The following is a 144,179-nucleotide window of genomic DNA, read 5'->3' as shown; positions in this document are numbered from 1 at the left end:
TGGTCCCGGCTGTACCCAACGATCTTCTAGCTTAGGGAGACTTCGCTTCTCCCAGAAGGCACCTGGAATATGCAAATTAGCCTCCTGAGGCTTGAATCCCTGGTTTGGTGATGCTTTCGAAGCAGCTGGTCCCGGCTGTACCCAACGATCTTCTAGCTTAGGGAGACTTCGCTTCTCCCAGAAGGCACCTGGAATATGCAAATTAGCCTCCTGAAGCTTGAATCCCTGGTTTGGTGATGCTTTCGAAGCAGCTGGTCCCGGCTGTACCCAACGATCTTCTAGCTTAGGGAGACTTCGCTTCTCCCAGAAGGCACCTGGAATATGCAAATTAGCCTCCTGAAGCTTGAATCCCTGGTTTGGTGATGCTTTCGAAGCAGCTGGTCCCGGCTGTACCCAACGATCTTCTAGCTTAGGGAGACTTCGCTTCTCCCAGAAGGCACCTGGAATATGCAAATTAGCCTCCTGAAGCTTGAATCCCTGGTTTGGTGATGCTTTCGAAGCAGCTGGTCCCGGCTGTACCCAACGATCTTCTAGCTTAGGGAGACTTCGCTTCTCCCAGAAGGCACCTGGAATATGCAAATTAGCCTCCTGAAGCTTGAATCCCTGGTTTGGTGATGCTTTCGAAGCAGCTGGTCCTGGCTGTACCCAACGATCTTCTAGCTTAGGGAGACTTCGCTTCTCCCAGAAGGCACCTGGAATATGCAAATTAGCCTCCTGAAGCTTGAATCCCTGGTTTGGTGATGCTTTCGAAGCAGCTGGTCCCGGCTGTACCCAACGATCTTCTAGCTTAGGGAGACTTCGCTTCTCCCAGAAGGCACCTGGAATATGCAAATTAGCCTCCTGAAGCTTGAATCCCTGGTTTGGTGATGCTTTCGAAGCAGCTGGTCCCGGCTGTACCCAACGATCTTCTAGCTTAGGGAGACTTCGCTTCTCCCAGAAGGCACCTGGAATATGCAAATTAGCCTCCTGAAGCTTGAATCCCTAGTTTGGTGATGCTTTCGAAGCAGCTGGTCCCGGCTGTACCCAACGATCTTCTAGCTTAGGGAGACTTCGCTTCTCCCAGAAGGCACCTGGAATATGCAAATTAGCCTCCTGAAGCTTGAATCCCTGGTTTGGTGATGCTTTCGAAGCAGCTGGTCCCGGCTGTACCCAACGATCTTCTAGCTTAGGGAGACTTCGCTTCTCCCAGAAGGCACCTGGAATATGCAAATTAGCCTCCTGAAGCTTGAATCCCTGGTTTGGTGATGCTTTCGAAGCAGCTGGTCCCGGCTGTACCCAACGATCTTCTAGCTTAGGGAGACTTCGCTTCTCCCAGAAGGCACCTGGAATATGCAAATTAGCCTCCTGAAGCTTGAATCCCTGGTTTGGTGATGCTTTCGAAGCAGCTGGTCCCGGCTGTACCCAACGATCTTCTAGCTTAGGGAGACTTCGCTTCTCCCAGAAGGCACCTGGAATATGCAAATTAGCCTCCTGAAGCTTGAATCCCTGGTTTGGTGATGCTTTCGAAGCAGCTGGTCCCGGCTGTACCCAACGATCTTCTAGCTTAGGGAGACTTCGCTTCTCCCAGAAGGCACCTGGAATATGCAAATTAGCCTCCTGAAGCTTGAATCCCTGGTTTGGTGATGCTTTCGAAGCAGCTGGTCCCGGCTGTACCCAACGATCTTCTAGCTTAGGGAGACTTCGCTTCTCCCAGAAGGCACCTGGAATATGCAAATTAGCCTCCTGAAGCTTGAATCCCTGGTTTGGTGATGCTTTCGAAGCAGCTGGTCCCGGCTGTACCCAACGATCTTCTAGCTTAGGGAGACTTCGCTTCTCCCAGAAGGCACCTGGAATATGCAAATTAGCCTCCTGAAGCTTGAATCCCTGGTTTGGTGATGCTTTCGAAGCAGCTGGTCCCGGCTGTACCCAACGATCTTCTAGCTTAGGGAGACTTCGCTTCTCCCAGAAGGCACCTGGAATATGCAAATTAGCCTCCTGAGGCTTGAATCCCTGGTTTGGTGATGCTTTCGAAGCAGCTGGTCCCGGCTGTACCCAACGATCTTCTAGCTTAGGGAGACTTCGCTTCTCCCAGAAGGCACCTGGAATATGCAAATTAGCCTCCTGAAGCTTGAATCCCTGGTTTGGTGATGCTTTCGAAGCAGCTGGTCCCGGCTGTACCCAACGATCTTCTAGCTTAGGGAGACTTCGCTTCTCCCAGAAGGCACCTGGAATATGCAAATTAGCCTCCTGAAGCTTGAATCCCTGGTTTGGTGATGCTTTCGAAGCAGCTGGTCCCGGCTGTACCCAACGATCTTCTAGCTTAGGGAGACTTCGCTTCTCCCAGAAGGCACCTGGAATATGCAAATTATCCTCCTGAAGCTTGAATCCCTGGTTTGGTGATGCTTTCGAAGCAGCTGGTCCCGGCTGTACCCAACGATCTTCTAGCTTAGGGAGACTTCGCTTCTCCCAGAAGGCACCTGGAATATGCAAATTAGCCTCCTGAAGCTTGAATCCCTGGTTTGGTGATGCTTTCGAAGCAGCTGGTCCTGGCTGTACCCAACGATCTTCTAGCTTAGGGAGACTTCGCTTCTCCCAGAAGGCACCTGGAATATGCAAATTAGCCTCCTGAAGCTTGAATCCCTGGTTTGGTGATGCTTTCGAAGCAGCTGGTCCCGGCTGTACCCAACGATCTTCTAGCTTAGGGAGACTTCGCTTCTCCCAGAAGGCACCTGGAATATGCAAATTAGCCTCCTGAAGCTTGAATCCCTGGTTCATAAATAACTTAGTTGCCGGGCAGCCCCCAGAAAGCATGTGCTTGCTCCCCTCTGGCTGGCATACCCTGTTCCTTAAGATATCAGCATGATCTTCTTCTGTGGAGTGAGTCCTCCCAGTGACCTCAGCTTCTTCTTAAACCTGGCTGTGCCCCCCACCTGCAGCTGGGTGGGCTTAGCAATCTCCACCCCCTCTGCCTCCCTGCAAGATTTATTCCAATTTCTAATAAATGGGATAACTTCCCGCAGGATGATCGGATCAGCACACGGGCAGTACCAGCGCCTGTGGTTTGTTCTGCCGGTCGTACTGGGGTCAAACCTGGACCCATTCGGTCCCTGTGGGAGGCTGACCTCTATATCTCGGGTTTCAGGCCTCCCACCGCCACGGGAGTCGCACTATTGGATGCACAAATTCTTTAGGGCAAGGAGAATATTTTTTATGAGCCTGTACCTCGGACGATGCATCCATAATTCACAATTCCATGTTGGAGACGGTTCGGCTGGGCTGCCATAATAGATGTGTATCCAGTGGCCACTTGGCATGCATGTTTTAATTAAGCCCCCAAGCATTTCCAAGCCCCCTGCTGGCGTGGTTTCCTCATTGAGCTTTGAAATACCGTCTACAGTTTACACTGAGCTCAGCCCGTTCGCATACTAATAGGAACTTTATTCATTAGAAAAGGTGGGGGCCAGGAGCGCTCCTCTCTGCAGACCTGACCAGGAGACAAAATGGAGTCACGCCAATCTGTGTTAGTATGCCCGTCCAAAGATGGCGGCTGTTCCCTCATCACAGTGGGGCGTGCAATATTATTCGACCCCTTTATTTTCAGTGCAGCAAACTCACTCCAGAAGTTCATTGTGGATCTCTGAATGATGCAATGTTGTCCTAAATGCATAATGATGATACATATAATCTACCTGTGTGTAATCAAGTTTCCGTATAAATGCACCTGCTCTGTGATAGTCTCAGGGTTCAGTTTGAAGCACAGAAAGAATCATGAAGACCAAGGAACACAACAGGCAGGTCAGTGATACTGTTGTGGAGAAGTTTAAAGCTGTAATTGGATACAAAATAATTTCCAAAACTTTAAACATTCCAAGGAGCACTGTGCAAGTGATCATATTGAAATGTAAGGAGTATCATACCACTGTAAATCTACCAAGATCCGGCCTTCCCACTAAACTTTCATCTCAAACAAGGAGAAGACTGATTAGAGATGCAGCCAAGAGGCCCATGATCACTCTGGATGAACTGCAGAGTTCTACAGCTGAGGTGGGACAGTCTGTCCATAGGACAACAATCAGATCATACACTGCACAAATCTGGCCTTTATGGAAGAGTGGCAAGAAGAAAGCCATTACTCAAAGATATCCATAAAAAGTGTTGTTTAAAGTTTGCAACAAGCCACCTAGGAGACACACCAACATATGGAAGATTGTGCTCTGGTCAGACGAAACCAAAATCTAAATTTTGGCAACAATGCCAAACGATGTGTTTGGCGTAAAGGCAACACAGCCTATCAGCCTGAACACGACGTCCCCACTGTCAAACATGGTGGTGGCAGCATCATGGTTTGGGCCTGCTTTTCTTCAGCAGGGACAGGGAAGATGGTAAAATTGATGGGAAGATGGATGGAGCCAAATACAGGACCATTCTTGAAGAAAACCTGTTGGAGTCTGCAAAAGACCCGAGATGGGGATGGAGAATTGTTTTCCAGCCAGACAGTGTTCCCAAACATAAAGCAAAATCTACAATGGAATTGTTCACAAATAATCATATTCAGGTGTTAGAATGGCCAAGTCAAAGTTTAGACCTCAATCCAATCGAGATTCTTCTTCTTCTTCTTCTTCTTCTTCCTCTTCCTCTTCTTCTTCTTCTTCTTCTTCTTCTTATTCTTCCAGAATCACCCCCATACTCTGCTTAGTCTTCTTCTGCTTATAATTTAGATAATATCTTTTGCTCTGATTTTTAGTCGTATGCTTAATGTTGTTCTGCCTTTTGTCCTGCAGCTTCATGTTCTTTTGCTCCTCGGTCTTCAGGGTCGTCATGCTTAGGGTCTTGAACTTGGAACTCTAGCAGGAGGTGAAAGCAGGTTGAGGAACTGCTGAAAACCAGCTGACAGTACTGGAACCCGGATGGCTACCCGAAGGTGCAAGAGCCAATGGCACGACCGAGGACCAGCTGACGGTACTGGAACCCAGTTACTAAGCAGGAGGTACCTGTGCCACAAAGCACTACCAAGGACAACCTGATGTTGGTGGAACTCGGATACCCAGAAGGAGGCACCTAAGCCAAAGGCTCTGCCTCGAACCAGCTGACGGTGCTGGAACCAGGATGGGGAGCAGAAGTTAAAAGAGCAAAAGACACTACCGAGAACCAGCTGACGGTACTGGAACCCGGATGGCTACCCAAAGGTAGAAGAGCCAATGGCACGACCAAGGACCAGCTGACGGTACTGGAACCCGGTTACTAAGCAGGAGGTACTCGTGCCACAAAGCACTACCAAGGACCACCTGATGTTGGTGGAACTCGGATACCCAGAAGGAGGCACCTAAGCCAAAGGCTCTGCCTGGAACCAGCTGACAGTGCTGGAACCAGGGGGACCTAGTCAAGATTGTGTTGCCGAGAACCAGCTAATGGAGCTGTAACTCAGGCAGCAGAAGGTCCACAGTGAAAGAAAAAAATAGGTAGGCCGCAGTTACAGAAAAAAAACAGTCCTACAGGGAGAGCTTGTCCTATTGGCACTACAGAACCAGCCTTGATTGCCACTTCCCGCAGCCCACATAGGAAGCACCTAAACTGCAGGCATCATGGAGTCGGCTAACCCGACCGCAACACGACAGGACAACTTTTTTGTAGGCTAAGTGATGTTGACACTACCCGGAAACAGCTGCAGGGCTTGAACTAGGCTGGGCAGGAGGGAGTTCCCGTGCCAAAGACACTGCCGAGAACCAGCTGACGGTACTGGAACCCGGATGGCTACCCGAAGGTAGAAGAGCCAATGGCATGACCGAGGACCAGCTGACGGTACTGGAACCCAGTTACTAGGCAGGAGGTACCCATGCCACAAAGCACTACCAAGGACCACCTGACGTTGGTGGAACTCGGATACCCAGAAGGAGGCACCTAAGCCAAAGGCTCTGCCCAGAACCAGCTGACGGTGCTGGAACCAGGATGGGGAGCAGAAGGTAAAAGAGCAAAAGACACTGCCGAGAACCAGCTGACGGTACTGGAACCCAGATGGCTACTTGAAGGTAGAAGAGCCAATGGCACGACCGAGGACCAGCTGATGGTACTGGAACCCGGTTACTAAGCAGGAGGTACCCGTGCCTCAAAGCACTACCAAGGACCACCTGATGTTGGTGGAACTCGGATACCCAGAAGGAGGCACCTAAGCCAAAGGCTCTGCCCGGAACCAGCTGACAGTGCTGGAACCAGGGGGCCTAGTCAAGATTGTGTTGCCAAGAACCAGCTAACATGCTGGAACTCAGGCAGCAGAAGGTCCACAGTAAAAGAAAAAATAGGTAGGCCGCGAGCCGGCCGCAGTTACCGAAAACCAACAGTCCTACCGGGAGAGCTTGTCCTATTGGCACTACAGAACCAGCCTTGATTGCCACTTCCCGCAGCCCACATAGGAAGCACCTAAACTGCAGGCACCATGGAGTCGGCTAACCCGACCGCATCATGACAGGATGTTTTTGTAGGCTAAGTGACCTTGACACTACCCAGAAACAGCTGGCGTGCTGGAGCCAGGCTGGGCAGGAGGGAGTACCCGTGCCAAAGACACTTCTGAGCAGCAACTAGCGGTGTTGGAGCCCAGGCATTACATGACAGAGTGTAGGCTGAGGCCTAATTGGAGCAAGTTGAAAGGGAACCTTTAACCCCCCCAAGACATTAGCAACTTAAAAATCCACCTTGTACAGCCCTAACACTGCACAAGGAAAAGGTGACTCTTTTAGTTTTGCTCCTTTAACACGCAGAACTAAATACTTATAAAATGTGTCCCCTGATACCAAGAAACCATCCCGGAGGTGGGACTTTCCTTCGTAATGAGATGCAGCACAGTCGGCATTCAGGCCCCCTTGGCGCCGGGCACAGCCTCATCAGCGTTGTTTGAATCTGTCACGGAGCCCGCACTGTTATGTTAAACCTTGGCCATGCACTGTTAACGCTGCCCGTCTTCTGACATAATTTGGTGTCAGGCTGACTGCGCCTGTGCGGGCGCGCTGCCAGAGATCACGGCCGAAGTGTCTTCTGATTTTGTCACACTGTGGGCCATGCGCAGTGCATATCTTCACCTCTCACTCCTCTCCATCCGCACTCTTCTGAGTGTGCGGCGTCAGCTGATCCATAATCACATGCCACGGCCGTGATGCCGCACAGTCTGAGGAAGGTGGAAGCAGATGAGTAGGAGGTGAAGATATGCACTGCGCATGCCCATGAATCCCAGGCCCGCAGTGTGACAAATTCACAACACTCTGCGGGGCGGGATCTCGGGCAGCGCGTTCGCACAGGCGCAGTCAGCCTGACATCAAATGATGTCAGAAGAAGGGCAGTGCTAACAACGCATGCCCAAGGTTAAACATAACAGCACAGGTTCCAGGACAGATTCAAACAACGCTGAGGAGGCGGCGCTCGGCACCATGGGGGCATGAATGCTGGCCGTGCTGCATCTCATTGCGAAGGAAAGTCCCACCTCCGGGACGATTTCACGGTATGAGGGGACACATATTTTATAAGTGTTAAGTGCAGCATCTGCAAGGAGCATAACTAAAAGAGCCAACTCTTCTTGTGCAGCATAAGTGCTGCAAAAGATGGCTCTTTCAGTTACAAGCACTTGGGGGGGACTGGTTCCCTTTAATTGCTGTTGTAGTGCCAGCGTGGCTTTTGCTGGACACGTTGCCGGCTACACAGCAGGGGAACAGCTGACGTTACTGAACCCCACTGACACATGAGCGAGTGTTTTTCTCTGTGGAGCCAGCACTTCCGAGCACCAACTGGCGGTATTGGAGCCCAGGGAATCAAGGATAAGCAGTGTGTAGGCCGAAGCCTGCACTGGAGGCATTTGAATGTCTGCTATTGTGCCAGCGTGGCTTTTGCTTGACACGTTGCCGACTACACAGCAGGGGAACAGCTGGCTTTACCGAACCCCACTGACACATGAGCGAGTGTTTTTTCTCTGTGCAGCCAGCACTTCCAAGCACCAACTGACGGTGTTAGAGCCCAGGGACAGCAGGAGGAGCAGATTTGAGGTATTGCCACACACACAGCAGGGGAACAGCTGACGTTACTAAACCCCAATAACAGAGGAGCGACTGTTAACTGTGCGGACAGCACTTCTGGGCACCAACTGGCGGTGTTAGAGCCCAGGGACAGCAGGAGCAGCAGAGTGTAGGCCAAAGCCTGCACTCAAGACAGTTTAATATCTGTTGTGTCAGCGTGACGGTCGCTGGACACATTGCCGGATACACAGCTGGGAATCTGCTGACGTTTCTGAAACCCAATAACACGACAGCAAGTGTTGACTGTGCAGCCAGCACTTCCAGGCACCAACTGGTGGTGTTAGAGCACAGGGACAGCAGAAGGAGCAGATTTTAGGTATTGCCGCACACACAGCAGGGGAACAGCTGATGTTACTGAACCCCAATAACAGAGGAGTGACTGTTGACTGTGCGGACAGCACTTCCAGGCACCAACTGGCGGTGTTAGAGCCCTGGGACAGCAGGAGCAGGAGAGTGTAGGCCAAAGCCTGCACTCGAGACAGTTTAATATCTGTTGTGTCAGCGTGACGGTCGCTGGACACATTCCCGGATACACAACAGGGGATCAGCGGACGTTACTTAAACCCAAAAGCACTGGGTCATGTGTTGTCTGTGCAGCCGGCATTTCTGGGCAGCAACTGGCGGTGTTGGAGCCAGGGATTAAAGTTCAGGTAATTGAAACATGAACACAACAGGAGACCTGGATACTGTTGGCAACCAATTAATCGGTAAGAGGAGTGGCAAATTCCTGTAAGATCCAGGCCTTGTTCATTTTCAAGAAAGTAAGCCGGTCAACGTTATCGGAGGATAGTCGCATGCGACGGTCTGTTAGTACACCACCTGCGGCACTAAAGACACGTTCCGATAATACACTGGCAACAGGGCAAGCCAGCACCTCCAATGCATACTGGCTAAGCTCTGGCCATGTATCCAGCTTAGAGACCTAAAACTTGAAGGGGGAAGAGCCTTCTGGGAGTACACTGAGAGGGCAAGACATGTAGTCTGTCACCATCTGACGGAAACGTGGCCTCCTGCTAACTGGATCCATCTGTGATGGTGTAGACCTTGTGGTGGGCATACAAAACTTTGCCACTGTTGGGCCAGACTGGTCTTGACTTGTGCTGAGGCACTGCTTCTGCTCCCTCTTTGTGCAGAGATTCATCCACTGCCTCTACGCACAGAGCTGCTTTGTAAAGCACTAGTAGTAGCAGGCGCAGCACTTCTCTCGATTGAACTGGAGAAGATGATGGACTGCACCAGTGTGTCTTGGTACAGCCGCATTTTACGCTCCCGCTGGAACGGTGGTATGAGGGTTTGTAAATTGTCCCTGTAGCGCGGATCGAGGAGGCTGCACACCCAATAATCAGCTGTGGTAAGAATGTGGGCGATGTGGCAGTCGTTTCTCAGGCACTGCAGCATGAAATCAACCATGTGCGGCAGACTGCCAACTGGCCAAGAAACGCTGCCCCCTGCTTGAGGCGTGATGTCTGCCTGCTCTTCATCACCCCACCCTCGCTCTACATACTGACTACTGGAGATTTGTGTAACTCCCTCCTCTGGAAAGATGTCTTCTTCCTCCATTGACTCCTCCTCATCCTCCTCACTAGGGTTGAGCGACATTTACTTTTATAGGATCGGGTCGGGTTTCACGAAACCCGACTTTTTCAAAAGTCGGGTCGAGTGAAATCGGCCGATCCTATAAAAAAGTCGGGGTCGGGGTCGGCCGAAACCCGAAACTCGAAACCCAATGCAGTGCATTGGGTTTCCAATGGTTCCCAGGGTCTGAAGGAGCGGAAACTCTCCTTCAGGCCCTGGGATCCATATTTAAGTGTAAAATAAAGAATTAAAATAAAAAATATTGCTATACTCACCCTCTGACGTTCCCTGATACTAACCAGCAGACTTCCTTCCTTAGAATCAACGCGTGAATGACCTTAGATGATGTCGCGGCTTGTGATTGGTCACGCGACCGCCCATGTGACCGCTCACGCGACCAATCACAAGCCGCGACGTCACCGAAGGTCCTTCAAGCGCTGATTCTTAGGAAGGAAGGCTGCCGGAAAGAAGCAGGGCGCGTCCGAGGGTGAGTATATTCCTATTAGGTATCGGAAAGGTACCGATTTCCGATATTGCAAACATATCGGAACTCGGTATCGGAATTCCGATACCAGATTCAGAAGATCGCCGACCTCATGGCCGACCCCACACTTTGCCAAAAGTCGGCGACTTCTGAAAATAGCCGACCCGTTTCGCTCAACCCTACTCCTCACAAAAGGTCCCCTGCCTAGGCCTTTGTGAGGAACCATGTCGCGCAGACTGTCCAGAAGCCGATGGCATTTCTGACTCCTCATCCTCAACCTCTTCCACCACCTCATCCCTTAGCGCTTGCAGTGTTCTTTCAAGAAGGCAGATAAGGGGGACAGTCATGCTGACTAGTGCATCATCTGCACTTGCCACCCGCGTGGATTCATCGAAGGCACGCAAAACCTGGCAGATGTCCTTCATAGTGGCCCACTCAGTGGTTGTGAAGTCAGAACGGCGCGCACTGCGACTTTTTTGTGCCTGATGGAGCTGGTACTCCATTACTGCTGGCTGCTGCTCACACAACCACTCCAACATATTTAAAGTTGAATTCCACCTGGTGGGGAGGTCACATATGATGAGATGTTCCGGAAGACGGAATCGGCGCTGCAGAGTTGCAATGCGTGATCTGGCCATGCTGGAATGCCGCAAGTGAGCACACTCAAGGCGGACCTTGTGCAGCAGTGCATTAAGATCCGGATAGTCCCTCAGAAAGCTCTGCACAATCAAGTTGAGCACATGTGCCAGACATGGGATGTGAGTGAGGTTGCCAAGGCCCAGAGCTGCCACCAGATTTTGGCAATTGTCACACACTACTATGCCTGGCTGGAGATTCGCTGGCACAAACCACACGTCGCTCTCCAGATTTATGTCATTCCAGAGCTTCTGCGCTGAGTGGCTTCGATTCCCCAAAGAAATTAATTTAAGCACGGCCTGTTGACATTTGGCCACAGCTGTGCTCATATTGGTCGTAACAGGTAAGCGTTCACAGGTCAAGGTGGAGATAGACCGTGACGGCTCCTGTAGCAATGATTCTGAGGAACTGGAGTATGAGGAGGAGTCAATGTGCACAGTCTGGATTCCTGCAATCCTTGGTGTTGGCAGTACACGTACAGCGCCACTCGCCAGATCTGTACCCGGCTCCACAACATTGACCCAATGGGCAGTGTGGGAAAGGTATCGTCCCTGTCCATTGTGACTGGTCGACGCATCGGTGGTGAGGTGGACCTTGCTACTAACGGCGTTTAGTAGCGCATGTTTGATGTTTCTCTCCACATGCTTTTGCAGGGCAGGGACGGCTTGCCTGCTGAAATAAAAGCGGCTGGGCACATTGTATTGTGGGACTGCCAATGCCAACAAGTTATGGAAGCTGTCAGTCTCCACCAGAATGAATGAGAGCATTTCAAGGGACAGAAGTTTTGCAATGACTGCATTCAGAGCCTGTGCTTGTGAGTGGTTTGCTGATAAAGGCTGCCTTTTCTCCCTTACCTGTGCTACTGATGGCTGTAGACTGGGCTGGGAGTGTGAGGATGACTGGGAACGTGGTGCTGTGGGTGGAATTACACTGGGTCTCTGGACAACGGTGCCAGGGGTTCTTCCATGGCGATCCTGTAAGGAAGCCAAGCCAAAACAGCATTGTGTGAGCTGGAGGAAGAGGCTCCAACACGAGCTGAAGAGGTGGTAGGTGCCGGTGTAGGGTGGCCTAGGTCTTCAGTGTGTTTTTGTAACTCCACCACGTGCTTGGTCTGCACATGTTTCCACATATGTGAGGTATTGAGGTTGCTGACATTTCTACCTCGTTTGATTTTCTGACGACACAGCTTGCATTTGACAAAGCAAATGTCACCTGCAACTGTATCAAAAAAGGACCAGGCACTACAAGTCTTGGGAGTGCCCGCTTTGGCTTTTGGAAGAGGCATGCTCCTAATGGGTGCCGAGGTGGAGGCTACAGGCACCGCAGTCTTCCCCAACCCTCTCCCGGCCGTTCGGGGAATCTCTTCCTCAGAGCTGCTCCCACCACCTTCCTGTTCCTCACGCCATGATGGGTCGAGGACCTCATCATCTACGCTACCCTCTCCCACCAACTGCTTCTCCTGGGTAGTCTCGGCAGCACAGTACACAGAAACTGGCACCTGAGTCTCATCATCAGATGCGTGCTGAGAAGTGGTAACCAGAAGCACTGTCCCACCCGCCTCTTCTGATTCAGAGAGACAAAGCTTTTGGGCATCACTGTATAAAGCCTCTTCTTCTGATTTTCGAATGCTGCTTGTCTGGTCCGCTGTTTCCAAGCCAAGAGATTCAGAAAACAGAAGTAGAGATGGCTCCTGTCCTGGGCTCTCTGACTGCCTGGGCAATTTGGCAGGTGGTGAAAAGACAGATGGTTGTTCTTCAGTGCTCTGTGCCTGAGAGGATGTGGCACTAATTGAAGTCGATGCGTTAGCTGCCATCCATCTGACAATGGCTTCAATTTGTTCGTCCCGCAGCAGCGGGGTACGGCGAGCTCCTACAAGGCTGCACATGAAGGTCTGCTCCCTGCTAAAACTGGGGGATGATGAGTCACCGGTGCCCGCAGCAGGCGCAAAATCCCTATGTCCTCTCCCTGCTCCACGCCCACGTGCCTTTCTCCCTGCCTTCTTCATCGTGATAGACTGATAAAGATAGGCAGAAAAGTACTAAGGGCTTAGTGTGCTTATTCCTGAACAGCTGCTAACAGGTATAACTGTAAATATACTTTTATGAAGTGTGGACTACACTTTATTATGAGCTTATGTGGCCTACACCAGGGGTGTCAAACTGGATTCCTTGAGGGCTGCAAACAGGTCATGTTTTCAGGATTTCCTTGTACTGCACAGGTGATAATTTAATCACCAACTCATTATTTGTGTAGGTGATTAAATTATCACCTGTGCAGTACAAGGAAATCCTGAAAACATGACCTGTTTGCAGCCCTCAAGGAATGCAGTTTGAAACCCCTGGCCTACACAACAGTAAAGTGGAGTATTCGGTGAACTTTGGGTTTGTTTCGCAGAACAGAAACTACAGAGTGAGCGCACTACTCACACAAAGACTGTACAGATAGCTGTGAACGGCACTGGCCAAGAAAAGCTCCTCTATCTAATCCTATATAGTGTTTTTCCACAATCTAGTGGGATACGGATGGAAAGACACTAATAGGATATTTTTGAAAAAATGTGCAGCTGGCTGCTGCACTAAGTGCAATTTTGAACAATGGATTCAGTTGTATGAGGCAGTGACGCACCCTGAGCTGACCACAACCGGCTGTGGCTGCGGACAGACTACAAAGTGAGCTGCACTCACACAGACCGTGCAGACAGCCGAGAACGCTGCTTCAAGGCCAAAAAAAGCTCCTCTATCTAATCCTATATAGTGTTTTTCCACAACCTAGCAGGATACAGATGGAAAGCCACTAATATAGGATATATTTGAAAAAATGTGCAGCAGGCTGCACTAATTGCAAAAAAGAACAATGGATTGAGCAGTATGAGGCAGTGAAGCACCCTGAGCTGACCACGACCGGCTGTGGCTGTGGACAGACAACAGAGTGAGCTGCACTCACACACAACACACAGACCTTGCAGACAGCTGTGAACAGCGCTGCAAAGCAAAAGCAAGGTTCTCACACAGCGGTTGCTAAATTAGCCTGGGTAAAGCACAATGAAGCAAATCGCTATCTCTAAACTGGCCCTCAGTCAGAACACAGCATCCTGTCCCTAACTGAATTCACAGCAGAGTGAGCCCAAAATGGCGGCGGCGACTTTTATAGGGCATCGTGACATTATTTCAGCAGCCAATCACAGCCATGCCAGTAGTTACATGGTACCATGCAGAACAGGATGTGCCCACACTTCAAATCATTCCTCATTGGCTGATTTAAATAAAACCGGGAGTTTGCATGATGGGAATTTCCGATTCCGGTTTTCAGAACTCGGCATTGGAATTCCGATACCGCAAATATCGGCCGATACCCGATACTTGCGGTATCGGAATGCTCAACACTAGTTCTAATACTATATTGCTGCATTTTTGTGTTTTGTATTTTATTGTTGCTATTTTTTATTTGCATTGTTAGGGTTCATATCATCTTATTTTCCCATTTGTATTTGTTTCCTATATATTGGTATTATCACATTTATATTGGAACAGCACAGGAACCTTTCAACGACGTTTGAAAAAGACCCAGGTTCTTCAATTTAATAACTGTAAATCCTAATACAACACTTTGCCATTGCTATGTACCTATCTAGCAACATAGCATTTTTGAGTAATGTCAGATTTTTTCTCAAGAAAGGACAATATAAAACAAAATACAAAAAAGTTTTGTGTTTTGCATAATAAGTTTATTAGTAAAATGTTGCAACTGTACATGTCACATTACTGCTGGCTGTTGCGCCACATTTTATTTCCGTGCATGTATCTATCTGGCAATGAAGAATTTCAGAATCATTGTATTTCTAGTCAAAGGAAAGAGAATTTAAGCAAAGAATATATACATACAAAATGAAAAAAAAGGTTATAGGGAGCCTGTCAGGTACCACATGCCCTGCAACCCAGGAGCATTCATGTATTTATTAGGAATTCCCTGCCTAATCAGCCCTGTATAATGTTTTTCTGGTCAAATGAGGTTTAGAAAATGCATTTATAATGCCCTTGTCATGACTCTGGATAAGTTGATCCAGGTTCCGTCCTGGTCAGGTCAGGGTTAACGCTAGTTTCCTCTCTCTGGTTCTAGGGTGGCTATTTAATGCTGGTGGTTCCTGGGTCAGGTGTCAGTGATACTTCCATGTACTCGGTTAGTGGATGCTGACTCAGGTTAGTCATCTGGAATCATTGTGCCTCTGTGCTTGTGAGCTTTGTTGTGTATGACCCGGTTCCGTCCCATAACTTCTGCCTATGTTTTTTGCTCTGTACTTTTCTGACCTTCCTGGTTCTCTGACCCTTTGGCTCATCTCGCTTTACTCTTCTGCCTTACCCCTGGTACCTCACTCTCGTCCGGTTTTTGACCCTCGGCTCCCCACTGACTATGTTATTGTTCTCTGCCCTGTGCTCCGCGCTCTCAGCTTATTCCCCATCCTCTCGCATGGTGGCCCTGCGCCTCTGCAATCACGTGACTGTCTAGTCTCAGATCTTGTGGAAACTGCATGCCTTAGTCTCAGGTCTTGTGAGCACTGTGTGCCCTGCTCCTTACACTTCTGGCTCTCGGTCCCGTGCCCCCTGCTTGCACCATCTAGGCTTTTCACAGTGACACTATCAGTGTCAATACAGCCCTCTTTTAATATGCTAATGAAGACTTTGACTAGTCGATGGGGCATTAGACTCAGACTAGTCAGTCCTTTTTCCATGTTATCACGCCCCTGTGGGCGTGGTAAAAGAGTTTGCATGAGTAGCATCATCACCGCTTATGCATATCTAGTGCATGCGCGCCTATGAAGCCAGGAAGCATACACTCAGCTTTAGAGGCTCAGTGTGCAAGACTGGAAGTTCTGAAGATGGCTTCTGGTCATGCACAGTGCATGCCTCTGAAGCCAGGAAACATAAACCCAGCTTCAGAGAAGCAGTGACACTGCCACATTTGCATAAGCGGCAATGATGCCACTTGTTCAAATTATTTTGTCATGCCCACAGGGGCATGATAACATGGAAAGAGGGTTGATTAGCCTGGGGCAACTAACGCCCCAGGCTAACTGGTAAAAGCCCTAAGTAGCATTGAAAATGGGGACAACATAAATGCTTTTTTAAAACCTTATTTGACCAGAGAAAAGTTACAGGTTTGGTTAGGCAGGGAATTTATTAATAAATAAGTCAATGCTGCTGGGTTTGAGGATATGGGGGACCTGATAGGTTCCCTTTAACATTTTACATAATTGTTTTACTAATCCAAGCTATCAATCATATTTGTTACAACGGTTGTTGCCACATCTTCCTTTCTATGCTTGTACTTACCAATCGACATAGCATTCTTCATTACCATTGGTTAATGCTTTTTCATCAGGGGAATGGGTAACAGTTTACAATATAAAATATATTGATATATACACATTTTTATTTTTGCATACCTGTTTTATTAGTCTATTTAAGCATACCTATACCCAACAACTAGGCTGTGGGCAGTTATTGCATTAGGAAGTCGTATATCTTCTTTCTGGTATTTCTTGCTACTAAATCTTTTTGGGGCCTAAATAATCTGCATAACCAAAAATCTTTAAATATATCCTTACAATTATTAAAAATATTTACCTGGGCAGGTCTGCTTTGTTACCTGTTTAAGTTGTCAAATTGCAGACATGTACACGATGCACCAATATTACAGGCAAACTACAAGTTATACTTGTGTCTAAAATGTACAGTAGACTAAAATGTGGCAGTGACAAGGGACAACACAGAAAAAAATATACCATGGAAAGAAATGTGAGAGTGACACCAGTAATCCTGGCAGATTTTGTACTACTAAATGCAGGGGACACTTGCTCTCCTTTTCCTCTCGTAAGCATATTAACATGGAGGAAGTGGAGGAAGTAATACAATATGTGTCACATAAGCTCATTCAGTTGCACAATGACCAGTGCCACAATTGGTCACATTTTCAGTGATGAAAGAAAGACTAGGCATCTAAATTTTCAAAAATACTTTGTCTCTGCAGTCTGTCCAATTAGAGAGTTTTTCTAGCCAACAGATTTCTTTTTAATCCGCATATCGATTATGGGGTCCGATATTTTCTCCCAGTTAAAGAGGATTTCTCTACTATTTGACCCTCTTTTGAATGTCCTAACTCTTAGCTTTTCTAAAATACTTTTACTACTTACATTTCTACTCTGAGTGGATCTAAGTATGGGTCACATGAGCCTTTGTTGCCTTGATGGCACAACTTCCTGCTTTGCTACATCCAATCTGCCCCTCTTCTGAGTTTAGACATTATGATGTAACCAGAGTTGATTCATAATGATTGACATTGTGTCTGAACATGAATTGGTAGACTATCGACCACCATCGCACATACTCAGTGCACATCTGTAATTTCCTTTTCATTGACTTTACAAAAACTTTTGAAGGACAGGTGCCAGCCACTTCAATGGACAATATGTGCTTATCATTAGAAAGCAAATCACAATGTTTATAAATTAAAGATATTTTACCAGTCATGCAAAGAATTAACTGAGCACACTGAAGTCTGCCTGCAAAATGTTCCAATGCATTCGGTTGAAGATTTTTTTGGGGTCTGGCACGGACCCATTCTATTGAAAGAGCAGTGATGTAGTCCAAAGCAGTAGCATGGTCAATGGACAAAACAGTGAAGACTAAGATCTGAGCTTCCATGCTGCAAACTGGTTGTGTCTGCAGCACTCATGCTTATATAAAGTGTTAATCACTTCAAGGCTGCTCTGCACCAATTAAGAGTAGAGTTATATACTCTTCACACTCTTTCTGAGTCTGCTTTTGTGCTACATATACTGATACTGTAAAGAACTTGAAATATGGAGCCCAAATGGTAGTTCCTGTTACAGATCTCGAAGTAGCTGTATTCCTGACTTCAAGGTAATGTGGTAACTATAAAGAGTTCTTCTCATATACAGATGTCGAGTGACCTTGCCATAGTAAGATGGCAGAAAAGTCATTTTATTTATTCCTTATGCTTTTCTTATATAATGCCATTATATTCCATATTCAATTTCCTATTATGTAAGAAGGTGGGTGTGCAGTCCGGGGTGGAAATACCATTGGTTCAACCTGTGTAGCAGCATAGGCGCCCAGTAAATTAGGGCCACTGTAAACTTAAAATCTAAAAAAAAATTAAACTACTAAATGTTAGAGAAAAATAGGGGCTTGAAAATGAAATATGGGTTATGATGGGGCCGAGACATAATTCTTGCACATGTCCCTTAGCTATTTGTCCCCACCTGTGTCCAGTACCTCTTTAATCGTCATCGTCATCACCAGGTCAGGTGAGAATTTCATTGAAACTACATTGTCTAAGGGAAGTTTTGTTTTCCAGTTTTTCTCCATGGTATTATTTCAAAGTCAAGTACAAGCATCCATCTATTCGATTTTTAGCTTTTTTTAGACTTGTTTTGGTCCTGTATAATAAAAAGTACAACAAATTAACTGAAATCAAAGCAACAAGCAGCAATGAAATTGTAGTTTTTTTTCTCCCCCTTACACCATTTCCTCAGATTTTTTTAGGATTTAACAGCAGATTTTTTGGCAAATTAAATGAGAGCATTTAAAACTAAGATAATGGCTATGTTGATGGAAAAATAAAAAAGTTGTTGGAAAAAACGACCTTGTGTTAAGAATTTAAGCTTCTACTTTGCAAGTGTTCAAATCACAAGGTCAGATATGCATACACTATTGTACTCGGCCTACATATTCACTTTGCTTTCAGCATGGCCATTAGCAACTATTAGGAAGCCACTAACTGAGCAGTAATAGAAACTAGTACTGGCATTTAAAAAAATCATCTTGTATATAAGATTTGCAAAGCGGTTCAAAGTCAAATACTGATGGGTACTGTATTTTCTTTGACTATTGTGAAATTATTGAAGCACAAAATTGAAATATAAAGTTTCTCTTACAATGAGCTACATAAACTATTTGTGTGATGTCGAAATATTGACAGATTTTCAGTGAAAATTCTTTAACGCCATCCCCAGCAGGTGTCAGCTGTAACATACAAATGACACTCCGCTGTTATTTCCAGTTTTAGACCTCAATGAGAACTCAAATTTTTGAATGAAAGTTCTAGTTATGATTTTCATGGCTAGCACTCACATTCATTATAACTAATTGGTCTGTTCACATGTCTGTATATTTTTGTGGACACAGTGATTTCGTCTAAAACATAACAACGAGTGATGAGTGAGCACTAACATGCTCGGGTACTTGTTACTTGAGATGCGCAAGTTGCAATTTTTTTTGCCCCCCCCCCCCCCCCCCATCCAACCAGAGGTCTGGAATGGGTCTAAAAATTCCTGGAAATGATAGAAACAGCACTGAAATCGCATGGGAACAGCTTGAGGAAAACACCCGGCAGCATCTTTGAATCCCTGCTCACTGCTGGGAACAATGTTGTCAGAGTATTACACCACTTTTAAGGACTTACAATAAAAATGTTAAGAAACATTCTGCTAAGAATAATGACATGTATGTAAGGCAAAATAAATAAGAGAAACAAAATGCTCCTCCACACCTTGGGCTATGTTCATAAGCATTTTTTTTTAACTTTTTTGCACTGCTTTCAATGGTGAAAAAAATATTCAGCAGAAAATGTGATTTTATCATTTTAATACCTTATCTAGCCATGTGGTGTGTGAGACATGATCAGACACATTTTGTTTAATTTATGAAGGAGGAATTCTGAAAGTCACAATTTGCTTTTCAGGGATATCAGAAAGGCCATCACTATTTGTAGAGGGTCATCAGGTGGACCTTACTGTTGCTTGAGAGCCAGTAGGTGGCCCTCAACATTGTCAGAAGGCCATCAGGAGGCCCTCCCTGTAATTTTGGAGGGCCAGCAGTAGCCAGCCTTCACTAAGCATTTTTGGAGGGCCAGTAGACGGCTATGGCCGTCCAAAAATTGTTTATTCATTATTTATTGATACTGCACTATAACTTTTCCAGCTGAGGATTGCATGTTTTTTTTTTCATATTAATACTGCAAAGTTTAAACCTTGGAGGGCCAACAGGTGGCCTACACTGATAAAGTAGGCACGCCAATACCCCTTTGCAGAGACGTAGTTGAGGGTGCCACATGTCTAGCTTAGAGACCCAATAGTTGTAAGACACAGAGGAACTACGGAGGATGTTGGTACGATCAGCAAGCTACTCTTTCAGCATCTCCCAAAATGTTTCCCTCCTTATCAGAGTACCCCATGCATCAGGGCCTGGGCGATGGGAGGGTCTGAAAAAACTGTCCCAAAACTTTGATAGTGTTCCCCTGCCTCTGCTGCATCTGGTACGATTCTCCCTTGTTTCTATTTCTCAGTTGTCAAAGGAACTGTTGTTTCTGCCGCCAGCATTGTCAGATGAGGATTTTTTAAATAATTCCTCAAGTAGGGTCTTCTGGTACTCAACATTTTATTAGATCTTACCACCATGGGAAGAAGAGATGTGAAGTTCTACTTGTAGCGTGGGTCTAGAAGGATGTTGAACCAATAATTAGTGTTGGCCAAGATATGCACAATGCGATGGTCAAGGGAAAGGCAGCAAAATGTAAACTCAGCCATGTGTGCTAGACTGCTAACAGCCAAGACTTCCTTGTCCGCACCAAGAGGATGACTGCCCATGTTGTCCACCTCGATCTATTCCTTGTCCTCCATCTCATTCTCCTTCTTCTCCTCATCTTTTGGCCATTCAAGCTGAACAGATTACATGAAGGTGGTATGGGTTCGACCATCTGTAGCACAGGCAACATGCTCCTGTTACTCCTTCTCATTATCACCCAATTTGCGTTAAGAAGATGAGATGAGTTTCGGCTGTGTAGCAACACCCAGAATACTTTCCTTCTCCATCTCAACTTACTCTTCCAACAAAATCTCCTCTTTAATTGTGAGTGGCGAGAATTTCAGCAGAAAGAGAAGCAGGGTAGTGACAATGATTATGGCGTCAACACCACTCACCTCAAAGATTTGGAGAACCACGTGGATGTCAAACATTCATGCCCACTTATCAGCTCTTTTGTGCGGAGGCTGACTGGAATACTAACGGGCATGTTGTAGCTGGTATTTAACTATTGCTCTCTGCTTCTCACAAAACCTTGCCAAGATATGTAACGTTGAGATCTAAAGCATGGTGACATCACACACCAGTCGGTGAGCTGAAAGTTATAAATGCTGCTACAGCACTGCCAGGCTGGTGGCAGCTGTAGCTGACTTGTGGACATGGTAGCATGCTTTCACAAGAAGCTCAGGCAGATCTGGGTAGGTTTTGAGAAACCACAGAACCACTAAGTTGAGTATGTGGGCCAAGCGTGGTACATGTGCTAGGTTGCCAAATCTCAGGTCCACCACCAGGTTATAGCTATTGTCACACACGATCATGCCTGGGAGTAGGTTCAGGGGTGAGAGCCAAAGATCAGGCCTTTCAACAACTCCATAACAGTGTGTGGTTTGGCACTTTAGGAGATTAGCTGCAGCAGAGCTTGTTGCCTCTTGACCGAAGCAGTGCTGCAGTGCTTACAGCTTGCGACCGATGTTAACATTTTTGAGATAGAGGGTGAGGAGGAGGTGCAGGTAGCACATGCTACTTTCTAAGGTCTGACTATTCCCAGCTTCCACAATGTTCATCTATTGTGCATCAGGAAAATGTAGTGTCCCTGGCCACAAGTACTTGTCCAGGTGTACATGGTTAAGTGGACTTTCACAGTTACTTGCTTAGGGAATGGCTGATGTTATAGGATGCATGCTTCTGTAATGCAGGGATGGCACATCGGGAGAAATAGGGGCAGTTGGAACCAAGTACCGAGGGTTGTCAAAACTATGAATTTGCGGAAAGCTTCCTACTCGACAAGCCTAAACTGCAATATTTTCAGGGCAAGCAGTCTAGAAATGTGGCAGTTTAGTATCACACATGTGGTTGAGTGGCTGCATATGTATGCTTGCATTGCACAGACTGTGGTAGGGACAATTGAACGATGCCCTTGGATAAGGACGTGTACGTGTTTGCTGATGGTGGTTGCAAGTGTGCAACAACAGGTGCAGGGTGGGAGGCATCTTTGCCTTCTTCATGGACAGGGAATTGGTGTGCACGTAGAACAGGGGAAGAGACAGTGTTGTCACCTGGAGACACTCTTTCTGGATCATGGCATTTGGTCCAAATAGTCCTGTGCTTTGCCTGCATGTCACTGAGCATACTGGTAGTAGTTAGGCTGGTAGTTATGCTGGTAGTTCTGCTGCCCCTGCTGTTGCTGGCATGACATATGTTGAAAGTTGTCTTTTTTGGGCTAACTAGACTGTCTTTAAAAAAGAGCCAGACTCCGGAACACCTAACCTTGGCTTGGCAACTTCACCCATGTTAGTGCTCTGGGGAACAGCTGCCCGCATTGTGTCTTTGGCCACTCCACTGCCTCTTCCTGACATTTGTGGTGTTGCAGATCCCTCCCCCTGTGAGCTGCAGTTCTTGCTTTGCATGTTACCTTGCCAGGTTGGGTCAGTGACTTAATAGACTTCGACTTCTGCACCTTGGTCCTCCTCCTGACTTTCTGATGTATTAGCACCACTTGTTGACAATTGTGTCTCATCATCATCCATCTTTTGCGACAGTAATTGCATTTTCCCACCGTTATATTCTTGTGAGCATGACTGTGGAAATAGTAGGACATAGCTACGTGTAATCTCATCAGAATCTATATATGGAAAGGTGAACAGCTCTTCAGAGTTTCCAATTGTGGGATCAATTGTCTTTCTGCACTTTCGGCATGGTGGGAGGAATATGTGGTCCAGAATCACGGCGATGGAGAATTGACTGTAATGAAGACAGGGTGGTGCTGACAAAGGGACTGGAAGTATTATCTGTAGTGATAAGCAAAGACATTCAGCATTATTCGTTACTTGCACAAATAGTATGATATTCAGGCTACTCGTTACTCAGTGAGTAATTAGGTTTTTGTCTCGGTATATTTGAGTGACCAGACCAGCATGTTTGGCTCTTTATTAGCAGCCAATAAACATGTTAGCTTGCCAATCACAGTAATGCTGATGCCATCTTTGGAGTGGAATTACTGTGATTGGCTCGGTTTTACAGGCACGAGCCTGGGAACTTTTCTGAATATTTTCCCACGCTCGAAGTCATATGAGGACATCCAGCAGAGGGCGCATCACCGCGACTGAAGGTAACTATAGGTCATTGACCTACATTACCTTCATTCCCCGGGGTTTTACAGGCACAAGCACAGCTGCATTATAGCAGAGCTCCTGCCTGTAAAATATTTTAACCCCTTCAGATGGATTTACATCGTGGGACGTTACAGATTTACGGAAGGTATGTATATTATTGGTTTATTATTTTTAATTTGTTACAGGTCGGGGGTCTTCAGGTGGATTGAGAGAGCAAGAAAATATTACAACAACCTGTGTGTTTATTTCATTAAAAGACTTTGCAATAATGTGTGTGTGTGTTTTAACCATTTCAGACAATTGGATTAATAATGGAGAGGTGTCATAATTGACGCCTCTCCATTATTAACCTGGCTTAATGTCACCTTACAATAGCAAGGTGACATTAACCCTTCATTACCCCATATCCCACCGCTACACGGGAATGGGAAGAGCGTGGCCAAGTGCCAGAATAGGCACATCTTCCAGATGTGCCTTTTCTGGGGTGGCTGGGGGCAGATGTTTTTAGCCAGGGGAGGGCCAATAACCGTGGACCCTCTCCAGGCTATTAATATCTGCCCTCAGTCACTGGCTTTACCACTCTGGCGGAGAAAATTGCGCGGGAGCCCACGCCAATTTTTTCCACGATTTAACCCTTAAATTTAATAGCTACAGCACCAAAATTTTACACATACACACTATTAACATTAGTAGTGTAAAATATGCAAAAAAAAGGGGGATATGACATGGTTTACTGTATGTAAACTATGTCTCATATCATGTCGGATTTAGGCAGGAGAAATGAAAAGCCGGCAATTGAATTACCGGCTTTTCTGCTATATCGCGCTGAAGTAAATATAAAAATATATAGATTTCCCATTGACTTGCATTGGGTTTCATGTTTTGGCCGATCCCCCGACCCCGACATTTCAAGAAGATCGGATGATTTCACTCGACTCGACTTTTGAGAAAGTCAGGATTCGCGAAACCCGACTCAACCTCAAAAAAGGAAAAGTCGCTCAACCCTACTAAGAATTATTAAAAAGAGAAGGGAGACTATTTTCACCCTGGTAAGTCCTAAATGATTCCCTACCTGACTGCGGAGGTTGGAACCCTAGTTGTTGACGATATGGCGCCCCCGTCATTTGACTTATTGTATATATATATATATCTGAATCCCTTAATTGTCACTAAGGTTGACATTTTATATATATCAAATCTCAACTCAGAAGGAGGATCAGCTTGAGGAATTGGAAGACGACATGATCGATGATAAGGCTACTGATCTTACCTTGCATGGTGGAATGCCTTGCAAGCACAGCAGTGCAAAGAGGCGAGAACACTGCCAACTTGAGCACCACCAGCATGCAAAAGCACAATGCAGCCAGGCACCCTAATAGGTGGGTGGAGCGCCTAGATACCAAATCTGTGCCTGAGGGTGAAACCACTACCCCTTCACCTGCATTGCGGCCTTCCTAATCTGCTGACCATGAAGCAGATGCTGATACCATTTGCCCACAGCCAGCAGTTGTACACACACACTAGAGTCAGCAACCACATGAAGTTTGTTGTCCCTGCACCAGATGTTTACCAGAAAGCAGAAATATCCAGCCACAGGCCTGGCAATGTTGCCATTTTGACTTGTGGGAACTGAGTCTTTCTGTGACCTATTGGCAATGGCAGCCCCACGGCACTCAATTCCCAACCGACACTATTTTTACCAGTGTGCCGTCCCTGCGTTACATAAGCATGCATCATACAATATCAGCCGTGCTATGTACAACAGGGAAGGTCCACCTGACCATAGAAATGGGGACAAATTTTTGTGGACAGGAACGATACATTTCCCTGATGTCACAGTTGGTTGATTTGGGGGAGTCTGGGACAGATTCAGAGGCTGGGACATCACACATCTTACCCACACCAAGAATAGCGGGCCCAACTTCAATCAGGGTATCAGTCCCCTCACATTCCAGTTCCTGTCTCTCCTCCTCAACTTCAGTAGAACTAGCCTCCCCATCACTCCCCAGCTGGGAAAACTGCAGCAATGCCTTGACGAAGCTGCAGCACGCTCTGCTGAAGCTCATCTGTTTAGGTGATAAAGCTCATAAGGCAGCCGAGCTGTAGAAGGAGATAAAAGAACAGACCGATCAGTGGCTCTCCTGTTTGAACCTCAAACCAGGTCTGGTTGTGTGTCATAATGGGTGTAACTTGGTGGCAGCTTTAAAGCTCGCCAAGCTGGTACACGTTCCATGCATAGCTCACGTGCTGAACTTAGTGGTACAGCAGTTTTTAAAAACATACCCTGACTTGCCTGACCTTCTTGCAAAGGTAAGCTGTGTTATAGCACATTTCATGAAGTCATATCAGGCTTTCACCGGTCTAGCTTCCCTGCAGCAGCACTTTAATTTTCCTCATCACCAACTGACTTTGTGACTTGCCTACATGCTGGAATTCGACCATATGTTGGAAAGGCTATATAAGCAGCAGAGGGCAGTCTCTGAATTCCAGCTTCTTAATGCCCATCAGAGTAACACTCAAACCCCACACATAACAACTGCCGAGTGGGTGTGGATCGCTGACTTGTGAGAGGTTCTTCAAAACATTGTGCAGTGGCGAAACTTGTACTCTCTATCTCTTTCAATAACTGCAAAGTTTATTGTGATGTCCTCATCACAGCATCTTTCAGCTGGTCTGAGAGATACCCCTTAGCTAATTTTTTGAAACCTTTGCATATTGTGCATTGGTGAAACTTGTATTCTCCATCACTGATGGTATGTGCACACGTCTGGATTTTTAGCGTTTTTTTGCGGAATTTCGCCATAAAAACGCTATAAATCCACTGAAAAAATGCTAACATTATGCATCCTATCATTTAGAATGCATTCCGCATTTTTTGTGCATATGTTAGCTTTTTTTCCGCAAAAAAAACGCATACCGCAAAAAATCCAGACATGCTCTATCTTTTTGCGGATTTTATGCGGATTTCCTATCAAAATGGACATTCCGGAAAAATCCGCACAAATTCCACAAAAAATCCGCGCAAAAAACGCGTCAAAAACGCGCAAATTCCATGAGAAATCCACGCGAAAAAAGCATGCGGATTTCTGGCAGAATTCTCCGGATTTTGTCAGGAAAAATTCCTGACGTGTGCACATACCCTGAGACTAAGGACACTTGTGTTTTTGAAACACCTTCAGTTTAGACAGGCACTCTCCTTCTCGTATACCCGTTTTCTGTATGTCTTACAGCCTATTTCTATTTTAAGTGATGTTGATTTTTGGGTCTGCACTTGGACATTTTGGAATATAAATGCATTAATATGCGCCACAAAATTCTTCAGGTTTTAGCCTCACATGGAATAATAATATGAGTAATGAAACCTGCTCTATATATATGCTGCTAGCTCGAAAATCTTACTCACACATCCCTTTATAAAGGGAAATTCAACATAATACCTCTGTTAGTATATGCCATAAACTCCTCATCTACCCAGCACAACAGTAGGTAGGCATAACGCCTGGGTACAAAATCTGTGTCTGATCGTGAAACCATTGGCCCTTCCCCTGTTTTACTCCCTTCGTAATTTGCTGCCCAGGAAAGAGGCGCTGATGCTTCCTGTCCACAACCTGCAGTTGCACAGACACAACATTCAGTTTGTTGTTCCAACTCAGCATTCAGTTGTCCTTTGTCAGGATATGTCTTTTCACAAATTGTTCGTTAGATAGGGCATACATATTCTTTAGCAATTTACATTTTCTGATGCTGTACAAAGGCCATTGCTGAGTTTTACAGAACCCTAAATGAGACTTGTGTCTCTTTATTAAACTGTTGCTTCCCTTACATTTTCTAAATTTGGGTCCTTCTAAAAAAAATGGTGGTGGCACATTGGCCTGTTTCTGTATTTTTTAACTAAGAGACTGGGTTAATACGCTCTGCAGACCTATTCAGGCTGCATCCTTGCACATATTGGTCATTGCCACCCACACTAAGGCCGTTACCTGAGCTCTGTACCACTACCTGTTCCCTGAGTATTACACTCCAAAGACCTCGACACTCTCTGGGACATATCCTGTAATTACTCCATTGTTGCTCAAAACCATGCAAAAGATACATTCTGCCTGGTTAGGTAGTTTCCAGAAGAAGTGCATAGGCTTGTGCAGATTGGTCAATGGCACTCCTGTCTTTTTCCCTTGAGGAGGCTGCTTCCAAGTAAAATAAGATTTGTACATGTTCCTGACTTGTGTTTCAGGCCTGACAGACTGACAATAGAGGCCCTCACTTGCATACACTGTATTCCCAATTGAATTCTAATGCTTTTGATGCCTGGTAGAATCCAATTTCCTGATACTGATCATATAGCTCCCCCAACTCCGGTATTATATTCATTTTACAGTGGCTTCACACACTATGACAGTTGTTCCATTAGCAAAAATGAACTATTGAGCTTACAAAATGCAGGTTTCACTGCACCTGAAAATATGAAGTGATGGCCACACAATGAAATGGTGGTAGACGTTGTGGGGGTGGTGGCGGGCGAAGCCCAAGTTCAAATGGGCATGTTTAAAATGACATTGTTAAGGGATGGGGAATATTTATTCCACTATCTTGCTAATTATTTGGCATGAGGGAGTGAGAGCTCTCACAAATGTATAATACAGGGCCACCTGAGGGCACTTACCAAACTCAGGTTTTATGGCATCTGCTGGCACTCTGCAAATTGAAATCAAGGGACGCATAATGACATGGTGGTGGGCAAAGCCCAAAATTCACAAGGGCATGTTTGAAATGGCATTGTAAAAATCCTGCTGTAGCTAAGTGGTGGGATGGCTTTTATGCTATTTGTAGATGAAAAAAAGTATTACTAAAAGCTCTGTGTTATTTAAATGCACTTTTTTGCTTTTTATTTACTTAGTTACAGCAGGGTTTTTGCTCACTTTTTCTCTTGTAGGCTCCCAGGCTCGAGTTCATATGAGGACAACCAGCAGAGGGCGCCTCTTATGAACTCGAGCCTGGGAGCTTTCTAGGAAAGTTCCCATGATCTAGGGACAACCAGCAGAGGGCGCTTCACCGCAAATGAAGGTAAATATAGGTCATTGACCTACTTTACCTTCATTCCCCAGGGTTTTGCAGCCACGAACAACGTTGCATTAGCAAAGCTCGTGGCTGCAAAATATTTTAACCCCTTCAGATGGATTTACATCGTTGGACTTTACAGATCTGCGGAAGGTAAGGATATTGTTGGTTTATTATGTTATTTTTGTTACAGAATGAGGGTCTTCAGTGATTGGATTGGGCGTTGAATAAAATATTACAACAGCCTTTGTTTTTATTTCATTAAAATAATTTTTAATAATGTGTTTGTGTAATTTTTTAACCCTTTACTAGTATTGGATTAATAATGGATAGGTGTCATAATTGACGCCTCTCCATTATTAATTTGGCTTAATGTCACCTTACAATAGCAAGGTGGCATTAACCCTTCATTACCCCATATCCCACCGCTACACGGGAATGGGAAGAGAGTGGCCAAGTGCCAGAATAGGCGCATCTTCCAGATGTGCCTTTTCTGAGGTGGCTGGGGGCAGGTGTTTTTAGCCAGGGGGGGCCAATAACCGTGGACCCTCTCCAGGCTATTAATATCTGCCCTCAGTCACTGGCTTTACTACTCTGGCGGAGAAAATTGCGCGGGAGCCCACGCCAATTTTTTCCACCATTTAACCCTTTAATTTAGTAGATAGAACGGCCAAATTTTGCATATACACACTACTAACATTAGTAGTGTGGAATATGCAAAAAAGGGGGATATGACATGGCTTACTGTATGTAAACCATGTCTCAAATCATGTCGGGTTTAGGAAGGAGATAGCAAAAGCCGGTAATTGAATTACCGGCTTTAAAGCTTTCTCGCGCTGGAAGAAATATTAATATATATATATATATATATATATATATGTGTCTACTGACATATATATATATATATACAGTATATATATATATATTTTTTTTTTTTGTGACACATGGATCCCTTCTATAGCGGTATGTTGGTTTTGCAAGCCTGCGAGAAAAACACGCAGTACGGATGCCATACGGATTACATACGGAGGATGCCATGAGCAAAAAACGCTGACACACCCTGCCTACGGAGGAGCTACGGACCACTATTTTGGGGACTTTTCAGCGTATTACGGCCGTAATATACGGACCGTATTGTTTTACGCTGTGTGTGACGCCGGCCTCAGACTGAGCGAGATGCTGGGATTGACATCTCCGCTGAGAAGGCTCCACTGCGGCAGGAGAAGAATGGGAGACCGCAGCGGAGATGGCCCGAGATTCCCACTGTGCAGAGGCAGGAACTCGACCCCTAACACATTACATTTGAAGTTACTTTGAGGGGTCTATATGATATAACATACTCAAAAGTGACACAATTCTAAAAACCTAGAAACCAGAATAGCATGCCAGGTCCACAGCAATTTCCTCCAGTGACCTCAGTCGCATACTGTTCTCCGCTGGCACACACAGGACATTCCTGAGCATCCAGGCAATCTAAAAACCATTGGATCTGCAAATGGCAGGACATTGATAAATTACGACTATACCAGTAAAATTTTCTGATGAAGGTCCGGATGTGGACTGAAAACGTTCAAGCTTTTTGCTTTCTGGATGCACAATAAACAATTTGTCTTTTCAAGCTACAATACCATTTGAGTGCCAAGTTCTTTTTTATTTTTGGACAATTCTAAAAACTGCGCCCATCAAGGTGCGCAAAACCACATTCAAAAAGTTTATTAACCCTTCTGATGCTTCCCAGAAATTTTTGGAATGTTTAAAAACATGAACATTTAACTTTTTTTCACCCAAAAACTTTTTTCAGACCCAAATTTTTTTATTTTCCCAAGGGTAACTGGAGAAATTGGATGGCAACAGTTATTGTGCAATTTGTCCTGAGTATGCTGGTACCCCATATGTGGGGGTAGACTACTGTTTGGGCGCGTGGCAGAGTTCGGAAGGGAAGGAGTGCCATTTGACTTTTTCAAAGCAAAATTGGCTGGAATTGAGATCTGACGCCATGTCTCATTTGGAGAGCCACTGATGTGCCTAAAAAGTGGAAACCCCCACAAGTTACCCCATTGTGGAAACTAGACCCACAAGGAACTTATTTAGATGTGTGGTGAGGACTTTGAACCCCCAGGGTGTTTCACTAAAGTTTATAATGCCCCGGCGTGAAAATTAAAACAAAAATCATATTTTTTCCAGAAACTTGATCTTTTATTCCCCAATTTATTATTTTCCCAAGGGAAACAGGAGAAATTGGACCCAAAATGTTGTAGTCCAAATTTATCCTGAGTACGCTGATATCCCACATGTGGGAGAAAACTACTGTATGGGCACACGTCGGGCTCGGAAGGGAAGTAGTGACGTTTTGGAATGCAGACGTTGATAGAATGGTCTGCAAGAGTCATGTCGTGTTTGGAGAGCCCCTGATATGCCTAAACAGTGGAAACCCCCACAAGTGATGCCATTTTGGAAACTACACCCCCCAAATAACTTATTTTGATGTGTATTGAGAACTTTCAACCCCCAGGTGTTTCACTAAGGTTTGTAGTGCCCGGGCGTGAAATTAAAAAAAATCATATTTTTTCCATAAACTTTATCTTTTAGTCTCCAATTTTTTATTTTCCCAAGGGTAACAGGAGAAATTGGACCTCAAAAGTTGTCCAATTTGTCCTGAGTACACTAAAACCCCATATGTGGGAGAAAGCTACTGTATGGGCACACGTCGGGGCTCGGAAGGAAAGTAGTGATGGTTTGGAGTGCAGACTTTGTTGGAATGGTCTTCAGGCATCATGTCGCATTGGAAGAGCACCTGATATGCCTAAACAGTGGTAACTGCCCAGTGTGTAGTGAGCACTTTGAACCCACAAGTGCTTCACGGAAGTTTATAATGTAGAGCCGTAAAAAAAATTATATTTTTTTCACAAAAATGATCTTTTTGCCCCTATTTTTTATTTCCCCAAGGGTAACAGAAGAAATTGGACCCCAAAAGTTATTGTTCAATTTGTCCTGAGTACACTGATACCCCATATGTGGGGGTAAACCACTGTTTGGGCACATAGCTGAGCTCAGAAAGGAAGGAGCACTTGATTTTAGTGTTATGGTTTGCAGGTGGCATGACCCAATGGGAGAGCCCATGAGGTGCCAAAACAGCAGAATCCCCAATAAGTGACTCCATTTTATGAATTACACCTCTCAATGATTTCATCTAGGGGTGTATTGATCATATTGACACCACGAGTGTGCCACAGAATTTTATACCATTGGGCAGCCATGTGGAAAGATTCAGGAGGAACAGAGCACTATTTACCTATTCAAGTGAATGAGTCTGTGCACATGTCAGTGTGTTTCCATGGGTCATGTGTCTGTGGGCAAAACACGCTGACATGCCCATTTTTTTATGTCAGCATGGGCCACAAAACATCCAGCACATGTGCATACGCATAACACACGTGGATATCAACCATGTGAAATGCATCAGAGCCGGGAAGAAGCATTACAGTAAGCGCTGTTTCCCAGCACCGGGTGCTGAACACAGCTCTCATCATTCTCTTCTGCTCTGCCGGTGATTGGGAGAATGATTCTCCCCTGCTTGTGCCAATCGCCGCCAGAGCAAGGGAGAATGATGAGAGCCGTGTTCAGCACCCAGCGCTGGGGAACAGTGCTTACTGTAACACTTCTTCCCTGGCACCCGTCCTTGTGGTACTGATGCAGCACACGCATGCCACACGTGTGCCGCAAGTATTACACAAACAGACACTGACATCTCCGGTACCGGAAGTATCAAGACGTGTGAAAAAGGCATTATAGCGGGTTTTTATGTTTGGCTGCTGTCACACACTAAAAATGCTTTTTATTGCAAAAATCATCACCATATTTTGAGAGCTATAATTTTTCCATATTTTGACCCACAGAGTCATGTGAGGTCTTGTTTTTTGTGAGACAAGTTGACATTTTTACTGGTACCATTTTCGGGCACCTGAAATTTTATGATCGCTTTTTATTCCGATTTTTGTCAGGCAGAATGAAAAAAAAAAACAGCAATTCATTAATTTTTTTTTTTGGGGGGGGGGCGTTTATACTGTTCCGCATGTGGTAAAATTGATAAAGCAGTTTTATTGTTCGGGTTAGTACGATTGCAGCAATACCTCATTTATATCTTTTTTTATGTTTTGGTGCTTTTATACAATAAAAACTCTTTTATATAAAAAAATTATTATTTTTGCATGGCTTTATTCTGAGAGCTATAACTTTTTATTTTTCCGGTGATGGAGCTGTGTGGGGGCTTGATGATGTTTTCAGCAGTACTATTCTACTTTTTGATTGCGTGTTATTCCACTTTTTCTTCAGCGCTATGATGATAAAGAGTTGTTTTTTGTCTTTTTTTATGGTGTTCACTAAAGGGGTTAACTAGTGGGACAGTTTTATAGGCTGGGTCATTACAATGTGGCGATATCAAATATGTATACTTTTATTGTTTAGATTTTTTTGCACACAGTCAGCCAAGGGCCATGTATAAGGTACTAGTGTCTGGCCCAGAATCTACAGCTTGGAACTGAAGTTTTAATGAGGAACTGTTGGATAAGGGAGTGATGTAAGCCTTCTTTGCTGGAAGACCTCACAACTTATGCAACACCTCAATTTTTTTTGTATTCCAGCCACACTCAGATGGCACACACATCAGTTTTATAGACTACTATTGATAGAAACATATAAGGAAAGTAACACAGGTAGTTATCTGAAAGCAACCCACCAGATGGAGACCCAACTTTGAGTCTCCACATTTAAAAAAAAATAATTGTCACACACCACTAAAGTGCCATCAATTTCCACAGAGTAGAAACAGTATAATAAGCCTCTGAAACACCTTCTACCACAGACAACGCACCTGATTAAAACCCAACTTGGAGTCTCCACATTTCAAAACATAATTGTCAACAGCACTAAAATGTAATCAATTTCCACAGAGTAGACTCAATATATTAGGCCTCTGACACATCTTCCACCACAGGCAACCCACCTGATGGAAAACCCAACTTACTCCACATTTCTAAAAATGTGTTTGTAACATCAGCAGCAGTAGCACCAGGAGGCACAAAAGACACCACAAAGATGGCATAGACTGCAATAAAGCAAGATACATGACACTAAAAACGTTACAATCTCCTAATCTGCCCAATCTGCAACTGGGGTACAAAAGTCATCGGAGATCCAGGACTTGTTAATTTTAATGAAAGTAAGATCACAGATCTGGGCCTCTCTACCTTTAAGAGTACCCCAGGGACAGGGATAGTTGGGGTTTCAGGGACAGTTAAGGCTCCTCTCCCTTACTGAAGACCGTCACAGTGTGACAGGCAATCACTTTTTTACCCAGGGCCCTGTAGGTTTTAATTGCATTTTGTGCTTACTTGTGTTATCTTTGTTTAATATTTATATTTGTTTGCTGAAAATATTTAAAATATGACAAACATGCAAAAGAATAGGAACTCAGGAAGGGGAAAACACCTTTTCACACAACTGTACATTGTAGCAGATACATCTTAAATATAACATTTTGACATGTTTTGGCATAAATACACTGGCGAATTTGACATATTTTATTATATAAAGAAATGAAAATCACCTTGAAATATCTAATGTAAATTTATAAAAAAAGAAAATGAGAAAAAATACATATTTTGAAATAAATGTAACAAAACACTCACCTAGACACATACTGCTACTGATAGCAGCAAGAAACAACTTCAGTACTCAATTAACAACCTTTCAGAGAACAGGGGAAATGAAAAAGCCTTCTATACACAGTAAGAAGCATTAAAACAGTAGGAAGACCTAAAAACAAATGTAACTAAAAATGTAATGGCTTAGAGCACCATGAAACAAGGGAGAAGGACAGGCAGGCTAGAGCTACACCAAGCATGTATTCAATCTGCCAAATCTACTACTGTATCATTATAAAAATGACAGAAAAAAGTTTATTACGAGAGTGCAAAAACAAGTTATTTTTCTTTTTACTTCTCTAAAATGAAAAACTTCCAATATATTAATATAAACTAACTTTTGATATTATTTAAAGTCAATCATATGTACTGATAATTATAATTAATCAGAACAGCTTTATTTTTGGAAAGAAATTTAAGACATTTGCTAACAGAGCTTTAGAAATGTAAAAATGCTTGTGCTTCAAAGCTGGGTTCACAGAAAGCTGCAATGGAATTACAAAAAACACTTAGGCCCCTTAGTGCTCCAAAGTTTTGGTTCTCTAACAAATTTGGAAATGTGTAAATCAAGAAAAGCACATCCAGCCCATGAATGGCAGCGCTTTCCAGGACTCACATCCAAAGATGATATTTCATATTTTTTATATTCTTCTTCAGGTATCATAAAAACACAGTACAAATCCTACTAGTATAAAATTAAATCACACTTATGTATAGTAGCAAACCATTTACCCCAACCTCAGAAACTTGATTTGGGGCGTGGACCAAGTTCAGGAACACACCCACTGATTGATCCAGCCTTGTCGACACTGATGTCAGAGAAAAAAAAAACAACGTTTAAACTCTCCCAATGATATCATTCAATCCATTTGGATATAATGTTCCCAAATGATATATCCAAAATGCGACTTGTCCCTGACTGGGAACATCCACTGACGACGCGCTGCTTTTACATTTTGCACTTTCCGAAGAGGAGGCGAAAGAGCTAGAGGCAGAGTCAGCAAGGAAAGCCAAAACTTGTTCCTGCTGCTCCGGATTTAAAAGCGGTTTTCCTACTCCCAGAAAAGGGAGCGTTCGAGGCCTTGTGTAGCCAGACGATGATGCTGGCTCAACAACTCGAGACTTAGGTGCTATATTGCTTTTCCCACGACCACCTGATGCTCCACCACCACTACCATCATTACCAGCTGGCAATGACCGCCCACGGCCACGACCTCTTCCACCAGACTTCCTCATTGTTTGAAAAATGTAACCAAACAAACAAACGGTATTTGGTACTCTAAAAACAATTACAAGGTGTACGCAAACTTGTGGTGAATATAAATCTCCATTTATAGGTGGGTGAGACTACAGGGAAAATCAGGCCCACTGTATAACAGTACACAGCTTAAGTGGCAGACAGATATGCCACTAACAGGATTGACGCAGATGCACACACTGCCAATAAAAATCTCCCCCATTTATTTTTTCTGGGAGAATAGTGAATAAATCAGGCTCACTGTAATACAGTATATTTTCTGTGGCAGAAAATGACAGACAGATGCCACAGACAGGACTGGCACAGATGCAGATTTGCCAATCTTAATCTCCCACTTTTTTATTTGTTATGGGAGAATAGTGAGGAAATCAGGCCCACTGTAATACAGTATATTTTCTGTGGCAGAAAATGAGTGACAGATACCACAGACAGGAATGGCACAGATGCAGATTTGCCAATCTTAATCTCCCACGTTTTTATTTTTTCTGGGAGAATAGTGAATAAATCAGGCCCACTGTAATACAATATATTTTCTGTGGCAGAAAATAACAGACAGATGCCACAGACAAGACTGGCACAGATGCAGATTTGCCAATCTTAATCTCCCTCTTTTTATTTTTTCTGGGAGAATAGTGAATAAATCAGGCCCACTGTAATACAGTATATTTTCTGTGGCAGAAAATGAGTGACAGATGCCACAGACAGGAATGGCACAGATGCAGATTTGCCAATTTTAATCTGCCCCTTTTTTAATTTTTCAGGGAGACTAGTGAATAAATCAGGGTCACTGTATTAGAGCATATTTTCTGTGGCAGAAAGTGGCTTGAAGATATATAACAAAAAAAAGGGACTGTACTACAATTACTATCTCCCTACAGTAATCTCAGAAAAGTATGGCAGGCAGCATTAAAAAGGACTGCTGCACACAAAAGTCAAAAGTGTGGACAAACAAACAAGATAGCTGTGCAGAAAGGAAGGAGCAACAGGATTTGTGCTTTGAAAAAAGCAGTTGGTGTGCACAGCAGCGTACAAACAGCAATGCAGCTATCAGGGAGCCTTCTAGGGCAGCCCAATAAGCTACAGAGCTGAGGAACAAAAATCTAGCCTTCACTGTCCCTGCAAAGAAAAGGTGGTGTTGGACAGTGGAAATCGCTACAGCACAAGCGGTTTGGGGGTTAATGTACCCTGCCTAATCCTATCCTTGCTTCTGACGAAGCTGCAGCAACCTCTCCCTATGCTCAGATCAGCAGCAGTAAGATGGCCGGCGACAGGAACGCCCCTTTATAGCCCCTGTGATGCCGCAGAAAGCAAGCCAATCAATGCCATGCCCTTTTCTAAGATGGTGGGGACCGAGAACCATGTCATCACGCTACCCACATTCTGCGTCCTCCTTCATTGGCGCTTCATTGGAGAAATGGCGCTAAACGCGTCATATGAAATGCGACTTTGGCTTATGAAAATGACCGATCCATTTCCCTCAACCCTAGTCGAAGCTACAAGACCTGTGTCAAGTCCTTCAGTGTTTTGAGGAATGCACACGGCTGGTTAGTGCAGACAATGCCATAATAAGCATGAGCATCCCCCTAATGCATCTGCTGATGCAAAGTTTGATGCACATAAAGGAGCAGGTGTCTGCAGCCGAGGACGAGGGAAGCCTTGATGACAGTCAGCCACTGTCTGATCAGGGAAGTTTACAGGATGAGGTGGCAGGCGAAGAGGAGGAGGACGAGGAGGATGATGGGGATGAGTATTTTTTGGATGAGGAAGCTTCTCAGGGGGCAATAGAAACTGGTGGCATTGCAAGGCCGGGTTCAGGGTTTTTGAGGGAGACAAGTGACGTTGATTTGCATGAAAGTGCTCCTCAACCCAGCACAAGAACTGATTTGACAACTGAAAAATTGGCCCACATGGCGGATTATGCCTTGCGTATCCTCAAAAGGGACCCACGCATTATAAAAATGATGACCGATGATGATTACTGGTTGGCCTACCTCCTTGATCCTCTCTATAAAGGCAAATTGCAAAATATCATGCCACATGAGAACCTTGAACAAATCTTGGCAACCAAACAAGCAACTCTTGTAGACCGTTTGATTCAGGCATTCCCAGCACACAGTGCCAGTGATGGTTCTCACAAGAGCTACGGGGGCAACAGGGCAGAGGTGTTAGAAGTGCACAAATCAGAAGTGGCCTTGGACAGAGGGGTTTTCTGACCAGGTTGTGGAGTGATTTCGCAATGATGGCAGACACGACAGATACTGCAGCATCAATTCAAAGTGACAGGAGACAACATTTGTCCAGTATGGTTACTATTTTTCATCCCTTATCGATGTTCTCCCTCAACTGTCATTCCCATTTGATTACTGGGCATCCAAAACAGACACCTGGCCTGAATTGGCCGAATAAGCATTGCAGGAGCTTGCTTGCCCAGCAGTTAGTGTGCTATCAGAAAGAGTATTCAGTGCTGCTGGTTCAATACTGACCGAAAAAAGGACTCGTCTGGGTACCCAAAATGTTGATGATCATTAAAATGAACCACTCATGGATTTCTAATTATTTTGCCCCACCTTTCCCGGCTGACACCTAGCTTTCCTGTAAAAAGGTCTTGCTTTTGGACTGGTCTTACTGACTGTTCCAATCTCTTAATTTGCAGCTGCTGTTTGTCCAGCATACAACATGTTTACACCTCCCTAAATGGACTAACTCCCCCCACGGGGCCGAGGTCTCGACACTTGGCGCAAGCACCCATGAGAGTGCCATTTGTCTGAAAAGGTGGGTGTGCCCACTTTTGGTCAACGGCACTGCCACTGGGTCCCTCATAGTACAATGAAGTGTCTCTGGTGGTGGTGGCGCGCACCTAACGTCAGACACACCATTGTAACATGAGAGGCCCTGGGCCTGTACTGCCGGCCATGAGAGAGTGTCCCCCCCAGCTCAAACAGTGCTCTACCACTTGCAAAATTATCTCTCACAGCTCCACCACTGTTTAGTCTATGCGCTGAAATCCTTCAATGCCTGGCACTGACAATACCAATTTGTTGACATGTATGATGCTGGTTAAAATATTCAGGGGCCCTGTCCTACATTTACACCAGTAAATACTTTGCGCTCAATTACAATGTCTGAAAGTCAGCAGAGGAGCCCACCCCTGTACCTAAGTATGCCACCTTTTTTTTTTTGTTTTGTTGTTTTGCGAGACATTAACATCTATTTATTTTTTGGGAGTACTAACTGTGTCAGACACTCCTTCCAATTTTCCCCCGCTGACCACAACAATGCTGCCTGTGCACCCCTGCAACATAAAGGAACCTGCATTGAGCCTATTTTGTTATTTTAGGCCTACTAAGGGTGGTTTCACACTTGCGTTTTTGTCTGCAGCATTTTTTTTCCCTATCTTTAGCATTGAAAACGCATGCGTTTTTTTGTGTACGCGTTTGGTCGCGTTTTTTGACGTATGCGTTTTTTTACTGCATGCGTTCATTTTCTGAAATGCTACTTGTAGTATTTTTAGAAGTGTTTTTTGGACCAAAAAAAACGTATGCGTTTTCATGCGTTTTTTTTGGGTCAAAAAATACATTGGAGTCAATGGGGACGCATGCGTTTTTTGGTGCATGCGTTTTTTGCGGTAAAAAACGCATGCGTTTTTTTATTAAAAAAACAGAAAACACACTGATATGCCACCCCCCAACATAAAGGTGATAAAGGGAACCTAACCCTACCCCTAACCCTAACCCTAAGGGATCCTAACCCTAACCCTACCCCTAACCCTAAGGGATCCTAACCCTAACCCTAACCCTAATCCCTTTATGGTTAGGGTTAGGGGTAGGGTTAGGGGTAGGGTTAGGGTTAGGATCCCTTAGGGTTAGGGGTAGGGTTAGGGTTAGGGGTAGGGTTAGGGTTAGGGTTAGGATCCCTTAGGGTTAGGGGTACGGTTAGGCTTAGGGGTAGGGTTAGGGTTAGGGTTAGGATCCCTACCCCTACCCCTAACCCTAACCCTAACTGTTTCTGTTTATAGTGGGTTTTTTACTTTATTTTGATGATTGGCAGCTGTCACACATTTCTCAGCATGCATTTAAAAAACGCAAAGGCATGTAAAAACGCACGTAAACGCGTCAAAACGCAGCGTTTTTTTCACCACATGCAAAAACGCATGCGTCAAAAAAACGCAGCGTTTACACGCGTTTACATGCGTTTTTTCACCATGCTTTTTTTGCGTTTTTTACCGCAAAAACGCACCCCAAAAAACGCCAATGTGAAACCAGCCTAAGTCTGTCTGCGGTCCCTCCTTCCAATTGTCCTCCGCTGACCACACCAATGCTGCCCGTGCACCCATGTAACCTTTTTTAACCCCTTAGTGACAGAGCCAATTTGGTACTTAATGACCAGGCCAATTTTTGCAATTCTGACCACTGTCACTTTATGAGGTTATAACTCTGGAACGCTTCAACGGATCCCGCTGATTCTGAGATTGTTTTTTCGTGACATATTGTACTTCATGTTAGTGGTAACATTTCTTCGATATTACTTGCAATTATTTATGAAAAAAACGGAAATATGGCGAAAATTTTTAAAATTTTGCAATTTTCAAACTTTGTATTTTTATGCCCTTAAATCAGAAAGATATGTCACAAAAAATAGTTAATAAATAACATTTCCCACATGTCTACTTTACATCAGCACAATTTTGGAAACAAAATTTTTTTTTGTTAGGGAGTTATAAGGGTTAAAAGTTGACCAGCAATTTCTCATTTTTACAACACATTTTTTTTTAGGGACCACATCACATTTGAAGTCATTTTGAGGGGTCTATATGATAGAAAATAATGAAGTGTGACACCATTCTAAAACCTACACCCCTCAAGGTTGTCAAAACCACATTCAAGAAGTTTATTAACCCTTTACGTGCTTCACAGGAACTGAAACAATGTGGAAGGAAAAAATGAACATTTAACTTTTTTTTGCAAACATGTTAATTCAGAACCATTTTTTTTATTTTCACAAGTGTAAAAACAGAAATGTAACCATAAATTTTGTTATGCAATTTCTCCTGAATACGCCAATACCCGATATGTGGGGGTAAACCACTTTTTGGGCGCACCGCAGAACTTAGAAGTGAAGGAGCGCCGTTTGACTTTTTCAATGCAGAATTGGCTGGAATTGAGATCGGACGCCATGTCACGTTTAGAGAGCCCCTGATGTGCCTAAACAGTGGAAACTCCCCACAAATGACACCATTTTGGAAACTAGACCCCTTAAGGAACTTATCTAGATGTGTGGTGAGCACTTTGAACCCCTAAGTGCTTCACAGAAGTTTATAACGTAGAGCCGTGAAAATAAAAAATCGCTTTTGTTTACACAAAAATGATTTTTCGCCCACAAATTCTTATTTTCACAAGAGTAACAGGAGAAATTAGACCACAAAAGTTGTTGTGCAATTTCTCCTGAATACGTCAATACCCCACATGTTGGGGTAAACCACTGTTTGGGCGCACCGCAGAGCTTGGAAGTGAAGGAGCGCCGTTTTACTTTTTCAATGTAGAATTGGCTGGAATTAAGATTGGACGCCATGTCGCGTTTGGAGAGCCTCTGATGTGCCTAAACAGTGGAAACCCCCCACAAGTGACCCCATTTTGGAAACTAGACCCCTTAAGGAACATATCTAGATGTGTGGTGAGCACTTTGAACCCCCATGTGCTTCACAGAAGTTTATAATGTAGAGCCGTGAAAAAAAAAATTGCATTTTTTCTACAAAAATGATTTTTTGCCCACAAATTTTTATTTTCACAAGGGTAACAGGAGAAATTAGACCACTAACATTGTTGTGCAATTTCTCCTGAGTACGTCAATACCCAATGTGTGGGGGTAAACCACTGTTTGGGCGCACCGCAGAGCTTGGAAGAGAAAGAGTGCCGTTTTACTTTTTCAATGTAGAATCGGCTGGAATTGAGATCGGACGCCATGTTGCGTTTGGAGAGCCCCTGATGTGCCTAAACAGTAGAAATCCCGCACAAGTGACCCCATTTTGGAAACTAGACCCCCCATGGAACTTATCTAGATGTGTGGTGAGAACCTTGAATGCCCAAGTGCTTCACAGAAGTTTATAATGCAGAGCCGTGAAAATAAAAAAAAATTTTTTTCCACAAAAAAGATTTTTTAGCCCCCAAGTTTTTATTTTCACAAGAGTAACAAGAGAAATTGGACCCCAAAAGTTGTTGTCCAATTTGTCCTGAGTATGCTGGTACCCCATATGTGGGGGTAAGCCACTGTTTGGGCGCACGGCAGAGCTCGGAAGGAAGGAGCGCCGTTTTGGATTGCAGACTTTGATAGAATGGTCTGCGGACATTATGTTGCGTTTGCAGAGCCCCTGATGTACCTAACCAGTAGAAACCCTCCACAAGTGACCCCATTTTGGAAACTAGACCCCCCCAAGGAACTTATCTAGATGTGTGGTGAGAACTTTGAATGCCCAAGTGCTTCACAGAAGTTTAGAATGCAGAGTCGTGAAAATAAAAAATATTTTTTTTCCACAAAAAAGTACGCTGATGCGCCATATGTGGGGGTAAACCACTGTTTGGGTGCACGGCAGAGCTCGGAAGGGAAGGAGCGCCTTTTTGGAATGCAGACTTTGACAGAATGGTCTGTGGGCATTATGTTGCGATTGCAGAGCCCCTGATGTACCTAAACTGTAGTAACCCCCCACAAGTGACCCCATTTTGGAAACTAGACCCCCCAAGGAACTTATCTAGATGCGTGGTGAGAACTTTGAATGCCCAAGTGCTTCACAGAAGTTTAGAATGCAGAGTCGTGAAAATAAAAAATATTTTTTTTTCCACAAAAAAGATATTGTAGCCCCCAAGTTTTTATTTTCACAAGGGTAACAGGAGAAATTGGACTGCAATAGTTGTTGTCCAATTTATCCCGAGTACGCTGATGCACCATATGTGGGGGTAAACCACTGTTTGGGCGCACGGCAGAGCTCGGAAGGGAAGGAGCGCCTTTTTGGAATGCAGACTTTGATAGAATGGTCTGTGGGCATTATGTTGCGATTGCAGAGCCCCTGATGTACCTAAACTGTAGTAACCCCCCACAAGTGACCCCATTTTGGAAACTAGACCCCCCAAGGAACTTATCTAGATGTGTGGTGAGAACTTTGAATGCCCAAGTGCTTCACAGAAGTTTAGAATGCAGAGTCGTGAAAATAAAAAATATTTTTTTTTCCACAAAAAAGATATTGTAGCCCCCAAGTTTTTATTTTCACAAGGGTAACAGGAGAAATTGGACTGCAATAGTTGTTGTCCAATTTATCCCGAGTACGCTGATGCGCCATATGTGGGGGTAAACCACTGTTTGGGCGCACGGCAGAGCTCGGAAGGGAAGGAGCGCCTTTTTGGAATGCAGACTTTGATAGAATGGTCTGTGGGCATTATGTTGCGATTGCAGAGCCCCTGATGTACCTAAACTGTAGTAACCCCCCACAAGTGACCCCATTTTGGAAACTAGACCCCCCAAGGAACTTATCTAGATGTGTGGTGAGAACTTTGAATGCCCAAGTGCTTCACAGAACTTTAGAATGCAGAGTCGTGAAAATAAAAAAAATTTTTTTTCACAAAAAAGATATTGTAGCCCCCAAGTTTTTATTTTCACAAGGGTAACAAGAGAAATTGGACCCCAGAAGTTGTTGTCCAATTTATCCCGAGTACGCTGATGCCCCATATGTGGGGTTAACCCACTGTTTGGGCGCACGGCAGAGCTCAGAAGGGAGGGAGCACCATTTGACTTTTTGAGCGCAAAATTGGCTGTCGTGTTTGGAGACCCCCTGATGTACCTAAACAGTGGAAACCCCCCAATTCTAGCTCCAACCCTAACCCTAACACACCCCTAACCCTAATCCCAACCTGATCCATAATCCTAATCACTAACCCTAACCATAATCACAACCCTTACCCCAAAACAACCCTAATGTCAACCTTAACCATAACGCTAATCAAAACCCTAAATCCAACACACCCCTAATCCTAATCTCAACCCTAACCTCAAACCTAACCCTAATCCCAATACACCCCTAATCACAACCCTAACCTTAACCCTAATCCCAAACCTAACCCTAATCCCAAGCGTAACCCTAATGCCAACCCTAACCCTAATACCAACCCTAATCCAAACCCTAACCCTAATCCCAGCTCTAACCCTAACTTTAGCCCCAACCCTAGCCCTAACTTTAGCCCCAACCCTAACCCTAGTCCTAAGGCTACTTTCACACTTGCGTCGTTTGGCATTCCGTTGCAATCCGTCGTTTTGGACAAGAAACGGATCCTGCAAATGTGCCCGCAGGATGCGTTTTTTGCCCATAGACTTGTATTGCCGACGGATTGTGACGGATGGCCACACGTCGCGTCCATCGTGCACTGGATCAGTTGTGTTTTGGCGGACCGTCGGCACAAAAAAACGTTCAATGAAACGTTTTTTTGTACGTCGCATCCGCCATTTCTGACCGCGCATGCGTGGCTGTAACTCTGCCCCCTCCTCCCCAGGACATAGATTGGGCAGCGGATGCGTTGAAAAACTACAGCTGCTGCCCACGTTGTGCACAATTTTCACAACGTGCGTCGGTATGTCGGGCCGACGCATTGCGACGGCCCCGTACAGACGTAAGTGTGAAAGAAGCCTAACCCTAAATTTAGCCCCAACCCTAACCCTAAATTTAGCCCCCAACCCTAACCCTAAATTTAGCCCCAACCCTAGCCCTAACCCTAGCCCTAACCCTAGCCCTAACCCTAGCCCTAACCCTAGCCCTAACCCTAACCCTACCCCTAACCCTACCCCTACCCCTAACCCTACCCCTAACCCTACCCCTACCCCTACCCCTACCCCTAACCCTAATGCTACCCCTAACCCTACCCCTAACCCTACCCCTAACCCTACCCCTAACCCTAACCCTACCCCTGCCCCTAACCCTACCCCTAACCCTACCCCTAACCCTAACCCTAACCCTACCCCTAACCCTAATTTTAGCCCCAACTGCTGTTCTCCTGCCGACCGGCAGATGGAGACAGATGGCGGGCCCACTGCGCATGCGCCCGCCATTTTCTTCTGCCGGCGGCCAGGAGGAGCAGCAAGAGGATCCAGGGACACAGGTGAGTATTGTAGGGTCCCCGAATCCCCCTATTTCTCTGTCCTCTGATGTGCGATCACATCAGAGGACAGAGAATCACACTTTACTTTTTTTTTTGCGATCGCCGGTAAACAGTTAATTACCGGCGATTGCAAAACAGGGGTCGGTAAAACCGACCCCGATCATGCTCTTTGGGGTCTCGGCTACCCCCCGCAGCCGAGACCCCAAAGATTCTCGCGGGGCCGGCCGGCGGGCGCACTGCGCATGCGCCCGCCATCTTTAAGATGGCGGCGCCCACCGGGAGACACGAGGAGCATCGGGGGAGATAGGTAAGTATTGGGGGGCCACCTGGGACCCCTTTTCTCTGTCCTCCGATGTGCGATCACATCGGAGGACAGAGAAATTAAAAAGAGATCGCGTTTTTCTTTTTTTTTTGCGATCGCCGGTAAACGGTTAATTACCGGCGATCGCAAATGCGGGGTGGGTTAAAAACCCCCCGAATCATGTTCTCTGGGGTCTCGGCTACCCCCAGCAGCCGAGACCCCGGAGAAAATCGGCCTTTGGGGGGCGCTATTCACTTTTTCCACAGCGCCGTTAATTAACGGCGCTGTGGTTTAAGTACCCTTAGCGGCCGCCGTTAAAAGGCGTATCGGCGGTCGCTAAGGGGTTAAACCTGCAGCGAGCCAACTTTGTGGTGTAAGGCCTACTAGCAGTGTCTGTCTGCGCCACTCAATGCAGCTGTCCTCCTCTTAAAAAATATGAGCTGCAATTGTCTGGTTTTCAGCCTGTCTGAATTTTAAAACTGCATTGGGGCCACAAGTTTCATTGGGGTCTACAAACTGTGTCTAATGCTCCAAGGTGTTCTCCAGGTTGCCTTTCCCTAGCTTCTATCTTCAAGCTCTCATTAAGTAGTTGTTAATATAACACTGCATTAGGCCTACAAGTTGGGTCTGGGTTCTAGAGACGGTGTCTGCCGCTCCAAGGTGTTCTCCAGGTTGCCTTTCCCTAGCTTCTATCTTCAGGCTCTCGTTAAGTAGTTGTTAAATGGAACAAATGCATTGCTGCTACTAGTCTGGTTGGGGCCTACTGACAGTGTCTGCCGCTCCAAGGTGTTCTCCAGGTTGCCTTTCTTGATCTTCGATCTTCAGGCTCTCGTTAAATAGTTGTTAAATGGAACAAATGCATTGCTGCAACTAGTTTGTTTGGAGCCTACTAACAGTGTCTGCCACTCCAAGGTGTTCTTCAGGTTGCCTTTCCTGATCTTCGATCTTCAGGCTCTCGTTAAATAGTTGTTAAGTGGGGCTACTAGTTTGGTTGGGGCCTACTAACAGTGTCTGCCGCTCCAAGGTGTTCTCCTGGTTGCCTTTCCTGAGCTTCGATCTTTAGGCTCTCGTTAAATAGTTGTTAAATGGAACAACTGCGGTGGGGCTACTAGTTTGGTTGGGGCCTACTAACAGTGTCTGCCGCTCCAAGGTGTTCTCCTGGTTGCCTTTCCTTAGCTTCTATCTTGAGGCTCTCGTTAAATAGTTGTTAAATGGAACTGCAGTGGGGCTACTAGTTTGGTTGGGGCCTACTAACAGTGTCTGCCGCTCCAAGGTGTTCTCCAGGTTGCCTTTCCTGAGCTTTGATCTTCAGGCTCTCGTTAAATAGTTTTTAAAGGGAACTGCAGTGGGGCTACTAGTTTGGTTGGGGCCTACTAACAGTGTCTGCCGCTCCAAGGTGTTCTCCAGGTTGCCTTTCCTGAGCTTCTATCTTCAGGCTCTCGTTAAATAGTTGTTAAATGGAACAAATGCATTGCTGCTACTAGTTTGGTTGGGGCCTACTAACAGTGTCTGCCGCTCCAAGGTGTTCTCCTGGTTGCCTTTCCTAAGCTTCTATCTTTAGCCTCTCATTAAAAAGTTGTTAAATGGAACAAATGCATTGCTGCTACTAGTTTGGTTGGGGCCTACTAACAGTGTCTGCCGCTCCAAGGTGTTCTCCAGGTTGCCTTTCCTGAGCTTCTATCTTCAGGCTCTCGTTAAATTGTTTTTAATATAACACTGCATTTAGCCTACTAGTTTTGTTGGCCCTACTAATGATGTTTGCCGCTCCTTTCTGTTCTCCACTGAACAAAGCAGTGCCGCCTGTTTACTACTGTTACCAATTTTGAACTGCATTTAGCCTACTTATTGATTTGAGCCTACTCACTGTGTCAGCCTCTCAAGTCATTACAGTTGTCCTCCACTGAACAAAGCAATGCCGCCTGGTTAGTCCTGTTACCAATTTTGAACTGCATTTAGCCCACTTTATTATTTGGGCCTATATCTGTGTTTCCTCTTCATCCTGCCCATTGCCCAGCCAGTGGTAGATGAGTCTGCTGGTACACTGCCCCAGACCGCTACATTCCCCTTGCACGCTACACAGCCAGAATGTGACCCTGCTGAAAGTCAGGTTCCCCTTCCCGCATACTATACCACCTTACACGGGGACAAAGAGTAAGGTGCAGATGAAAGTGCAGGTTCCTTCATCAGGTGGGGGAGAAATACTCGTTGGCAACGTCACTGGCACAGGGCCCATCATAGTACACAAAAGTGTCGCTGCCGGTGGGAGGCGACTCGACTTTTGAGATTTTGAGATAGTCGGGTTTCGCGAAACCCGACTCGACCGTAAAAAAGTAAAAGTTGCTCAACCCTAACCTTGACATTACAATATTGCAAAATGATCTGAGTAAAATGATTGAATGGGCAAACACTTGGTAAATGAGATTTAATATACATAAATGTAAAGTAATGCACCTAGAATGGAGTAATCCTATTGCTGCATATACATTAAATGGGAGTATACTCGGGACTACAGATCAAGAGAAGGACTTGGATATTCTTGTTACAAGTAAACTGAGCAGCAGTACTTAATGTCAAGCAGCAGTACTTAATGTCAAGCAGCAGCTGCAAAAGCAAGCAAGATTTTAGGATGTTTAAAAAGAGAGATAAAATCCCGTGATCCCAACGTATTATTACACCTTTATAAATCACTGGTGAAGCCACATCTAGAATATGGGATCCAGTTTTAGGAGACTCCACACATTTTAAAAAGGATATTCAGAAGATAGAATCATTTCAACGACGGGCAGCTAGATTATTTCAAGGGATGGAAGGCATCTCATATGAGGAGAGGTTGGGAAAGTAGGGCTTGTTTAGCTTAAAAAAGATGCCTTAGAGAGGATCTCATTTACATGTATAAATATATGTGTGTTCAGTACAAAACACTGGCACATGACTTGTTCCTTCCAAGGACCGTGCTGAAGCTAGGGGGCACTCATTATGGGTGGAAGAAAGGCGATTCCGACAGCTAAAAAGGAAATGGTTCTTTTCAGTTAGAGCAATCAGACTGTGGAATGCCCTACCACAGGAGGTACTAATGGGCGATACTAAAACAGCTTTTAAAAAAGAGCTGGATGATTTCCCTTATACAGGTAACATTGCGGGTTATAGCTAGATTAGTTACGATATGTACAGTTGATGATGAAAGGTTGAACTTGATGGACCTAGGTCTTTATTCAACCTATGTAAATATAGATAGATAGATAAGAAATTTTAGTTTCTGTAGAACTGCAGCTCAAGTTAGACAACATGCCAGCAGGATTTAGCTCTAAAACTAAAAGCATGGCCATAATAGTGCTGTGATGCTGATTAATGATACCTGATTTTAAAAAATCCACTCTGTGGCTGATGAATACTCACCTTGTGATGTTTTCATAAAATTACATCTTCTGTGATTCTGTGTGCTTCAGGTGGCATGTGGGGGCAGGGTCTTATTCTGGTTCTCCACCACCCTCCAGCCTCCTCTACTTCTTGTACAGGTCACTTTGGTGACCTGCCTCCTTTTTAAAATTCTGCACCACCGCCGCCATCATTGTGTGCAGTGTGAGTCAGCATCCTATGTGAAGGGCATCAATAAAATGGCACCTGATGTGGCTCATGCACAGATAGAGATTTCTGCTTGGTGAAACTTTACATATAAAATCCACATCATAATTTCACTTTTTAAAAGTGTACACAATGGGGGAGATAATAATAAGAAACTGTCTAATATTAAAGCTGGCTTTGTTGCAAATATCAACCAATCAACGCTCAGTTTTCACTTCTCTGGTTAAGCGAAAGCTGCATTCTGATTGGTTGTTATGTGCAGCCCAGCCAGTTTTGCTATTAGGCAGTCTTTTATTATCTCCCTCAGTTTTTTATTGTCTCCCACAATGGGTCAAAAGGAGCTTAAAATGGAAGAGAAATCCCGTGCCTTGACTCTGCTCAAGAAGGGGGATTCGGTGATTGCTGTAGCTAGAGATCTGGGAGTGTCAAGAGAATCAATTTATCAACTGAAGTGGTCGGCGGCATCATTGCCTCCTGGGATGGTACCGCAGAGGAAGTCAGGCTCTGGCGCACCTAAGAAGACTTCACCAATGACTGATAAGTTTCTGAAGCGTGAAGTGATGTCACATCCTTCTATAACTGCTGTTGAACTAAAAAACAAGTACCCTATGCTCCTCCAGAACATCACAACTAGGACAATTCATCACCGCCTGCAGAAGGACCTGGGTCTACCAAGTTGCCATGCCGCAAAGAAGCCCCTGCTCACAGCAGCAATGAAAAAGAAAAGGCTTGCCTTTTGTAAGAAATATCAAGATTGGACATCTGAAGAGTGGAAGAAAGTGATGTTTAGTGATGAGAGCACTTTCAGGCTGGTCAGGGGAGGCTCAAAGGTTGTGCATCGTCCGAGTACCGTGTCACGGTATGACCCAAAATATACAGTGAAGTGAAGACACTGTGGGTAAACATGGACTCCACATATTTAGCCAGCCTTGCTGAATTCATGCCTAAATGACTGCAGATGGTGATAAAATGTAAGGGTGACATGACAAAATACTAATTATAATAAAATATCCACAATAAAACACTTGAATCCACTTGAATATTAAGATTTTGTGGTTTCATTGAACTTGTAAAGTATTGCAAATGCAGGGGTTCTGAGCCAGCGGGGGCACCACTGGCGAGCTCTGGCACTGGGCTCCCTGAACTCACAAACCCCATAGCGTGTAGGTGTCCCCACTTGCTCAGGACCCTGGCACTTGCACAGGTGTGCCAGGTGGTGACACTAGCCCTGAATGAGAACCATATATCTGAGGAAACATCCAGGCAGCGTTACCTTCCATTCAAATACAAATTCTTCAGAGTATAATGTTCTTGGTTTATTTCGTTAATTCTATGAAATGAAGACACACATAGGCCATGATAGTAAGTTGCTGAGGAGGCTGGATATCAGAGAGGTTGATAAGGTGAGTGGTGAGGCTAGTTATTTTTTAACATCATGATTTTTTATTCTCTGAGATCTGGAAAGACCCTATAGCGTAATGAAAAACTTTCAATTTCCATCAAATAACTTCAATGCAAATGAAATTTCTCTTTTAAAAATGCATTATTTGGAAAACTTGGTAGATTTAGGCATCTTTAATCTGCACCATTTGAAGAAGCTGCTATTATTTCAGTTAGCTACATTTGCAGGAAAGCTGATGTTTGTTTTATATAACCTTATGCAGACTGTGTTGCTTATTGCGAATTTGGAAATATGCTCTGCATAGTCCTAATTGAAATTGTCCAGGCTAATCAGAACATAGTATTTAGGTAGATCTTGAATAGTAGGTTATGACATCAGTATTTCATCTATTGTTTCAATGGAGACACAATAGACAGATCATATATATATATATATACAGTACAGACCAAAAGTTTGGACACAACTTCTCATTTAAAGATTTTTCTGTATTTTCTTGACTATGAAAATTGTAAATTCACACTGAAGGCATCAAAACTATGAATTAACAGTTGTGGAATTATACACTTAACAAAAAAGTGTGAAACAACTGAAAATATGTCTTATATTCTAGGTTCTTCAAAGTAGCCACCTTTTGCTTTGATGACTGCTTTGCACACTCTTGGCATTCTTTTGATGAGCTTCAAGAGGTAGTCACCGGAAATGGTCTGCCAACAATCTTGAAGGAGTTCCCAGAGATGCTTAGCAGTTTTTGGCCCTATTGTCTTCACTCTGCTGTCCAGCTCACCCCAAACCATCTCGATTGGGTTCAGGTCTAGGTGAGTGCTACACCCCATCACTCTCCTTCTTGGTCAAATAGCCCTTACACAGCCTGGAGGTGTGTTTGGGGTCATTGTCCTGTTGAAAAATAAATGATGGTCCAACTAAACACAAACCGGATGGAATAGCATACCGCTGCAAGATGCTGTGGTAGCCATGCTGGTTCAGTATGTCTTCAATTTTGAATAAATCCCCAAGAGTGTCACCAGCAAAGCACCACCACACCATCACACCTCCTCCTCCATGCTTCACGGTGGGAATCAAGCATGTAGAGTCCATCCGTTCACCTTTTCTGTGTCGCACAAAGACACGGTGGTTGGAACCAAAGATCTCAAATTTGTAGTCATCAGACAAAAGCACAGATTTCCACTGGTCTAATGTCCATTCCTTGTGTTCTTTAGCCAAAACAAGTCTCTTTTGCTTGTTGTCTGTCCTTAGCAGTGGTTTCCTAACAGCTATTTTACCATGGAGGCCTGCTTCACAAAGTCTCTTCTTAACAGTTGTTGTAGAGATGTGTCTGCTGCTAGAACTCTGTGTGGCATTGACCTGGTCTCTAATCTGAGCTGCTGTTAACCTGCGATTTCTGAGGCTGGTAACTCGGATAAACTTATCCTCAGAAGCAGAGGTGACTCTTGGTCTTCCTTTCCTGGGGCTGTCCTCATGTGAGCCAGTTTCTTTGTAGCGCTTGATGATTTTTGCAACTGCACTTGGGGACACTTTCAAAGTTTTCCCAATTTTTCGGACTGACTGACCTTCATTTCTTAAAGTAATGATGGCCACTTATTTTTCTTTACTTAGCTGCTTTTTTCTTGCTATAATACAAATTCTAACAGTCTATTTAGTAGGACTATCAGCTGTGTATCCACTAGACTTCTGCTCAACACAACTGATGGTCCCAACACCATTTATAAGGCAAGAAAGCCCACTTATTAAACATGACAGGGCACACCTGTGAAGTGAAAACCATTTCCTTTGACTACCTCTTGAAGCTCATCAAGAGAATGCCAAGAGTGTGCAAGCAGTCATCAAAGCAAAAGGTGGCTACTTTGAAGAACCTAGAATATAAGACATATTTTCATTTGTTTCACACTTTTTTGTTAAGTATATAATTCCGCATGTGTTAATTCATAGTATTGATGCCTTCAGCGTGAATTTACAATTTTCATAGTCATGAAAATACAGAAAAATCTTTAAATGAGAAGGCGTGTCCAAACTTTTGGTCTGTCCTGTATATATAATATATAATAATATATATATAATATAATTTCCAGCAAATAAATTTGTGAGAATCCCAATACTGGAAAGCTTGTAATTGCTTACAGAATACACATGAGGGAGGGAAGAGAAAGGAAACCAAGCTGAATATAAAGGCTTACACTCTACTGAAAATCTGTCATGACCAGGCACTTACCATTACTGTGGTATAATAATCTAAATGTTGCTGCAGGGCATTATAGTGAAGAACACCTGTCCACGTAAATTGACAAAAACCCACAGCTTCAGAAGTGTGAAAAATGATGATAGGAAGCTTTTTTTAAAAAAAAAACTGCTAATCAAATCTCAAAATGATCAAATTTTGTATGGAGCAGCAAAATTCAAAAAAGTCTACTCAAACTTAATACTTCACTGATAAATCTGTTGATCTATGATAAATGCGTAACTAGGAAAGGTTAGACATATAGGAATCACAGAGGAAAGGGCAGCACTCACAGTAAGAGAATACATAAAACCAAAGAACCTATAATAAATACATGTTGAGTATATATAATCATAGTTTGGGCAAGTGATCATGTGCCAATGGAAACAACAATAGAGATTAAAAGATTGGCAGAAAGCAGGGTAAGACAAGATTTGAAGAATCATTGAAGAGTTAAAACAAATGCAAAATGGCAGTACTAAAACCATGCAACTAAAATAAATATGTAATAGCTATACTTAAATAAAGTGCGTGAATTTCCCAACACCATAAAGTAAACCGAAAATAAATGTAAATTGACAATAAAAGTGTATCCACTAGCGTATTCTCCTACTTAATTGTTGCCAGCCCATATGCACAATTTTCAGTCCAACAGGATGCACCTTTCATATACCCACAAAGCAATTAAGAAGTTAGTGCCAATGTGTGGCCATTTAAAAATAATTCATGACTTATAATAGTGCTTCTTCTGGCATTCTGGGAGTCCAATGTTGCATGATCTAGCTTGAGCCAAGGATACATATGAGTGGACTACAGATCATGTGATCCAAAATTTAGCCTGCCTGATTACAAGGCTATGAGGGATACTTTTATAGTTTTAAAAGCATGAAAATTCAGTCAGTGCGCTGTGTTATAAAGTGACCTGTTACTGGTTATCATCTTTTTATGTGTTTAGACAACTTTGACATTTTGCTGCGTTTGCTTGAAAAAATCTTGAAAATGGTGGAATTCAGTCATATGAGACATCAAGGTGTTAAAAACATCTTTCTAAAGCACTTCGAGATTTTGCAATATTTTTGATCTCCAGCAAATTGTTTCACTGTAAATCAAGTTCTTGGGGAAAAAAAATCAGTGAATGATGAATTAAATTTTCAAAAGATTTTCTCATCTTTATTAATTTTCTAGTATAACCTCAAATATTGTTTTAGATTGGGCCTATATAATAGTTTTGGAGGGTTTACTATCTATTTGCTGTATCTTCATCTCGGATTAGTAAGAGACTCTGGTGATTGAAATTTGTTTGACACAGTTATAAATGTGTCACCTTTGTGGAACGTGTTCAGCCAAACTTAGAGCAAGTGCTGTTCAATTATTAAGAATCTACTTTTTAATCGTCTCTAGCAATATTAATTCAAAATTACAGGTCCTGTACTTTGTAATATTCATCCACTTTTCTTACCATTGGGAAATCCTGCTTCATAAATAATATCAATTCACACTATCAAGTGTGACAAAATACATAATAACAGAAATGGCAAAAAGACTTCTCAAAAAAACAAAATGTAATGTGACATTACAATAAAGGTCAGTGCAAGAAATGTAATTAAAACTTCAGATAGCATTAAATGTTCCAGTAATGAAATTTCAATAAAAGCCATGCTACATAAATCACTGATTTCTTTCTAGTCTAGGTGCTTGCTCTTTTAAAACATTTTTTAAAATGCAATGTTCTTCATTTGCTGTTACTAGTTAAATGATTTATTAAATATATGGACATTGATCTGCAGATGCAATTAGTTTGACTACAGTTTTATAAAGCAAAAAAAAAACACCTTAAACAATACACAATCAGGCTACACCATTTTTTTAGGGAATAAAACAGAGATACATTACAGTGTTACTTGGATTTGAATTTTAATAATAGTACGTATTACTTTTATGCTTAAATGTTTCATTAATTTATTTTATATGAAAGGTGCAAAAGAAATTACAGAAAAATATCATCAAGAAAAAGCAAATACATGCAAAATAAAAAAGAGCAAGTGTCGTGGAAATTGTTTGAGACAAATGGCGCAAATCAGCCGACAAATTCAATTCAAAGAGAATCAACTTTGTTCAAATTAAAATTGTCATGAAAAGACATTTATTATTCTTTGCTTCTCTCTAGACTCCAAATGATAATAAACGGAGGGTAGGAAGGGGTAAAAAATAAAATGTATTGTTGGAGGAAACAAGTGGAGAAATGCAAATAAGATAAGAATCATATATTTAACATATATTAATTTATTTACTTTATATTTGATTTTTTGTTATAAATTGTACCCTTAAACTTGTATTATCATGCACAAATATATTTCTTAAAAGTAAATAGAATATATCTAGACACAGTGCTAAAAGGATGAATATTCCTGTATCTGCTTAATAAAGAGCAATGTCACAGTTTTATTAACACTTTTTACTAGTGATGAATTGTTAGTGATTAACAACTTTCCAAGTAATTATCAAGTAAGTTAATTTTAGCTTTAAACAATTCAGTACGATTTATTTATTATGCATTTTTGTATAATGTTTGGCTTGTGCTTTTTCTTATGCTTTATTTGTATCCCAATAGACAGTTATTATTGTGCTGAACAATTAAATACACGCAATATCTTTATTTAAAGGAAATTAATTCATAAAATATACCCAACTATCGATTGCATAAAACTGTAACTGTTCAAAATAAACTGTTTATGTGTTCAATGTGCTGGCTATTGTCTTGGATTGTCAATACCACTTTCTTCTCCCACTCTTGACACACTCATAGCAACACCACAGAAGAAATGCTAGCACAGGCTTCCAGTATCCGTTGTTATAGATGCTGGGGTCATCTGAAGGCAATTGTCTATGCTGTGAAGATTCGAGATGTGCAGCATCTGAAACAACGGATACTGGAAGCCTATGCTAGCATTTCTACTGCAGTGTTGCTATCAGTGTGTCAAGAAAGGGAAAAAGGCAAATTGCACCAGAATCATAGCACATTTATCTTGAAATTTCTCCTCAATATTTCTTTTAAAAGACTCAGATCAAGGAACAGTTAAGTATAATGAAATTAGCTTTACATTCTGTAATATTTGTTCTATTTCAAAGTGAAACAATATGAACTATGCTTATGTTATCACCAGTGGAAGAATAACATACAAAGCAAAATTTTAGCTCCAACATAGGGGATTGAGGAATATTCTGCTCCTGATTATTAACAGAGTCGGATTACAGCTATGTAAAAGGAAAATAACCATCTTATAGTCATGAATGCCAGAGCTGAAATAATAAACTGACAGCCTAAGACCAGAAACCACATATTATAAGTTGAAAGTTACATATTTTTCCATTTTACTTGAAAAAATAACACATTTAAAAAAAGTTGGGACAGGGTTAAAAACAGTTGGAGAGTCAATTATAAATTAATGCACATGAATGCATATAAAAATAGCATTTTTCCACGGCAAAGTATTTGATAGGAAAGATGGTCTGAGGTTCTCTAGCAACTGCATCAAAATATTGTAGAACAAGTTGAGAAAAAATGTTCATCATCGCATAATTGCACAGAGTTTAAGTATCCCATCATCTACAATATATAACTACTAGCTATTGAACCCATTCTATGCACGGGTGGCGAGCCTTTATATTGGTATATGGTCTCCATCCTGGTATGTGTTGCTTCCATCCTGCACCCTAATGTTGTCATGTGCTGCTACCATCTTGCGCCCCCATCCTGTCATTTGCTGCTCCCATCTTGTGCCCCCGTCCTGTCATGTGCTGCTCCCATCCTGCGCCACCGTTCTGTAATTTGCTGCTCCCATCCATATGCCCCATATGCTGCTCCATAAAGGTTGATGGCCCCCATAAGATGCTCCATAGTATATGCCCCATACGCTGCTCCATAAAGGTTGATGGCCCCCATAAGATGCTCCATAGTATATGCCCTATATGCTGCTCCATTATGGTTGATGCCCCCCATAAGATGCTCCATAGTATATGCCCCGTATACTGCTCCATTATGGTTAATGGCCCCCATAAGATGCTCCATATTATGTGCCCCCGTACACTGCTCCATTATGGTTGATGGCCCCCATAAGATGCTCCATAGTATATGCCCCGTATACTGCTCCATTATGGTTGATGGCCCCCATAAAATGCTCCATAGTATATGCCCCATACGCTGCTCCATAAAGGTTGATGGCCCCCATAAGATGCTCCATAGTATATGCCCCGTATGCTGCTCCATTATGGTTGATGGCCCCCATAAGATGTTCCATAGTATATGCCTCATATGCTGCTCCATTATGGTTCATGGCCCCCATAACATGCTCCATAGTATATGCCCCGTATGCTGCTCCATTATGGTTGATGGCCCCCATAATATGCTCCATAGTATATGCCCCGTATACTGCTCCATAAATGTTGATGGCCCCCATAAGATGCTCCATAGTATTATATGCCCCGTATGCTGCTGCGATATAAAAAAAAAAAAATACTCTTCTATCGTCGCTGGGCGCCGAGTGCTGGGGGGCCTGAGCAGGCGGGGACACCAGTGCGCTGTGGTGGTCAGGTGCCGGAGTCGCTGCTAGCTCAGGCCCCCGACACTTGCTATATTCACCTGTCCCGTTCGAGCGCTGCACGCAGCTCCATCTTCGGGTCCTCTGGCTGTGACTGTTCAGTCAGAGGGCGGCGCGCATTAAGCGCGTCATCGCGTCCTCTGAACTGAACATCACAGGCAGAGGACCCGAAAGACGGAGCTGCGTGCAGCGCTGGAATGGGACAGGTGAATATAGCATACTCACCCTCCTGGCATGTCCCTGCTTCTCCATTGGAGATCGCGGTGTGCATTCAGTGCTTACGTATACCGCGATCTCCTGGGCTGTGTCACTCTGTGGGGTCCAGACTGCGCCGGCGCTTGCGCTTGCGCAGTCTATAAAGGCTTCGGACAGAGTGACGCTCCCAGCATTATATTATAGATCATGCAAAAATTCAGAGATTCTGTAGAAACCTATGTACTTTAGGGACAAAATTGGATTTTCACGCATGGTTCTGTTCTGTAAATCGTTACATTGGCTTAGGAATACTTCCAGAAATAATTGTCTGGAATCACAGTTCCCAGAACATTTCTTAAATGCCTGTTAAAGCTTTATCATGCAATGGAGAAGCCATGCACCAGTATAATCCAAACACACTGTTGTTTCAAAATAATAATTTTATTTCTTTAGTGCCACCATATTCTACAGCACTTTACATTTTAGAGAGGACTTGTACAGACAGCAAAAGATATTAAAGAATGACAATAATTACATAAATCAACAGATACTGTACCAAGAGGACAGTGGGCCCTGCTCGCACGCTTACAATCTATGGGGTAAAGCTTATTTAAAATGAACTGTGGCAAAACAAAAAACTTATATCTTCAGATAAATCAAAATTTAAAATTCTTCATAGAAGCCATTTCCTGTAGACTTATGATGAGATAGATCATCTAGCTTATTAACAGTGCAAAGATCAAAGCCTACATGTCTGATGGTATGGGGTTTCATTAATGCCTCAGCTTACACATGTCAAAAGACAATATCAATACTGAGCATTATATAAAGGTTTTAGAATAATACATAATTAGCCAAAATAACTGCGACCAACTGTCTCGGTAACCATCAATGAGTTTCTTACAATGCTCTGCTGGAATTTTAGACCATTCTTCTTTGGCAAACTGCTCCAGGTCCCTGATATTTGAAGGGTGCCTTCTCCAAACTGCCATTTTTAGATCTCTCCACAGGTGTTCTATGGGATTCAGGTCTGGACTCATTGCTGGCCACCTTAGAAGTCTCCAGTGCTTTCTCTCAAACCATTTTCTAGTGCTTTTTGAAGTGTGTTTTGGGTCATTGTCCTGCTGGAAGACCCATGACCTCTGAGGGAGACCCAGCTTTCTCACACTGGGTCCTACATTATGCTGCAAAATTTGTTGGTAGTCTTCAGACATCATAATGCCATGCACACGGTCAAGCAGTCCAGTGCCAGAGGCAGCAAAGCAACCCCAAAACATCAGCGAACCTCCACCATGTTTGACTGTAGAGACCGTGTTATTTTCTTTGAATGCCTCTTTTTTTCTCCTGTAAACTCTATGTTGATGCCTTTGCCCGAAAAGCTCTACTTTTGTCTCATCTGACCAGAGAACATTCTTCCAAAACGTTTTAGGCTTTTTCAGGTAAGTTTTGGCTTTTTTATGTCTCGGGGTAAGAAGTGGGGTCTTCCTGGGTCTCCTACCATACAGTCCCTTTTCATTCAGATGCCGACGGATAGGAAGGATTGACACTGTTGTACCCTCGGACTGCAGGGCAGGTTGAACTTGTTTGGATGTTAGTCGAGGTTCTTTATCCAACATCCGCACAATCTTGCATCGAAATCTCTTGTCAATTTTTCTTTTCCGTCCACATCTAGGGAGGTTAGCCACAGTGCCATGGGCTTTAAACTTCTGGATGACACTGCGCACGGTAGACACAGGAACATTCTGGTCTTTGGAGATGGATTTGTATCCTTGGGATTGCTCATGCTTCCTCACAATTTGGTTTCTCAAGTCCTCAGACAGTTCTTTGGTCTTCTTTCTTTTCTCCATGCTCAATGTGATACACACAAGGACACAGGACAGAGGTTGAGTCAACTTTAACCCCTTAGCGACTGCCGATACGCCTTTTAACGGCGGCCGCTAAGGGTACTTAAACCACAGCACCGTTAATTAACGGCACTGTGGAAAAAGTCCATAGCGCCCCCCAGAGGCCGATTTTCTCCGGGGTCTCGGCTGCCGAGGGTAGCCGAGACCCTAGAGAACATGATTCGGGGGGTTTTTAACCCACCCCGCATTTGCGATCGCCGGTAATTAACCGGCGATCGCAAAAAAAAAAGCGATCTCTTTTTAATTTCTCTGTCCTCCGATGTGATCGCACATCGGAGGACAGAGAAAAGGGGTCCCAGGTGGCCCCCCAATACTCACCTAGCTCCCCCGATGCTCCTCGTGTCTCCCGGTGGGCGCCGCCATCTTCAAAATGGCGGGCGCATGCGCAGTGCGCCCGCCGGCCGGCACCGGGAGAATCTTTGGGGTCTCGGCTGCCGGGGGTAGCCGAGACCCCAAAGAGCACGATCGGGGTCGGAATTACCGACCCCTGTTTTGCGATCGCCGGTAATTAACTGTTTACCGGCGACCGCAAAAAAAAAAAAAAAAAGTAAAGTGTAATTCTCTGTCCTCTGATGTGATCGCACATCAGAGGACAGAGAAATAGGGGGATTCGGGGACCCTAGCATACTCACCTAGGTCCCTGGATCCTCTTGCTGCTCCTCCTGGCCGCCGGCAGCAGAACATAGCGGACGCATGCCCAGTGCGCCCGCCATCTGTCTCCATCTGCCGGCCGGCAGGAGAACAGCAGTTGGGGCTAAAATTAGGGTTAGGGTTAGGGGTAGGGTTAGGGGTAGGGTTAGGGGTAGGGTTAGGGTTAGGGTTAGAGGTACGGTTAGGTTAGGGGTAGGGTTAGGGGTAGGGTTAGGTTAGGGTTAGGGTTAGGGTTAGGTTAGGGTTAGGGGTAGGGTTAGGGTTAGGGGTAGGGTTAGGGGTAGGGTTAGGGTTAGGGTTAGGGTAGGGGTGGGGTTAGGGTTAGGGGTAGGGTTAGGTTAGGGTTAGGGGTAGGGTTAGGTTAGGGGTAGGGTTAGGTTAGGGTTAGGTTAGGGGTAGGGTTAGGGGTAGGGTTAGGTTAGGGTTAGGGGTAGGGTTAGGGGTAGGGTTAGGTTAGGGGTAGGGCTAGGGTTAGGGCTAGGGTTGGGGCTAAATTTAGGGTTAGGGTTGGGGCTAAATTTAGGGTTAGGGTTGGGGCTAAATTTAGGGTTAGGGTTGGGGCTAAACTTAGGGTTAGGCTTCTTTCACACTTACATCGGTACGGGGCCGTCGCAATGCGTCGGCCCGACATACCGACGCACGTTGGGAAAATTGTGCACAACGTGGGCAGCAGCTGTAGTTTTTCAACACATCCGCTGCCCAATCTATGTCCTGGGGAGGAGGGGGTGGAGTTACGGCCACGCATGCGCGGTCAGAAATGGCGGATGCGACGTACAAAAAAACGTTTCATTGAACTTTTTTTGTGCCGACGCTCCGCCAAAACACAACTGATCCAGTGCACGACGGACGCGACGTGTGGCCATCCGTCACGATCCGTCGGCAATACAAGTCTATGGGCAAAAAACGCATCCTGCGGGCACATTTGCAGGATCCGTTTCTTGTCCAAAACGACGGATTGCGACGGAATGCCAAACGACGCAAGTGTGAAAGTAGCCCTAGGGCTAAGGTTAGGGTTGGGGCTAAAGTTAGGGCTAGGGTTGGGGCTAAAGTTAGGGTTAGAGCTGGGATTAGGGTTAGGGTTTGGATTAGGGTTCATATTAGGGTTAGGGTTTGGATTAGGGTTGGCATTAGGGTTACGCTTGGGATTAGGGTTAAGTTTGGGATTAGGGTTAAGGTTAGGGTTGTGATTAGGGGTGTATTGGGATTAGGGTTAGGTTTGAGGTTAGGGTTGAGATTAGGATTAGGGGTGTGTTGGATTTAGGGTTTTGATTAGGGTTATGGTTAGGGTTGACATTAGGGTTGTTTTGGGGTAAGGGTTGTGATTATGGTTAGGGTTAGTGATTAGGATTATGGATGAGGTTGGGATTAGGGTTAGGGGTGTGTTGGGGTTAGGGTTGGAGCTAGAATTGGGGGGTTTCTACTGTTTAGGTACATCAGGGGGTCTCCAAATACGACAGCCAATTTTGCGCTCAAAAAGTCAAATGGTGCTCCCTCCCTTCTGAGCTCTGCCGTGCGCCCAAACATTGGGTTACCCCCACATATGGGGCATCAGCGTACTCGGGATAAATTGGACAACAATTCTGGGGTCTAATTTCTCTTGTTACCCTTGTGAAAATAAAAACTTGGGGGCTACAAAATCTTTTTTGTGAAAAAAATAATATTTTTTATTTTCACGACTCTGCATTCTAAACTTCTGTGAAGCACTTGGGCATTCAAAGTTCTCACCACACATCTAGATAAGTTCCTTGGGGGGTCTAGTTTCCAAAATGGGGTCACTTGTGGGGGGTTACTACAGTTTAGGTACATCAGGGGCTCTGCAATCGCAACATAATGCCCACAGACCATTCTATCAAAGTCTGCATTCCAAAAAGGCGCTCCTTCCCTTCCGAGCTCTGCCGTGCGCCCAAACAGTGGTTTACCCCCACATATGGCGCATCAGCGTACTCGGGATAAATTGGACAACAACTATTGCAGTCCAATTTCTCCTGTTACCCTTGTGAAAATAAAAACTTGGGGGCTACAATATCTTTTTTGTGGAAAAAAATAATATTTTTTATTTTCACGACTCTGCATTCTAAACTTCTGTGAAGCACTTGGGCATTCAAAGTTCTCACCACACATCTAGATAAGTTCCTTGGGGGGTCTAGTTTCCAAAATGGGGTCACTTGTGGAGGGTTTCTACTGGTTAGGTACATCAGGGGCTCTGCAAACGCAACATAATACCCGCAGACCATTCTATCAAAGTCTGCATTCCAAAACGGCGCTCCTTCCTTCCGAGCTCTGCCGTGCGCCCAAACAGTGGTTTACCCCCACATATGGGGTACCAGCATACTCAGGACAAACTGGACAACAACTTTTGTGGTCCAATTTCTCTTGTTACCCTTGTGAAAATAAAAATTTGGTGGCTAAAAAATCTTTTTTGTGGAAAAAAAAAATATTTTTTATTTTCACGGCTCTGCATTATAAACTTCTGTGAAGCACTTGGGCATTCAAGGTTCTCACCACACATCTAGATAAGTTCCATGGGGGGTCTAGTTTCCAAAATGGGGTCACTTGTGGGGGATTTCTACTGTTTAGGCACATCAGGGGCTCTCCAAACGCGACATGGCGTCCGATCTCAATTCCAGCCAATTCTACATTGAAAAAGTAAAACGGCACTCTTTCTCTTCCAAGCTCTGCGGTGCGCCCAAACAGTGGTTTACCCCCACATATTGGGTATCGACGTACTCAGGAGAAATTGCACAACAACTTTAGTGGTCTAATTTCTCCTGTTACCCTTGTGAAAATAAAAATTTGTGGGCAAAAAGATCATTTTTGTAGAAAAAATGCAATTTTTTTTTTCACGGCTCTACGTTATAAACTTCTGTGAAGCACATGGGGGTTCAAAGTGCTCGCCACACATCTAGATAAGTTCCTTAAGGGGTCTAGTTTCCAAAATGGTGTCACTTGTGGGGGTTTTCCACTGTTTAGGCACATCAGGGGCTCTCCAAACGCGATATGGCGTCCAATCTCAATTCCAGCCAATTCTACATTGAAAAAGTAAAACGGCACTCCTTCTCTTCCAAGCTCTGCGGTGCGCCCTAACAGTTGTTTACCCCCACATATTGGGTATCAGCGTACTCAGGAGAAATTGCTCAACAACTTTTGTGGTCTAATTTCTCCTGTTACCCTTGTGAAAATAAGAATTTGTGGGCGAAAAATCATTTTTGTGTAAACAAAAGCGATTTTTTATTTTCACGGCTCTACGTTATAAACTTCTGTGAAGCACTTGGGGGTTCAAAGTGCTCACCACACATCTAGATAAGTTCCTTAAGGGGTCTAGTTTCCAAAATGGTGTCACTTGTGGGGAATTTCCACTGTTTAGGTACATCAGGGGCTCTCTAAATGTGACATGGTGTCCGATCTCAATTCCAGCCAATTCTGCATTGAAAAAGTCAAACGGCGCTCCTTCACTTCTAAGTTCTGCGGTGCGCCCTAACAGTGGTTTACCCCCACATATGGGGTATTGTCGTATTCAGGAGAAATTGCATAACAAAATTTATGGTTACATTTCTGTTTTTACACTTGTGAAAATAAAAAAAATGGTTCTGAATTAAGATGTTTTCAAAAAAAAGTTAAATGTTTATTTTTTCCTTCCACATTGTTTCAGTTCCTGTGAAGCACGTAAAGGGTTAATAAACTTCTTGAATGTGGTTTTGAGAACCTTGAGGGGTGTAGTTTTTAGAATGGTGTCACACTTCATTATTTTCTATCATATAGACCCCTCAAAATGACTTCAAATGTGATGTGGTCCCTAAAAAAAAATGGTGTTGTAAAAATGAGAAATTGCTGGTCAACTTTTAACCCTTATAACTCCCTAACAAAAAAAAAATTTGTTTCCAAAATTGTGCTGATGTAAAGTAGACATGTGGGAAATGTTATTTATTAACTATTTTTCATGACATATCTCTCTGATTTAAGGGCATAAAAATACAAAGTTTGAAAATTGCTAAATTTTAAAAATTTTCGCCATATTTCCGTTTTTTTCATAAATAATCGCAAGTAATATCGAAGAAATGTTACCACTAACATGAAATACAATATGTCACGAAAAAACAATCTCAGAATCAGCGGGATCCGTTGAAGCGTTCCAGAGTTATAACCTCATAAAGTGACAGTGGTCAGAATTGCAAAAATTGGCCTGGTCATTAAGTACCAAATTGGCTCTGTCACTAAGGGGTTAATCCATGTCAACTGGATGCAAGTGAGATTTAGTTATTGCCAACACCTGTTAGGTGCCACAGGTAAGTTACAAGTGCTGTTAATTACACAAATTAGAGTGACATACCATGATTTTTCGCACAGTGCGAATACTTTTGTCCACCCCCTTTTTTATGTTTGGTGTGGAATTATATCCAATTTGGCTTTAGGACAATTTTTTTGTGTTTTTTCATTTAAGACAAATTAAATGAAGATAATAATAGCAAAGAATTTGTGTTTGCAATAATTTTCAGGAAGAAACTGAGTATTATCTGACAGAATTGCAGGGGTGTCAATACTTTTGGGCACAACTGTAATTCTAAGCGTTGCGTGTGGATAAAACTAGGCACTGCTCTTCACTGTTAGGGTTGGCGGAACGCACCAAATATATATATTTATTAGTAGTAGTAGGTACATTCACAACCCGGAATCCACCGTGCAGGAAAGAACCTGCTGCTAAGTATGGCGGTACAATATAGTACTATAATCAAACTCTGTTACTTCACAGAGTCTGTTAGCAAAGAGAACGCTGTGCCCTGTTTAGCTCACAGAGGAACACAGCTACTTAGTAGAGCAGTTAGTGGTCATGCAGTCAAATGCAAACACGCAGCTCCTCGTCGGTGGAGCCAGAATTCTAATGGCTATACGCCAGCCCTGAATCCACTCACATGAAACTCCTCGCCAGTAGGGTTGAGCGAAACGGGTCGTTCATTTTCAAAAGTCGCCGACTTTTGGCAAAGTCGGGTTTCGTGAAACCCGATCCGACCCCTGTGCGGGGTCGGCCATGCGTACGCGACTTTCGCGCCAAAGTCGCGTTTCAATGACGCGAAAAGCGCCATTTCTCAGCCAATGAAGGTAAACGCAGAGTGTGGGCAGCGTGATGACATAGGTCCTGGTCCCCACCATCTTAGAGAAGGGCATTGCAGTGATTGGCTTGCTGTCTGCGGCGTCACAGGGGCTATAAAGGGGCGTTCCCGCCGACCGCCATGTTACTGCTGCTGATCTGAGCTTAGGGAGAGGTTGCTGCCGCTTCGTCAGAAGCAGGGATAGCGTTAGGCAGGGTCCATTAACCACCAAACCGCTTGTGCTGTAGCGATTTGCACTGTCCAACACCACCTTCGGTGTGCAGGGACAGTGGAAGCTACTTTTTTTTTTTCCTCAGCGCTGTAGCTCATTGGGCTGCCCTAGAAGGCTCCCTGATAGCTGCATTGCTGTGTGTACGCCGCTGTGCAAACCAACTGCTTTTTTCAAAGCACAAATCCTCTTGTTCCTTCCTTTCTGCACAGCTATCTTGTTTGTTTGTCCACACTTTTTATTTAATTTGTGCATCAGTCCACTCCTTATTGCTGCCTGCCATACCTGGCTGAGATTACTGCAGGGAGATAGTAATTGAAGGACAGTTCCTTTTTTTTTTTTTTTGTGGGAGATTAAGATTGGCATTTCTGCTAGAGTGCCATCCCTGTCTGTGCCATCTCTCACTAAGTGGGCCATAGAAAGCCTATTAATTTTTTTGCTTGATTTGGGTTCTAAAATCTACCTGAAAAAATCACTACATCAATCAGTGGGAGAAAAATATTGGCCTCAGGGCTTGTGTGCCACTCCTGACTCCTGTGTGTGCCATCTCTCAGTCAGTGGGCCATAGAAAGCCTATTTATTTTGTTGCTTGATTTGGGTTCCAAAATCTACCTGAAAAAATCACTACATCAATCAGTGGGAGAAAAATATTGGCCTCAGGGCTTGTGTGCCACTCCTGACTCCTGTGTGCATCATCACTCACTCAGTGGGCCATAGAAAGCCTATTTTTTTTTTGCTTTATTTGGGTTCTAAATTGTACCTGAAAAAATCAATAAATCAATCAGTGGGAGATTAATATTGGCCTTTGGGCTTGTGTGCCAGTCCTAAGCGTGCCATCTCTCTCTCTCAGATAGTGGGCCATAGAAAGCCTATTTATAATTTTTTTTATTGGGTTTATAAATTTTCCCGGAAAAAAAAAAAAAAGTGGGAGATTAATATTGGCCTCTGGGCTTGTGTGCTACTCCTGACTCCTGTGTGTGCCATCTCTCAGTCCGTGGGCCATAGAAAGCCTATTTTTTGTTTTATTTGTTTTCTAAATTCTTCCTGAAAAAATCATTTTATTTTATTTGGTTTCTAAATTCTTCCTGAAAAAATCATTTTTTTTTATTATTTTTTTTTTCTAAAGTCTCCCTGAAAAAAAAAAAATCAAATCAGTGGGAGATTAATATTGCCCTTTCTGCTTGTGTGCCAGTCTTGACTCCTGGGTGTGCCATCTCTCTCTCTCTCTCCAATTGTGGGCCATAGAAAGCCTATTATTTTTTTTAGCTTGATTTGGGTTCCAAAATCTACCTGAAAAAATCACTACATCAATAATTGGGAGAACAATATTGGCCTCTGGGCTTGTTTGCCACTCCTGACTCCTGTGTGCGTCATCTCTCACTCAGTGGGCCATAGAAAGCCTATTTTTTTGTTTTATTTGTTTTCTAAATTCTCCCTGAAAAAATCATTTTATTTTATTTGGTTTCTAAATTCTTCCTGAAAAAATCATTTTTTTTTATTATTTTTTTTTATAAAGTCTCCCTGAAAAAAAAAAGAAAAACAAATCAGTGGGAGATTAATATTGCCCTTTCTGCTTGTGTGCCAGTCTTGACTCCTGGGTGTGCCATCTCTCTCTCTCTCTCCAATTGTGGGCCATAGAAAACCTATTATTTTTTTGCTTGATTTGGGTTCCAAAATCTACCTGAAAAAATCACTACGGGGGCGTTCATTGTCAGCTGGTAATGAGGGTAGTGGTAGTGGTGGAGCATCAGGTGGTCGTGGGAAAAAAAATATTGCACCTAAGTCTTTAGCTGTGGAGCCAGGTTCGTCGTCTGGCTACACAAGGCCTCGAACGCTCCCTTTTCTGGGAGTAGGAAAACCGCTTTTAAAGCAGGAGCAGCAAGAGCAAGTTTTGGCTTATCTTGCTGACTCAGCCTCTAGCTCTTTTGCCTCCTCTCGTGAAACTGGTAAATGTAAAAGCAGCGCGTCGTTAGTGGATGTTCACGGTCAGGGACAAGTCGCTTCCTTGTCCTCTTCAGCAAAAACAACAACAGAGAAGAATGCAGCAGGCGACACAACGGGTTACTCCATGGAGCTCTTTACACATACCGTCCCTGGCTTAGAAAGTGAAGCAGTTAACAGTTCATGCCCATTACAAGTTGAATCTGACATGGAGTGCACTGATGCACAGCCACAGCCAGACTACTATGCTGGTCCTTTGACTCAGACCACAACATTGCCCTCGCAGGGTAATGATCAAGAATCAGACCCTGATGAGACTATGTTGCCCCATCACGAACGCTATACCACCGACCGACACGGTGACACAGACAAAGTTGCACACGAGCTACAAGAAGAGGTAATAGATGACCCAGTTCTTGACCCCGATTGGCAGCCATTGGGGGAACAGGGTGCAGGCGGCAGCAGTTCTGAAGCGGAGGAGGAGGGGCCGCAGCAGGCATCAACATCGCAACAGGTTCCATCTGCCAGGCCCGTATCTTGCCCAAAACGCGTGGCAAAGCCAAAACCTGTTGGAGGACAGTGTGGCCATCCGGTTAAAGCTCAGTCTGCAATGCCTTAAAAGGTATCCGATGCTAGAAAGAGTGCAGTCTGGCATTTTTTTAAACAACATCCAATTGATCAGCGCAAAGTCATCTGTCAAAAATGTTCAACTACCTTAAGCAGAGGGCAGAGTCTGAAAAGGCTCAATACAAGTTGCATGCATAGACATTTAACCACCGTGCATTTGCAAGCTTGGACTAACTACCAAACGTCCCTTAAGGTTGTAGCAACCTCGGCCAATGAAGCTAGTCATCAACGCAACATCCCTTCCGGCAGTGTAGGGCCACCATTTTCCGCACCACCTGCAGTATCTGTGCAGGTTTCTTTGCCAGGCCAAAGCAGTCAGGGTCAGGGAATCACCAGTTTCGTAGTAGGAAACACTGCATCTAGGGCACCGGCGGCAACAATACCATCTCCCACCGTCTCTCAGTCTGCCATGTCCACCGGCACCCCAGCTAGTTCCACGATCTCCGGCTCTCCAGTCCAGCTCACTCTACATGAGACTATGGTTAGAAAAAGGAAGTACTTAGCCTCGCCTCCGCGTACACAGTTTTTGAACGCCCACATAGCTAGACTAATCTCGTTAGAGATGATGCCCTACCGGTTATTTGAAAGCGAAGCTTTCAAAGCCCTGATGGACTACGCTGTACCACGCTACGGGCTACCCAGTCAACACTTTTTTTCCAGAAAAGCCATCCCAGCCCTCCACCAGCATGTTAAAGAGCGCATCGTCCATGCACTCAGGCAATCTGTGAGCACAAAGGTGCACCTGACAACAGATGCATGGACCAGTAGGCATGGCCAGGGACGTTACGTGTCCATCACGGCACACTGGGTGAATGTTGTGGATGCAGGGTCCACAGGGGACAGCAAGTTTGGGACAGTTCTGCCTAGCCCACGGTCTAGGAAACAGTTGGCTGTAGCCGTTCGCACCGCCTCCCCCTCCTCCTCGTCCTCCTGCAGAAGCGAGAGCTCGTCCACAGACCGCAGTCGCACAACCACTCCATCCGCAGCTGCCACTGTTGCACACCAGGTCTCCCATTATGGGGCAGCTACTGGCAAATGTCAGCAGGCTGTATTGGCTATGAAGTGTTTGGGCGACAACAGACAAACCGCGGAAGTTCTGTCCGAGTTCTTGCAGAAAGAAACGCAGTCGTGGCTGGGCACTGTAGATCTTGAGGCAGGCAAGGTAGTGAGTGATAACGGAAGGAATTTCATGGCTGCCATCTCCCTTTCCCAACTGAAACACATTCCTTGCCTGGCTCACACCTTAAACCTGGTGGTGCAGTGCTTCCTGAAAAGTTATCCGGGGTTATCCGACCTGCTCCTCAAAGTGCGTGGACTTTGCTCACATATCCGCCGTTCGCCCGTACACTCCAGCCGTATGCAGACCTATCAGCATTCTTTGAACCTTCCCCAGCATCGCCTAATCATAGACGTTGCAACAAGGTGGAACTCAACACTGCACATGCTTCAGAGACTGTGCGAACAGAGGCGGGCTGTTATGTTTTTGTGGGAGGATACACATACACGGGCAGGCAGTAGGATGGCAGACATGGAGTTGTCAGGTGTGCAGTGGTCGAAGATTCAAGACATGTGTCAAGTCCTTCAGTGTTTTGAGGAATGCACACGGCTGGTTAGTGCAGACAACGCCATAATAAGCATGAGCATCCCCCTAATGCGTCTGCTGATGCAAAGTTTGACGCACATAAAGGATCAGGCGTCTGCAGCTGAGGAAGAGGAAAGCCTTGATGACAGTCAGCCATTGTCTGGCCAGGGCAGTGTACAGGACGAGGTAGCGGGCGAAGAGGAGGACGAGGAGGATGATGGGGATGATTATATTTTTAATGAGGAAGCTTTTCCGGGGCCACTGGAAATTGTTGGCGCGGCAAGGCCGGGTTCTGGTTTTTGGAGGGACACAAGTGACGTGGATTTGCCTGAAACTGCCCCTCAACCAAGCACAACCGCAGATTTGAGAACTGTAACTTTGGCCCACATGGCGGATTATGCCTTACGTATCCTCAAAAGGGACACACGCATTACTAAAATGATGAACGATGACGATTACTGGTTGGCCTGCCTTCTTGATCCTCGCTATAAAGGCAAATTGCAAAATGTAATGCCACAAGACAACTTGGAAATAATATTAGCAACCAAACAATCAACTCTTGTTGACCGTTTGCTTCTGGCATTCCCTGCACACAGCGCCCGTGATCGTTCTCACACGAGCTGCAGGGGCCAGCAGACCAGAGGTGTTAGAGGGGCAGAAATCAGAAGTGGCGTTGGCCAGAGGGGTTTTCTGACCAGGTTGTGGAGTGATTTTGCTATGACCGCAGACAGGACAGGTACTGCAGCATCAATTCAAAGTGACAGGAGACAACATTTGTCCAGTATGGTTACAAACTATTTTTCATCCCTTATCGACGTTCTCCCTCAACCGTCATTCCCATTTGATTACTGGGCATCCAAATTAGACAACTGGCCAGAATTGGCAAAATATGCATTGCAGGAGCTTGCTTGCCCGGCAGCTAGTGTCCTATCAGAAAGAGTATTCAGTGCTGCAGGTTCAATACTAACAGAAAAAAGGACTCGTCTGGCTACCCAAAATGTAGATGATCTAACCTTCATTAAAATGAACCACAACTGGATTTCGAAATCTTTTGCCCCACCTTGCCCGGCTGACACCTAGCTTTCCTATGAAAAGGTCTTGCCTGTGGACTATTCTGAATGACTTTTCCAATCTCGTAATTTTCTGCACCTGATTGTCCAGCATATGACATGTTTACACCTCACTAAATGGCCAAACTCCCCACACGGGGCCGTGGTATCGCCACATGGCGCCAGCACCCGTGAGAGTGCTGTTTGTCTGAAGAGGTGGGTGTGCCTGCTTTTGGTCGACGGCACTGCCACTGGGTCCCTCATAGTACAATAAAGTGTCTCTGGCGGTGGTGGTGCGCACCCAACGTCAGACACACCGTTGTAATATGAGGGGCCCTGGGCCTGTACCGCCGGCCACAAGACAGTTCCCCCCCCCAGCTCAAACAGTGCTCTACCACTTGCAAAATTATCTCTCACAGCTCCACCAATGTTTAGTCTATGCGCTGACATCCTTCAATGCCTGGCACTGACAATACCATTGTATTGACATTTTTGTTATGTTCGGCCTTCGAAGCCTGTCTGCGGTCCCTCCTTCCACTAGGCCTCCACTGACCATTGTACTGCTGCCCGTGTACCCCTGGAACCAATTTTAAATTGCCAACAGCCCTATTTTTTTATGTTAGGCCTTCGAAGCCTGTCTGCGGTCCCTCCTTCCACTAGGCCTCCACTGACCATTGTACTGCTGCCCTTGTACCACTGGAACCAATTTTAAATTGCCAACAGCCCTATTTTTTTATGTTAGGCCTTCGAAGCCTGTCTGCGGTCCCTACTTCCACTAGGCCTCCACTAACCATTGTCCTGCTGCCCTTGTACCACTGGAACCAATTTTAAATTGCCAACAGCCCTATTTTTTTATGTTAGGCCTTCGAAGCCTGTCTGCGGTCCCTCCTTCCACTAGGCCTCCACTGACCACACCACTGCTGCCCGTGTACCCCTGGAACCAATTTAAAATTGCCGACAGCCAGCCCAATTTTATTATGTTAGGCCTTCGAAGCCTGTCTGCGGTCCGTTCTTTCTACTACTACTACACTGACCAGGCCACTGCTGCCCGTGTTCCCCTGGAACCAATTTAAAATTGCCTACAGCCATCTGTTATTATGTTAGGCCTTCGAAGCCTGTCTGCGGTCCCTCCTTCCACTAGGCCTCCACTGACCATTGTACTGCTGCCCGTGTACCCCTGGAACCAATTTTAAATTGCCAACAGCCCTATTTTTTTATGTTAGGCCTTCGAAGCCTGTCTGCGGTCCCTCCTTCCACTAGGCCTCCACTGACCATTGTACTGCTGCCCTTGTACCACTGGAACCAATTTTAAATTGCCAACAGCCCTATTTTTTTATGTTAGGCCTTCGAAGCCTGTCTGCGGTCCCTCCTTCCACTAGGCCTCCACTGACCATTGTACTGCTGCCCTTGTACCACTGGAACCAATTTTAAATTGCCAACAGCCCTATTTTTTTATGTTAGGCCTTCGAAGCCTGTCTGCGGTCCCTCCTTCCACTAGGCCTCCACTGACCACACCACTGCTGCCCGTGTACCCCTGGAACCAATTTAAAATTGCCGACAGCCAGCCCAATTTTATTATGTTAGGCATTCGAAGCCTGTCTGCGGTCCGTTCTTTCTACTACTACTACACTGACCAGGCCACTGCTGCCCGTGTTCCCCTGGAACCAATTTAAAATTGCCTACAGCCATCTGTTATTATGTTAGGCCTTCGATGCCTGTTTGCGTTCACTCCTTCCACTAGGCCTCCACTGACCACACCACTACTGCCCGTGTACCCTTGGAACCAATTTAAAATTGCCTACAGCCAGCCCAATTTTTTTATTTTAGGCCTTCGATGCCTGTCTGCGGTCCGTTCTTTCTACTACTACTACACTGACCAGGCCACTGCTGCCCGTGTTCCCCTGGAACCAATTTAAAATTGCCTACAGCCATGTGTTATTATGTTAGGCCTTCGATGCCTGTCTGCGGTCACTCCTTCCACTAGGCCTCCACTGACCACACCACTGCTGCCCGTGTACCCCTGGAACCAATTTAAAATTGCCTACAGCCAGCCCAATTTTTTTATGTTAGGCCTTCGAAGCCTGTCTGCGGTCCGTTCTTTCTACTACTACTACACTGACCAGGCCACTGCTGCCCGTGTTCCCCTGGAACCAATTTAAAATTGCCTACAGCCATCTGTTATTATGTTAGGCCTTCGATGCCTGTTTGCGGTCACTCCTTCCACTAGGCCTCCACTGACCACACCACTGCTGCCCGTGTACCCATGGAACCAATTTAAAATTGCCTACAGCCATCTGGTATTATGTTAGGCCTTCGATGCCTGTCTGCGGTCCCTCCTTCCACTAGGCCTTCACTGACCACACCACTGCTGCCCGTGTACCCCTGGAACCAATTTAAAATTGCCTACAGCCATCAGTTATTATGTTAGGCCTTCGATGCCTGTCTGCGGTCACTCCTTCCACTAGGCTTCCACTGACCACACCACTGCTGCCCGTGTACCCCTGGAACCAATTTAAAATTGCCTACAGCCATCTGTTATTATGTTAGGCCTTTAAAGCCTGTCTGCGGTCCTTCCTTCCAATAGTTCTCCACTGACCAGACCAATGCTGGCCGTGTACCCCTGGAACCCAGCTGAAAGTGCATGTAGCCTCCTTTTTTTCTTTGTTTTATATTTAGAAAGCCCAGATGAACTACGCTGTGCAACGGTTCCAGCTACCCAGTCGACATTTATTTTGCGAGAAAAGCCATCCCAGCCCTCCAGCGACATGAAAAAGTTTGCATTGTCATAGCACTCAGGCAATCAAACAGTAGAAAGGTGCACCTGACAAGAGACGCATGGACCAGTAGGCATGTCCACAAAAAGTTACGTGTCCATTACGGCGCACTGGGTTAATGTGTTGGATGCATGGTCCACAGGGGACAGCCTACAAAGTCTGTCTGCAGTCCCTAATTCCAATTTTCCTCCGCTGACCACACCACTGCTGCCCGTGTACCCCTGGAACCAATTTTACAGTGTCTACAGCCTAATTTTGTTATGTTAGGCCTACTACGCCTGTCTGCGGTCCCTCCTTCCAATACTCGTCCACTGACCTCACCACTGCTGCCCGTGGACCCCTGGAACCTATTTTTAATTGCATAGAGCATCCTTTTTTTAATAGTAGGCGTACAAAGTCTGTCTGCGTTCCACTATTGAAATTGTCCTCCACTGCCCAGAGCACTGCTGCTTGTGTACCCCTGTAACTTTTTTAAGCTGCAGTGAGCCACATTTTTGGTTTAAGTCCTACTACCTGTGTCTGTCTGCGCCACTCAATTCAGCTGTGTTCCTTTGAAAAAAGCTGAGTGTCAATAGTCTTGTTTTCAGCCTCTAGGAATTTTAAAACTGCATTGGGGGTACAACTTTGGTAGGGCCTACTAACGGTGTCTGCCTCCCCAAGGTGTGCCCCAGGTTTCCTCGCCATTGCTTCGATCTTAATGCTCTCGTTTAGTAGTTGTTGGAAACTACACTGCATTAGGCCTACAAATCTGGTATGGGGTGTAGAGAGATGGTGTGTTCCACTCCAAGGTGTTCCCCAGGTTTCCTCTCCATTGCTTCGATCTTCATGCTCTCGTTTAGTAGTTGTTGGAAACAACACTGCATTAGGCCTACAAATTGGGTATGGTGTGTAGAGAGATGGTGTGTTCCACTCCAAGGTGTTCCCCAGGTTTCCTCTCCATTGCTTCGATCTTCATGCTCTCGCTTAGTAGTTGTTGGAAACTACACTGCATTAGGCCTACAAATCTGGTATGGGGTGTAGAGAGATGGTGTGTTCCACTCCAAGGTGTTCCCCAGGTTTCCTCTCCATTGCTTCGATCTTCATGCTCTCGTTTAGTAGTTGTTGGAAACAACACTGCATTAGGCCTACAAATTGGGTATGGTGTGTAGAGAGATGGTGTGTTCCACTCCAAGGTGTTCCCCAGGTTTCCTCTCCATTGCTTCGATCTTCATGCTCTCGCTTAGTAGTTGTTGGAAACTACACTGCATTAGGCCTACAAATTGGGTATGGGGTGTAGAGAGATGGTGTGTTACACTCCAAGGTGTTCCCCAGGTTTCCTCTCCATTGCTTCGATCTTCATGCTCTCGTTTACTAGTTGTTGGAAACTACACTGCATTAGGCCTACAAATTGGGTATGGGGTGTAGAGAGATGGTGTGTTCCACTCCAAGGTGTTCTCCAGGTTGCCTTTCCTGAGCTTCGATCTTCCGGCTCTCGTTTAGTAGTTGTTGGAAACTACACTGCATTAGGCCTACAAATTGGGTATGGGGTGTAGAGAGATGGTGTGTTACACTCCAAGGTGTTCCCCAGGTTTCCTCTCCATTGCTTCGATCTTCATGCTCTCGTTTAGTAGTTATTGGAAACTACGCTGCATTAGGCCTACAAATTGGGTATGGGGTGTAGGGAGATGGTGTGTTCCACTCCAAGGTGTTCCCCAGGTTGCCTTTCCTGAGCTTCGATCTTCCGGCTCTCGTTTAGTAGTTGTTGGAAACTACACTGCATTAGGCCTACAAATTGGGTATGGGGTGTAGAGAGATGGTGTGTTCCACTCCATGGTGTTCCCCAGGTTTCCTCTCCATTGCTTCGATCTTCATGCTCTCGTTTAGTAGTTGTTGGAAACTACGCTGCATTAGGCCTACAAATTGGGTATGGGGTGTAGAGCGATGGTGTGTTCCACTCCAAGGTGTTCTCCAGTATGCCTTTCCTGAGCTTCGATCTTCTGGCTCTCGTTTAGTAGTTGTTGGAAACTACGCTGCATTAGGCCTACAAATTGGGTATGGGGTGTAGAGAGATGGTGTGTTCCACTCCAAGGTGTTCCCCGGGTTTCGTCCACATTGCTTCGATCTTCCGACTCTAGTTTAGTAGTTGTTGAAAAAATCACTGCATTAGGCCTACAAATTGGGTATGGGGTGTAGAGAGATGGTGTGTTACACTCCAAGGTGTTCTCCAGGTTGCCTTTCCTGAACTTCTATCTTCAGGTTCTCATTAAATTGTGGTTAAATGGAACAACTGCATTTGGCGTACTAGTTGGTTTGGGGCCTACTATCGGTGTCTGCCACTCCTTGCTGTTCTCCTGGTTTCCTGTCCTGAAATTCCATTTTCAGGCTCTCGTTAAGTAGTTGTTAATGTTAGACTGCATTTGGCCTACTAGTTGGGTTGGGGCCTACTATCGGTGTCTGCCACTCCTTGCTGTTCTCCTCCACTGAACAAAGCTGTGCCGCCTGTTTACTACGGTTGCCAATTTTGAACTGCATTTCGACTACTTACTGATTTGGGCCTACTCTCTGTGTCAGCCTCTCATTCCAGTTGTCCTCCACTGCAATGCCCCCTGGTTAGTCCTGTGTTACCAATTTTGAACTGCATTTAGCCAACTTTATTCTTTGGGCCTATATCTGTGTTTCCTCCTCATCCTGCCCATTGCCCAGCCAGTGATAGATGAGTCTGCTGGTACATTGACCCATAACGCAAAATTCCCCGTGCACGCTACACAGCAAGATTGTGACCCTGCTGAAAGTCAGGTTCCTCTTCCCGCATACCATACCACCTTACACGGGGACAAAGAGGAAGGTGCAGATGAAAGTGCAGGTTCCTTCATCAGCTGGGGGGAGGAATACTAGTTGGCGACGTCACTGGCACAGGGCCTCTCATAGTACGCAAAAGTGTTGCTGCCGGTGGGAGGCGCCCCCGCCGTGCAAACACACCGCTGTACTTTGAGGGGCCCTGTGCCAGTGCCAATGCCAACGAGTGGGCCCCCCCTGCTTGCTCAGGATCACAGCACTTGCAAAGTTGAAATACTTACCTCTCCCTGCTCCACTGCCGTGATGTGGTCCAGATTTACTGGGCCCACTAATTACTTGAACCAGCCCTACCCCCCACAACTTTAGCCAAATGACCCCCAATTTCAAATGCCTTCCAATTATTATAAGCTAAATTACGATTGACAAGCTTCTGTAACAAGAATGGATGTTTTTGCCATTAAAATGGGCAGTGTAGGTGTTTTCCTGGCCTCCACTCACTGCCGACTATGCTCCCCCATTGACTTGCATTGGGTTTCGTGTTTCGGGCGATACCCGACTTTTCGCCATAATCGGCCGATTCCACTCGACTCGACTTCTAAGATAGTCGGGTTTCGCGAAACACGACTCGACTCTAAAAAGGTCAATGTCGCTCAACCCTACTCACCAGAGGTGCCAGCATTCTAGGGGCTTATTTCAACTGGGTCCCTGACTGCATACAAACACGACCACACTGGCGCTGAGCTCATACATAAATTGACACTAGCGTATGGCCATGCAGTCATGCAAAACTTTTATAACTGCAGCATTCAAACAGTCCCTCACTGCTTTCAAAACCATGCTCGCCACAGCAAAACAAACCTACTTCTCATCTCTCATATCCTCCCTGTCTCACAACCCCAAACAGTTATTCAACACCTTCAACTCTCTCCTCCGTCCCCCAGCACCTCCTCCCTCCCCACTCATCTCAGCTGAAGACTTCGCCTCATTTTTCAAGCAGAAAATTGAGAACATCAGAGACAATTTTAGTAAACAACCCCCAGAACCCTTCCTCCCAACTACCCAGCCCTCCACCTCCAAAACCAACTTCTCCACCATTACAGAAGACGGACTCTCCACTCTACTCTCAAGATCGCATCTCACCACCTGTGCACTTGACCCACTCCCATCCCACTTCATCCCAAACCTCACCACAGTCTTCATCCCAACCCTAACCCATCTCTTTAACCTATCACTAACAACTGGCATTTTCCCCTCAAGCTTTAAACATGCCACAATCACACCTATCCTCAAAAAGCCCTCTCTTGACCCATCCTCTGTATCTAGCTATCGCCCTATATCACTTCTCCCCTTTGCCTCAAAACTACTGGAACAACATGTCCATATTGAACTGTCCTCCCATCTATCTTCCTGCTCCTTCTTCGACCGCTTTGAATCAGGCTTCCGGTCACACCACTCCACTGAAACTGCCCTAACTAAGGTCACCAATGACCTATTAACCGCCAAGAGCAAGCGACACTACTCTGTCCTCCTCCTCCTCCTGGACCTGTCCTCTGCCTTTGACACAGTGGACCATTCCCTGCTGCTGCAGACCCTCTCATCCCTTGGCATCACAGAATTGGCCCTATCCTGGATCTCATCATACCTAACTGACCGCACATTCAGCGTCTCCCACTCACACACCACCTCCTCACCTCGCCCCCTATCTGTCGGAGTCCCGCAAGGTTCAGTTCTAGGACCCCTGCTCTTCTCCATCTACACCTTTGGCCTGGGACAGCTCATAGAATCTCACGGCTTTCAGTATCATCTCTATGCTGACGACACACAGATCTACATCTCTGGACCAGATATCACCTCCCTACTAACCAGAATCCCTCAATGTCTGTCTGCTATTTCATCCTTCTTCTCCACTAGATTTCTAAAACTTAACATGGACAAAACAGAATTCATCATCTTTCCCCCATCTCACGCGATCTCCCCAACGAACCTATCCATTACAGTAAACGGCTGCCCACTCTCCCCAGTCCCACAAGCCCGCTGTCTTGGGGTAATCCTTGACACTGATCTCTCCTTTAAACCACATATCCAAACCCTTTCCACTTCCTGCCGCCTCCAACTCAAAAATATTTCACGGATCCGCACATTCCTAAACCAAGAATCTGCAAAAACCCTAGTCCATGCCCTCATCATCTCTCGCCTTGACTACTGTAACCTCCTGCTCTGTGGCCTCCCCTCTAACACTCTTGCACCCCTCCAATCTATTCTAAACTCTGCTGCCCGACTAATCCACCTGTCCCCCCGCTATTCCCCGGCCTCTCCCCTCTGTCAATCCCTGCACTGGCTCCCCATCACCCAGAGACTCCAGTACAAAAGCCTAACCATGACATATAAAGCCATCCACAACCTGTCTCCTCCATACATCTGTGACCTCGTCTCCCGGTACTTTCCTGCACGCAACCTCCGATCCTCACAAGATCTCCTTCTCTACTCCCCTATTATCTCCTCTTCCCACAATCGCATACAAGATTTCTCTCGTGCATCCCCCCTACTCTGGAATGCTCTACCACAACATATCAGACTCTCGCCTACCATCGAAACCTTCAAAAAGAACCTGAAGACCCACCTCTTCCGACAAGCCTACAACCTGCAGTAACCACCGATTGACCAAACCGCTGCACGGCCAGCTCTACCCTCACCTACTGTATCCTCACCCATCCCTTGTAGATTGTGAGCCCTCGCGGGCAGGGTCCTCTCTCCTCCTGTACCAGTTGTGACTTGTATTTTTCAAGATTATTGTACTTGTTTTATTATGTATACCCCTCCTCACATGTAAAGCGCCATGGAATAAATGGCGCTATAATAATAAATAATAATAATAATAATAATAATGTACAGGAATGTCCAAGAAGGACAAATGGAAGGCTGCCACAGAACTTGATCAGGTACAGGGCATTCCTGGACGACCAATGGAAGTCGCTGCAGTACCTGAGCATGTGACCCTAGACCTCCACTGAGAGAACTTACCCTGGGCATGCTCTGTGTGTGCAATGCAGGACTTAGTCCCAGAAAAGCCTGTTCGCAGCAGACCACTGCAGGGTACAATAGCAGAGCCTGGAGAGGCAGCTGTAACCCTTTGCACACTATCAGATCCAATGAGACGCTGGGACCGATGTCTCCACTGAGCAGGCTCCACTGTGGCCGATGCAGAATGGGAGACCGCAGCAGACACGGCTCGAGATTCCCCCTGTGCAGCGGCGGGAACTCGACTCCTAACAATCACCTGCCCAATACAATCCCAAAAGTGAAACATGATGGTGGCAGCATCATGCTATGGGGGTGTTTATCAGCTGCAGGAACAGGTCAACTGGTTGCCATTTAAGGAAACATGAATGCGGTGCAGCCAATTGCAGAAATATCCTGGATGAAAACCTCTTCCAAATTGCTGTGGAACTAAGACTTGGCCGAAGGTTCACCTTCCAACAAATCAATGACCCTATGCACACAGCTAAAAAAACAAAAGAGTGGCTTCAGAAGAACTACGTGACGATTCTTAACTGACCCATCAAGAGCCCTGACCTAAACCATATTGAGCATTTCTGGAGAGACCTAAAAATGGCTGTCCACCAACGTTTACCATCGAACCTGATGTAACTGGAGAAGATCTGCAAGGAAAAATGGCAGAGGATCCCAAAATCCAGGTGTGAAAAACTTGTTGCATCATTCCCAAGACTCATGGCTGTACTATTTCAAAAGGGTGCTTCTACTTAATACTAGGCAAAGGGTCTGAATACTTATGACCATGTGATATTTCAATCTTTAATTTTTAATAAATTTGCAAAAATTTCTACATTTCCATTTTTTTTTGTCAAGATGAAATGCAGAGTGTACATTAATGAGAAAAAATAACTTTTTTGAATTTACCAAATGGCCACAATGAAACAAAGAGTGAAAAATTTAAAGGGGTCTGAATACTTTCCATAACCACTGTATATATACAGTTCTTGCAAAAATTAAGAGACAACTGCAAACTTTTCAGGTTGTCTGATTTTTCTCTTTATCGGTTTGTTTTTGAGTAAAAAGTAAATTTTCTTTTACTCTATAAACTACTGACATGTCTCTGAAGTTCCAAGCAATACATTTTGCATTTATTTTCTGAAAATGAGAAATGGTGAAGACAACAAAAAATGAATTGCTTGCAGACCTCAAATAATGCAAAAAACAAGTTTATAATCATTTTGAAATAACAATACTAATTGCTTAACTCATGAAGAGTTCAGAAATCAATATGTGTGGGATAACCATGATTTTTAATCACAGCTTTCATGCGTCTTGGCATGCTTTCCACCAGTCTTTCACAATCCTTTTGGGTGACCTTATGCTACTCATTGTACAAAAATTTAAGCAGTTCTTTTTTGTTTGATGGCTTGTGACTATCCATCTTCCTCTTGATTACATTCCAGATGTTTTCAATGGGGTTCAGGTCTGGAGATTGGGCTGGCCATGACAGGTATTTGATGTGGTGGTCCTTCATCCACACCTTGATTGACCTAGCTATGTGGCATGGCGCATTGTCCTGCTTTAAAAAACAGTCCTCAGAGTTGGGAAACAATGCCTGAGTAGAAGGAATAAACTTTTTTCCAGGACAACCTTGTATGTGGCTTGATTCATACGTCCTTCGCAAAGGTTAACCTGCCAAATTCCAGCATCCCCAGATCATTATCGATCTTCCACCAAATTTCACAGTGGGTGCAAGACACTGTGGCTTGTACGAGTCTCCAGGTCTCGAACTAACCATTGGATGACCAGCTATAGGGCAAAGCTGAAAATTAGACTCATCAGATAAGATCATCTTATTCCAGTCCTCTATGATATAATCCTTATTGTCTTTGGCAACCTTCAGCCTGGCTCTCATTTTCTTCTCATTGATGAAAGGCTTTTTTCTAGATTTACATGACTTGAGTCCTGCCTCTAGGAACCTGTCATGAACTATTCTTGCTGTGCACTTTACCCCAGCTGCCATTTGCCATTCCTTTTGTAGGTCACTTAATGTCAGCCTGCAGTTGCTGGGTGATATTTGAAGAAGATGGCGATCAACCCACTCAGTGGAGAGTTGTTTTTGCTCTCTGCCGGTCTATAGCTTTGTTGTCCTCAATGTCTGCTGCTTGACCTTGATTTAGTGGACTGCCGTCTTAGAAATTTTAAGGATGGAGGCAACATCATGCTCACTGTGTCCCTCTACTTGTAAAGCCTGAATTGAGCAATTCTTTTCCTCACTCAAAACTTTTCTTTTCAACTCCTTTGGCATGATTAAAAGTTATTTTTTCATTCCTATTATTTTTGTGATATTGCTAGCACTTGTTTTGCCATCCAGCTTGTCCTATTGCAAGAGGATTGTGAACACCACAGCAGTGTTTTTTATACTTTTCTTCTTAAAATAAGATTTGGTTCAGATGATCACCTAATCAGAAGCACATTAAGTAAAAGGAGGTGTACTCTGGTTGGAATACAACTGACACTGGAGTGGAATGGCTGTCAGACATGTAGAGAAGCTTACTTTTATAAAACTGTGCAGTGGTCTCTTAATTTTTGTCAGAGCTGTATATAGTGGGTACGGAAAGTATTCAGACCATTTTAAATTTTTCACTCTTTGTTTCATTGCAGCAATGTGCTAAATTCAAAAACGTTCATTTTCTTCTCGTTAATGTACAATCTTCACCCCATCGTGACTGAATAAAAACAGAAATGAAGAATTTTTTGCAAATTTAATAAACAAGAAAAACTGAAATATCACATGGTCATAAGTGTTCAGACCTTTTGCTCAGACACTCATATTTAAGTCATATGCTGTCCACTTTCTTGTGATCCTCCCTGAGATGTTTCTACTTCATTGGAGTCCAGCTGTGTTGCTTATCCCCTTAGTGGCAGAGCCAATTTGGTAGTTAATGACCAAGCCAATTATTACAATTCTGACCACTGTCACTTTATGACGTTATAACTCTGAAACGCTTTAACAGATCCTGCTGTTTCTGAGTCAGTTTTTTCATAACTTATTGTACTTCATGGTTACATCAGCACAATTTTGGAAACTTTTTTGGATAGGAAGTTATAAAGATTAAAATTTGACCAGCAATTTCTCATTTTTACAACAAATCTTACAAAACCATTTTTTTAGTGACCATCTCACATTTAAAGTCACTTTGAGGGGTGTTCATGACAGAAAATACTAAAAACTGACACCATTCTCAAAACTACACCCCTCAAGGTGCTCAAAACCACATTCAAGAATGTTATTAACCCTTTACGTGCTTCACAGGAACTGAAGCAATGTGGAAGGAAAAAATTAACATTTAACATTTTTTTACAAACATTTTACTTCAGAACCAATTTTTTTATTTTCTCAAGTGTAAAAAGAGAAAATGAACCACAAAATGTATTATGCAATTTTTCCTGAATACGCTGATACTCCATTTGTGGGGGTAAACCACTGTTTGGGTGCACGGAAGAGCCTGGAAGAGGAGTGCCGTTTGACTTTTTCAACTCAGAATTGATGTAAATTGCTGCAATTGATATCGAACGCCATGTTGTGTTTAGAGAGCCCCTGATGTGCCTAACCAGTGAAAACCCCCCAAGTGAGACCATTTTGGACAGTAGACCCCTTAAGGAACTTATCTACATTTGTAGTGAGCATTTTGAACCCCCAACTGCTTCACAGAAGTTTATAACGTAGAGCCGTGAAAATAATAAAATCATATTTTTCCACAAAAATGATATTTTTGCCCCCAAAATTTTATTTTCACAATGGTAACAGGAGAAATTAGATGACCACGGATGTTGTGCAATTTCTCCTGAGTATGCTGATACCCCATACGTGGTGGTAAACCACTGTTTGGGCACACCGCAGAGCTTAGAAGGGAAGGAGCGCCATTTGACATTTTAAATTCAGAATTGGCTGGAATTGAGATCGGATGCCGTGCTGCATTGTGAGAGCCCCTGATATGCCTAAACAGTGGAAATCCCCCACAAGTGACACCATTTTGGAAACTAGACCCCTTAAGGAACTTATGCAGATGTGTGGTGTCCACTTTGAACCCCCAAGTGCTTCACAGAAGTTTATAACGTAGAGCCGTGAAAATAAAAATTCATATTTTTTCCACAAAATGATGTTTTGCCCCCAAATTTGTATTTTCACAATGGTAACAGGAGAAATTAGACCACCAAAGATGTTGTGCAATTTGTCCTGTGTATGCCGATACCCCATATGTGGAGGTAAACCAATGTTTGGGAGCACGGCAGAGCTCGAAGGGAAGGAGCGCCGTTTGACTTTTTTCAATGCTGAATTGGCTGGAATTGAGATCGGATGCCATGTTGCGTTTGGAGAGCCCCTTATGTGCCTAAACAGTGGAAATTCCCAACAATTGACACCATTTTGGAAACTAGACCTATTAAGGAACTTATCTAGATGTGTGTGCACTTTAAACACCCAAGTGCTTTGCAGAAGTTTATAAAGTAGAGCCGTGAAAATAAAAAATCTTTTTTTTCCTCAAAAATGATTTTTAGCCCACAATTATTTACTTTCACAAGGGTAAAAGGAGAAATTGGACCCCAAAAGTTGTTGTCCAGTTTGTCCTGAGTAGGCCAATAACCCATATGTGGGGGGATGACTGTTTGGGCGCACAGCGAGGCTCGGAAGGGAAATAGTGATGCTTTAAAATGCAGACTTTGATGGAATGGTCTGCGGGCGTCATGTTGCGTTTACAGAACCCCTGATGTGCCTAAACAATAAAAAACTCACAAGTGACCCCAATTTGGAAAATGGACCCAAAGGAGCTTATCTAGATGTGTGAAAACAGAAAAAGCACAGCTGACATCACCACCGCTGTAGCTGACTGCCTCCGCTCCAGGCTAATTAGCCCCAGCTGGCCCCCAGATCTCGGGTGCTTCAGCCAGAAAAACAGGTATCATGGATGAATGAAAAAGAAAACGGCAGCACTCACCAATCTTCTTAGCAGGTTCTTTTATTGATTAAAAATCTTCACAGCACGGGGGTGTATGAACAGGAGAATGTGGGAGCAGAACGACGTCCGTTTCGCGCCAATCTGGCGCTTCAACGGGTTCAGTGGAGGATCGGACGTGACGCCTGAAGTAGTGTGCACCAACAGTGCTCCTCCCTACAGACTCACTCCGCCCACCCACGGTACAAACTTAGTTAAAATGCATGAATAAAAACAATGATGGACAATTGTGCATATAAATAACAATCTCCATAAGAGTCAAAAGAACTTAAATATGCAGTAGCACAACCAACAAGCAAAGATACAACCATATATTACTATTCAAAATAAGTCGATATTTTCCGAGACAGACAGCTATTACTTTATCACAAAAAAATAATATATATATATCTATATATTGGAGACATTATAATGTACAGCATGTCGTCCTCATACTGGAATATGCTGCCACAACACCAGATGAAATAACTTACACGAATAATGTGTTGGATAAACCATATGTCAATAGGGTTGTTAGGGGGTACGGATGGCCAATCATAAAAATATTAACATGTCGATCTTATCGTTAAGACCTGCGGGGCCCATGGCTCCTGTCCGCATGATCCATGTCGCTTCTCGCCTTAATAATATATTATTATGGTCACCTCCTCTTTTAAGTAGTTTAACCTGCTCTATACCAGCGAATGTCATTGTCCCTGTGTGTCCCCCATGTGTTTCCCTTATGTGCTTAATGAGTCTGGGTGCGCCTTTCCCTGTGATGACGGATCTGCAGTGTTCCCTAAATCGTATATAAAGGCATCTGATGGTTTTGACTATATAAAAACGTCCGCATGGACACCATACTACGTAAACCACATATTTGGTTTGACAAGTGATGAATTGCATGACTTTATGTTCAGCCGGTCCGATATGTAAAATCCTATCTGTGACATGATACCTACAATACTTGCAATGTCCGCGCCGATAGTTCCCCAATGGGACACTTTGTTCCAACCAATTGTTAGGCCTATTGTCTGTGATGCAATTGTGCACTAATATGTCTCTAATCCTAGTGCTTCTTCTATTGGAAATTAAAGGACCTCTAGCTACCACTTCTGCTAGTTCACTGTCACTGTTTAGCAGGTGCCAATTGTTCCTGATATGTTGGTCCATGGGGCCATACTGGAAACAAAAAGTGAATCTTTTGCCTACTGGGCTGCGTATACTAGTTGTTACCGTACCTCTATTATCCATTTTTCTCCGTGCATCCTGCCACACTTGGTCAGGGTATCCTCTATACCTTAGACGTTCCTCCAGCTCACGTGTCTGTGTGTCAAATCCTTCTTGTGTATTATTAGCCCTTCTTGTTCTAACTAATTGACCATACGGTAATGAACGCTTAGTGTGACTAGGATGATAGCTGTTAAAGTGCATGAGTGCATTGGTGGACACCGGTTTGCGGTATATTGAAGTGTGTATCACTCCATCTGCTATATTAACTGATACGTCCAAAAAGTCTAGGTGAGTTCCCCCAAAGGTTGATGTGAAGGACATTCCCATGGCATTATTATTAAAGTAGGAAATAAAATGTTCGAACTCTTCTTCCGACCCATCCCAAACCAGGAACATGTCATCAACATAGCGTAAGTACAATTTAATATGTTTCAAAAAAACGTTATCGGAAGAATATATATATACCTCCTCAAAGTGACGTAAATAAAGATTTGCGAAAGTACAAGCTGCCGGAGTCCCCATGGCTGTACCGACTGTCTGTAGGTACCAGAGGTCCAGAAAAGTGAATGCGTTGTGCGTTAAGATAAACTGAAGGCTATCACAAATAAAATCTATAACATAACTCTCCTTATGCGTAGTTTCTAGAATTTGGCGTATGGATTCGACTCCTAGTTCTTGTGGAATACGCGTATATAAATTAGTAACATCTACTGAAGCTAGCTTAAAGTTGGGTTGCCAAGTGAATTGGCGAATATGTTTTAGAAACGCACCAGTGTCTTTAATATATGACGGGATGTGTACCAATAACGGGCGTAATAGCCAATCTACAAACTTTGAGAGTGGTTCCGTTAATGACCCCACCCCCGACACGATGGGTCGGCCGGGTGGGTCGATGATGGCTTTATGAATTTTCGGGACATGGTACCAGTGCTGCTTCATGGGGAACTCCGGCAGCAATTTTTCAGCTCTATTGGAGATTGGAGGGAAGAGCTTTAGTCTCAACAGCTATTCTCAACAACGTTCTTAATTCTCTCTTGTATTTTTCTGTGGGATCACTCAGTAATCTCTTATAGGTGTTCTCATCGCCCAATTGTCTATACGCTTCCTTTATGTAAATATCTCTTGGGATTAATACTGTCTTCCCTCCCTTATCAGCAGGTCGGACTACAGTGTCCTTCCATCCTGCTATTTCTTTTAAAGCATTATTTTCTTCTACTGTAAGGTTCATTGGGGCTCTGGCATAGACTAACGCCTCTACGTCTCTAATTACTTGTGTCTCAAATAAGTCTATGATGTTACCGGGGGATACTGGGGGCATATATTTAGATGTAACCCCCCCTACAAATGATGTTATAGAAGCTGGATGGTGTGTGGGAGCATATTGTGTATCTTCCGTGAGGCTCAACAGCAATTCGGCTTCACTGTGGGTATCAGCTAATGTGTGTAAGCCCGCCCCCGCCATGAACCCCAAAGGTCCTATTTTACAAGGTTGTTCTACCTCGGCTATGTTCTGAGTTGTCGAGCTGTGGAGGAAATGTTTGAATAAGTGTATTTTACGGACTGATTTAAACAAGTCAATCTTATATTCTGTCACGTCAAAATCATTAGGGATACAAAAGTTCAAACCCTTCGCCAGTAGCGAGAGGTGAGCAGCATTTAATATGTGGTTGGTCAAATTGACCACATGCTGGCTGTGGAGTTCTATCATCTCCTCTGTCTCCACGACACTTATTTTCTCTTGCGTTCTTGTACGAGCCTGCCTCCTCTTGCCTCCTCGGCGTGTCTTTCTTCTCCTAAAGGGAGATCCGTCTCGGAGGCTCCTGCTGCACTCTGACCCTCCCCCAGATTACTGGAGGCAGCTGCTCCCTCGCTCAGGCTCGAGTCGGATTTGGTAGTCACATAGTCTCTTCTCTGAAAAGTATTCCGTCTCCCAGATTTCCTTTTATAGCGGCCAGGTTTATCAGACTCATAGCCATATTTGCCGTCAGCTCTCTGTTGTTTGTTCCATGTGAACACTTGTCCTAATTCAAAGTCTTTCTTATCACGTATAAATTTGTCACGCTTCTTCTGTTTAATGTCGGCCTGTATAGGGATTTGTCTCGTCTCCGTCTTTTTATTTAATTGTACCCACTGGTTCTCCGTGAGCCTGGTCTGTAATTCTGTCTGTGTTTTACGTATGTCAGCTTCAATTGGAGCACCAATGCTAACAACTCCTGTGAACACTTGAGCATGATCTGCTCCCATTGTGTACGGAAATTGGGGTAACTGGAGAAGTGTGATATATCCTTCCAGACCCTCAGTCCCCGTGGGACTCTCCCGCTATCCACATAGGAGATTAAGGAGTTGTTTGTTCAAAACAATTTCACTTCTCTCTCAGAGAGGTTCAGTAATCTATGCTCTAGTGCCTTGGTACTTAATGTTTGCACCTCATCATCTTCCTCACATTCTTTGAAATAGTTACTCACACCCACCCGGCCGGCTTGTAGACCTGTACGTGCGGGACCAGCTTCTGCCTCCATATCACCAGGAGTCAATACAAGTGTATACGCTGGGAATGCGGTATATCAAGTGTTGCAGTCTTCTCAGAAAGTCACGATGCTACAGTCTCTCGGTGTGCAAGGTCATAAAGCAGTCCACACGTGAGAAAACAGAAAAAGCACAGCTGACCGCACCACCGCTGTAGCTGACTGTCTCCGCTCCAGGCTAATTAGCCCCAGCTGACCCCCAGATCTCGGGTGCTTCAGCCAGAAAAACAGGTATCATGGATGAATGAAAAAGAAAATGGCAGCACTCACCAATCTTCTTAGCAGGTTCTTTTATTGATTAAAAATCTTCACGGCATGGGGGTGTATGAACAGGAGAATGTGGGAGCAGAACGACGGCCGTTTCGCGCCTATCTGGCGCTTCAATGGAATCAGTGGAGGATCGGACGTGACGCCTGAAATAGTGTGCACCAACAGTGCTCCTCCCTACAGACTCACTCCGCCCACCCACGATACAAACTTAGTTAAAATGCATGAATAAAAACAATGATGGACAATTGTGCATATAAATAACAATCTCCATAAGAGTCAAAAGAACTTAAATATGCAGTAGCACAACCAACGAACAAAGATAAAACCATATATTACTATTCCAAATGAGTCGATATAGTTTGTACCGTGGGTGGGCGGAGTGAGTCTGTAGGGAGGAGCACTGTTGGTGCACACTACTTCAGGCGTCACGTCCGATCCTCCACTGAACCCGTTGAAGCGCCAGATCGGCGCGAAACGGACGTCGTTCTGCTCCCACATTCTCCTGTTCATACACCCCCGTGCTGTGAAGATTTTTAATCAATAAAAGAACCTGCTAAGAAGATTGGTTAGTGCTGCCATTTTCTTTTTCATTTATCTAGATGTGTGGTGGGCACTATGAACCCCAAAGTGCTTCACAGAAGTTTATAACGTAGAGCCGCGAAAATAAAAAATCATATTTTTTCTACAAAAATGATCTTTTTACCCCCAAATTTTTACTTTCTCAAGAATAACAGGAGAAATAGGACCATGAAAGTTGTTGTGCAATTTGTCCTAAGCACGTTGACACCCCATATGTAGGGGGGACCACTGCTTGGGTGCATTGCAGAGCTTGGAAGGGAAGTATTGATGTTTTGGAATGCAGACTTAGATGGAATGGCCTGTGGGCGTCATGTTTGTTTGCAGAGCCCCTGATCTGCCTGAACAGAAGAAACCCCACACAAGTGATCCCATTTTGGGAACTAGACCCCCAAGAAGCTTGTCTAGATGTGTGGTGAGCCTCAACCCTAACGCTAACCCTAATTTTAGCCTCAACCCTAACCCTAATTTTAGCCTGAAGCCTAACCGTAATTTTAGCCCCAACCCTAACCCTAATTTTAGCCCCAACCATAACCCTAATTTGAGCCTCAACCCTAAACCTAACCCTAATTTTAGCCCCAACCCTAACCCTAATGGGAAAAAAGGAAATAAATACATTTTCTTTTATTTTTTTTCCCTAACTAAGGGGGGTGATAAAGGGGGGTATTTACTATTTTTTATTTTGATCACTGTGATAGGGTTTATCACAGTGACCAAAATGAACCAATAGGAAAAATCTGTGCTTGTGGGCATATCTCGGCTGGTGCACTGCGCATGCGCCCGCCATTTTTTCCCTGAAAAAGATGGCGGCACCCACTGGAGGAAGCAGGAGAGCCGAGGAGCACCGGGAGACACTGGTAAATATGGGGGGTGATCAGGACCCTATTTTTCTCTCCTCTGATGTGCGATCACATTAGAGGAGAGAGAAATTACATGGCACATCGGACTTTCTTTTTTGGGGGGCCACCACTACACTGTTAGTAGCGGCGATCGAAAAACTGAGGGTCTGTAGAAGTATGTTTTTTGTGGTCTCGGCTACCCTCGGCAGTTGGGACCTCGAGATCTGCCGAGTACCGCCGGCATATCTTGACGGGCTTATGCATCTGCCATTTTTTTCTGGGAAAAGATGGCGGCGCCCATGGGGGAGGAAGCGGGAGGACCCATGGAGACCAGGATACACCGGTAACTATCGGGGGGGTTGGAGACCCTATTTCTCTCTCCTCTGATGTGCAATCACATCAGAGGAGAGAGAGAAATTAAATGGCAAATTGCGCTTTTTTTTGTGGCCACCGGTAAACGGTTATTTACCGGTGATCGCAACCCGTGGGTCAATAAAAACCAACCTGAATCATGTTCTCTGGGGTCTTGGCTACCCCCGGCAGATGAGACCCCGGAGAAAATCTGATTCTGGGGGGCGCTATACTCTTTTTCCACAGCACCATTAATTAACGGCGCTGTGGATTAAGTACCCTTAACTACCGCAATTAAAAGGTGTATCAGCGGTCGTTAAGGTTTTAAACTGATAAGACTTGATTTGGAAAGGCACACACCTGTCTATATAAGACCTCACAGCTCACAGTGCATGTCAGGCTCCATGTCCCTGCATGCATGGCTCCTTATCCCTGTCCTTGTATGCATGGCTTCTTATCCCTTATCCTTGTATGCATGGTTCCTATATAAAAATTACATCCTACTTACCTTCCCTGTGCGCCCTCGTTGCATCTCGTTCTGGTGCCAGCAGCTTTTCTGGCAGAGTGATAACTTGTCCCCTGCTCATTAAAGTAATGAATATTCACTCCACACCTATGGGAGTGGAAAGGGGTGAATATTCATTACTTTACTGAGCGGGGGACTCGTGATCACTCGGCTGGAACATCTGCTGGCACAGGAAAGAGATGCAGCGAGGACGCACAGGGAAGGTAAGTAGAATGTGTGCTAGAAGCCAGCAACTGCAGCTGTAGCTGTGTTCGTTATAAGAGAAATGAATATACATTGCCAGCGCACTGAATATTCATTTATCTTTAGCAGCGGGCACTGTTACAGCCGCAGGTGCCGTCCTCAAGCACACATACCTTAGTGAGCAGATGAATCGTGATCGTTTGGCCGAAATAGCTGCTGGCACCGGAACAAGAGACAGTGAGGGCTCGCAGGGAATTTAAGTAGGATGTGTGTTGGAAGCAGGTGGCTGCAGCTGTAATTTTGGGCTCTATAATAGAAATTAATATTCACTACCAGTACAGTCAATATTCATTTCTCTTTAGCAGCTGCTCCCCCTCCCCTGCCATCTTTCTGGGACAATGACTCATGTATAAGCTGAGGGGGGTGTTTTCAGCACAAAAAAATGTGCTGTTCAGCTATATCAGGAGGCTTGCAGAAAACTCCAAGTAGTCGCATACCATTATTCCCATATCCATGTATATTTACTCATACTGTCATTTCATTGTTGCAGCTCCCTCTATCAAAAATAGTAGCCACACCCTTTTTTTTCTTTTTCTTTCTCTTTCCTGTCCTTCATGAAAGTGGAGTAATCCTCTGTATTTAACAGCCATGGCTGTCATCCAGCCAGCTTCTATAATGGTTACCACATCATAACATGTAGCTGTTGTAATGGTTTTCTAATCAATCATTTTACTTTAAAGACTTCTTGCATTTGCTGGCAGACATTTAACACTTTTAGCAAATTATTACTCCCAAACGCCTCTCTGCTTTCCTTGCTAGTCCAAGCCTCTTTTAAATCATTATTGGCTCCTACTGCCTCCCACTGTCTGCTCTGTTCATCCCCTTTTTTACACAACCACATTTTCTCCCCCAGATCAAATTTTAAATTCTCCTCCATCCATCTGAACATTGTCACCCCCTAGCACAGCTGACCCTCTCTATTTAGATGCAGTCCATCACAGCTTTAGAACATGTAGCCAAATGAACATTTAAACCAGTACTCCATGACCCCAACCCCTGTCTTATTACACCTGTTTCTCAGACACTTATTTATCTCATAAAACACCCGCTGTATTTTTAATAATTTTCATGGCAAAGGCAGTATTTCTGAAAACATCACCTTGAAGATCCTGGACTTCAGATTCTTTCCTAGCTTTCTATACTCATTCTTAAGGATCTGCCATCTTCCACTGAATTTGTTATTGGTACCAATATGTAGAGATGAGCAAACCTTTTAAAGTTTGGTTCGGCTAGGATCAGCAAATTTCCCGATGTTTGCCAAACTGTTCGCCAAACAGTTCTTTGAACTTATCTGAACCCACTGAATTCAATGTAATGCAAAACAAAATGCATAGACATCACCTTCAGAGGGGGTCTAAAAGCTTCCAAAACAGCTAGAATTTTGGGCAAACACAAGAAACAGTGTCATCAATTCACCTAGAGTACAAATAGTATAATTGTGCAGCATGGATGCATGAGACATGGTCTGGGACAGCTTAAACATTGATTGGATGAGTGAACATGGGTGGATGAATGGCAGGTGTAGTCCTGGTGCACCAAAATCCTTGTCAAATTCAGGCAACACACATGAAGGGGACCCAACTTGGAGTCCAAACATTTCCAAAAATTAAGGGCAGCATCTGGAAAAATGCCATCAATTGCCCCACAGTAAAAATGTTATAATTAGAGATGAGCAAACTTTTCAAGGTTCAGTTCGGCTTGAAATCGCTGAACAGTTCGCCAAATATATCCGAACCCCATTGGATTCAATGGGAGTCAAAACCAAATGCATAGACTACACCTTAAGATGGGACTAAAAGCTTCCCAAACAGCTAAAATTAGGAGAAGACACCATGAAAAGTGGCACCAATTGTTCCACGGTAGAAATTTGCAAAATGGCACAACAGCAGTCTACCATTTGCCATGCATGAGGTATCAGGGTTTGGCCCAGCATTTGCAGCTTGGAATTGAAGTGTCAATGAGGACCTGGTGGTTAAAAAAGCAGTGTAATCCTTCTTAGTTAGGTGACCTCACACCTCTTGCAACACCTCCATTTTTTTTAATCCAGCCACACTAAGATGGCAGAAACATCAGTGTCACAGACTACTATTTACAGAACAATGCAAGAATAGTAACACAAGTAGGTGACAAAATAAGTGAAGCTGTGATTCTCCACATTTCAAAAAATAATTGTCACACACCACTAAAGTGGCCTCAATTTCCACAGAGTAGAAACAGTATAATTGGCCTCTTACATGCCTTCTAGTAAAGCAACCCACTAGATGGACACACAACTTTGAGTCTCCACATTTCATAAAATAATTGTCACACAGCACTAAACTGGCATCAATTTCCACAGATTAAAAACAGTATAATTGGCCTATGTCACACCATCTACCACAGGCAACCCACCAGATGGAGACCCAACTTGGAGTCTCCACATTTCAAAAAATTGTTTGGAGCATCACCATCAGTAGCAACAGCAATCACAAAAGACACAACATAGATGGCACAGACTGCAATAATGCAAAATTACTACATGAGACTAAAAACGAAACGATTGCCTGCCCAATCTGGGTTGCAAAAGTCATAGAAGACCCATGAGTATTAATCATTAGTCATTTTTTTCTGCTAGCGCACGAGCTGATCTAAAAAAATGTGTTAAACAACTCACAGAAATTGCTTATGTCACTTAGACTGCTGCTGCTAATGTTTTGGCTATTACGCCTTGACTTTCCCGGGGATGGGATCAACGTCTACAACTGGGATGCACGTCGTGCCTCACTGCTGTCTTGGGGAAAGCCACTCTTAAGATTGTATACAAGAGTATTTTGATACTCCAGCATGCACACATCCCTTTTCAGGGGGGTATTCATCTGACTAAATTTACTCTTGTACCATGGATCTAACAGATTGGCAACCGAGTAGTAAGCACTATTTATAACCCTAAGAATAAAGGAATTGTGCTGAAGATAGTTCAGCAAGAAGGCCCTCATGTGTCGGGCACTTCCATGAGGTCTAAGTCCATGATGTATTTCTGGCAGGGTAACAATTAAGATTGCTTTCTCCATCCCCTCTCCCCAACCACAGACCGCTGAGTGCATATCATTATCGTCTCCATCTCCTGACTGTTGTGTGTCCATCACCACATCCTCTCAAATTTTTCACTAACAATTTGTTTGATACCATGAGCCTCCCTTGACTGCTGTAAGCAACCCTCCCATGGCACCCGCCTGTGCGATGACAGTCTAGAAATTTGAGATATTGTTAATCCCGTCTGAAACCTCATTTGCTTCTAACTCTTCCTCTGGGACTATCACCTCCTAATGCAGACTATTCAAAGTGTACTTCAGCATGTAGATGACCGGAATAATATTGTTGCGCTAACCATCTTAGTAGCCATTTCAAAACTGTGCAGAAGGGTGCAGAGGTTCTTCGCATAGACTAGACAACCTATGCCGCCCCTGAGAACTGTGGACCTGCGACTACCGCTGTACACAGTCAGAGTTGCAGAGTTGTTGCTGACGATGCAGTGCTTGTTGTGGTTTTATCACTCAGTGTCTGCAGGAAGTCAGAACGTAACCTCCTCCATCTCTGAGCTATTGAGCTTCGTGCACCAGGGATCACACCAAGTGGATATACAACTGCATCCCTATCCTCTGTTCTTCCATTCCTCACCCTAAAAGTCACTCTCCTCTTCCTTCCTTGACACCACAGTACAGTACGTGTGCGTCTTAGGTATCTGAGTCTCATTAGGATCAACTCCACCCCCAGGGGTTAACATCTGGTGACGAGGGTCTGGATTCTGGTCAGATCCTGCTTCATCCAGCCCCAGATCCAACTGAAAAAAATGTGTGACATTAGTGCAGATGCATTCGTCCTTTTGAGACTGTGAATCTTTGGAGCACAACACTGATGCCCATGGAATAGAATGTGTGAACAGCTCTGCAGACTCGCTTATCTATGGTTCCCCACAGTCAGTTGGGCAGTTGGAGAGTTGGGAAATTAGGATACTTGGAGTGTCAACTCAGAGGACTGTACTGTGTGTGATGTTAAGGTGGAGGAAGAGGAGAAGAGGACACTTGATGCAGCACTTGCCATCCACTGGAGCACAAGCTTTTTCTGGCCCTCATCTACAAGGTGTACCGCTGTGTGGCTGCAAAGAAAGGGAGTTGAGTAGCCCATCTAGTAACAGAAGTTGTCAGCTGTCTTTGGATCGGACGAGTCAGTGTTTATTCAATAAAGCTTTCAGTATCATTACCACCTACCTCACGTACACCTTGAACCAAGCCTATTCCAGCTTCCAATAAGGCTAGGTTCACATTAGCATTTCTGTGCGCAGCGTATCATCTGCATGCGAAAACGCATGCAAAAATGCATGAAAACACATTTTTACACAGCGCCTTTTATCCGCATGATCTTACACATGACGGCAAAAAAATGTTGCGTGTGCATGCGTTTGTATGCGTTTGCGTTGTTTATGCGCATTCGTTCAATAGGACATTGCTTTTCCAGGAGAAATTCCTTGTCACAAGACACACACAATGGGTGTGTCTCATGGGATTTCTATATATAGACACACTGCACAGATGAAATCCTTGTCTTTTGATGCCGTATCCAGCTGCAATATGGATCTTAGCATGGAGAGCTTCAAGCTTAATCTGGATTTGTCATTGAAATTGGCTTTCGCTGTGGCTTGTGAAGAAGAAAAGAGAAGAGAAAGATGGAGAAGACGTTGCCTTCGCTATTGGCAACACCCCATTGTTGAAGTCCGAGAGAGCCGTGGAGCCTACCACTCACTGTACACCGAGCTTCATGAAAATCCGCAAAAGTTTTTCGAGTAAACAAGAATGTCAGAACAGAGCTTCGAAGAATTGTTGCTACGCTTCTGCGGATCCATCAACAGGCAGGACACACAGCTACGTAGAGTAATTCCTGAGGAATATCTGTTGTTGACCCTAAGGTACATAATTTTGAAAAAGAAACAGCTGTCATTAATATTATTGTTCTAAAAGCCATGTACTGATTTTTTCCCCATTTTCCCTATAGATTTCTGGATACCGGACAGACCTTAAGATCTCTGAATTTTCAATTTCGGATTGCAGTGTCCACCCTTTCTGGGATTGTTGGAGACACCTGCCGTGCATTATGTGACGTTCTGCATGCAGAATTCCTCCCCCAACCCACAACTGAACTCTGGCTGAAAAATGCAGCGAAATTCAAAGAAACTTGAAATTTTCCAAACTGTGTGGGGGCTATGGACGGCAAACACATTTGGATTCTGAAACCTGCTGGAAGTGGATCGAAGTACTTCAATTATAAAAAATACTTTTCAATTGTTTTTATGGTGATTGCAGATGCTGAGTGTTGATTTGTTGCCGTTGACGTTGGCTCATCTGGATTAGGAAATGACTCACAGACTTTCAAAAACTCTGACATGGGTCAACGTTTGAATGGTAATAATTTTAGTTTTCCACCTCCACAACCTCTTCCGAACACTGAAGGACCGTCAATGCCATTTATTGTGGTTGGATATGAGGCATTTCAAATGTGTGCCAACCTCATAAAACCATACTTGAGGACTTGATTCACACAAAAAGGATTTTCAACTACCAACTAACAAGGGCATGAAGAACTGTGAAGTGTGCCTTTGGTTTGCTGGCATGTAGATAATGTGTTTTGGGTATAGCTATCAATCTTAAAATTGAGACAATTGATGAGGTTTTAAAGCATGTTGTGTTCTGCATAATTACATCCTGGCAAAAGAGGGCCCCATTTAGAACTTGAGAAACCTGTTAATACCACATTGCAGGATTACCAAGCTTACTAGGAAGTTGCCCAAATGAGGGATACATTTGCTGTCTACTTTGTTTCGGATGTTGGATGTGTGGCATGGCAAGACGAAATGGTTTAAGCCACTAAGTAAAATGTACCTGTAACGTTATGTACCTTATCTGTTTGCTGACTTTAATACTTACACCTTCACTGTAAATTTAGTAATAAACACCTTGACTGTAACACCTGTTAATACTTCACTCAACAATACCCACATGTTTCAATAAAGAGATAAAGAAAACACAGGGAGACAGGTATTGTGAAACAAAAGAATTTTTACTAACTAAAATAAAACAATTTGAAATTTAACAATTAAATAAATAAAAAAATGGGGGTGTCAGGCTGTGATGGTGGGCTAGGAGTGCTTGGGGACGTTGTTACAGAGGAAGTGGCAGTCAATTAGAGGATTGGGTCAGAAACATTGGCAGAAGACACATTGGGGGAAGAGGACACATTAGGAGTGGAAAACATGTTGGAAGGGAATGGATGGGAAAGAACCAAGGGAAGGTGTGGAACAGACTTGAAAACAAAGACAAATTCGGAGGTGAGGGTGGAGGGGGTGGTTAATGTTTCTTCACTACTTTTATTTTCCTAGCCTTCGTTTTCCTGGTTCTGTGACATTTTTTTCCTTTTCCTGGGGTGCTGAACTCGGCTGCGTGGTATAAGTTGAAGGCTGGGCAGCTGAACTTGGCTGCATGGTGAAAGTTGAAGGCTGGGCTGCTGAACTCGGCTGTGTGATGGAATTTGAAGGCTGGGATGCTGCACTCAGCTGCATAGTGTAGCTGGGTACTGTAGGAACAGTCCTAATGTTCAGCGGTGGTGGTGGATAGGTCACTTGTGGAGCAGACTTGTATGCAAGTCCTTGCGATGTTTGGAAAGGTGCTGGTGGATTCTGCCACTGATGCTGTGCTGGAGCTTGTTTACCTGTAGGGAAAGAGGTTTGTGCCTGCTGCATGGTCTTGGTGTAAGCAGCCTGACAGGCCTTCATTACATGCAGCTGGAGTTCAGGACTAAGGTTTTCTGTCACGCTCCGTTCTATAGTGGAAAAATAATGTTGCGCCGGTCTATTAAGGTCGGCTTTCAGGCGTTCAAGGAGTCTGTGGACTTCCTGGAAAAGTGTGTTCACCTGAGTGAACCCACTATCCAGTTTTTCTACAACCGCCTTCATCCCATCCTGGAAGACCGAGCTTACGTGAATAAACTCGAGCATGACTGTCCTCTCCCAGGCCCTCTACCACTTGCGAGCAGACTCAAGTAAAGTAGTGGCAGAGGGCTGGGAGAGGGGAAAATCAGATGTTCCCCAGCCTGTGTAGCCTACCTGGTTTCTTCATCGCCGGTGGATGATTTAAATTGGGCCTGTTGATTGGCTGGGTGATGAGGGGCTGCTTCAACAGAGGACAATTCAGGTTGTGTAGTGCTGCTCCAGGCTCTGTGTGGAAAATAAATGAAAACATTAGTAAAAAAAGATTAAAAGTTTAAATAAGAATAAGACAACACAAAAGATACTGACGTCCGCTGAGCAACCACAGGCCTCAGAAAAAAACAGCATACAATGTTACTTATATTTTTGGATTGTTGGAGCAGAACCACTTTGAACCCGAATCTCCTCTCAGATGTCCTTATTGAAGCGATCCTTCATCAAAAGCTAACCGACTTTTATTCTCTTCACTGTGAAGGGGAAAAAAAGGAAAAAAATAATTGTAAAAAAAATGCACCTATATTGACAGGTTCACTGTCGCGCCAGGCCACATTCCAATACTTATGAAATTCTTTTCTGGTTCTTTTCTGGCATGTGGCATGGCACGGTCCCAATCAGCCAGCATCGATCTTCTTCCCAGAGTCGTCGAATCAATGCTTAGTCAGAATGACTACAATCATGGGAGTCCTACAAAGCTGCTCGCTCTTGCTCATATTGAATAAGTTGCTTGTTATCAATGTCTGGTTTGCCTTCCTCACATTGTGGAACAAATAGATGAAGTAAAGAAAAAATATTTAAGTAAAACTGAAAAGAAATTAAATTACAACTTTTGATAAAGACTACTTACACCCCGTCTGTTCTCCTCAGAAACTTGAGGCCGACGACCCTGAGAAAATTAATTTGCACTCGACTGCTCCTGCTCTTCCACACTGGAAGGTACCTGTAAAGAAAATACATGATTTATCACATGTATAGTATTGCCAGTCAATACATACCAATCAGTATATCAAATATGATTACATAATCGATGTCATGTCCACTCTCGGAAGTTTCACCGAAGGACATGTTGGAATAGCAGGCAGCAGTCAAGTGAGACATCAGAGAAAAGAACAGATAAGAAAAATTAAACTTGTTAAGAGCCAAACACAATGTAGCCAAAGCAAAAGAACAATGGACACCAATACTTACATTACAGGCAGTAGTAAAACAGCACAGCAGTCAGGCAGCACCAGGAAGGCAGCACCAGGACGGCAGCACCAGGAAGCCAGCACCAGGACGGCAGCACCAGGACGGCAGCACTAGGACGGCAGCACCAGGAAGGCAGCACCAGGACAGCAGCACAAGGAAGGCAGCACCAGGACGGCAGTACCAGAGCAGCAGCACCAGGAAGGCAGCACCAGGATGGCAGCACCAGGATGGTAGCACCAGGAAGGCAGCACCAGGACCAAAGCAGCAAACAGTCCACAAGGAACAGAAAAAAGTTAGTACAGAGTACAGACTGCAAAAACAGACAGACATTTCAAAACTTCTATACTTACATCCAAAGTCTTGTGCCTGCATCCAGAGCATTCAGAGTAATGAAATTGCTGTGTTCTCACCCCCTTTTACACCCCACTGTTTTTGGAGTGGCTGAAATCAGTTCCTGGACAAGTTCAGTCTGAAGTACGGATGCGTATCGAACGCATGCGTATGCACGTCCTTGCATAACAATGCATTCCCATAGACAGTAATGCGTTGTTTTGATACACCCATCCGCAATTATCCAAATGCGCATGATTGCGCAATATTTGACACCTTAAATAATGCAACATGTTGTATTCGCCGGACACCGCCGCACACCACAAAATGATGCATGCGTACGCATCCGCATGTGCATGCATGCAAATGCATATCACTGCGTGCACCATGTTAAAGCTATGTACACATGACGCATGCAGATCATACGCTGCCCACAGAATAGCTAATGTGAACCTAGCCTTAGTCCTCGCTTTTCACACTCTTGTTGGGTGTACCCTTCCCTTCTTTTAGACAGCTGTTTCACAACCCTGGGCACAGATTTGTCAGTCATCTGTCACTAAATTAGCAATCAGAATTTATTTGCTGAGAATGTGGCTGGACCAAACAATTAGCACAAAGGATTTAGATGCTGAAATGTGGGCTCCTGGCTGGATCACACAATTAGCACAATGAACATGTACAGCACAATGGAATTAATGGTGCCATATGAATAAATAATAATAAAAAAATTGATATGCTGAAATGTGAACTGGTGGCTGGACCAAACAAATAGCACAACATATTTATATGCTGAAATGTGGACTGATTGCTAGACCACACAATTAGCTCAATGGATTTGTAAGCTGAAGTGGTGACTGATCGCTGTACCAAAGAATCATCAGTGCTATGGATTTATATTCTGAAGTGGCGACTGACCGCTGTACCAGAGGATCATCAGCACTATGGATTTATATGCTTAAGTGGTGACTTATGGCTGCACCACAGAAATAGCACTCCAGATTAATATGCTGAAAGGTCGATTTGACAAAGGATCCTATCATTCTGTGGTTAGCACCGCAGCCTTGCAGCGCTGGAGTCCTGGGTTCAAACCCCACCAAGGACAACATCTACAAAGAGTTTGTATGTTCTCTCCGTGTTTGTGTGGGTTTCCTCCGAGCACTCCGGTTTCCTCCCACATTCAAAAGACATACTGATAGGGAATTTAGATTGTGAGCCCCATCGGGGACAGTGATGATAATGTGTGCAAACTGTAAAGCGCTGCGGAATATGTTAGCGCTATATAAAAATAAAGATTATTATTATTATCAATCTGAACTAGCTGATAATAAACCGCCTAGCTATCTGACTACTTGAAGCAGCAGCCTCACTACGCTGTTACACTCACAAAATCATGACAAAGCCACATGTCCGCTTTTTATGTGGACAGGGACATGTGACTTTGGCAGCCAATGACACAAGCCCTTGTGTCTGAACATTGTGGATGGGTTCTGCGCACTTATTGGCTGCCGGAATCTCCACACATTAAAGTAACAAACAAAAAAAGGAACATTAACAGCCTGCTGGTCCTCTGACCTCTCCCCATGCCCTTCACTCATAAAACACATCCCCTCCTCTCATCATACAGCACCACTGTCCTAGCCAGAGTCCTAACAAAATCATTAGTGCAAACTCTATCATTTATCCATCTTTGGCCAAATTTTGTTGATTTTGAAGAAAGTGCTCGGGAAACTGAACATGAATCCAAATGTGGATGGATCGTGTTGAATTTGAGTTTGGCAAATGTTTTCCAAACAAATTCGTTCATCTCTCGATGAACGAATCCATCTGTCAGATCAGCAATTGTGCTAACCCTGATCACTTAGCAGACAACACACTGTTGGGCATTCATGGTTTTGGTTGAAAATAACCTTTTCTATCACCTAATTAACCTTTAACATCCATCTAACCATTGCTGCACTCGCATTTCTCTCCTGCATACAGCAGTCATTTTCCTTTTTCCTAGGTGTAACGACCTGCTGTAGTGATCCTAATACTAGAATTGCTTCCCTAGTTTAATATAATATAATATAATATTATAATATAATATAATATTCCATCGTAAGTCAAACAGGTATAATTTCTAGGCTGTGCCAGATCAGGACCAGACTCACTGACACTTTTCTTTCTACCTTTTCTTCTAATTGTAACAAAGCTACCTATCTCTTTTTCTTGCCTTCCTCCGCGCACATTCATATTACTGGTCCTAGTCAGAGCATGCTGAATGAGCTCTAAAATCATTCCCAGGTTTACTTTGCTCCTGAGTGTTGCAAGCTGCATATGTATTTAGATCCATTAGCTGAGATTTCAATTATTCCACTCACTGACATCCACAGCAGATATCTTCACCCTCAAACAGCTGTTCAAGGCTTGCATACATCTTATTAGGTACACACTTGCTAGCATTGTACTTGGAGCACTAATTAAATGGGGAAGAGCAGTACATATGGTATCAGAAAAGCAATGCAAAAAGAAATAAAATAAACACCGGATCTTTCCTATTTTATAGTACTGAACTATGATTTTCTGTTTACTTATGCAGTTATCTGATCTTAACTGAATGCATAAATTCGTTCAGCCTCTGTGGCCCAAACATTCTAGCAAAGCCTCAAAAATATGGAACATCATTAGTTGTCAATTGCAAGTTTCTGATCCTTATGATTTGCATACTTAATTGCATTCAGAGTGACATAACATTCCTAAGATAATAATTAAAAACTTCACTGTTAGCATGCCAAGTTGTGTAAATTTGTGTATTTCGGCATGTATTGCTCACAGTTAATAGTAAATAAATCAACATTTTGTGAAAATGTTGCATCATTTGCAATTCATTAACATATCAATTTTTTTTTATTTACATAACTGTATACATTTCCTGTTTGCTGTTGTAGTATCAATTTTGAGAAATGTGATTAATGATTACCTTATATACTCGAGTATAAGCCAACTCGAGTATAAGCCGTCCCCCCTTAATTTTGCCACAAAAAAACTGGTAAAACTTAATGACTCAAGTATAAGCCTAGGGTGGCAAATGCAGCAGCTACCGGTAAATGTCAAAAATAAAAATAGATACCAACAAAGGTAAAATTAATTGAGACATCAGTAGTTTAAGTATTTTTAAATATCCATATTGAATCAGGAGCCCCATATAATGATCCATACAGCTCATGATGGCCCCATAAGATGCTCCATGCAAAATATGCCCCATATAATGCTCCATACAGTTTATGATGGGCTTCATAAGATGCTCCATATTAAATATGCCCCATATAATGTTGCACAAATGTTGATTATGACCCCATAAAAAGCTCCATGCAGACATTTGCCCCATACAATGCTGCACAAATGCTGATTATGGCCCCCATAAGATGCTCCATAGACACATTTGCCCCGTATAATGCTCCACAAATGTGGACTATGGCCCCATAAGATGCTCCATAGAGATATTTGCCCCATATAATGCTGCACATGGCCCCTTAAGATGCTCGATACAGATACTTGCCCCATATAATGCTGCACATGGCCCCATAAGATGCTCCATACAGATAATTGCCCCATATAACGCTGCCCATGGCCCCATAAGATGCTCCATGCAGATAATTGCCCCATATAATGCTGCATATGGCCCCATAAGATGCTCCATACAGATATTTGCCCCACATGCTGTTGCTGCGATTAAAAAAATAAAAAATTACATACTCACCTCTCAGGCCTCCGGCACTTGCTATATTCACCTGCTCCGCGTTCCAACGATGGCCACCGCTGTGTCTTCCCCGTCCTCCGCACTGACATTCAGGCAGAGGGCGGTGCACACTAATAGCATCACAGCACCCCCTGACCTGAGCGTCACTGCAGAGGATGGAGAAGACGCAGCGGTGCCGACGGTGGAACGGGGAGCAGGTGAATATTGTGCACTGGGTTATACTCACCTGCTCTCAGCGCGGTCCCTGCACATCTGTTCCCCGGCACCGGCAGCTTCTTCCTGTAGTGAGCGGTCACATGGTACCGCTCATTGCAGTAATCAATATGCGGCTCCACCCCAATGGGAGTCCATATTCAATACTGTAATGAGGGGTACCATGTGACCGCTCACTACAGGAAGAAGCTGCCGGCGCCGGGGAACAGACAGGCAGGGACCGTGCCAGGAGCAGGTGAGTATTATTACACAGTTCTGCTCCCCCTCCCCTGTCAACCCCTGGGAATGACTTGAGTATAAGCCAAGAGGGTTACTTTCAGCCCAAAAAAGTGAGCTGAAAATCTCAGCTTATACTCAGGTATATACGGTAATTGGAATCTATCGCAATGGTTTTTCTATCCCATCTGAGAGAGGAATGATTTAGGGCCTGAGATTTCGAGCTATGTATTACTACCTGTCGTAAGCTACTAGCTATGTGCATCTTGCTTTTCATTCAAGCAATACCATAAACTCTCATTCAGTATTATTATTATTATTATTATTATTATTTATTGTTATAGCGGCATTTATTCCATGGCGCTTTACATGTAAGGAGGGGTATACATAATAAAAACAAGCACAATGATCTTAAACAATACAAGTCATAACTGGTACAGGAGGAGAGAGGACCCTGGCCGCGAAGGCTCACAATCTACAAGGGATGGGTGAGAATACAGTAGGCGAGGGTAGAGCTGGTCATGCAGCGGTTTGGTCAATCGGTGGTTACTGCAGGTTATAGGCTTGTCGGAAGAGGTGGGTCTTCAGGCTCTTTTTGAAGGTTTCGATGGTAGGTGAGAGTCTGATATGTTGTGGTAGAGAGTTCCAGAGTAGGGGTGTGCGCGAGAGAAATCTTGTATGTGATTGTGGGAAGAGGAGATAAGAGGGGAATAGAGAAGGAGATCTTGTGAGGATCAGAAGTTGCGTGCAGGAAAGTACTGGGAGACGAGGTCACAGATGTATGGAGGAGACAGGTTGTGGATGGCTTTGTATGTCATGGTTAGGGTTTTGTACTGGAGTCTCTGTGCAATGGGGAGCCAGTGAAGGGATTGACAGAGGGGAAAAGCTGGGGAATAGCGGAGGACAGGTGGATTAGTCGGGCAGCAGAGTTTAGAATAGATTGGAGGGGTGCAAGAGTGTTCGAGGGGAAGCCACAGAGCAGGAGGTTGCAGTAGTCAAGGCGAGAGATGATAAGGGCATGGACTAGGGTTTTTGCAGATTCTTGGTTGAGGAATGAACGGATTCGTGAAATATTTTTGAGTTGAAGTCGGCAGGAGGTGGAAAGGGCTTGGATATGTGGTTTGAAGGAGAGATCAGCGTCAAGGATTACCCCGAGGCAGCGAGCTTGTAATACTGGGGAGAGTGGGCAGCCATTTACTGTAATGGATAGGTTCGTTGGGGGGTCACGTGAGATGGGGGAAAGATGATGAATCCTGTTTTGTCCATGTTAAGTTTCAGAAATCTAGCGGAGAAGGATGAAATAGTGGTCAGACATTTAGGGATTCTGGTTAGTAGGGAGGTGATATCTGGTCCAGAGATGTAGATCTGTGTGTCATCAGCATAGAGATGATACTGAAAGCCATGAGATTCTATGAGCTATCCCAGGCCAAAGGTGTAAATGGAGAAGAGCAGGGGCCTTAGGACTGAACCTTGTGGGACTCCGACAGATAGGGGGCGAGGTGAGGAGGTGGTGTGTGAGTGGGAGACTCACGAGTAAGTGTGGTTAAAAGATAACTGTGCATTGCAGTGGTGTTACACATAGGATATAGGGATTGCAGACAATACAACTCACAGCCCCAGCACTCATCTGCGGTGAGCGCTTCCGTAGACTTCTGGGCGTGTGTCATCCTGGAGATGCGCCTGTACTGCGGCTGGCTCCGACCCCCATTCTGATACATCAGATGGGGGAGTATAAGCTGGCGGCACGTGATGCTGACCCAGGGTGATGTCATGCCCAGTTCGTCAGCGGAAGCGCCGAACTTAACCGCTACCACCACTGAATTATAGGAGTATAAAGGCACGAGTAACTCACTCACACACACAGGAACCCCCCAGGAAGAAGCTGTATGCGAAACGCGCATTGGGGATTTGGACTGCCTGATCAGGTCGTACACCCTTTATTCATTTTCTTAAATGCACATTTTATCCATTTTTGCTCCCCCACCAAAATGTATGGCTATTTCATTCACTGCTGCACTAGAGGTGTTGGCCCTAATCTGAGACACATGCAAGAATTGGCTCTATATGTGTGGTAGCATCCAAGGGTCACAGCACAGCACTAAGCATTTTACTTTATTGGTGGTCCTGAAGGCTATCACACATATGACCAATATAGATAAAAGCAGTGAAGGATAGTGAGGTCTAGCTGTGGCATAAATATATATAGCCTGTCATGTGCATTTAGATGGTCTAATAATATTGCAAGTTTTTGATATAATAGTTACTATAGACTTACACTATTTTCATATCTGTTCTTATGAACTAAGGTCTTCCAGAACCACAATATATTAATTTTTTGGAAGCTTCTACCCTAGTTTTAATTAAGCCACTCTATTTGATTCATGCTGTGAATTCTGTGCAGAGGTGCCATGTATGGAATGATGCTGACAATTAGGGTTGAGGAATGAGTTGTGCATAATGATATAACTTATTTGCAGGTGTTTTACTGAATTGGACAGTTGAATTTGTATTTGTATCTCTATCTTTTATTTATTTTTACATTATCTTGGATTTTTCGTCAATAAAGTTGATTTATTTTACTATATGGCAATGGCTTCCGTTTGCTGTTTGGATTTTGTATTGCTTTGAGAAGCACCTGTAACTAAGCTTTTCATCTGTAGCTTTTTGTTAGCTAGATAGTGGAATACATATTCCCTATCACTTTACAATCCCAGCTAAAACATGCCTATTTGAATTTTGGGCTTCACCTGTCACCACCACCTCCACCTCCAAGTCATTATGAGGCCCTCACTTCACATTTTCAGAAGGCCAGCAGGTGCCATGAAACCTGAGTTTGGAAAGGGCCCACAGGTGGTCTTGTGTCATACATTTGGGAGGTCCCTCCTTCATTCAAAATTGTTTGCTAGACAGTATAATACATATTCTCCATCACTTTAAAATGCCAGGGAAAGCATGCCCATTCGAATTTGGTGCTTCTCCCGCCACCACCACCTTATCCACCACCATGTGATTATGTGGCCCACGCCTCACATTTTAAGAGGGCTTTTCAATTTTGCATTTAGGCGGTCCCTCCCTCATTTGAAATTGTTTGTTAGATAGTGGAATACATATTCCCCATCACTTCCAAATAGCAGCTAATACATGCTCATTTGCATTTTGGGCTTCACCTGCCACGCCCACCACGTCAACCGGAGTGTGATTATGAGACCCTCGCTTCACATTTTCAGAGGGACAGCAGGTGCTGTTAAACCTGAGTTTGGGAAGGGCTCTCAAGTGGCCATGTATCATACATTTGGGAGTGCTCTCATTCCTTTTTTAGGAGGTCTCTCCCTCATTCCAGATTGTTAGCTATATAGTGGATTACATATTGCCCATCACTTTACAATGACAGCTAAAACATGCTCATTTGAATTTTAGGCTTTGCTCGCCACCACGTCCACCACCATGTCATTATCCTGTCCTCACTTGACATTTTCAGAGGGCCAGCAGGTGCTGCGAAACCTGAGTTTTTGGGAATGGCCCTCAGGAGGCCTTGCATCATACATTTGAGAGGGCTCTCACTCGTATATTAGGGAGGTCCATTCTTAATTCCAAATTGTTTGCTAGATAGTGGAATACATATTCACCATAACTTTTCAACGCCAGCTAAAACATGCCCATGAGTTGTGTGAGCTCCACAGTTTATTTTGACCACCAGACCCCAATGGAGCCACTGTCACAGCGGGTGAAGACTCTGTAAGGTGAATATAATACAAGAGTTGGGCAGCTGTATGCTCAATGTCAGTAAATTGGATTCTACCAGACACCAAAAGCACTAGAATTAAATTCTGAATACAGTGTTTGCAAGCGAAGGCCTGTATTGCGGTCAGTATGTCAAGTCTGAAACCCATGACATGTTTTGCTAGTTTTCGGGCATGAAACACCTTCAAATGTCCAAAAATTGTTGCACAACTTGAAAGTTGAACAAAAATGTTGTGACTTTTGGTGTTTTTATGCCACTTCCCATCTGATTCATAAAATTTTTGCCAACAGTGGTGTAAGTTTTGCAAGAAATGTACTCTAGTCAGGAGCAGCATTTTATTCCTAGCGGAGGTGCATGGCATGTAAGTGGCACACACCTCATCATGAATTAGGCACTTTTTACACTATCATCTACCATTATTAAGACTAGCATATTTATGCAAGTCTTAAAAAATTGGGGCCAATATGTAGAGGCTGTTTATCATGGGTCACAGTTCTTTGCTTGCCTGAAAGCCCTTGCTCTAAGTTCCAGTGTATACTATATTTTAGATATAAACTAATCCCAGTATATTCTTGGGATATATGCAGCAGTTTTGTTTTTTCCATTTTGATGTATAATAGTCAGTTCCAGTTTCTCCCATGTAATCTACATACAGCAGTCTCAGTGTTTGCTATGTGATGTACACTATATACAATAATCCCAGTGTATCCTACAGTATATGATGTATGTAGAGCAGCCTCAGTGTCTTCTATGTAATGTATAATCAATATTCTCCATTAGGGATGAACGAACCTGAACTGTAAAGTTTGATGTCCGTACTGGACACCTGTTGTCTTGTAACGAACCTTGAACATGGACATTTTAATTTACTTCCAGTTTCCTGTTCATGTTCAGAAGCCTAATAAAGTTTGTTGAAAGGCTGCAGTGCAGCCAATCAACACGCTTTTAGGCTGTGGGCAATTCCGGGGCCATTACAGCCTTGCTTAGAATTGGCATGGCTGTGATTGACTGGCACACCACATAACCAGGACTGTATAAATGCTGGATCACAGGTGCCAATCCCATTCTGCTCTCCTTAGTGTTGTAAAGTTCACTTTATGTACTCTGAAACCGCGCATGTGTAAGTAGTGTGCATTTAAGCTGCTGTGTGTGCTCTGCACCCCAGCCAGGAGAAGTACTTTTGCCTTTAAGCCACAGTGTGCACGTCACCCCTCCCTCACCTGTGGGCATACTGTGCCTTTAAGGCTACTTTCACACTAGCGTCGGCGCATCCTGTGCCAATGCAGCACAACAGGGGCAGCGGATGCATTATTACAATGCATCAGCTGCCCCATTGTGAGTTGCGGGGAGGAGGGGACGGAATTCCGGCCGAGCATTAGTGGTAGGAAATGGCGGACACAACGCACTAAAAAACATTACAAGCAACGTTTTTGGTGCCGACGTTCCACCACAACCCTACGCAACAGTCGCACGACAGTTGCGACGTGTGGCAATGCGTCACAATGCATCGCTAATACAAGTCTATGGAGAAAAAACGCATCCTGCAAACAACTTTGCAGGATGCGTTTTTTCTGCAAAACGACGCATTGCGACGTGCGTCGTACGACGCTAGTGTGAAAGTAGCCTATGCCTCTCTGGGTATTTTGCAAACCCACCCACCCGTCGGAGTAATGTCGCAAAAGCCGCTGTATGTACCCTGCAACCCATATGTGTGGGAGTACTGTGCCATAATCCACTGTATGTACTCTGAAACCTTGCCTGCGGGAGTACTGTGTCAAAAACCATTGTGTATACTTTGCAACCAATATCTGTGGGAGTACTGTGCCAAAAGCTGGTGTACTCTGAAACTCCGCCTGTGAAAGTACTGGGCCAAAAGACGCTGTGTGTACTCTGCAGCCATGTTTGTACGAGCAGTGTGCATAAAAAGTAATTCTACTCTGCAGCTGTCTCATTGCCATTTGAAGGGAAAATAAATATTTTTTTCTGAACCGCTGTGTGTTTTCTAGTAGTGTGGCAAAAAATAAATCTCAGTAGCCACTTGTAGGCCTAAAATATATTTTTTCTGGACCACTGTATCTTTTTTATTAGTGTGAAAAAATAAAAATCTCAGCAGCAATTTGTAGGTCAAGCAAATAATTTTTGTGATTGCATTATCTTTCCTAGTAGTATTTAAACAAATAAATATCAGCAGCAATGTGTAGGCCAAACAAATAAGTTTTCTGGACCGCTATGTGTTTTCTATTAGTGTGACACATAGATAAAAATCTCAGCAGAAATTTGTAGACCAAACAAATGATTTTTATAGACCGCTGGATCTATTTTAGCAGTGTGGCAAATAAATAGCTCTCATTGTCATTTGTAGGGCAAACAAATCATTTTTCTGGGCCGCTGTGTGTTTTATAGTAATGTGGCAAATAAATAAATCTTGTTGCTATTTGTAGAGCATACAATTTATTTTTATGGACCACTATCTGTTTTCTAGTAGTGTGGCAATAAATAAATCTCATTGCCATTTGTAGAGCAAACAAATAATTTTTGTGGACCATTGTGTGTTTTATAGTAGTGTGGCAAATAAATAAACCTCATTGCCATTTGCAGGGCAAAGAAATAATATTTCTTTGCCGCTGTGTCTTTTCTAATAGAGTGGCAAGCAAATAATTATTTGCTTCCAGAATGTCTTTGGGAGTAGTGTGTAGAAAAACTATTTCCAAAAATGAGAAGAGCATTAAACAGGGGAGGTGACCATGTCCATTATTTTGCTTGTGTAGCTGCTGATCATGGGGATGGTGTAGCTGCAGCAGGGAGAGGACATGGTCATACTCTGCCTGCTACTTGCCCAAATACAATACCTTATTATGGTGCACGCAGGAGACAGGATGTTATGCATCTTTTTTGTAGGCCTGAATAATGGTGCATGATTGATAAGGTCAAAAGATGTTGAAAAGTTATTTTGGATAGCTCAGAATGACTTCAGTTCCTTTGCATTATCTTCCATCCGGTTCTCTGCAAGAAGTGCAAAGTTGGCAACTTAGGATCATGGTCGTCCAGATTCCATCTCACCCCATTGCAAATCAGCAAAGTAGCCAGAGCCCCAAGTCATGCAGCAATTTCTTCTGCTTTTTGATGACTCAATCGGGTGAGTTCCCATGGCCCATCCATCTGTTCCTTCCCCAGAAGTGGAAGAAACTAAGTGCGCTGATGCCCAACCACATATTATGTTGGAGGATTAGTAAGTGATTAGGCTAGTGCACATGGTCAGTGGATTAGAGCAGCACATGTCAGAGGATGACAAAATAAAGTTGTCAACTGCAGTGACTTTCTGCAGACGGCCTCTAGGCAGTACGTCAGCTCATACTGCCCACTGTATTTACTTTGTACAGTGTTTGGTGGTGGCTTTTGATAAGAAGTACTGTTCAGGGTCAACAAAGGATACTTGATGGTGATCGGGGGTGCCAAATTGATCCCAGGGCTATCTATTTAGGGCCAGGCACATTCTATCCTCCCTAGATAAATCCTGTTTGATTAATACAACTGTTTTAGATTCGTTAATATATCATGTGGTGTTCATGACTGTCAAGTCGACTGATAATGCCATTTTTAGACGCTCTAATACTCCTTTACAGTCAAAAGAACTGTTTGGTATTTTTTGGTTTAGTCTATACTTTTCAGTATACCATTAAAGTTAATTTTTAAGGTTTTTTTTCAAATGGTGATTGCTTGTAGAGCATAAAGTTGCACGAGGATCCCTATGCTATGCAAACTGTAAACACTGCACTGCCAAAGTTGATTTATCATGCTCTGAGCATAACCAAACAACTTTCCTAGCTCTGGTGACCTCTATGTCGCCATGTTGACATCGGATCACCATGGCAATAATCGGGATCCCATGATGACATCACTGGGTCTCCGATCCAAGGGCAGAGTGGCTTTCTTCCCTCTGCCTGCTTCTGAAATGCTGCAATTGAGTTTGATCTCAGCATTTAGGGGGTTAAAGTGCCAGATCGATACATGACTGCTCCTGGCACTGAGTGCCAGGTGTCAGCTGATTCTGTTGCGGCAAAATAGCCAGGAAGTATCTATACATCCCAGGTTAATAATTACCAGGTCACAGGGATGTATGGATACATCTCAGGAGGTAAAGCAGCTAAGTAAGTTCCCTTTAAAAGAACAGTGGTGTATAACTCCTCCCTTGATTCTTCTACCTATACCGTCACGTCCACATCTTCCTCCACTTGGACCTATGCCTCATGGTTCTAGATTTCCAGTTTTAGTTTTGTGAATTCTAGGTTGCTTTAAGTCAGTTTCGTTAAAAAAAAACACTTGAAAAAATAAATAAAAAAAGAAAAGAACAGTGCTAGATTTCTCCTTCCTTGTTCTTCCAGAACACAACCTCCATTCTGGGCTGAACTCAATTTCAGGTACTGTCATATCTGCATCACTGCCCAGCATTTTAGATTTATTTAATTGCTCCAAAGGCATTCTTCTCCCCACTTTCTACATGTGAGGAACAAAAACTGCTGACCACTCCAAATGTAACAGGTCCCTGGGTGGAGTAATGGGTGAGTGCAGTAAAATAGGCTCCCTGGCCCCTTGCATAAGTAGGAGGACCTTTGAGTCCCTGGGTCTGCGTGGAGTGCATTGTTTCAGTGAGGAAGATTTGAATACTCACTTACAATTCACCTACTGCAGTGCCAATTCTTTTGATCTTCAACGTTAGACAGCCATACCAGCTTCTACTTGTAAAGTCCTCTTTACTTATCAACATATTCAGATACAGAGAGTAGCATGTAACACATTTTCCTTGATGTTATTTCACAGGCAACAGCACTTTCACAGTGATGATGGGCACACACAGAGGTCTTACACTATAGATCACTGCAAGGTGTTTCAGCCCTAAGAGTACCTCGATTTTCGTGGAACCTCTATGAAAGGGAGATGCTTCTCAAGCTTTCTGTTCCTGCTACCTGGCAATCCTGAATCCAGGCTTTGTATTGTGACGTGTCCCCTCGTAATCATGGCCCATGTTTCAACAAGCAAGAAAATAGAAAAGGATTACTTTTCCATTATCTTTAGCTGGAGTATTCATGTGTGGTTGCCTGCTTTGCCTCACTTGTATGCTAGTGGAGGTGTGGAGGAAATGCGAAAACATGCTCTGTGGGTGAAATTTTTTATCAACTTCTGTGGGGTCCTTTGCCTCATGATCTGGGAGAGAAATTTGTAAGCTGCTTCTGTGGCTGTTCTCTGCCCCATGCTCTGTGGGTGAAATTTGTAAGCTGCTTCTGTGAGTATACTCTGCTCTATGCTCTGTTGGTGATATTTTTAACTGATCTGCCAGTAGCAAGCTTTATAGAGGACCGCAAGGTCAATCCAAAATCATACTACCAGTTTTCCATCTGTGGCTGCAGTAATGCATGCTACTAGAGCGAAAATTTTGGAGCTGTGGGGGAAATGTGAAAATATGCTCTCCAGGTGACATCTCTTATCAGCTTCTGTGGGGGTAATGTGTCCCATGATGCTATGGAGAATGAACCCCTTTAAATTATTTCCCTATCCACTTTTGTTTGGATGGAATTATTTTCTGCCTTCCGCAGCCCCTAGCTCTTACCCTGACCATTATACAGCCATTTTAAAGCACTGAAGTTTGGGTCCCCATTGACCCCTCCTTCTGAACCAGCTGAACCCGAACATATCTATTCTTCATGTCTGCTATGTGATGAATCTGCAGCAGTCCCAGTGGATTCAACACTGTGTGCAGAATTATTAGGCAAGTTATATTATGATCACATGATACTTTTTATACATGTTGTCCTACTCCAAGCTGTTCAGGCTTGAGAACCCACTACCAATTAAGTAAATCAGGTGTTGTGCATCTCTGTAATGAGGAGGGATGTTGTCTAATGACATCAAAACCCTATATAAGGTGTGCTTAATGATTAGACAACTTCCTTTCCTTTGGCAAAGTGGGTGAGAAGAGAGATTTGACGGGCTCTGAAAAGTCCAAAATTGTGAGATGTCTTGCAGAGAGATGCTTGAAATTGCCAAACTTTTGAAGCGTGATCACCGAACAATCAAGCGTTTCCTGGCAAATAGCCAACAGGGTCGCAGAAGCGTGTTGGGCAAAAAAGGCACAAAGTGCCTATGAATTGAGGAAAAATCAAGCGTGAAGTGACCAAGATGCCATTTGTCAACAGTTTTGCCATATTTCAGAGCTGCAACGTTACTGGAGTAACAAAAAGCACAAGGTGTGCGATACTCAGGGACAAAGCCAAGGTAAGGAAGGCTGAAAAACGACCACCTTTGAACAAGAAACATAAGATAAAACGTCAAGACTGGGCCAAGAAATATCTTAAGACTGACTTTTCAAAGATTTTATGGGCTGATGAAATGAGAGTGACTCTTGATGGGCCAGATGGATGGGCCAAAGGCTGGATCAGTAAAGGGCAGAGAGCTCCACTCCGACTCAGACGCCAGCAAGGTGGAGGTGGGCTACTGGTATGGGCTGGTATCATCAAAGATAAACATGTGGGACCTTTTCGGGTTGAGGATGGAGTGAAGCTCAACTCCCAGACCTACTGCCTGTTTCTGGAAGATGACTTCTTCAAGCAGTGGTACAGGAAAGAAGTAAATATTGTTCAAGAAAAACTTGATTTTCATGCAGGACAATGCTCCATCACATACCTCCAACTACTCCACTGCATGGCTGGCCAGTAAAGGTCTCAAAGAAGGAAAAATAATGACATGACCCCCTTGTTCACCTGATCTGAACCCTTTAGAGAACATGTTAGCACATTGGTAACACCCTCTTCAATATAAAATAATCTATGGAAGCAGAGTTATCGTACTGGGGACATCTCCCCCATAGATGGGAGAAGTGATTTACATAAAGTGATAAATAAATGATTTATCAACACCAAGGCATCTTAAATGAGGCAAACAGGAATCACTTTTTCCAACAGATTATAACCTGTTTGTCCATATTAATAGCTTAGATAGGTCAAATGTAGTGATAGATTCTCTTTAAAAACATTTCTCATTTAGATATTAAAAACAGTTTGTCACATTTTTTGTGACACATGCAGTTTACTTTTTACAAATGTTTTTATACCTTTCTTTGATCTTGATAACAGAGGGAAACATTTTTTGAAAAAGGAAATATGTGTGAATTTTTCACATTTTTTTCTTTATCCTCAAAGGACAGATACACATATTTAAAAATGTATTGCATCCCCTTATGGAAGGCTGGAAACAGTAATTATTGTGGGCATTATTTTTGTTTTCTATATTTTTATTATGCTTTATTATTATTATTTTTTCATCATATACTTTACACTCTGCACGCTCCATTAGGTTGTATAAAATCTTTGCTGTGGGGGTTAGTCATTTGAACACATTAATACAGTTTATTTATTGTTGATTTTCCTTTTAATTGAGTCTAGTATATTGGCCTCAGCTACAGGAGAATTTTTTTTTTTTAATTCTCAACAGGGCTGACTGGATTTCTTAGGACCGTAAGATGTTGAGAGAAGTAAGCATGGTAAATTCTTCCTAATATAATATAATATAATATAATATATGATTAAGACGTTAGTCGAAACGCGTCGGAAGAACGCTGCCATGTGTGCATAATACTTATTTACAAGTGGTGTACCATAGGATACAACCACTTTTTTTAAAAAAATGAAGAAATGAATTTAGTGATTTTACTACATTCCTGCTGGATTCATCAATTTTTCTGTGGACTGAGTGCTTAACTTTTCCGTGTAGGAGCAGGTGTGGAGTAGCCGATATTCAGGTGAGCTGACTATCTTTTGGTTTTTTGTGGATAATATATTTCTAATCTGTGTACACGATTCTGCTGTACAGTGGTTTCTGAAATTATGTGAAATTGTTAACCCCTTGTCTATTCTGTTAAATTACAACCTGAGTCTAAATATTTTTGTATTACAATTTCTGTGTGATGCTTCAACACTAAATAGTCTGAGTTGGTGAAGAGAAGTGAGAAAATTATAGGCATAAATTAAATATATGCGATCAAATAACTAAAACTTGTCTTGTGCATATGTATTCACCCCTTTTGCTATGAAGCCCCTAAAAATTTATTTGGGAAGAAATTACCTTCATAAATTGCATGGTTGGAAGTGAAAGTAAGTCCACCCATGTGCAAGCTAAGTGTCACATGATCTGTCAGTATTATTACACCTTTTCTGAAATGCCACAGAGTCTGCAACATCATTAAACAAGAGGCACCACTAACCAAAACACACCATGAAGACCAGGGAGATGTCAAAATAAATCAGGAACAAAGTGTTTGAGAAGTACAAGTCAGGGATGGGTTACAAAAAAATATTCCAATCTCTGATGATCGCCTGGAGCACCATCATATCCATTATCATCAAATTGAAAGAAAATGGTACCAAAACAAACCTGCCAAGAGGGGGGTGGACCATCAAAATTTTCAGCCCTGACTAAGGAAGGCATTAATGAGAATGGCAGCACAGAATCCAAAAGTAACCCTGAAGGAGCTGCAGAGTTTCACAATAGAGCCTGGAGTATCAACCATGATAAGTCATACACTTCATAGAGGTGGCCTTTATAGTAGAGTGGGCAGAAAAAGCCTCTACTTACACACAGAAATTGTAAGGCTCATTTTGAGTTTGCCAAAAGAAATTTGGGAGACTGCCCAATGAATGGCAGAAGGTGCTATGTCTGATGCCAAACCAACACAGCTCATTACCCCAAGAACACCATCCCCACAGTGAAACATGGTTATGGCAGCAACATAATGTGGTGATATTTTTTGGAAAGAGAGAGTAGGAAAATGATCAGAGTCAAAGAGAAGATGAATTGTGCGAATTGCAGGGATATTCTTGAGCAAAACCTGTTTCACTCTGTCAATGATTTAAGACTTGGACAGAGGTTCATTTCCCAACAAGACATTGACCAAAAGAATACTGCTAAAGCACCACTCAAGTGGTCTAAGGGGAAAGGTGTAAATATTTTGGAGTGGCCTAGTCAAAGCCCAGTCCTTAATCCAATTGAGAATCTGTGTTCAGACTGGAAGATTGAGGTTCATCAGAAAAAAAACTAATTTGAAGGAGCTGGAGCAGTTTTACCTTGAGGAATGAGAAAAAATCCCAGTGTCAAGTTGTAGAAAAATCCTAGAGACTTACCCAAAGTGTCTTGCAGCTGTAGCTGCCATAAAATACTTTCTTTAGGGGGGTGAATAATTAGGCACAAATACATTTTTAGCTATTTTGTCCTATTTGTTATCTGTAGAGACCACCACTGACAGTGCTTCTCTTGCATGGATTTTAGCCCCGGCTGGGAATTCCATTTCCTATGTCTCTACAACTTCATTGATCTTCCCCCTTTGTCTACTGTACAAGTGAGGTTTGATAAAGATTCGGAACAAGGGTCGAAACGTTACCTCTGTACTTTTGTTTTTTCCTCCGGTGGTGTATTGTGAATAAAATGTAAACGCTTTTTTCAAAATTCAAAGACGTGTTGAGTGCGGCTGTTACTTTTCTCGAATATGTTGTCTGGATTCACTCCAGGTTCAGCCTGCACCTAATTTTTCAGACTGAATGCGCATCATTTACTTTTTCTCATTTTTAAAATTGTGTCATATTTGGTTATTTCCTGTCACATAAGCCAATCAAAGTCCCTTTAAATGTCATATTGTCCCTAGAAAATCTTTTCTGTCGATTTTTTGGGGAAATATTGTTTTTAAAACTGTTATAACTTCCTAACAAAAAAAAATATGTTTCACAAATGATGCCGACAGGGGTGCACCCGTTTTACATATATTTGCAAAGTAGACCTATGGGAAATGTTTTCTTTTTAGTATTTTTAGTGGTAAGACTATTGACTTTAAGGGCCTACAAATGAAAAGATCAAAAGATGCAATTTTTCAAAATCGTCATCAGTAGGGTTGAGCGAAACGGATTGGTCATTTTCATAAGTCGCCGACTTTTGGCAAAGTCGGGTTTCATGAAACCCGACCCGATCCCTGTGTGGGGTCGGCCACGCGGTCGGCGACCTTCGCGCCAAAGTCACATTTCTATGACGCGTTCAGTGCCATTTCTCAGCCAATGAAGGTGGACGCAGAGTGTGAGCAACGTGATGACATAGGTCCTGGTCCCCACCATCTTAGAGAAGGGCATTGCAGTGATTGACTTGCTTTCTGCGGCGTCACAGGGGCTATAAAGGGGTATGCACGCCGACCGCCATCTTACTGCTGCCGATATGAGTATAAGGAGAGGTTGCTGCCGCTTTGTCAGAAGCAGGGATAGCGTTAGGCAGGGTACATTAACCCCCAAACCACTTGTGCTGTAGCGATTTCCACTGTCCAACACCACCTTTTGTTTGCAGGGACAGTGGAGGCAAGATTTTTGTTCATCAGCTCTGTAGCTTATTGGACTGCCCTAGAAGGCTCCCTGATAGCTGCATTGCTGTTTTTACGCCGCTGTGCAAACCAACTGCTTTTTTCAAAGCACAAATCCTGTTGCTCCTTCCTTTCTGCACAGCTATCTTGTTTGTTTGTCCACACTTTATTCTTTTGTGTGCAGCAGAGCAGTCCTTTTTATTGCTGCCTGCCATACTTTTCTGAGTTTACTGTAGGGAGATAGTAATTGTAGTACAGTCCCTTTTTTTTGTTATATCTCTTCAAGCCACTTTCTGCCACAGAAAATATACTCTAATACAGTGGCCCTGATTTATTCACAATTCTCCCAGAAAAAATAAAACAAGTGGGAGATTAAGATTGGCTAATCTGCATCACTGCCAGTCCTGTCTTCGGCATCTGTCTTTCATTTTCTGCCACAGAAAATGTACTCAAATACAGTGGCCCTGATTTCTTCACAATTCTCCCATAAAAAAAAACAAGTGGGAGATTAAGATAGGCAAATCTGCATCCCTGCCAGTCCTGTCTGTGGCATCTGTCTTTCATTTTCTGCCACTGAAAATATACTCAAATACAGTGGCCCAGATTTCTTCACAATTCTCCCAGAAAAAAAATAAATAAAACAAGTGGGAGATTAAGATTGGCAAATCTGCATCTGTGCCATTCCTGTCTGTGGTATCTGTCTTTCATTTCCTGCCACATAAAATATACTCAAATACAGTGGCCCTGATTTCTTCACAATTCTCCCAGAAAAAAATAAAACAAGTGGGAGATAAAGATTGGCAAATCTGCATCCCTGCCAGTCCTGTCTGTGGCATCTGTTTTTCATTTTCTGCCACAGAAAATATACTCAAATACAGTGGTCCTGATTTCTTCACAATTCTCCCAGAAAAAAAAATAAAACAAGTGGGAGATTAAGATTGACAAATCTGCATCACTGCCAGTCCTGTCTGTGGCATCTGTCTTTCATTTTCTGTCACAGAAAATATACTGTACAAGAGTGGGCCTGATTTATTCAATATTCTCCCAGAAAAAATAAAAAGGGGGAGATTTTAATTGGTAGTGTGTGCATTTGCGTCAGTCCTGTTAGTGGCATATCTGTCTGCAACTTAAGCTGTGTACTGTTATACATTGGGCCTGATTTTCCCTGCAGTCTCACCCACCTATAAAGGGAGATATAAATTCACCACAAGTTTGAGTATACCTTGTAACTGGTTTTACAGTAACAAATACCGTTTGTTTGTTTGTTTGTTTGTTTGTTTGGTTACGTTTTTCAAACAATGAGGAAGTCTGGTGGAAGAGGTCGTGGCCGTGGGCGGTCATTGCCAGCTGGTAATGATGGTAGTGGTGGTGGAGCATCAGGTGGTTGTGGGAAAATCAATATAGCACCTAAGTCTCGAGTTGTTGATCCAGCGTCATCGTCTGGCTACACAAGGCCTCGAACGCTCCCTTTTCTGGGAGTAGGAAAACCGCTTTTAAAGCCGGAGCAGCAGAATCAAGTTTTGGCTTTCCTTGTTGACTCTGCCTCTAGCTCTTTCGCCTCCTCTTCGGAAACTGCTAAATGTAAAAGCAGCGCGTCGTCAGTGGATGTTCCTGGTCAGGGACAAGTCGCTTCCTTGTCTTCTTCACCAAGAACAACAGAGAAGGATGCATCGGGCGACACAACGGGTTACTCCATGGAGCTCTTTACACATACCGTTCCTGGGTTAGAAAGGGAAATTGTTAACAGGCCATGCCCATTACAAGATGAAACGGACATGGAGTGCACAGATGCACAGCAACAGCCAGATTGCTATGCTGTTCCTTTGACTCAGATCAGAACATTGCCCTCACAGTGTACTGATCCAGAATCTGACCCTGATGAGACTATAGAGCCCCGTCACGAACGCTTTAGCACCGGCTTACACCTTGACACAGAGGAAGTTGCACACGAGATAGAAGAGAAGGTAATAGATGACCCAGTTGTTGACCCCGATTGGCAGCCATTGGGGGAAGAGGGTGCAGGCGGCAGTAGCTCTGAAGCGGATGAGGAGGAGCCGCAGCAGGCATCAACATCGCAACAGGTTCCATCTGCCAGGCCCGTATCTGGCCAAAAACGCGTGGCAAAACCAAAAGCAGTTGTAGGACAGCGTGGCCATCCGGTTAAAGAAGCTCAGTCTGCAATGCCTGAAAAGGTATCCAATAGTAGGAAGAGTGCAGTCTGGCATTTTTTTAAACAACATCCAAATGATCAGCGCAAAGTCATCTGTCAAAAATGTTCAAGTACCTTAAGCAGAGGTCAGAATTTTAAAAATCTAAATACAAGTTGCATGCATAGACATTTAACCACCATGCACTTGCAAGCCTGGATTAACTACCAAACGTCCCTTAAGTTTGTAGCACCCTCTGCAAATGAAGCTAGTCAGCAACGCTACATCCCTTCCCTCACTGTAAGCCCACCGTTTACCACACCACCTGCAGTAAATGTGCAGGTTGCGTCGCCATGCCAAAGCAGTCAGGGAATCACCAGGTTCGTGGTAGGAAACACTGCATGTAGGGCACCAGCAAGAATACCATCTCCAACCCTCTCTCAGTCGGCCATGTCCACCGGCACCCCCGCTAGCTCCACCATCTGCAGCTCTCCAGTCCAGCTCACCCTACATGAGACTCTCATTAGGAAAAGGAAGTACTCATCCTCGCATCTGCGTACACAGGGTTTAAACGCCCACATTGCTAGACTAATCTCGTTAGAGATGATGCCTTACCGGTTAGTTGAAAGCGAAGCTTTCAAAGCCCTGATGGACTAGGCTGTACCACGCTACGAGCTACCCAGTCAACACTTCTTTTCGAAAAAAGCCATCCCAGCCCTCTACCAGCATGTAAAAGACCGCATCGTCCATGCACTCAGGCAATCTGTAAGTACAATGGCGCACCTGACAACAGATGCATGGACCAGTAGGCATGGCCAGGGACGTTACGTGTCCATCACGGCACACTGGGTTAATGTGGTGGATGCAGGGTACACAGGGGACAGCAATATTGGGACAGTTCTGCCTAGCCCACGGTCTAGGAAACAGTTGGCTGTAGGCGTTCGCCCTCCTCCTCCTCCTCCTCCTCCTCGTCCTCCTGCAGAAGCGAGAGCTTGTCCACAGACCGCAGTCGCACGAGCACTCCATCCGCAGCTGCCACTGTTGCACACAAGGTGTCCCATTATGGGACAGCTAGTGGCAAGCGTCAGCAGGCTGTATTGGCTATGAAGTGTTTGGGCGACAATAGACACACCGCGGAGGTTCTGTCTGAGTTCTTGCAGAAAGAAACTCAGTCATGGCTGGGAACTGTACATCTTGAGGCAGGCAAGGTAGTGAGTGATAACGGAAGGAATTTTATGGCTGCCATAGCCCTTTCACAACTGAAACACATTCCTTGCCTGGCTCACACCTTAAACCTGGTGTCGCAGTGCTTCCTGAAAAGTTATCCGGGGTTATCCGACCTGCTCCTCAAAGTGCGCAGACTTTGCTCGCATATCCGCCGTTCGCCCGTACACTCCAGCCGTATGCAGAACCATCAGCGGTCTTTGAACCTTCCCCAGCATCGCCTAATCATCGATGTTGCAACAAGGTGGAACTCCACACTGCACATGCTTCAGAGACTGTGTGAACAGAGGCGTGCTGTTATGTATTTGTGGGAGGATACACATACACGGGCAGGCAGTTGGATGGCAGACATGGAGTTGTCAGGTGTGCAGTGGTCGAAGCTACAAGACCTGTGTCAAGTCCTTCAGTGTTTTGAGGAATGCACACGGCTGGTTAGTGCAGACAACGCCATAATAAGCATGAGCATCCCCCTAATGCGTCTGCTGATGCAAAGTTTGACGCACATAAAGGAGCAGGCGTCTGCAGCCGAGGACTAAGGAAGCCTTGATGAGTCAGCCATTGTCTGGTCAGGGCAGTCTACAGGACGAGGTGGCGGGCGAAGAGGAGGAGGACGAGGAGGATGATGGGGATGAGTATTTTTTGGATGAGGAATCTTCTCAAGGGGCAATAGAAACTGGTGGCGTTGCAAGGCCGGGTTCAGGGTTTTTGAGGGAGACAAGTGATGTTGATTTGCCAGAAACTGCCCCTCAACCCAGCACAAGCGCAGATTTGACAACTAGAACATTGGCCCACATGGCAGATTATGCCTTGCGTATCCTCAAAAGGGACCCACGCATTATAAAAATGATGACCGATGACAATTACTGGTTGGCCTGCCTCCTTGATCCTCGCTATAAAGGCAAATTGCAAAATATCATGCCACATGAGAACCTCGAACAAATATTGGCAACCAAACAAGCTTGTCTTGTAGTCCGTTTGATTCAGGCATTCCCAGCACACAGCACCGGTGATTGTTCTCACACGAGGTGCAAGGGGCAACAGGGCAGAGGTGTTAGAGGTGCACAATCAGAAGTGGCGTTGGACAGAGTGGTTTACTGACCAGGTTGTCGAGTGATTTCGCAATGACCGCAGACAGGACAGGTACTGCAGCATCAATTCAAGGTGACAGGAGACAACATTTGTCCAGTATGGTTACTAACTATTTTTCATCCCTTATTGATGTTCTCCCTCAACCGTCATTCCCATTTGATTACTGGGCATCCAAAATAGACACCTGGCCTGAATTGGCAGAATATGCATTGCAGGAGCTTGCTTGCCCAGCAGCTAGTGTGCTATCAGAAAGAGTATTCAGTGCTGCTGGTTCAATATTGACTACAAAAAGGACTCGTCTGGCTACCCAAAATGTTGATGATCTAACCTTCATTAAAATGAACCACTCATGGATTTCTAATTATTTTGCCCCACCTTTCCCGGCTGACACCTAGCTTTCCTATAAAAAGGTCAAGCTTGTGGACTGGTCTTACTGACTGCTCCAATCTCTTAATTTGCTGCTGCCATTTGTCCAGCATACAACATGTTTACACATCCCTAAATGGTCTAACTCCCCCCACGGGGCCGTGGACTCGCCATTTGGTGCAAGCACCCGTGAGAGTGCCGTTTGTCTGAAGAGTTGGGTGTGCCCACTTTTGGTCGACGGCACTGCCACTGGGTCCCTTATAGTACAATGAAGTGTCTCTGGCGGTGGTGGCGCGCACCCAACGTCAGACACAGCCTTGTAACATGAGGGGCCCTGGGCCTGTACCACCGGCCGCAAGAGAGTGCCCCCCCAGCTCAAACAATGCTCTACCACTTGCAAAATTATCTCTCACAGCTCCACCAATGTTTAGTCTATGCGCTGAAATCCTTCAATGCCTGGCACTGACAATACCAATTTGCTGACATGTATGATGCTAGTTAAAATAGTCAGGGGCCGTATCCTATATTTACACCAGTAAATACTTTGTGCCACATTACTGTCTGAAAGTCAGCAGAGGAGCCCACCCCTGTACCTAAGTATGCCACCCTTTTTTTTTGTTGTTGTTGTTTTGCGAGACATTAACATCTATTTATTTTTTGGGAGTACTAACTGTGTCAGACACTCCTTCCAATAGTCCTCCGCTGACCACACCAATGCTGCCCGTATACCCCTACCACATAATAGAAGCTGCATTGAGCCTATTTTGTTATTTTAAGCCTACTGAGTCTGTCTGTGGTCCCTCCTTCCAATAGTCCTCCACTGACCACACCAATGCTGCCTGTGTACCCCTGGAACCTATTTAAAAGTGCATAGAGCCTACTTTTTTATTTTAGGCCTACTAAGTCTGTCTGCGGTCCCTCCTTCCAATAGTCCTCCACTGACCATACCAATGCTGCCTGTGTACCCCTGGAACCTATTTAAAAGTGCATAGAGCCTACTTTTTTTATTTTAGGCCTACTAAGTCTGTCTGCGGTGCCTCCTTCCAATAGTCCTCCACTGACCACACCAATGCTGCCTGTGTACCCCTGGTACCTTTTTAAAAGAGCATAGAGGCTCCTTTTTTATTTTAGGCCTACTAAGTCTGTATGCGGTCCCTCCTTCCAATAGTCCTCCGCTGACCACACCAATGCTGCCTGTGTACCCCTGGAACCTAATTAAATTTCATAGAGCCTCCTTTTTTATTTTAAATAAATACAGAAAGGACAGGCTAACGGAGCGCCAGGCTGGCGGTCAGGGGAGATGTTGATTGAGAAAGGTCCGATGCAGCTCCTGCCGGGTGCCTCAGGAGAGGAATAAACTGTAAGTTGCAAAATACTCCGGTCACATGGAAGCGCACAGGACACAGATGAAAGGATTAAAAGTTTCTTTGTTTATTGAAATCCACAACGCGTTTCGTTGCCATCTGATGAAGACGGAGCTGTTCCGTCGAAACGCGTTGTGGATTTCAATAAACAAAGAAACTTTTAATCCTTTCATCTGTGTCCTGTGCGCTTCCATGTGACCGGAGTATTTTGCAACTTCCTTTTTTATTTTAGGCCTACTAAGTCTGTCTGTGGTCCCTCCTTCCAATAGGACTCCACTGACCACACCAATGCTGACCATGTACCCATGTAACCTTTTTTAAACCTGTGTTGAGCCAAGTTTGTGGTGTAAGGCCTACTAGCAGTGTCTGTCTGTGCCACTCTATACAGCTGTCATCTTTTAAAAAATGACCTGCAATTGTCAGGTTTTCAGCCTATCGGAATTTTAAAACTGCAGTGGGGCTACTAGTTTGGTTGGGGCCTACTAACAGTGTCTGCCACTCCTTGCTGTTCTCCTGCTATCTTGTCCTGAATTTCCATTTTCAGGCTCTCATTAAGTAGTTGTTAATATTACACTGCATTTGGCCTACTAGTTTTGTTGGGGCCTACTAACGGTGTATGCCGCTCCTTGCTGTTCTCCTGGTTTCCTGTCCTGAACTTCCATTTTCAGGCTCTCGTGAAGTAGTTGTTAATATTACACTGCATTTGGCCTACTAGTTGGGTTGGGGCCTACTAACGTTGTATGCCGCTCCGTGCTGTTCTCCTGGTTTCCTGTCCTGAACTTCCATTTTCAGGCTCTCGTTAAGTAGTTGTTAATATTACACTGCATTTGGCCTGCAAGTTGGGTCTGGGTTGTAGAGACAGTGTCTGCTGCTCCAAGGTGTTCTCCAGGTTGCCTCTCCCTAGCTTCTATCTTGAAGCTCTTGTTAAGTAGTTGTTGAAACGACACTGCATTAGGCCTACAAGTTGGGTCTGGGTTCTAGAGACTGTGTCTGCAGCTCCAAGGTGTTCTCCAGGTTGCCTCTCCCTAGCTTCTATCTTGAAGCTCTTGTTAAGTAGTTGTTGAAACAACACTGCATTAGGCCTACAAGTTGGGTCTGGGTAGTAGAGACGGTGTCTACCGCTCCAAGGTGTTCTCCAGGTTGCCTCTCCCTAGCTTCTATCTTCAAGTTCTTGTTAAGTAGTTGTTGAAACAACACTGCAGTAGGCCTACAAGTTGGGTCTGGGTTCTAGAGACTGTGTTTGCCGCTCCAAGGTGTTCTCCAGGTTGCCTCTCCCTAGCTTCTATCTTGAAGCTGTTGTTAAGTAGTTGTTGAAACAACACTGCATTAGGCCTACAAGTTGGGTCTGGGTTGTAGAGACGGTGTCTGCCGCTCCAAGGTGTTCTCCAGGTTGCCTCTCCCTAGCTTCTATCTTCAAGCTCTTGTTAAGTAGTTGTTGAAACAACACTGCATTAGGCCTACAAGTTGGGTCTGGGTTGTAGAGACAGTGTCTGCCGCTCCAAGGTGTTCACCAGGTTGCCTCTCCTTAGCTTCTAGCGTACAAGTTGGGTCTGGGTTGTAGAGACGGTGTCTGCCGCTCCAAGGTGTTATCTAGGTTGCCTCTCCCTAGCTTCTATCTTGAAGCTCTTGTTAAGTAGTTGTTGAAACAACACTGTATTAGGCCTACAAGTTGGGTCTGGGTTGTAGGGACGGTGTCTGCCGCTCCAACATGTTCTCCAGGTTGCCTCTCCCTCACTTCTATCTTGAAGCTTTTGTTAAGTAGTTGTTGAAACAACAATGCATTTGGCCTACAAGTTGGGTCTGGGTAGTAGAGACGGTGTCTGCCGCTCCAAGGTGTTCTCCAGGTTGCCTCTCCCTGGCTTCTATCTTCAAGCTCTTGTTAAGTAGTTGTTGAAACAACACTGCATTAGGCCTACAAGTTGGGTCTGGGTTCTACAAACGGTGCCTTCCGCTCCAAGGTGTTCTCCAGGTTGCCTTTCCCTAGCTTCTATCTTCAGGCTCTCGTTAAATTGTTTTTAATATAACACTGCATTTGGCCTACTTGTTTTGCTGGCCCTACTAACGGTGTCTGCCGCTCCTTGATGTTCTCCTCCCCTGAACAAACCAGTGCCGCCTGTTTACTTCTGTTAACAATTTTGAACTGCATTTAGCCTACTTACTGATTTGGGCCTACTCACTGTGTCAGCCTCTCATTACAGTTGTAGTCCACTGAACAAAGCAGTGCCCCCTGGTTAGTCCTGTTACCAATTTTGAACTGCATTTAGCCCACTTTATTCTTTGGGCCTATATCTGTGTTTCCTCCTCATCATGCCCATTGCCCAGCCAGTGATAGATGAGTCTGCTGGTACATTGACCCAGAACGCTACATTCCCTGTGCACGCTACACAGCCAGAATGTGACCATGCTGAAAGTCAGGTTCCCCTTCCCGCATACCATATCACCTTACACGGGGACAAAGAGGAAGGTGCAGATGAAAGCGCAGGTTCCTTCATCAGGTGGGGGGGAATACTCATTGGCGACGTCACTAGCACAGGGCCCCTCATAGTATGCAAAAGTGTCGCTGCCGGTGGGAGGCGCCCCCGATGTGCAAACACACCGCCATACTTTGAGGGGCCCTGTGCCAGTGCCAATGCCAACGAGTGGGCCCCCCCTGCTTGTTTAGGATCACAGCACTTGCAAAGTTGAAATACTTATCTCTCCCTGCTCCACCGCCGTGACGTGGTCCAGATTTCCTGGGCCCACTAAATACTTGAACCAGCCCTACCCCCCTCAAGTTTAGCCAAATGACCCCCAATTTCCAATGCCTAACTATTATTATAAGGTAAATTAAGATTGACACGCTTCAGTAACAAGAATGGATGTTTTTGCCATTACAATGGGCACTGTAGGTGTTATCCTGGCCTCCACTCACTGCCGACTATGCTTCCCCATTGAATTGCATTGGGTTTCGTGTTTCGGTCGATCCCCGACTTTTCGCGATAATCGGCCGATTTCACTCAACTCGACTTTTGAGATAGTCGGGTTTCGCAAAACCCGACTCGACCCTAAAAAAATAAAAGTCGCTCAACCCTAGTCATCAGATTTCCAATTTTTCATTAATAAATGCAAATCATATCAACATAAAATTATCACTATAATATAGTACAATGTGTTTAAAAAACAATTTCAGAATCACTTAGCATCTCAGAGTTATTACCACATAAAATGCACTTGTTAGAAATTAAACATTTGGCCTGGTCAGGAAAGTGGTAATAGGCTTGGGAGTAAAAATTTAACATGCAGATAAATAGTATTAGGCCAGCGTCATACTTAACATAAAAAATCAGTCCGATTCTCTCGACCGAGAGTCGCACAAATGTTCTCCGTATGGTCATCTGTGTGTAATGCGTTTGCAATGTGATGATGCGATTTCCTCACATCTATGTATCCGTATGACATGCGTATGACTATATTTCTCACTGATTTTACGAAATTAATTTTATGGCTCAAAGGTCTGAAATGAGGAAAATGTGTGCGTATTTCTTGCAAGTCACACTGATGGTCCGTGTGGTGTCCGATTTTTTCTCGCACCCATAGACTTGCATTGGCGAGCCTTAGCCGATATACACGTACAATCACAGCATGCTGCGATTTTACCCTCATGTAGAATACGCCAGAGAAAAAAAATGGTTATGTGAGCTTCCCCATAGATTAACACTGGTCCGAGTGCTATGTGATGTTTTCTCGCATTGCACTCATCCGTATTCTACGCTAGTGTGACTCCGGCTTTAGAAAGATGCCAGCTGAAAGCTTTTGAAAGAAAACGTAATTTTATTGCATCCGGGAACTGCTGTCTTTCAGTCATAAAGGCATAGTGGTTCAGCTACAGTCACCCCTCGCAACATTGTGAGCAGTGGCTGTAAGCAAGTCCCTGCACTGTGACTAACAGCTGAACCTGAAATGATACAGATTTATTTATTTGCATTAATATGCATCTTTATATGATGCAGGTAAAAATTATGCAGAAATGGGTAAAATTCATTAAACTGAACTAAAAAAAATCTAAGCTTTCATAAACTTTCAAGCACAGCTGTATCTCACTCAATATATCAATAAATTATTTACTTATGAAATTGGCAGAATAATGGATCAAACTTGCCCTCAGAAAAGCATGTAATAAGCAAAACAATTTTGCCAGAATTACAAGACTTATAAATCCAAACACGGAGGATGCAAAATCACTCAAGTGTCAAGTGTTCATAAGCAGCAGCAACAGTATTTTGTAATTATGATGTCAAAAAGTCTTCACACTACAGCATACTTTACTTCACAAATCTAATTACATATCTAACTTCCACCTAATATTCCTGGAATAATATGTAGTTGCTGAAGCATTGTTACTTGAAATACATTGTGTGTGCTTTAGTATAGAATTGTTTACATTTCAACAAAAGATTTCTGTTCATAGTTGAATGCCCCAAGATGCCTCTAAAATTGCAATAAGCTAGTGTAATGTATATTTATAAAGGTACAACTTTATCTTAAAGTTAAAGGCAATGGTGATTAACAAATCACATAGAGGCAATCTTGCCTTGCGCAGGCGTGTACTATGGAGGACAGAGTATGAACTTCAATCCAATATTGCAGCCAGCATGCAGCCAGCGGGTAAGGAAAGGGTGAATGTTCCCTCCAAATTCAGGTGACAGAGTCCCTTTAAAAAGGGATTAAAAGGAATTAAAGCAAATTATATTCAACCCTGAAACAAATTAATAGGGTCCACTAGACCAGCAAACATATACAAAAGCCTAGCATGGACCAAATAAAATGCTTAAAAATTACATTAGTAAAATAAAGTATATACTTAATTGAATAAAAATAATTTAAAAAGTGAGTGGACAAATAAAAAATCTAATGAATAAATGGACGTTTTAAATATACAGGGGCCCTTGCTTCCTTTTTGACCCCTTAATGCTTTGCCCCAGCTACCACTGTCTGCAACTCTGCAGACGAGCCCACCCCTGTACCTCGCTATGCCACCAGTTTATTTATGACCTGACCAGTTCATTAGCTGACATTTAGCCAACTTTAGTATTTTGGCCTTCTAACTGTGTCAGCCACTTATAACAGTTGTCCTCCGCTGAACAAAGCTATGCCACCTGAGTAATCCTGTTACCAATTGTGAACTGCATTTAGCCACCTTTTTTATTTTAGGCCTCTGTCTGTCTGTCTGCACCACACATTACAACCCCCCCCCCCCCCCTGAAACAAGCTAGGCCACCCGGTTAGTCCTGGTTGCAGTTTAGAACTGCATTTTGCCACTTTTTTTTATTTTAGGCCTCTGTCTGTCTGTCTGTCTGTCTGCGCCACACATTACAACTCTCCCCTTCTGAAACAAGCTAGGCCGCCTGGTTAGTCCTGCTAGCAGTTTTGAACTGCATTTTGCCACCTTTTTTTATTTAGGCCTCTGTCTGTCTGTCTGTCTGCGCCACCCATTACAACTCTCCCCCACTGAAACAAGCTAGGCCGCCTGGTTAGTCCTGCTAGCAGTTTTGAACTGCATTTTGCCACCTTTTTTAATTAGGCCTCTGTCTGTCTGTCTGTCTGCGCCACACATTACAACTCTCCCCATCTGAAACAAGCTAGGCCACCTGGTTAGTCCAGCTAGCAGTTTTGAACTGCATTTTGCCACCTTTTTTATTTTAGGCCTCTGTCTGTCTGTCTGTCACCGTCACACATTACAACTCTCCCCTCCTGAAACAAGCTAGGCCGCCTGGTTAGTCCTGGTTGCAGGTTAGAACTGCATTTAGCCACCTTTTTTTATTTTAGGACTCCGTCTGTCTGTCTGTCTGTCTGCGCCACACATTACAACTCTCCCCCTTTGAAACAAGCTAGGCCGCCTGGTTAGTCCTGCTAGCAGTTTTGAACTGCATTTTGCCACCTTTTTTAATTAGGCCTCTGTCTGTCTGTCTGTCTGCGCCACACATTACAACTCTCCCCCTCTGAAACAAGCTAGGCCACCTGGTTAGTCCAGCTAGCAGTTTTGAACTGCATTTTGCCACCTTTTTTATTTTAGGCCTCTGTCTGTCTGTCTGTCACCGTCACACATTACAACTCTCCCCCCCTGAAACAAGCTAGGCTGCCTGGTTAGTCCTGGTTGCAGGTTAGAACTGCATTTAGCCACCTTTTTTATTTTAGGACTCCGTCTGTCTGTCTGTCTGTCCGTTCCACACATTACCACTGTCCTTCGCTTTACAAAGCTATGCCGCCTCTGTACAACTGAAACTAATTTTGAACAGACATTAGCCTACTTTTTTTTATTATAGGCCTCTGTCTGTCTGTCTGTCAGCGCCACACATTACAACTGTCCTCCGCTGAACAAAGCTATGCCGCCTGTGTACTACTGAAACTAATTTTGAACAGACATTAGCCTACTTTTTTATTTTAGGCCTCTGTCTGTCTGTCCGTGCCACACATTACAACTGTCCTCCGCTTTACAAAGCTATGCCGCCTGTGTACTACTGAAACTAATTTTGAACAGACATTAGCCTACTTTTTTATTTTAGGCCTCTGTCTGTCAGCGCCACACATTACAACTGTAATCCGCTGAACAAAGCTATGCCGCCTGTGTACTACTGAAACTAATTTTTAACAGACGTTAGCCTACTTTTTTTATTTTAGGCCTCTGTCTGTCTGTCTGTCCGTTCCACACATTACCACTGTCCTCCGCTTTACAAAGCTATGCCGCCTCTGTACAACTGAAACTAATTTTGAACAGACATTAGCCTACTTTATTTATTTTAGGCCTCTGTCTGTCAGCGCCACACATTACAACTGTCCTCCGCTTTACAAAGCTATGCCGCCAGTGTACTACTGAAACTAATTTTGAACAGACATTAGCCTACTTTTTTATTTTAGGCCTCTGTCTGTCTGTCTGTCCGTGCCACACATTACCAGTGTCCTCTGCTTTAGAAAGCTATGCCGCCTGTGTACTACTGAAACTAATTTTGAACAGATATTAGCCTCTTTTTTATTTTAGGCCTCTGTCTGTCTGTCTGTCAGCACCACACACAACAACTGTCCTCCTCTGAACAAAACTATGCCGCCTGTGTACTACTGAAACTAATTTTGAACAGACATTAGCCAACTTTTTTTATTATAGGCCTCTGTCTGTCTGTTTGTCAGCGCCACACATTACAACTGTCCTCCGCTGAACAAAGCTATGCCCCCTGTGTACTACTGAAACTAATTTTGAACAGACATTAGCCTACTTTTTTTATTTTAGGCCTCTGTCTGTCTGTCTGTCCGTGCCACACCTTACCACTGTCCTCCGCTTTACAAAGCTATGCCGCCTGTGTACTACTGAAACTAATTTTGAACAGACATTAGCCTACTTTTTTATTTTAGGCCTCTGTCTGTCTGTCTGTTAGCGCCACACATTACAACTGTCCTCCGCTTTACAGAGCTATGCCGCCTGTGTACTACTGAAACTAATTTTGAACAGACATTAGCCTAATTTTTTATTTTAGGCCTCTGTCTGTCTGTCTGTCAGCGCCACACATTACAACTGTCATCCGCTTTACAAAGCTATGCCGCCTGTGTACTACTGAAACTAATTTTGAACAGACATTAGCCTACTTTTTTATTTTAGGCCTCTGTCTGTCTGTCAGCGCCACACATTACAACTGTCCTCTGCTTTACAAAGCTATGCCGCCTGTGTACTACTGAAACTAATTTTAAACAGACATTAGCCTGTTTTTTTTATTTTAGGCCTCTGTCTGTCTTTCAGCACCACACATTACAACTGTCCTCCGCTGAACAAAGCTATGCCACCTGTGTACTACTGAAACTTAAGCCCCCGTCACACACAGCGAGATCGCTAGCGAGATCGCTGCTGAGTCACAAGTTTTGTGACGCAACAGCGACCTCAGTAGCGATCTCGCTATGTGTGACACGTAGCAGCGACCAGGCCCCTGCTGTGAGATCGCTGGTCGTGTCGGAATGGCCTGGACCTTTTTTTGGTCGTTGAGGTCCCGCTGGGTAGCACACATCGCTGTGTTTGACACCTTACCAACGAGCTCATGACAGGATGTCCCTCATTGAGGTCTGTTAATCATCATGAAATAGCTGCCATGTGACATCGTTGTACAGGTCGCCACAGGTCTCCGCATCGCTGCTGCGTCGTTGGGGAGATCTCACAGTTTGACATCTCACCAGCGACCACATAGCGACGCAGCAACGATCCCTGACAGGTCGTATCGTTGTCGGGATCGCTTTAGCGTCGCTATGTGTGACGGGGCCTTAATTTTGAACAGACATTAGCCTACTTTTTTTATTTTAGGCCTATGTCTGTCTGTCTGTCAGCTCCACACATTACAACTGTCCTCCGCTGAACAGAGCTATGCCGCCTGCGTACTACTGAAACTAATTTTGAACAGACATTAGCCTTCTTTTTTATTTTAGGCCTCTGTCTGACTGTCTCCGTGCCACACATTACCACTGTCCTCCGCTTTACAAAGCTATGCCACCTGTGTACTACTGAAACTAATTTTGAACAGACATTAGCCTGCTTTTTTTATTTTAGGCCTCTGTCTGTCTTTCAGCGCCACACATTACAACTGTCCTCCGCTAAACAAAGCTATGCCGCCTGCGTACTACTGAAACTAATTTTGAACAGACATTAGCCTTCTTTTTTATTTTAGGCCTCTGTCTGTCTGTCTGTCTGTTAGCGCCACACATTACAACTGTCCTCTGCTGAACAAAGCTAAGCCGCCTGTGTAGTCCACCTACCTATTTTGAACTGCATTTTGCCTACTTACTTATTAAGGCCTACCAACTGTGACTGCCTCCCAATACTGTTGTCCTCCACTGAAGAAAGCTGAGCCTAAATTTTCATCCGGTGTCATATATTTAACTGCATTTGGCCTACTTCTTTGGTTGGGCCTACAAATGATGTGAGCCGCAGCTTGGTGTTCTCCACAGAATAAAGGTGATCTTAAATTTAGAGGCTTTCAGCCTATATCAAAAATTAAACTGCTTTTGGCCTACTTGTTTGGTTGGGCCTACTACCGGTGTCTACCGCTGCTTGGTGTTCTCCTCCACTTTACAAAGCTGAGCTTCAATTTTCAGGCTTTCGGCCTACATCACATATTACACTAAATTTGGGCTACTGGTTTGGTTGGGCGTACTAATGGTGTCTGCAGCTGCTTTGTGTTCTCCTCCACTTTACAAAGCTGAGCTTTAAGTTTTAGGCTTTCGGCCTACATCACATATTACACTGAATTTGGGCTACTGGTTTGGTGGTTTGGTTGGGCGTACTATTGGTGTCTGCGGCTGCTTGGTCTCCTCCACTTTACAAACCTGAGCTTCAATCTTCAGGCTTTCGGCCTACATCACATATTACACTGAATTTGGGCTGCTGGTTTGGTTGGGCGTACTAATGGTGTCTGCGGCTGCTTGGTGTTCTCCTCCACTTTACAAAGCTGAGCTTCAATCTTCAGGCTTTCGGCCTACATCAGATATTACACTGAATTTGGGCTGCTGGTTTGGTTGGGCGTACTAATGGTGTCTGCGGCTGCTTGGTGTTGTCCTCCACTTTACAAAGCTGAGCTTCAATATTCAGGCTTTCGGCCTACATCACATATTACACTGAATTTGGGCTACTGGTTTGGTTGGGCGTACTAATGGTGTCTGCGGCTGCTTGGTGTTCTCCTCCACTTTACAAACCTGAGCTTCAATCTTCAGGCTTTCGGCCTACATCACATATTACACTGAATTTGGGCTACTGGTTTGGTTGGGCGTACTAATGGTGTCTGCGGCTGCTTGGTGTTCTCCTCCACTTTACAAAGCTGAGCTTCAAGTTTCAGGATTTCGGCCTACATCATATATTACACTGAATTTGGGCTACTGGATTGGTTGGGCGTACTAATGGTGTCTGCGGCTGCTTGGTGTTCTCCTCCACTTTACAAAGCTGAGCTTCAATATTCAGGCTTTCGGCCTACATCCCATATTACACTGAATTTGGGCTACTGGTTTGGTTGGACGTACTAATGGTGTCTGCGGCTGCTTGGTGTTCTCCACTTTACAAAGCTGAGCTTCAATTTTCAGGCTTTCGGCCTACATCACATATTACACTGAATTTGGGCTAATGGTTTGGTTGGGCGTACTAATGGTGTCTGCGGCTGCTTGGTGTTCTCCTCCACTTTACAAAGCTGAGCTTCAATCTTCAGGCTTTCGGCCTACATCACATATTACACTGAATTTGGGCTACTGGTTTGGTTGGGCGTACTAATGGTGTCTGCGGCTGCTTGGTGTTCTCCTCCACTTTACAAAGCTGAGCTTCAATCTTTTGCCTTCCGGCCTATATCAGATATTACACTGCATTTGGGTTACTGGTTTGGTTGGACGTACTAACGGTGTCTGTCGCTGCTTGTTGTTCTCCTCCACTGAAAAAAGCTGTGCCACCTGTTTACTCCTGTTACCAATTTTGAACTTCATTTGGCCCACTTTATTACTTGGGCCTACTAACTGTGTCTGCCACTCATTACAGTTTTTCGCCACTGAACAAAGCTATGCCGCCTGTTTAGTCCTGTTACCAATTTTTAACTGCATTTAGCCTACTTTATTCTTTGGGACTATATCTGTGTTTCCTCCTCATCCTGCCCATTGCCAGCCACTGCTACATGAGTCTGCTGGTACATTGACCCAGACCACTACATTCCCCTTGCACTCTACACAGCCAGAATCTGACCCTGCTGAAAGTCAGGTTCCCCTTCCTGCATACTATACCACCTTACACAGGGACAAAGAGGAAGGAGCAGATGAAAGTGCAGGTTCCTTCATCAGGTGGGGGGGCATACTCGTTGGTGACATCACTGGCACAGGGCCCCTCATAGTATGCAAAAGTGTCTGCCGGTGGGAGGCGCCCCCACCGTCAAACACACCACCGTACTTTGAGGAGCCCTGTGTCAGTGCCAATGCGAATGAGTGGGCCCCCCCCTGCTTGCTCGGGATTACAGCACTTGCAAAGTTTAAATACTTACCTCTCCCTGCTCCACCGCCGTGACGTAGTCCGTGTTTCCTGGGGCCACTAAAATCTTGAGCCAGCCTCAAGCCCCACAACTTTAGCCAAATGACCCCCTGTTTTCAATGCCTAACTATTATTATAAAGTAAATTAAGATTGACAAGCTTAAGAAATAAGAATTGATGTTTTTGGCATAAAAATGGGCAGTGTAGGTGTTTTCCTGTCCTCCACTTACTGCCGACTTTGATTCCCCATTGACTTGCATTGGGTTTTATGTTTCGGTCGGCCCCTGACTTTTTGCAATAATCGGCCGATTTCACCCGACCCGACTTTTGACAAAGTCGGGTTTCGCGAAACCCGACTCGATCCTAAAAACGTAAAAGTCGCTCAACTTTATTAATTACCATATTGTCTAGCTCCTCTGTTATTGTTTATCTAAATATATATGGAATATTGTGATTAATGCACATATGAATGCTGAATAAGCAAGTAAAGTGTAGCAGTTTGCATCTAGGACAAAGTTGAGACATCTGATCATCACTTAATACATCTGGTGCTGTTCCGCTTTCTGCTGGAAATCCCCAAACAGTCTGTCTGGCTTATATCAGTTTATGTCAGCCATTTTAAGCAATTGATTATAGTGTATATATTAGCTGTGGATATATGAGTATACACGAGTATATATAATTATATAGGAGTATATACGCAAGTGAGATCTATATGATACATATTTCCATCACAATCCCCCCCTTAGATATAATTTGCCCTAATCCTAGCCTCCTGTCCCAAAGCGCTGAAACTCTTTTATGCTGCCGGTGAGGTGACGCATGCCTAGTGCATACACCCCCCTCTGTACAGACTTTTCGCAAATGGACGGTCAGGAGTTCTGTCCCTAACGGTGCTCCATTGCAGTCAGTCTCTTAGTCAGCAGCATGTTTAGTCAGTGGTGTGTATTCTTTATCAGCTAGGTCATCTATCCGGTCAGGCAGGGCATCCACAACATCATTCTGGCTTCGGTGTCATCCTCTGGAAGGGGAGCTTTCTTGCAATGCGATGTGTGTATCCAAGTGGGTCTTCCCTACAGTTTCACAGAGGTTGGTGTCATCAGCAGCACTTGGAAAGGACCATAAAATCTGGAATCGAGTGGTGTTCTACTTACAAACTTTTTCACCAACCCCCAGTCTCCTGGCTTCAAGGAGTGCATACCAGACACTGAATCTGGATCTGGCAATGAAGAAAAAAACTCGAGAATGGATATTAGCAAGTTTCTTGGTGAGTTCAATTACATAAGCAGACAAAGTATCATATTGCATAGTCAGCTGCTGAGGGAAGCATACCCCTAACTTGGGACTAGACCCAAACAAAAGTTCATATAGTGACAGCTTTTCTGGGCCTCTGGGAGTGTGCCTAACACTAAGTAGTGTGATTGGGAGTGTCTCCTGCCATGGTTTGTTTGTCTCTTGGGCAACTTTCAACATCCTGTTCTTAAGTGTCCCATTCAGTCTTTCCACTTTCTCGATTCTCTGGGGATTGTAAGGAGTGTGTAGGCCTAAGTCTGACCCTACTGCTGACCACAGCTCCCGTGTGAGATTTGCTGTGAATGCGGGTCCTTGGTCATTCTTTATCACTTCTGGGACCCCATATCTGCATGTCTCATCTCCAAGAGTAGCTTATTTGCAGTAGTCTTTGCTGACTAGTTCCTCACTGGGAAAAATTTCTGGCCATCCTGAGAACACGTCCACGACCACAAGGGCAAATTCGAATCCCCCACTTGGCGACATCTGGATGTGGTCTATCTGGATCCTCTGAAAGGGGTACAGTGGTCTGGCAAGATGATGCGTGGGAACTTTCTCCATTCTTCTAGGGTTGCATTTGCCGCAGGTCAAACATCTGCTTGTGAACTTTGCTGTTAGGGTGGAGATCCCTGGAGCGAACCAGTAAGCACCAATCAGATCATTCATCTGTGTCTTTGATCTGTGTGTGGGCCCATGTGCCTATTGGACCACCATAGGGTACATGCTTCGGGGTAAACAAGGTTTGTAGTCCATTGCGTATACCCTTCCTTCTTCATGTGTTGCTCCCTTCCGCATCCAGCATTCCTTCTTTTCCTTTTGGGGCTTGCTCTTGCAGCTTTTTGAGCAGATCCCAGGATGCCATCTGGTCAGGTTTCTTGTCTTCAGTCGTCATGTAATAGCCATCCTGCTCTACGACCTCTCCCACTTCTCCATATTGTCTTCCTTTGGCTGCCATATCTGCCATGTTATTACCCCGTGCCTCTACTGTGTTCAGTTTTCCATGTGCTTTGACCTTTAGTACTGCTACCATTTTTGGAAGTTGGAGTGCGTCCAGCAGGTCCTTGATGGCTCCATGATGCTTCACGGTTGTTCCACTTGCTGTAATGAATAGAGTTGAGCGACTTTTACTTTTTTAGGATCGAGTCGGGCTTCGCGAAACCCGACTTTGTCAAAAGTCAGGTCGGGTGAAATCGGCCGATCATTGCGAAAAGTCGGGGACCGACCGAAACACGAAACCCAATGCAAGTCAATGAGGAATCAAAGTCGGCAGTGAGTGGAGGACAGGAAAACACCTACAGTGCCCATATTAATGCCAAAAACAACAATTCTTATTTCTTAAGCTTGTCAATCTTAATTTACTTTATAATAATAGTCAGGCATTGAAGACAGGGGGTCATTTGGCTAAAGTTGTGGGGGGGTAGGGCTGGCTCAAGATTTTCGTGGGCCCAGAAAACGCGGAATATGTCACAGTGGTGGAGCAGGGAGAGGTAAGTATTTCAACTTTGCAAGTGCTGTGATCCTGAGCAAGCAGGGGGGGGGCACCTATTGGCTCTTGGCACTGGCACAGGGCCCCTCATAGTACGGCGGTGTGTTTGACGGCGGGTGGCACCTCCCACTGCCAGAGACACTTTTGCATACTATGAGGGGCCCTGTGCCAGTGATGTCGCCAACGAGTATGCCCCCCAACCTGATGAAGGAACCTGCGCTTCCTCTTTGTCCCCGTGTAAGGTGGTATAGTATGTGGGAAGAAGAACCTGACTTTCTGCAGGGTCAGATTCAGGCTGTGTAGAGTGCAAGGGGAATGTAGTGGTCTGGGTCAATGTACCAGCAGACTCATCTAGCAGTGGCTGGGCAAAGGGCAGGATGAGTAGGAAACACAGATATAGGCCCAAATAATAAAGTAGGCTAAATGTAGTTCAATATTGGTAACAGGACTAAACAGGCAGCATAGCTTTGTTCATTGGAGGACAACTGTAATGAGTGGCACAGACACAGTTAGTAGGCCCAAAATGAAAAAGTAGGCTAAAAGCAGTTCAAAATTGGTAACAGGACTGAACAGGCGACATTGCTTTGTTCAGTGGAGGACAACTGTAATGAGTCGCGCAGACACAGTTAGTAGGCCCACAATAAAAAGGTTGGCTAAATGCAGTTCAAAATTGGTAACATGACTAAACATGCGGCCTAGCTTTGGTCAGTGGAGGACAACTGTAATGAGTGGCACAGACACAGTTGGTGTTAGGGCTAGCGGAACGCACCAAATAATAAGAGAGATAGAGTAAGGTGCGTTCGCAGCCCGGGGTCAACCGTGCAGAGATGGAACCTGCTGCCAAGTATTGACAGACTATATGGCGGTACAATGTGAATACACACACGGGTTAACTTCACCCTGTATGAAGGAAGCGAACCCTGTTGCGTCACAGGGCTGCGGTACTGCACCAAGAGCGCAAGCAAGGAGTCTCGGAACTCGATTCCAAGACACAGGATTTGAGTTCATATAGACCTCATGCGCTCGACACCGTAACTGGGGTGTCAGAGTAACAGAAATAATAATAAAGAGAGTGCGTGCGGTGCCGCACTGGCGGACGCCACTAACCATCCGGACTTGGGTCAGGAAAGCGCTGTAAAAGCGCACGGCGCCGCACTGGTGGTAACAGCAATTAGACGCTGTATTGTGTGTTACGTGCTGATGGCTAAGTCGGGCGCTAGATAGCAATCATCCACCTTCCGTGAGCAGTCATACAATAGGGAGGGAATTTTAAAGAATGACTTTCACTCACAACTAGTGTTGAGCATTCCGATACCGCAAGTATCGGGTATCGGCCGATACTTGCAGTATCGGAATTCCGATACCGAGATCCGATACTTTTGTGATATCGGGTATCGGTATCGGATCAATAGGGATGTGTAAAATAAAGAATTAAAATAAAAAATATTGATATGCTCACCTCTCCGGCGGCCCCTGGACATCACGCTGCTAACCGGCCGGCTTCTTTGTTTAAAATGAGCGCCTTCAGGACCTGCGAATGACATTGCGGCTTCTGATTGGTCGCGTGTCGGTCACATGGGCGGCACGCGACCAATCAGAAGACGCGACGTCATTCTCATTCACAAAACTCCTAATTCTAGGAATTAAGGACCTGCAAATGACGTCGCGGCTTCTGATTGGTCGCGTGCCGGTCACATGGGCGGCACGCGACCAATCAGAAGCCGCGACGTCATTCGCAGGTCCTGAAGGCGCTCATTTTAAACAAAGAAGCCGGCCGGTTACCAGCGTGATGTCCAGGGGCCGCCGGAGAGGTGAGCATATCAATATTTTTTATTTTAATTCTTTATTTTACACATCCCTATGGATCCCAGGGCCTGAAGGAGAGTTTCCTCTCCTTCAGACCCTGGGAACCATGAGAATACCTTCCGATACTTGATGTCCCATTGACTTGTATTGGTATTGGATATCGGTATCGGCGGTATAGGTGCTATTGTGCTTTTGCCACTACCACCAGATGCACCACCACCACCATCAGTACCAGCTCGCAACCACCGCCCACGGCCTCCTCCACCTGACTTCCTCATTTTTTTGAAAAGCTAACCAAAATAACAACTGTTATATGGTACTGTAAAACAAGGTAGAAGGTGTATATAAACATGTTGAGATATTAAATCTCCCTTTTTTGGGGGGAGACTGAACAAAAAATCAGGCCCTGTGCAAAAAACAGCAGAATGTAAGTGGCTGAAAGTGGCTGGCTGATATACGACAAACTAACAGGACAGAAGTATATCCACTTGTGAGAATTTGAATCTCTCCTTTTTTGGGGGAGACTGAACCACAACTTAGGCCCAGTGTATATAACAATGCTATCTAAGTGGCAGAAAGTGGCTGGCTGATATACGACAAACTAACAGGACAGAAGTATATCCACTTTGTGACAATTTGAATCTCCCCTTTTTTGGGGGAGACTGAACCACAACTTAGGCCCAGTGTATATAACAACGCAATCTAAGTGGCAGAAAGTGGCTGGCTGATATACGACCATCTAACAGGACAGAAGTATATCCACTTTTTGAGAATTTGAATCTCCCTCTTTTTTTGGGAGACTGAACCACAACTTTGGCCCAGTGTATATAACAACCTCTATCTAAGTGGCAGAAAGTGGCTGGCTGATATACTACAATCTAACAGGACAGAAGTATATCCACTTTGTGAGAATTTGAATCTCCCTTTTTTCTGGGAGACTGAACCACTACTTAGGCCCAGTGTATATAACAACGCTATCTAAGTGGCAGAAAGTGGCTGGCTAATATATGACAAACTAACAGGACTAATCTATCCACTTTGTGATAATTTGAATCTCCGTTTTTTGGGGAGACTGAACAAAAAATCAGGCCCTGTGCAAAAAACAGCAGAATGTAAGTTGCTGAAAGTTGCTGGCTGATATACGACAAACTAACAGGACAGAAGTATATCCACTTGTGAGAATTTGAATCTCCCCTTTTTTGGGGGGAGACTGAATCACAACTTAGGCCCAGTGTATATACCAATGCTATCTAAGTGGCAGAAAGTGGCTGGCTGATATACGACAAACAAACAGGACAGAAGTATGTCCACTTTGTGAGAATTTGAATCTCACTTTTTTGGGGGGAGACAACCAAAACTCTGGCCCAGTGTATAAAGCAACACAATGTAAGTGGCAGAAAGTGGCTGGAAGATATCTGAAAAAATACAAGAACTGTAGTACAATATCAGTCTCCCTATAATGATTTCAGGCAAAAGTATGGCAGCAATAAAAAAGACTGCTGCACACAAAAGTGTTGACACATAAACAATATAACTTTGCAGAAAGGAGCAACAGGATTTTTGCTTTTAAAAAAGCAGTTGGTTTGCACAGCAGCGTGCAAACAGCAATGCAGCTATCAGGGAGCCTTATAAGGCAGCCTAATAAGCTACAGAGCTGATGCACAAAAATATAGCCTCAACTGTCCCTGCAAACAAATGGTGGTGTTGGACAATGGAAATTGCTACAGCACATGCAGTTTCGGGGCTTAATCTTCCCTCCCTATCTATATCCCTTCTTCTGATGAAGCTGCAGCAACCTCTCCCTATGCTACGATTGGCAGAAGTAAGATGACGGTCGGCATGCACACCCCTTTATAGCCCCTGTGACGCAGCACAAAGCAAGCCAATCACTGTCATGCCCTTCTCTAAGATGGTGGGGACCGAGACCTATGTCATCACGCTGCCCACACTCTGCGTCCTCCTTCATTGGCTGAAGGCATCATACAAAACGACACTAGGATCGGGTCGGGTTTCATGAAACCCGACTTTGCCGAAAGTCGGTGATTTTGAATTTGTCTGATCCGTTTCGCTCAACCCTACTAATGCAGTCTCTTGCAGCCCAGATGGGTCCAAAGTCATGTGCTATGCCATGCGAGCACCTTGAATTGGTGTATATGTTCTCAGTTTTGCCTTCTGCAATCTGGCAGGCCTTCATCAGTGCTATCAGTTCTGCTTCATGGGCTGACAGACTAGGCGGCAGACTTCTGGACCACAGGATCTCTTGATTGCTGGTCACTGCAATCAATGACTGTCCTATTGATCTCTTGCCTAGTGCTGAGCCTCCCCGGGGTCCAGTCTATCCGTTATCTCTCCCGGTGACGGAGGCAATGTCTCAGTACATTCAAGGGAATCTGGCAAGAGGGTTCATCAGGAAGTCAGTGTCACCTGCTCGTGCTGGGTTCTTTTTCGTGCAGAAGAAGAATGGGGACATACGTCCATGCATAGATTACAGGGGTATTAACGCCATCACCGTTAAGAATAAGCATCCTTTGCCCCTGATATCTGAGCTTTTTGATAGGCTTCGGGGAGCAAGGGTATTTACTAAATTAGATCTGCGGGGTGCTCACAACCTGATTCGCATCCGTGAGGGGGACGAATGGAAGACGGCTTTTAACACCAAAGATGGGCACTATGAATATCTGGTGATGCCCTTCGGGCTCTGTAATGCCCCAGCCGTTTTCCAAGACTTTGTGAATGACATCTTCCGATATATGCTTTCCACCTTGGTCGTAGTCGATCTGGATGATATTCTCATCTACTCTCCAGATATTGACTCCCACCGGAGAGATGTTTGGAAAGTCTTCGACCTCCTACAGGCAAACTCCCTCTATGCCAAGTTAGAGAAGTGTGTGTTCGAGCAGGAGTCCTTACCTTTCCTAGGCTATATCATCTCCGCCCAGGGATTGGCTATGGAGCCTGCCAAACTACAGGCTGTGATGGACTGGCAAGAACCCCATTCTTTTAAAGCATGCAGCGCTTTATGGGTTTCATTAATTTCTATCGCCAGTTCATTCCACACTTCTCAACTTTAGTAGCTCCTTTGGTTGCCCTCACCAAGAAGGGAGCAAATCCCAAATTGTGGTCTGAGGAGGTCTCCAAGGCCTTTAACTCCATTAAGTCACACTTCGCTAGCGCTCCCATCCTACATCACCCCAATGTAGATAAGCCAATTATAATGGAGGTGGATGCCTCATCTTTTGGTGCTGGAGCAGTCCTTTTCCAAAAGGATGCTGAAGGTTGGAAGCATCCTTGCTTTTTCTTCTCTAAGACCTTCTCACCAGCAGAGAGGAATTATTCCATCAGGGACAGGGAGTTGCTAGCCATGAAGATGGAGGACCCGTTGAAGTGCTGAGGCACGAAACGGCCGTTGTCCGCTTTTATCACATCCCTCCCTGCACATTGTTATATATGTCCGAATAAAATTGTGACCATCACATACGGGTAAGTGCACTTCTTTTTTCTCTATTTCATGGACTAGCCATGAAGATGGCTTTCTTGGAATGGAGACATCTCTTGGAGGGAGCTCGTTTTCCCTTCCAAGTCTTCACAGATAACAAAAATTTGGTATACCTGCAGACAGCCCAGAGGTTAAATTCTCGTCAGGCCAGATGGTCCTTGTTCTTCTCCCGCTTTCATTTCACCCTCTGCTCTCTGTTGGGCAGTTAGCCTGTGCCTCTGTGAAGTCTAACAGGGTGCAGTGCTTTGCTTTCACGGCTACTCTGTGAAATAACAGAGCTAGTTCATACTGCCATATAGTGCCACCATTGCTAGCAGCAGGTTCTCCTGCACGGTGGACCCCGGGCTGCGAATGCATCAATTACAATAAAACATTTATATTTACTCGGTGCGTTCCGCTAGCCCTAACACTGGCAATGGCTGGATTGTGCCAGGGACATAGAAGGGGTGCCTTCTGCTGTAAGCACTGGATACAGAGACACCACATTATTTGAATTGGCTGTTGGCCCAGCCTGCAACAAAGAAGAAGAAGATTGTGAAACAGGAAGAGATAGCTGTAGCAGAGAAGAAGAAGGAGGTAGAGGTGTAAGGTGCACAGGAGGCAGAGGTGAGGAGTGAGAAAAAGGAACAAAAGGAGGAGAAATTGTATGAAGGAGAAGGAGAAGATGAAGAATAAGAAGAGGAAGGAGGGGTTGATGAAAGGTGTATAGGAGGAGGAAGTGAGGTGTGAGAAAAAGGAACAGATGGAGGAGAAGATGGGAGGTGTGGAGGAGAGAGAAGAGGCGGAGAAGAGAGGTGTGGAGATGGATGTGGAGAAGAAAGAGCAGGAGGAGATAGGTGTGGTGGAGAAGTGAGGAAGGAGGAGGGAGGGAGGAGAGAAAAAGGGTGAGTGAAGAAGGAGGAAAGAGGTGTGGAAAAGGAGAAGGAGGAGTAGAGAGGTGTGGAGAAGAAGGAAAGGAGAAAGAGAGTGAAGAAGGAGAGAAAGAGTGACAGAGAAAGAGGAGGATAAAGAAAATAATTCCTCCCCCCTCTGTGCAGTCTGAGAGGGCATGGTTGGAACATTGATGCCCCTTCCTGTAGGGAGGGTCGGGGCGCACCACCTGCTGTGCAAAAACTCCCTATACCATGGATTCTGTTGAGAGCAGACTGCACATGCCTAATGTATGGGGAGGTGCTGATGGCTTAATACCTTTCCCCATTCTATACACATAAAAATCACTTCCTGGTTTACTCACATATCTTTCTGTACCACCTAAACAATGTAAGCCCTGCTGCTACTCTATACCATATATTAGCATTCAGCAATTCAACATCAGCTAAGTTCCCTTATTTTCCTTTCTACATAATGCCATTCTGCAGCTTGAATTCTGCCATTCTCATGAATCCAACATACTTTATACCTTCTAAAATTCTTCACATACTTAACACCTTCGTGTTCTGCCACTATCTGGGGGGCCGTTTTCTCATCAGGAAGTAAAAGACCCTCCTGTTGCTTGGCCACTTTATTTCCCATGGCAAAAACAAAAATAAATAAAAATGGAAAAAACAACAACAAAAATTTCAAAAAGATTGGTATATAAAACACAAAAAACAAAAAGAAAAGAAAACCTTCAAAAAGTTGGTGCAAGAAGTTGATAACAAAAGAAAAGAAAACCTTCAAAAACTTGGTACACAACCCAAAAACTTAAAATTTTGATACCGAAGGAAAAACTTTAAAAAGTAAAGAGACAGAAGGAAAAACTTCAAAGAGTAAAAAGTTAAAACGGCTTTCCTTACACTTTGTCTGTGCTTAAACGCAGTCAGACACAAACGCTTCCCCTTTTCTTATGCTGCTGTATCCAAAGTCACCAAAATCACATATCTAAAAGCAAGTAGCTCACAGCAAGTTACAGATACCACTTAGCTTCACTTCTTTCAAAAATTGCTACACTGTAGCTAGCACTCGTCTCAGAATGCAGAAACAGGAAACTTTGCAAAAACAGATGTGACAGTGTGATTTACTATGGATATATCTTTGCTAGCAGCAGAGGAGAAGCGTGGAGAAGGAAAAAAAACTTCTCTTTACAATTGTATGCACTTACAACTGTTTTCACTTAAAGCAACAGTACATGACATGAACATAAAGAGATACAGATGTCCGGGAGAAGCGATGTCCTCTTTATTATTCTGTGACACGTGCAGGTTGCTCTGGGATCAGACTACTGCCAATCGCACTGGGCACACCTGTGCCCGGGCCGCCTGAGTGACAAGCACAACAAGCGGGGATCCTACCACCCCTGTCCGGTCATCCTAACTGGCTCTCCGGCACTACAGGAATCTGTGGTAGCCCTCTAAGTTATCACTACCCGATCCTGAGCCTGGGACCACTTGCCCCGGGACTACCTGTCCCTCCTATGCATGGGAATCCTGCATTAATTTATCGAGCGATTTGACCTCCTGCTGTCTGTTACCCAGCCACCACAAACAATCCAACTGTCTCTTGGATCTACACAAACATGGAACACATACACGGCACAC

This window comes from Ranitomeya imitator, chromosome 6, assembly GCF_032444005.1.
Source record: "Ranitomeya imitator isolate aRanImi1 chromosome 6, aRanImi1.pri, whole genome shotgun sequence".
Taxonomy (NCBI): Eukaryota; Metazoa; Chordata; class Amphibia; order Anura; family Dendrobatidae; genus Ranitomeya; species Ranitomeya imitator.
Note: the sequence above shows the minus strand (reverse complement) of the source record.